The following is a 144,179-nucleotide window of genomic DNA, read 5'->3' as shown; positions in this document are numbered from 1 at the left end:
ACGTGTGCCAGAAGAGCCATCTTTCTGGCCACGCCAGCCATCGCTTGTTGCTCTCTGGATTCCAGTACGCAGATGCGTGCTGTCCAGCTGGTCTTTGTGAGCTCAGGAATGCCGGAAACTGGAAGAGCAGCTCCCTGGTGTACATACGTGTTCCGGCCAGTTGGTCTTCATGCGCGCATGTACATTAAAAATCAGAAGACCAGATGGCCGGTACGCATGCGTGTGCTGGGAAGCTGAGCTTCCGGTTTCCAGCACTCCTGTGTGCGCGGGCCTCTTCTGGTTTTCGGCATGCGTGCATTTCGCGCACTGAAAAGGTTTGCCACCACTGGTGTAGGGTCTCCTGCTTGAGCAGCGGGTTGGACTAGATGACCTATAAGGTCCCTTCCAACTCTGTTAATCTGTCTAATCTGTCTAGGATTATTGGAAGGAGCTTGGGGCCTGAATGTAAGATTTTGGGACTCTGCATGACCGTTGAAGTGAAAAATTTCTGCCCTATAGATAAAACTTTAAGTTAGGTGGGTGATTATATTAGTTTTTTCTCAGGATAATGATGGCCCACAGCCATAACAATAATATATAATTACCAAGAATAGGTCAAATTATTTGATCTGCCTCAGAGATCCATTATTTTTAAACATGACTTTTAAAGGTTCGTTATTATGTAGAAAAGACAGTGGGAAGCAGCGATATCACTTCAATCTTCCCTCACTTGCCATTCTGACAAAGGGTATTGCTCCAACAATGACTCAAAGCACGCATTATGGTCACCATAGGGACACCATCAAAATCTTCCAATTTGTAATGATTAATACCTGCGTTACAGGTATCATTTGCAACTGATCACTGTAGGAGTCCTCGTTCTTTTTATCGTACTGAGTTTTTCCACAAGATCCAACATTTCTTGGATTTTGGAAAGGGACACAATATAGAGTACTGCGAGCGAGCTGTTACTTTATTTGATATATTTCTCTTAATTTTGAAACAAGCAATTGACAAATAGGAACTGAAACAGAATGGAAAATGATAAGAGCTGATAATTTCATTGGAGTTTGGGAAACATTATCGATGCTTACAATAAAAATCTCAAGGTCCAGCAATTGTCCAACACCACTTTCTTGAAGTAAAAAGAAAGATACAGACCTTAGCTGAGAAATCCTATCCAAAAATATACTGAGGTGACAAAGAGATCCAGAAGAAATACAAAATAACAGAGTGGGAAGGACCCTTGGAGATCTTCTAGTCCAGTGATGGTTAACCTTTTTGGCCCTGAGTGCCAAAACTGGAACATGCATACACATGCGCACCAGAACGCCAGATCTCAGAAGAGAGCAGCTGGCGATGGCGCATGTGCCCACAGAGGTTTGCCATCACGGCCCTACACCATTTTTGACAAATGGCAGTCCAATCTTTTCTTGAAAGTCTCAAGTGATGAAACTCCCACAACGTCTGAAGGCAACTTCTGTTCCATTGGTTGATTGTTCTCACTGTCAGAAAGTTCCTCCTCATTTCTCTCTTTGGTCAGTTTCCATCCATTATTCCTTGTCTGGCCTTCAGGTGCTTTGAAAAACAGCTTGAGCCCCCTCCTCTCTATGGCAGCCCCTCAAATATTGGAACACTGCTATCATGTCTCCCCCCTGGTCCTTCTCTTCACTAGACTAGCCATGCCCAGTTCCTATAACCGTTCTTCATATGTTTTAGTTTCCAGTCTCCATATCATTCTGGTTGCTCTCCTCTGCACTTTTTCTAGAGTCTCAACATCTTTTTTTATAGCGTGGTGACCAAAACTGGATGCAGTACTCTAGGTGTGGTCTTACTAGGGCTTTATAGAGTGGTATTAGTACCTCACTTGATCTTGATTGTATCCCTTTGTTAATGCAATTTAGGATTGCATTGGCTTTTTTAGCTGCCGCTGCACATTGCTGGCTCATATTTAGCTGGTTGTCCACTAAGACTCCAAGATCCCTCTCACAGTCACAGCTATTAAGCCTGGTTTCCCCCAGTTTATATGTGTGCTTTTGGTTTTTCTTACCTAAGTGTAAGACTTTACTTTTCTCTACATTTTGTTAGATAGGACCCAGTGTTCAAGTCTGTCAAGATCCATCTGGATCTTGAGCCTATCTTCTAGACTGTTAGCTATTCCTGCCAGCTTAGTACCATTTGCAAATCCTCTGGATTATTATTAATGTAATACACAATGAAAATTTTGAAATACAGTGAGCAGTAGTATACTATTCAGTATATTTAACTGATAAAAGTTCTGATTCAGTTTAATTTACATAAAGTTTCAGTGTTCTGGTTTGGCTCTCCCTTTTTATTCAGTCTTATCCATTTTTTAAGAGAATGGTCAATATGCTACTGAAGCGCTCATCTGGGGGAAAAAAGATGCTGTACATACCCTTATCACTGAGTTTTAGAAAGGAAAAAAGAAGAGAGAAAAATCCTCTAGTCTCCAACATCTCAGATTTTCATTAGTATTAGATTTGGTCAAGATAGACCTTAAATTCATGCCCACAAAAGATCAATTTACTCTTTCATTCCATCCTTATAAATAGAACTGCTTCGTATCAACAGCATCTAATAAGGCACAATTCTATTTTGTTTTGTGTTCTAAGAATTTATCTCTAGTCTGAAATATGACTATCCAGATAGTCCTAGCATTGCTAGGAAAGTTATTATCAGTCTCAAGCCCATAAAATATGATTTCCAAGTCGGAATGGAAACTGATTCCAGCCCTTTTCAATTCTCATCTCAAGGGTACAAAAGAGGCATAACAATAAATCCAGAGATGTGCTGCCACATTCTCTAACGATGCTAGGGCACAGTCAGTCAAATTCGTAATCTCATTCTGATCTTTGCTGGTTACCTTTTCCGTACATATTTAAACAGAAAACCTTTCATATAAATTGGCAAACAATGACATTGTGAATTGCAGGAAATCAGAGAAAATTCTAAAACACAGAGAAAGTATTCTTTTTTTTAAAATCCAATCTTCCTATTTGAAAAAAGCAGTAGAGTTTGGACTGGAATTGAAGCCACATCAGTTCTTTAGGATCAGCAATCATGTGGATCAGATTGAGGACTGCAGAAATGACAGGATTATTAGGAGACAAAATGACAATGCTTCCTTGGATACAGGTTTTAGTATTCTGGAGAAATGGATCAAAAACGTGTGGGGAAGGGAAAGAGAGTAGGATGCCAACCCAGCTGGAGAAAATAGAGCCAGTGGAGGAGAAAGAACAAAGAGAGAAAGAAAAGGAAAGCAAGCCAACCTCTTACTAAAGAATGGGCACCTTTTAAGGATGCAGATGGATTGGGGAGAAAGACTTCACAGGGACAATGTATCAATGTCAAGTCCATGAACTTCCCTCCTATTCCAAAACACAATAAAATGGTAATATTGAATTTAAATAAGACAATCAAATGTTGGCTCTGGAGGCTGCACAAAAGCAATTTGGAGTGGCATGTTGCTCTATTATATGTCTGCTGAGTGGGCAGGAGCAAAACCTGTGGCTGTGTAGAGCAGGGTGTTAAACTCAAGGCCCACAGGCTGGATCCGGCCCCGCAGGTCGGTTCCAGCCTGCAGGGCCATCCTGGTCTACCCAATGTGAAGAGGAAAGATCAGGCCAGTGTGGCTTCGGCTCAGTTTACCCAATGCGAACAGGAAACATGCCAGCAGTTTGGAGAGTGGCGTCAAGCTGGCCACGCCCACCCAGCTGGCCACACCCACCCAGCTGGCCACACTAACCCAGTCGGCCATGCCCGGCTGGCCCCCCAAGATCAACCACAGCCCTGATTCAGCCCTCAATGAAATTGAGTTTGACGCCCCTGGTGTAGAGCATCTAGACAATGGTAGATATTTAGTAAATGATAAATAAGTCAGACTCACCAGATTCTGAGATGGGTGTTAATTTGTGTCTTCTAATCTTATTAAATTATGGAAGAAAACCTCAGGAAAAGAGCTGAAGGGAATGAAAGTTGAGCCAAGAGGGACTTAATGAGAGAGAAGAGACTCAGGGGAAACACTGAGATATTAAAAAACAACAACATTTTTTTTTACCTTACCTAAGTTCTAGACCAGGGGTGAAAAACTCAAGGCCCCGTTGGCCAGATGTGGGCTGTGGGGGGCTTAGATCTGGCCCACAGGGCCATCCTGGAAACAGCAAAGGACCGGCCCACAGTGCCTCTGCCAGCGAAAATACCCCCCCCCCGCCCCCCCAGAGCTCTGTTTTCACTGGCAGAGCGCTGAAAACGGAGCCCGGGAGGCTGAGCTTTGTTTTCACTAGTAGAATGCTAGCAAAACAAACTACTAGCAAAAGTGGATCTCCCCAGCCCTGCCCGGGTCACCACATGTACCCCCAACACATGTACCCCCAACACAAGTGACGTCAATATGGTCACGCCCACCCTGGCCTCACCCATCCATCCCTCCAAGGTCAAACACAACCCTGATGCAGCCCTCAAGGAAATTGAGTTTGACATCCCTGGTCTAGACCAAATACCTTCTTCATCTTGCCTCTATTTTCTCAGAGAGAATGGGAAGTTATAAGCAGGACAGGAGAACAGCCATTGTTCCATGGTAGCGACTGACATGACTTTGATCCATCTAACTCTTACTTCATGCTACCCATTTTCAACCTAGCACTAGGAGTTTCCAGCCTCAACTAAACAGTGAGGTGCAGGATTCAGCAACTAAGATGGAAGGAAGGAGTCAATAACTTTCACATTGTGTATTGAAGTAAGCAGCACTTCCCAGCCATGGATGTTTGGTGTTAATACTGCTTTAGAAATTGGAAATGCATATTATGATCTGCGAGTATGTTTTTTATAGAAGACAATAAGGGGGAAAAAATTGTTATTTTTAGCTGTTAGATTTCTAGCCTGTTTTTCTTCCAGCTCCCTTCTTCAATATTTCTCTGAGGTACTAATAACCTAAACCTTCGTAGTAAGTTTCCATGACCAAAGCCAGACCTCAACCTGATATCCCTGTTCCAAGTTCAACACCTTAACTACTATCTAACACTGGCTCTCTAAAGCTTGCAATACCTCATATTCCCAAGTAATCTCCCATCCAAATTCAAACCAATCCTGACTCTGCTTAGCTTCCTAGATCACAAAGATCAAACTATGCGGCCACCAAGCTTTATCTGCAGTTTCCAGTTTCCCTCCAAGTTGTCATAGTACTTAAAGATTAATATCAGCCAAACAATATATAACAATATTTGTATTTAATGGATTAATCTAACTGTAATTAAATTAAAAATGTAACATTTACATTTTGCTCTAGTGTCACTCATTTTTAACAGGACAGGTCCTACTCAACCCAGACCTGAAAATGTTGGATAGCCCTCTTCATAAAGCATGACTGCAAACAAACACAAGACATGAGATTCAGTTGTGGAAGTGGATGTTTGGAAGCTGCAGGACCCAGAGTGATTTTGACCAGATAAAAAGAAAACCAATGTAATTGTCAATGAATTTATCATAGATGGGGAAAGAAAGATTAAAAATATTGCATTTCCTCAGAGGAGGTCTGAGGAGAAAGTCAACAAAGTTTTGAAAAAGGAATTGATTGTGACTCCAACTATATTTGTAGTGGAAGTGCAGAAAATAACTCTTCAGGCCTCTTTAAATTTTCCAAGGTTGGCATTATAAAACCCTCAGCGCTTTCATAGATTTTGATTGTCACTTAAGCACATAAAAGCAAGGTGGCTTTTAAAGGAGCTGATGCAATGCCTATCACATTAATTCCTACTGAAAGAAGATCTGATTGAGGCCCATATGGTTTGCATCTTGTATAAAAATTGCTATCTTCAGGGTTTAATTGCTAGACTCTCTTGATTGCATTAATACACAGCTCATTTATTTAAGTAGAAGTAGAATATTATGGATATTTAATCAGGAAGCATTGTGATGAATCAGTATTTAAACACACAAATGTATCTACCAGGTCCTTTCGGTAATACTAATCTAAAGGCACATTCTTGTTATTACAGGTAATCTTTCAGATTAGAAACCAGACAAAATAGCCTTTAAAATGTCTACAAATTGACTGATCTCAGCAACAATTCCGAATAGATTGTTCTTAGCAACAGCCTAAACAGCACAGCAGCAATCAATACCAATTTAGTTTGAACAGGATTTTCATTCAGTGTTTAATACACATGCACACACAAACACACGTTCTGTGCATTTCTGTATTGTTCTGTGCAAGTCATTAAAAGTCCTATTTTCAAGCAACTAAGGACAGGCTTTTTCATTGGTGGATTCTATCTTAGAATAGATCTTAACCCCATAAAAGCAACAAAGATAATTAGGGGACTGGAGGCTAAAACATATTAAGAACGGTTGCAGGAATTGGATATGTCTAGTTTGATGAAAAGAAGGACTAGGGGAGACATGATAGTAGTGTTCCCAATATCTCAGGGGCTGCCACAAAGAAGAGGGAGTCAAACTATTCTCCAAAGCACCTGAAGGTAGGACAAGAATCAATGGGTGAAAACTAATCAAGGAGAGAAGCAACTTAGAACTAAGGAGAAATTTCCTGACAGTTAGAACAATTAATCAATGGAACAACTTGCCTCCAGAAGTTGTGAATCCTCCAACACTGGAAGTTTTTAAGAAGAGATTAGATTACCATTTGTCTGAAGTGGTGTAGGGTTTCCTGCCTGGGCAGGGGGTTGGATTAGAAGACCTCCAAGGTCCCTTCCAACTCTGTTATTCTATTATTCTATTCCAAAACAGCCATGAATTGGGTCTTTCTAGTCACAGCAATCAGAAAGGCAGAGTGAAACCATTTCTATTGTCCAGTTGTCAACGTCCATATAATAGGTATATAGTTAAAAAGAATATGGGCATCCAAATATATTAAAATTGTTTCAAGGTCAAATTAATAAATGTGTTAATTAGAATAGTCCAAAAAGACATGCTTTAATGAAGTTTTGTTGTTGTTGTTGTTGCTTTCCTGTGATTTACTTATCCTCCCCCCCTCCTTTTTTTTTTTTTTTTTTTTACAAATGCAGTGGGCCCAATGAATGGCTGGTTAATTTTGAACTTAAAATTTATACACAGTGTTTTTCCAGTGGTGAGCCCCATGCCTATAAATGGCCTCAGTTTAGTAGTAATAATTCAGTTCTGCTTATCTCAACTAAAGATTGTTTCCCTATTGACAGGTTTGTCTCTGCTCCCTGACAGTAGTCTCTAAACTTGTAATTGTTAGTGCTTGTAGATTGATACCTGCATTCTCATGTAATTTTCAGGGAATCATAATATGGTTCTATGTCTCATGCATTTTATAACCAATGTAGTGAAAAGCTGGAAATTCACGCACACAAACACACACAAACATCCCTCAGCCGACAAATAAATAAAAATCCTAGTTTAGAATCCTATCAGGTTTTTAAAAGCTGTACTGATATTGTCCTCTCCTTAAAGGAGAATCTTAGTTAACCATGGAGAGAACATCTATGCTCTGACAGGGCACAATTTGTAACATGAAAACTATGGGTGTGTGGGAAGAAATATATATCTGGTTCAGTTCCAAGCTGAGGAAAAGAAACTGGAAACACGGACGCTGATTAGAAAGATGGTTTATTGATGAAACAGAATCACATGAGTTTGTGGTTCTGGGCAGATAACAAGTTGAGAGAGGGGGATGTATTTATATTTTCTCTTGGGCTTTGTATTTGAGCTTTCTGTTCCTGTGTAAGAACATGTCCTTTAATATTCTATTGGCTGTTGTTAGAATCTTATAGGGTCATGTAGGGGTTATGTAGGGGTCATAGCTGGCTTTATAAGCAAAAGAGGAACTGCAAATCCTAGGTGTTTGTCTGAGCTAATTTTGTCAACCTTTTATTTGTTGCTTATGTGTCTTGACCCAGTCTTTCTGAATGGATTACCAAATCTGCATTTCTAAAAGCTGGCCTCCTCAGTTTCTGCTTTGGGCAGGGAAACTGACTTCTGAGTAGGCTGGCCCAATCTTTCTTAATGGGCACAAAATATGTGCTGGGGGTTATTAAGAAACACTTGGGGGCTGCTTTCTGTCTCCAAGAGCATGTTTCTCCATTTCTCTTTTAGGGAAATATAATATTGTGCCTTTTTTAATATTTCCCAAAATGTTTCATTCTTCTGGGGGTGGGTGCTAACTTTCTACAGGTTCAAGGTAAATGCTCAGCAGTCAACAAACCAGCCTGAATTGCCCACATTTACTGTAGTGTAATGGGTAATGTGGTATAGTGTAACTTTTTCTTGTTTGACTAGGTGAACCTTTACAACTGGCCAAGTAAAATTGGCCACTCAAATATAGGAGAGATACTTGTTGTTGGAAGAAACATCCTTCTAGGTTCTGCTCCAAGTGGGGAAAAAGACACTGGAGACATGGAGACTGCTTGGAAAGATGGTTTAATGGTGGACAGGATCACATGGCTTGAGTTCCTGAACAGAAAAGGGGCAGATACAGTAAATCCTTGGGTTTTTATGCTCTCTCTGGCTCTGCATTTCCTGGCACCCCGAAAGAGTATCCTGATTGGTTGTCAGACTCCCAGGGGGTGGGGGTCTTAGCTAGCCTTGCTGGCTGATGGTCACATGTGCTTCCCAGGTCACATGTGGTGAGTTTCTGCTGCTATTGTGTAGGGGGCTAATCCTATCTTTGTTGGATCTTTGGCAATTCCTACTATGGCTCTGCCTGAAGGAGGCAGATCTTTGTTATGTAGAATAGACTGGCCCAGGCCTTAATGGCCCATTGACAAAGGGTGGGGGGCAGGAAGGTGGGAGCTGCTTTGTCTGTAAAATATGCTTCTCCATTTCTCATCCAGGGAAATATAATATTCTGCCTTTTTCATATTTCATATTTCCTAAAATATTTCACTCTTCCAGGAAAGGGATGGGTGCTAACTTCTTACATACTGATGTGGTTTTCAGTTTTACAAGGTGATCATTCTAGACCTTTTCTGTGTATGTGTGAGTATGTGTGTATTTATATATACACATGTAAACACACACAAATACACACACACACACACACACACACGCACACACATACACAGAATGCACTTTTCCCCTTTGTTTTATTCTTTGCAGAACTCGGATGAACTCATCTAATGCACAAAAGCTGAAAGAAATCAATAAGTATCAAGCTGTGGAGACCTTTAGCTTCTAGTTACCTACTTGACAAGAAAGACTGATGCTGACATTTCCTGAGTGATGAGGCAGGACAAAATTCTGGGCAGCAGAATTCATGAAGTACTTTGAAATCTAGCAGCATGTAATGCACAATAAATTGTGGTAAGCTATCAACACATGGAGCCTACGTCAAATGTATTTGTCATTTACCAAAATATTCTGGCATTATGACACCAAACTGAAGAAGCTCCTTTTTGTGCCTATAAGAATGTTCATGTTCACATTTTTTTAAAAAAACAAAAAAACAATCACCTTATTTAATCTTTGTACCAATGTATTGTATACATTCTTTCTGGTAAAATTAAAATATATTCCTGTTAACTTCTATCAGTTTAATAATAATTTAACCACCATAGGATATCCAAAGATTTCTGTGATATAGTGAGTTAGATGTGGATTCTCATCCTTCACTAATGGTCCCTAGCCTGTGACAAGTCCTGCAAAATGTAAATTAAATTATTGCTTAAAAGGAGCTCCCAAAAGTGCTTTTTTTCAGGAGGCAACTGAACTTCCTTGTCAGTTTTTTCTTTTTGGAAGACGTTTCGCTTCTCACCCAAGAAACTTCTTCAGTTCTGACAGGATAATGGGGTATGGAAGGATTTATATTCCCTGCATTGTGGTAAAAAAAATAAATAAATAATAAAAATATATTAAAATGGGCTGGCCCGACTCCCAACAGAGATTCTGGTACCAAAAGTGCTGGGGATTTATACTATTAGCTATATTTTTAGGGGAGTTTAAAGAAGACCATTGTGAAAATCTTTCTCTGAAGATATACTGTAACATATTCAATGTCTCTCCAGTTAAGGAAGAAGATTTGATGATGATTGCTGCCAGATTTTTTTTTTTTTTATGTTTTAGCTGGTTCAGTTTTATAGATTTTAAAGTGATTTTTATAGGACTTTTAATTTTTGATTGGGGGCTGCCCAGAATTGGTTGAAAGATGGGCTCCTATTAAATATTATAAACAAACAAACAAACACACACACACACACACACACACACATACACACACACATACATACATACATACCAGTGGTGGGTTTCAAAAATTTTTACTACTGGTCCTGTGGGTGTGGCTTGGTGGGCAGGGCAGGGGAAGGATACTGCAAAGTCTCCATTCCCTCCCCAATCCAGGGGAAGGTTACTGCAAAATCCCCATTTCCTCCCGATCAGCAGGGACTTGGGAGGCAGAGAATAGATGGGGGCAGGGCCAGTCAGAATTTTTACTACTGGTTCTCCAAACTATTCAAAATTTCTACTACTAGTTCTCCAGAACTGGTCAGAACCTGCTGAACCCCAATTCTGATACATACGGATTCAAATCAATGGTAGACGATCTACTTCCTTTCAAATGTGCAATAAAGGGGATATCACAATCTGTCCCACTTTGTAGGGTCATGGATACAGTCAGTCATCCAGGTCAAAGTTGTCCCAAGGGTGCTTTTTCAGGAGGCAACTGGACTTTCTTGTTTTTTCTTTGAAGACGTTTAGCTTCTCATCCAAGAAGCTTCTTCAGCTCTGACTGGATGGTGGGGAATGGAAGGATTTCTATTCCTTGCAGACAGCTGGTCTTTTAGAGCAAGGGTGTTAAATTCAAGGCCTGGGAGTTAGATCCGGCCTGCGGGATGCTTAGATCTGATCTGTGGGGCCCTGGAAACAGTGAAGGACTGGCCCACAGTACCTCTGCCAGTGAAAATGGAGCTCGCGAGCACCGCAGACAGGCCTCCCGAGCTCCATTTTCACTGGCAGAGGGCTGCAGGAGGCCGTCGCAGCCGAAAACAGAGCTTGGGAGCCCGTTTTCACTGGCAGAGTGCTTGGACCACCACAGGCACCCCAACATGAGTGTCGATGAGCTGGCCACGCCCACCCTGGCCACGCCCACTAGCCCCTCCCCCCAAGGTCAAACCACAACCCTTATGTAGCCCTCAATGAATTCGAGTTTGACACCCCTGTTTTAGAGGCTTGTTGAAGCACTTGGAGGTTTACCTGTGTCCTCAAGGTCCACCAGGAGTGTCCTGGATGAGAAGCAAAATGTCTTCAAAGAAAAAAACCAGTTGCCTCCTGAAAAAATCACCTTTGGGACAATCAAGACCTGGATGACTGAGAAGCTCTACAGACATAAAAGCAGCTGTTAAACCAATTTAACACTGCAGTTCTACTCTGTATATGTCTTATAAGGTGAAAGTCCTAAAGATTCAGTTATGCTTCCTCCCAAGTAAATGCATCTTAGATTGCACTCCAACTGTAGCAACAAAAATATTCTGTCTTGGGTAATCATTTTTAAAACTTCCAGAAAGATGGATTTCAAGGTAGTGTTTGTTACCTTGCTTTAAAATTATCCTGCATATCTGAACTTCTAATTATTGAAAATATTGTATGATAGAATCTTCTTTCATATTGAGAACAGAACGTTCATTTAGGAAAAAAAAAAACCAGATGAAACAAGATGATTGGTTTATATCAACGGCAATATATATAATTGCAGCTTTAATGCAAAAATGGCCTGAAATAAGCAAAATGAAAGCTTTTTTTTTAAAAAAAAGTAATATTTTGTACAATGCCATTCTCTCCAAATACATGTTTCTTTCTGCAACTTTCAAATATTTATGTTTAATGCAAAGCAAACTGTTATTATATCGAACTATCAGGACTAGCAGTAAGAGCCAACATAAATCTCTGCATTTGATGGATGTCCTTGCTTGACCCATATATGTGATATCACCTAATAAATTCAAAGCCAACCATGACAACTGAGCTGGAGAGAAATATAAGCCATTTCCATTATGAATCACATGCTGAATACTTAGTTCTCTCCTTAATGGAGTTGTTTTGAGATGGATGGAGACTTCTTGGAATATTGTTCTTTTGTACAGATGTTTTTGTTGGTTCTGCAGATGCACCACACCACTGGGGGCATTAATTTCTCTTCCTACTTATTTCCTTAATCCCTGGACCATCTTTTTCTAGAGAAATTGAGTTCTTAGCATCCCTCACAGCTATTTAGAATCAAAAAAGAAGATAGGCAGATACAGCTTTTGGTAGCAATTGGAAATGAATACACAATATAACCCTAAAATAGAGCAGTGTGAGTTGCTACAAAAAATGGAAAACACACAGGCAGAAACCTATTAGTTTTAGAAACAATGAAGCAAAACTAACAATACCCTAGATCAGGAGTGGGCAACTGTGGCCCTTTTACAACCTGTGGACTTCAACTCCTGAGACTTGGCTTGGCTGTCTCAGGAATTCTGGGAGTTGAAGTCCACAAGTTGTAAAAGGGCCACAGTTGCCCACCCCTGCCCTAGATTTTGGCTATTGGTAGAAATTCACATGAGCTAGAAACTGTCTATGTCCCAGCTTTATTTAAAAATGTAGAAAGCTGCACAATCTTTAGAGAGTAAATTTACCTGTAGCAGAATCCATGCAAATTTATTAAGAAGTTAATACCAACAGAACTTTTAATTTAGTGCAGGATTGTACCTTGGGTGGTTTAACCTATTCCTCATTTTAATGTTTATTATTTATGTAATACTGTATGTTTGTAAAAAGCCTTTCAACAAAAATATTCTTTAAAAAAAATAGAATACATTATTATCTATTTTGGAAGCATTTGCTCTAAGATGCCTTATGTTTGTGTTTGTTTTCCTATTAAATAGAAAAGTGGCATAGAAAACACTTTCATACTTCCATAAATTACAAAGGACCGAACATTAGACATATTAAGGCTAATGTAAGTAGAATACTAATCCAAGGACAAAGCATTACTGTCTGAGAATATTCCACATAAAAATAATTTGCAGGGGTAAATTCATTTCAAAAGTTTTAGGATGAAAGGCAATTGAGCCATCATATTTTATTACATGAAAGGCACATCCTGTTCTAGGGTTAAGATCATCTCCAATTTCCACTTATCTACAAAAGTAGATGATGTACAAAATACCCCGTATCATTTTTCAGGATATGCTTTCATTCTCTCTACATCTGATCTAAAAAGAGGAAGATACGCGATTGCTTTCTGCTGTCCTTGCTGCTCACCAGAGATCTAGCTGTCTTTTGTAAGCAACTAAAGAAAATTGTGGCTCCACTGAAGCCTGTAGTGGGGTAATCACCAGTATGTGTGATAGGAAATAGAGTGAAAAGTCCAAAAGAGATATTTGTGCTCTATTTCCAGGTCACGGGTTCAAACAATCAGAAAAACCTTTCAGTAAGGAGATCTTGGGGCATTGGTGAACCTATTTTGAGATGTTTTCTCATCTTCTAAACACATTGTGGGACTAGTCACACAGTCATTTTCCTCAGAAATAACTGAAACCATCATTTTTAAACGAATGAGTTGCTCCAGCATTATTTTCTTTAAAGCTATTTCTTTAACAGGACACAGCAACTAAGTCCATACACAGAAATCAAGCAAGGTTTCTCTACCTAACTAAGGTGTTGTTTGAAGAAAACAGGAAGAATAAACAGTAAAGGCTATTTAAAAAGTCAGTAGTTCACAATCCACTCCCAAGGTAATAATACCACCACTGTTATGGTAACAATCTAAAGGCAAGACTGGGAATTTTAGAAGTCTCTCTAAAAGAGAGACTTCTCTAAACTCTCTAAAAGAGTTTAAAACTGGATTTGGCAGTATTAAATGGCTCCATTGGCAACGATTATCCAAATGAATATGCTTAGAGGCAGTCCTTGACTTACAACTGGTCACTTTAGTAACCATTCAAAGTTACAACAGACCTCCGAAAAGGTACTTACGACCTGGTTTCAGAGGTATAGTCACCGCAGTTTCCCTGCTGCTGTTCTCCATTATGACCTACAGGGACACTATTCACCTCCCATCTTCAAGAGGCAACTGGACTTTCTGGTTTTTCTTTGAAAATGTTTTGCTTCCCATCCAAGAACCTTCTTCGGCTCTTCATCACCACCCCCATCTTTCCCCCACCCCCCATCCAACTGGGTCTGGGCCAGTGGTGGGTTCCTCCCTGTTCGGTCCGGTTCGGCCGAGCCGGTAGCGGTGATGATATGACGTCACCAAACCAGTTCTTCCCCCCACTCCCCCCCCACCCCCCACCCCCCATGTTATTCTTACTTTTTATTTGGTCCCACCCCCAATCTATTGCTGCCTCCTGAGTCCCAGCTGATGACTAGAGGGAAAAAAACTGTTTAAACTCTTGCCGCGGGGCTTCAAAGGGCCGTCCTATAGCTGATCAGTGTTAAAAGTAAACAAATGAGTTGGGTCATAAGTGCGAGGACCTTCCAGAAATGACTCTGACCAGCTAGCCACGCCCACCTAGTCACATGACCTCCAAGCCACACCCACAAAATAAGCCACGCCCACAGAACTGGTAGTAAAAAAATTTAGAACCCACCCCTGGTCTGGGCAGGCCGAGGTCTGCTGCCAAGCCAGCCATTCAGTCACGCAAGGGAACCTAAAGAAACTACCAGCACACAGAGGTTAGTTACAACTTGTGGGCTTTGCTCACCTAGCCAACCAAGGACTTGCAGGATTCGGCCACAGATTTCTTCAGCTGCTTATAAAACACAACTAAATCTCTGGTGAGCGATCTCTGGGCAGCAGAAAGCAATAGCATATTTGCCTTTTTAAAGATCAGACGTAGAGAGAATGAGAGCACATCCTGAAAAAGGATACGACTGGTATTTTGTACATCAGCTACATTAGTAGATAAGTGGAAATTGGAGATGGTCTAACCCAGTGGTGAAATCCATTTTTTTTTTACTACTGGTTCTGTGGGCGTGGCTTGGTGGGCGTGGTGTGGCTTGGTGGGCGTGGCTTGGTGGGCATGGCAGGGGAAGGATACTACAAAATTCCCATTCCCTCCCCACTTCTGGGGGAAGGATATTGCAAAATCTGCATTCCCACCCCACTCTGGGGCCAGCCAGAGTGGTATTTGCCGATTCTCCGAACTACTCAAAATGCCCGCTACCGGTTCTCCAGAACCTGCTGGATTTCACCCCTGGTCTAACCCTAGAATCCTAACCACTGAAGGGACTTGCAGGTTTCATTTCTGGAGACCAACAGCACCCAATTTGTTTTTTTGCAGAGGAGCCTGCAGGGCTGATGCAAGGAGATGTTTAGCTTAGCTTTCTTGCAGAAGTGGCATACTTTTTTTTTTAATTTATTTGATTTATATGCTACCCTTCTCCGGAGACTCAGGGCGGCTTACAAGGCGTTAAGCAATAGCCTTCATACTTTTGTATATTTATACAAAGTCAGCTTATTGCCCCCACAAACTGGGTCCTTATGTACTTCATGGCAACCTCATGCTATTTTTCTAGCAAATATCATTTCTTGGGAGACTCTAGGAAGTTCTGGTTTTTTTTTTTTAAGGAGGCTCCGTTTTTTCTGTGGAGGTTCTTTTTTTTTTTTAAGAACGCTCCATAAACTCCACAAACAAACAGAGCCTGTAAAATGTACATTTTTTTTAAGCTACGGTTTTTTTAAAAAAAAATTTTTATTTACCAAAAATTTATATGCCGCCCTTCTCCCTAAGGACTCAGGGCTGCGAACACAAGTTAAAAACATACAATAATAAAAGATCAAAATGATTAAAACCCAGTTAAAACAATGACAATCAAAATAAGAAAAACCCAAGGATCAAGTTCAACCCATTTGTTGAAACAGCCAGGTGTTTAAGTCCCGATGAAAGGAACGGAGATCAGGCGCCGTCCGAAGCTCGGTAACTCATTCCAGAGGACAGAGGCGCCCACGGAGAACGCTCTACCCCTGGACATCGCCAGCCAACATTGTCTGGCCAACAGTACCCTGAGGAGGGCAGCCCTGTGAGATCGAACAGGATGGTGGGAGGTGAGTAGGAGATGGTCCTGCAAATACCCCGGACCTAAGCCATGTTAAGGGTGGATGATGGTGGTAGTGATGATGATGATGATGATCATCATCATCATCATCATCATCATCATCATCAAGGATTTCAGAGGACATTCTGCTGACACAATCATTTTATTAGGAGTGTGGCCAATATCTTTAAGGCCTTTTTTAAAAAAAATTATTGAGCTGGGATTTGGGAGGCGGAAAGTGGGCATGAAATTTTGCAGAAGTTTAATGAATCCATTTGACTCCACTGACAGTTTTTACAGCAACCTGGGTAATCAAAATGTGTGGTTTTGCTACTTTGAATTTTGATATCACAATCCAGAGAGACGTCTGAAAATAGGGCTTGGAATTTGCCTAGCTCAGCTTTGAGATTTACACGTGAGATAGAATTGAAATTAGTTAGAATTGTGTAGAGTATCCTTTTCATCTTTTCTACTAGCTTCTCCTATTGGTATCTTATGATTATTTTATTTTGTTGTTTAGCCTCCTACGCCTGAGTGGCGTAGGAGGCTAATGCCTCCTAAGGCAGCATTTAACATCCAGCTGCCTGCAATTACTGCAAGTTCAATTGTTACCAGGCTCAAGGTCAACTCAGCCTTCTATCCTTTCTAAGGTGGGTAAATTGAGGACCCAGTTTGTGGGGGCAATAAGCTGACTTTGTATAAATATACAAAAGTATGAAGACTATTGCTTAACGCATTGTAAGGCGCCCTGAGTCTCCAGAGAAGGGCGGCATATAAATCAAATTTAAAAAAAAAATATGTACACTTGTTTGTATGCACATGTTGTTTCTATGTTTGTATGTACACTGATTATATTAGTGTGTTGTTTATATGTACACCCAGAGTTTATATGTACACCCAGATAAATTCCTTGTCCCAAACACACTTGGCCTATTCTATTCTATTCTATTCTATTCTATTCTATTCTATTCTATTCTATTCTATTCTATTCTATTCTTCTATTCTACCCTACCCTACCCTTCCCTTCCCATCCCATCCCATCCCATCCCATCCCATCCCATCCCATCCCATCCCATCCTATTGTTGTGGCCCGCCAGCGGCCTGCGCAGATTGTGGCCGATCGTGTCGACGAGGAGGCTGGTGTGGTGTCGTGCCAGCAGCCTGTGCAGCCAGAGCTTGAGTTGGACAGCAAGGAGGCTGAAGAGGATGTGGTGCCAGAGGCAGAGATTCAGCCAGGGCCTTCAGAACCTCCAGAGGCTCCTTCAAGTGAAGAGAGTGAAGTGGAGGAGCCTCTTCTCAGTGCTCGAGCACGCAGGGCTGCCAAAAGGCAGGAGTGGCTCCTCAGGAGGAGGTCTCCTCGAGAGTAAGGCTTGGGGTTAATTGGCCCCAAGCCTTAGCCTATTTAAGCTTGCACACAGTTAGCAAAAGCTCCTGGAAACAACGTTTGGTCCTACGCAGAGCATTTTGAGAGTGAGTTTTTTGTTACAACTTGGTTTCTGGGCTGATTGCCAACCCTTGTTGGACTTCGTTTAATCTCTGTAATTCATAGCAGGCTGATAAGGACATTTGTGGTTAAAGACTTCATTTTGAAAGGGGTCTGTTTGTATTAAACGGAGTTTTTGAAGCTATGTGTGTGTGTGCAACACTTCTTGGGACCCGTAGCTGGGCAGAACACCTATCCTATCCTTCTGCTTCATCCATTGACATGCCAAATGATTTCTCAGTTGCTACTATTGAGCCAGGTACCATCTATTTCATACCTGTATATTTGGTTTTTCTTGTATATATATGTGTGTATACACACACACATTTACATATACATACACACACGCACTCACACACACACATATATATTAATCACTGTCCATTTTGAATACATAGCAGAAAGAGGAAACTTAAGAGTTCACAAGGTTGATGCTATGTGGAACAAAACTGTGGCTGAATCTGGATGTTCTGCTTCGGATACCACAAAACGTCCTCCTGGAAGGTAACAAAGAATAGAGGTCATGAAGAGGATGTGTAGCATCCCAGATAATACTACAGACCCTACTCAAGCATTGCTATGTCCTGGAGAGAAGGAAGTGAACTACCAATAATCTTTTCTGCCTTCCTCACCATTTAGCCCCAAATGGAGTGCCGTCTTTCTTCTCACTCTTGTCAATATTAGTTAAAGGAGAGAGAGTGAATTCTGTGCCCCAAGGCATCTTGCATAGCGTCACACAATATTTGCAGCACTCTTTTAAAAGCAATTTCTTGTTATCCTTCATCTGTAATAACATTCCCTAATGCCACAGTATATCACAACTGTACATTCATCTTTCTGTCCTGATCACTTTCTTTCTCTTTATTAAAGGTTCAAATAATACATTCTGTGGAGTTCCCTCATTCTTGTCTTATGGTATTCCCTCCTGTCCCTTGTTGTATACAAATATTGCCAACTTCCCAAGTTGGCAATTTTTGTAAGCAACATACACAAAGCAGAACAAAAAACAAACAAACAAACAAAAAGAATAAGCTGCCTGATTCTTTCCTTTTACATAATTATTTAATTCCAAATTGCTTTTCACAAGTTTTGTTCTCCCTTTCAGATTTAGGGCCAAATGAGGAGAAGCTACAAGATTTTTGTATTTTTTTAACCTACTTGAAGTAGAGAGAGGTATTTTAAAAAGGACAGAAGAAGAATGATTGAAGCAGCTTCTTTGAATGTTCCTTTCTTCTGAGTCCTGATTGTGAGGATCTTGAATGGGAAACATCATGGAGATAAAAATAATACCATGGATACTTTGAATCCAAGTATGCATGATATGCATATTCATGACAGCATCAAATATCATTTGTGAATGGCAGTATGCATTCTGATCAGGGGTCAAATGCTACTGGTTCGCACCGGTTTGGGCAGACCAGTAGTAATAAAATCTACCGGTTCTAGCAAACCAGCTACCGGTTTGTGCGAACCGGTATTTCCGATGATCAGCTGTGCCATGTAATTTATGTTCACTAGAAAGCAGGAAATCCTGCTTTATAACGAATCTAAATCGTGCGGCACAGCTGTTTCCCCCCCCCACTGTTCTACTTACCTTCTTAAGCCTCCTTTTTCTGCACAAAGCGTGCGTGTGGTGTACACTGTGTATGCGTGTGCACGCAGCGTGCATTTGGTGTGCACTGTGAATGCGCAGGCAGCAAACTGATGGCAAACCACGGAGGACTTCACCACTGAGTCTAATTAAACCACAAGAATTGTAAGGAAAAATAGGCTTCCCATATTAATTGAACTGCCAAAACAAGGGGGAAAAAACAGGCTTACTTGGCCTTTCACATTTGCACGTCACATGGAGAGAAACTAGGAAACTGTAATTCTACTACAATCTTCTTATGAGAGAATTGACTTTTAGAGCATTCCTGATAATCAAATTAAGAGGAGAAAAAAAAAAACCAATAAACTTTCATTTTTGAATGTAATTGAAATGGCAGAGTCTTAAGTGATAAAGCAGTCATCTGAAATTCCCAGAAGAAGAAGAAGAATGGAATGAAATTCTGTTCTGATCCTTAACTTAATTATCCTTGTTTTTATGGCTTTTCTCATCTTATAAAGTTAGCTCAGTTGTTCCATAACAGTAGGCTTCATAAACAACAACCAAGTTGTCTGTTCTGTTCTGTTCATTCTGTTCTGTTCTGTTCTGTTCCGTTCCGTTCTATTCCATGCCTTTATTTTCTATGCAACATTAAGAAAACTAACTTGCTCCTTTTTTTTTTTTTTAATTTGATTTATATGCCGCCCTTCTCTGGAGACTCAGGGCGGCTTACAATGCATTAAGCAATAGCCTTCATACTTTTGTATATTTATACAAAGTCAGCTTATTGCCCCCACAAACTGGGTCCTCAATTTACCCACCTTAGAAAGGATGGTAGGCTGAGTCAACCTTGAGCCTGGTGAGAATTGAACTTGCAGTAATTGCAGGCAGCTGGATGTTAAATGCTGCCTTAGGAGGCATTAGCCTCCTACGCCACTCAGGCTCCTTTATTTGGCATGTTCATTTGAATCTGATATGCATCATAGTCGATATGGATTAGAATATGATACATAAAATATTGGAAATTGGATAAGTTGAGTAGGGGTCAAAGCTAGTTACGAGCTCTGAATGAACTGACTGATTCCATGTGATGCAATCATTACTTTCAAAAAAATATGTTGTATTGATTTAATGAAAAAAGAGGGAAATCAGGAAAACAAAATGGTTAACAGCAGAAAAGAATTTTCATTGGACTTGCAATAGATAAGAAAGTGTGTGGGGGGGTTGTGTGTGTGTGTGTGTACACACACACACACACACACACACGAATGACCAATTTCTCTGGCAGTGCTTGAAATGATGACAGCGTTAAATGAAGGGACTTATAACTGGTTCTCAAAATTCTAGCCTTTGCAATGTCCCCACAGTCAGATGAACAAAATTCAAATGCTGAGTGACCAGCTCAGACTTATGACCAGTTGCAGCCTCCCACAGACTCGCGATTGCCACTTGCAATCTTTGCTGCCAGCTGCCCATAAGCAAAGTCAACGGGGAAGTTGGCAAGGAAAATTGCAAGTCGCTCAGGTATGTCTCTCCCCCACAGCCTTTCTTTGTTCATACACATTCCACATCCTCTTTCCCAGGAATGAAATGTTATTGGTTCGGACCGGTTCGCCCGAATCGGTAGCGATGGTGGTGGGTGGTTCGGAGAACCAGTAGCTACGGCAGCATGAGGCTCTGCCCACTCACCCAGTCGTTGTTACTTCCTGGTTTTAACCAGGAAGTAATGTGTTTTTTACCCTCTGTGCATGCGTAGAACTGTTTGTGGCGCGTGCACTTCCGAACCAGTAGGGAAGATAAGTGGATTTCACCTCCTCTCTTTCCCCAGCTCCCTGCACTCGCACACATGTACTCCAAGCCCTCTTTCCCTGCCTCCCTGGGTCAGTGCACACACACACACACACACACACACACACACACACACACACACACACACAGAGCACTCTGTTTCCCTGGCCTTCCTCCATTTGCACACATGCATATACTATGTGTCTTCTTTCTCCAGCATTTCCAAGTACCTGCTACACTGCAGCATTCCCCTCCCTCGTGTGTTGGCTGGGCTGGGCCTCCCAGGTCTTCCTCTACCCTATGCAGCACCCCCACATTCTTTAACTGGAACTCCCTCCACTTCCTGATTAATGACCTACACATACTTCACAAGTCAGAAAGAGGGCTGAGAAAACATCTACAGATTCCCTCACTTCCTGGACATAAACTCTTTCAACTCCTTCCCTCAGGATGCTGCTATAAGGCATTGCATGTCAAAACAACTAGACACAGGGACAGTTTTTTCCCTCATGCCATCACTCTGCTGAACACCTAATTCCTACAGTATTGTCTTATGTCTAAGGATATTTATCCATATACTAGTAGGGCTGTCTTACTATATCCTTCTCATCTTTCCTGCCAACTGCTCCTATTAGTATCTTATGACTATATTACTTTGTTGTTTTGTATGTACACTAAGCCCACAAATACTTGCTGATGTCATCGATCCATCTTGTTTTAGGTCTCTTTCATAGACATTTTTTATCAAGTGGGGTCTATTCTATGACTGCCTTGGTCCATCAATTCTTCTTGCTATGTGACCAGCCCATTCCCATTTCAATTCTTTTACTCTCTTGATCATATTGTATGCTTTCTGTTCTGTTCCCCAGGCATCTGGCTCCACTGGGAACAGGCAGATAAACTCTAGCAAACAGGTTTTCATGCAGATTATATTTATTTGGGAATCCTTGAACACATAGACTTACAATTATGATGAGTCACTGTGAGGTTCATCCAATATTTCATAATCTATCCCATTTCCTAGTGTAAAAGGATGGTAGTTCTGACCCCCTGTTCAGAAAGCATGTTTCTTTCTTCTGAGGTAATTCCAAATGGCCAGTCTTTGTTCTAAAACTCAGGCAGAAAGCCTCAGTGGCCAATCAGACACACAGATATGGTCACATGTCCTGGACAACATTTCCCATAATGCAATCTCTCACTACATCTCCCACAATGCAATCAGGAGACAGCTCTTAATCCTTAAAGTAACTAACTCACCACAATTCACTATCTGTAACAGCACACTTTCATTTGTTCTCTAATCATGTGCAGGTCTTTCTACCTTGCCTTGTGATGCTAAGCAAGTATCAGCAAATATTGCAGGTCCAATTGGCAAAAAAAAGCTTAAGACCATACTGGTTGGAAACATGCAGAAGAGGCCTTCATCCTGCAGTGGATAGACAATGGCTAGAATGATGGTGATAATGATGATGACGATGATGACGATGACAAATGATGTACACTGAGAAAGCACTGATGTACAGTTCTTATGCACTGGAAACAAAATCCTTGTGTGTCTAATCATACTTGGCCAATAAAGAATATTCATCTGGGGTTAGAACAACCAGGACTCCCTGGATTGCACAATCACATAATGTTGTGCTTTGCAACTGCATCATTTAGCGGCAGCAATTCCAGTCCCAATTGCAGTCATAAGTCGAGGACTTCCTATACCCATGATGGCAAATTTATGGCACGCTTGCCACAGGTGGTATGTGGAGCCATGTCGCCTGACATGCCAGCTCAGCTCCGGGGCGCATGCACGCACCGGCCAGCTGATTTTCGGGCCTTCTGGGCCCACCAGAAGTAGGGAAACAGGCTGTTTCCTGCCTCCGGAGGGCCGGGGGTGGTGGGGAAGGCCCATTTTTCTTTCTCACCTGGCTCCAGATCCTCTCTATGCATCTGGGGAGGGCAAAAACAGCCTTCCCCACCCCTTCAGAGGCCATCTGGAGGCCTGAAATGGCCCGTTTCCCAACTTCCAGTTGGACAGGAAGAATCTCTGGAGGCTGGGGACAGCAAAAAAGTCACTTCCTGTCCAACCGGAAGTTGGGAAACAGGCCGTTTTGGGCCTCCGGAGGGCCTACGAGGGGGTGGGGAAGGCTGTTTTTGCCCTCCCCAGATGCATAGAGAAAAACTGGAGCCAGTTGAGAAAGAAAAACGGGCCTACCGGGCCATTGTGTGCCAGGAGCGGAAGAGGGGGGGGGGGTCGCGCGCACATGTGCGGAGCGGAACTCATAGAATTATGGGTGTGGGCACGCACATGCACGAACCTCCCTTGCCCCCCCTTCCTGACACACGATAGCAAAAAGGTTAGCCATCACGGTCCTATACCGACTCTGCTTCTTTTGTAAGTTCTAAGACAGACCAGATGTATGCTTTCCTCAGGTTTTCTGGCTTTGTTATCAAAGGGTAGAAAATTTTCTAGCAAGAGAGGGATCATAATTACCAACGTATGAAATTTTATTTCTACTGATTGAATGTGTTCAAATTTTATAATTATCTATAAAGCATACAAGGGATGAGATCAAATAAAAGAGCCATTTTTTTCTGAAATATTGCTGGCAACCGCCTAATGTGGTTTGCTGGACGTTTGCCAGTAGATCTCCAGAATTCTGCATAAAAATGATAAATTCATCATATAATGATTAATAGAGCAAGGAGCCAATTGCAAATTAATTAGTGGTTTTGAAGTCCTTCTTAGTCAAAAACTAAATATTGATTGCACTTTTTAAAAAAATCTTCTCTTTTTCTTTCTTACACACATACCGAGACACAGAAAGAGAGAGAGAGAGACAGACAGACAGGAACAGAGAGAGACAGAGAGAAAGGAAGGAAGGAAGGAAGGAAGGAAGGAAGGAAGGAAGGAAGGAAGGAAGGAAGGAAGGGAGGAAGGGAGGAAGGGAGGAAGGAACGAAGGAACGAAGGAACGAAGGAAGGGGAAAAAAGAGAGAATAACAGAATGACAAAGTTGGAAGGAACTTTGAAGGTCTTCTAATCCAACCTCCTGCTCTGGCAGGAAACCCTATACCATTTTTTTTTAAAATTTGATTTATATGCCGCCCTTCTCCGGAGACTCAGGGTGGCTCACAATGTGTTAAGCAATAGCCTTCATACTTTTGTATATTTTATACAAAGTCAGCTTATTGCCCCCACAATCTGGGTCCTCATTTTACCTACTTTAGAAAGGATGGAAGGCTGAGTCAACCTTGAGCCTGGTGAGATTTGAACTTGCAGTAATTGCAGGCAGCTGATGTTAATAACAGTGCTTTAGTTTGCTGCGCTACCTGCGCTACCAGGGCTCAACCATTTCAAATGGTTGTCCAATCTCTTCTTAAAACCTTCCAGTGTTGGAGCAAGATAATATTTCTATTAATTTCATTCCCAAGTAATGTCTTGCAGAACTTTATAAGCATTTGGTCTAAAAAGATCACAAGTACAGGTAATCCTCAGTTTATGACTACAATTGACCTAAAATGTCTGTTGTTAAGCAAGACAGTTGTTGAAATAGTACGTTGAAATGTGCAACACTGACTTGCAGGATTTATACTGACCTGCATCAATTGAGTTGATTTTCATATTGTCAATGGAATCAAGACATCTCAACCCTAGACTGTAAATAATTGGACTGTAGATTGGTTAATCTTTTATCTGAACTGGGGCAAGAGAAAGGAAGTTTTGTCTGATGAAATACGTAAGGCACATTATCGCAGCTGTACTGTTGAGTTGCTAAGAAGATCCATTAGTTCATTAAATATTTTCCTCCCCTCCCCCTAGGATACAGAGGAATTAAACTGATTCCATTTCATTAACTCTTAAGCAATACTTGAACAGAGTAGGAAGGGAAGGGATTAACAGTTATGCTACCCACAAGCATTCAAAAATTGTGAGCCAAGCACTCCAAAATTATAGGATTTTAAAAATTAATACCATTTTATTAGGTTTTAAAGCCTTTAGGTTGATTCTTTTCCTCTCCCAGGCTTATGTAGATCTGGAGGGTGCTAAACTCAGTTTTTGAAAAGTGACTATTCTGAAATGGCGTTCTCAATTTAGGGACTTGCATCTTGAGCAAATTATTATGTTGGCTTTGTGAGTGAAATGGATAAAAAATGTTATTTTTAAATATTGTTTTTAATTTGAAACATGTCTTTCTAGAACTCGGTCTTCAGAGCAATTTGCCATATAAATTAAGGCAGTGAGATGGATCCAGATTTAGTCACAATTAAAACAGCATCACTGAAATAAATTTAAGTTACTTACGTTCATTACTCATGAGGTTTACTTGAAGAGGTGCATTAGTGTGATTCCTTCCGTAAGAAAGGAACATAAACATATATTGGCGTGTTTTGCACGTTCCTCCTGTCCAAGTCATATTCTGCCTTGGGAAGGAGGCCAGAGATGGGGCTGTTCCTCACAGTTGTAATTTATTACAATTTATTTCAATAGAAGATAATATCTGTAGTTTAAGATAGAACTGTGGAGTCCTTGATGCTCTCTGATAAGAAAATATCCGTAACTCAGGATTCAGATGTGGAGTCCTTGTTGCTTGATGTTACCTAATTGGGAAATTGGGAAATTAGGAAATTGGGAAGGATTCACTGGAGAAGAGCCTAATGCTGGGAAAGATTGAGAGCAAAAGAAGAACGGGATGACAGAGAATGAGGTGGCTGGATGGAGTCACTGAAGCAGTAGGCGTGAGCTTAAATGGACTCCGGGGGGATGGTAGAGGACAGGAAGGCCTGGAGAAATGTTATCCATGGGGTCATGATGGGTCGGACATGACTTCGTGACTAACAACAACAAATTGGGAAATGAAATATCTGTAAGAGCATACCAAGCTCAAAGTGTCTATGGAGATTCTCAATCATCCAGGTCATAGTTGTCCCAAAGATGCTTTTCAAAAGGCAACTGGATTTTCTTAGTTTTTTCCTTGAAGATGTTTCAATTCTCATCCAAGATGCTTCTTCAGAACTAACAGCTTCTTCAGTACCTACCCTTCCATCCCCCATGCCCCACCATCCAGTCACAACTGATAAAGCTTCTTCGGTGAGAAATGAAACATCTGCTTCCTCAAAAAACAGTCCAATTGTCTTTTGAAAAAGCACCCTTGAGACAACTATGACCTGGATGACTGAGAATTTTCATAGACATTCTTCAGAGGTGCTTTTTGAGAAGCACCTTTGGGAGATGCTCTACATTTTATTTATTACAATATTTATACACCTCCCTTAGTCAAAACTGCAAGATTCTGTTATTGTAATTTTAACAGTAAGCATGATGTTAGGACTCAAAGTTTGTGCATCTGGACAATGTCAAAGTGTTGACATCATCATCATGAGACAATATCTATAGAAACAGTGATCCGGCCATCTTCTCTGCTATGGAATTTTTAAAAAAATAATAAATTTTATCAAAGAAACACAGCATTAAGAGAGTCACACAGTTGCCTGCCATAGATATGTGCTCTCTGCATAAATTTCAGTGGTAATATTATACAGTTAGCTGAATCTAAATTAAATTGAGACAATAATAATGATAATAAACTATAAATATATAAATATAATAAAATAAAAAATAAATTTCCTACCAAAATATTTGTACATTTTTGAAAGCAAATATGCAAAAATGGAAAACAGTTCTAACAGCAAATGGGAAGAATATTGGTGAAGTCAACATCAGATGAGGAATCTTCCAAGGGGACTCACTTTCACCACTACTGTTCAACATCACATTAATTCCATTGGCAATAATCCTACGAAACACAAAACTGGGATACCAAATCTCAAGCCAACATGGCAAGATAAACCATCTACTATACATGGATGACTTAAAAATGTATGTGAAAAGCCCCACTGAACTTAAATCAATACTCAACACAGTTCAACTGTTCAGCAGCGACATCAAAATGAAGTTTGGACTTGAAAAATGTGGTATATTATCCATGCAGCAAGGAAAAAATAGAACTGGGAAATGGAAACATAGTAAAGGCATTAGGAAAGGATGATGGTTACAAATACCTAGGCATATTGGAAGCAGATAACATCTTGAATGGAACAGTCAAAGAGTCAACACAAAAGGAATATGTTAGGAGGGTCCGCAAAATATTAAAATCAAAGCTGAATGCTGGAAACATAATTAGAGGCATTAATACATGGGCAGTTCCAGTGATATGCTACTCAGCTGGAATCATCAACTGGACTTTGGCTGAACTGGAAAACTTGGACCGGAAAACATGAAAACTTTTCAATATGTACCATGCTTTACATCCACGAAGTGACATCGATAGGTTGTACCTGCCAAGAAAAATAGGTGGCAGAGGACTATTGCAAATCCATCAAACTGTAGAAGAAGAAAAATGAAGTTTGAAGTTGAAAAATGAAGTTTGAAGTTGAAAAATGAAGTTTGAAGTTGAAAAATAAAGTGTGAACCAAAGTACAGAAAAATTGCTGTAGGCTGTGAAAACAGAGAACATTATAAAAACAACAGAAACAGCAGAATATAAGGAAAAACAGCTGGATGACAGATTAAACAGATGGAAAACCAAAGCTTTGCATGTACAGCACCTGAAAAACATTGAAGGAAAATGTGATGACAACTTAACATGGGCATGGCTTAAGATGGGAACCATCAAGAAAGAAACGGAAGGTTTAATACTGGCTGCTCAAGAACAAGCACTACAAACTAATGCCATTAAAGCAAAGATACAAAAATCCACCGACAATCCAAACTGCCGACTTTGCAACAACGAAGTCGAAACTGTTTCACATTTAATATGTGAATGTAGCAAAATTGCACAAACTGATTACAAAGCTAGACATGACTGAGTTGCTAAATTAATCCACTGGTCATTATGTAAAGAATACGACTTACCTGTATCCAAAAAATCATGGGAGCATAAAGTGGAAAAAGTTATAGAAAATGAGAAGGTGAAGATCTTGTGGGACTTTTGAATACAGACAGATCGTCACTTGGAACACAACACGCCAGATATCATAGTTGTCAAAAAACGAAACGTACAATTTATTGACATCGCGGTACCAGGAGATGCCAGAGTCGAAGAAAAAGAACTGGAAAAAATAATGAAATATCGCGACCTGGCCATCGAAACTACACGGCTATGGATGAAACATGTAACTGTGATGCCCATTGTCATCGGGGCACTTGGTACCATGTCCAGGAATTTTATAACGTACATCAAATTGCAGCTTCCTGCAATAACACCAGCGGAACTGCAAAAAACTGCACTACTTGGAACATCGTACATCTTAAGAAGATACTAGGTTGATACCTAGGATGCTGGCAGCAACCCATATCAACCATTAGCACCAGTCAATGGTATTTATGATGCATTTTTGAATGTTCAGTTGACTGAGTTTCATATTTAATGAAAGTAAATAAACTGCATCTGACTTCCTTTTTATTCCTAAGGTATCCCTGTGAAGTAGGCTGAGTTGAGAAACAGTAACAGCATTCCAGAGTTCTCCATGGCTGGGTGGCTGTTCCTATATGAAGTTTCACATATTAAATTGAATAGAGGGAATATGGTCTTGCTAAATCTCCTGGACCTCTCGTGGTGTTCAATACCATCACACGTAATACCCTCCTAGTCCCTCTAGTTGGGATTTGGCCTTTGGGGGAATGTTTTACAGAGTATTATGGTCTTTCTTGTTGATGAAGTTCAGAAGTTGGTTCTGAGGGATAGTTGTATAAGTCAACATCTTTTTTTTTTGTACTAAGTTTTTATTTTATTTTATAACATACAAAAATTCCAATTTCAATTGAACAGTGTGTTGTCTGGGTATAAATCATTTTAGGAAATAATAAAGTGTTCACAACAATATTCCTTGTTAATATAAATAATAATAATAATAATAATAATAATAATAATAATAATAATAATAGTAATAGTAGTAGTAATAATAATAATTATTACTATAATAATAATAATTATTATAATTATAATTATTGTTTAACCAAGTATAAGTCAACATCTTATGCACTGAACAATCACCCATGTTCAAGAAGAAGCGTGGTAGCTCAGTGGCTTAATGACACTGGAGAAGGTTTGTACTCTGGCAGTTTGAGTTCTAACACTGCAAGGTGAGTTCCCATCACTTGCCTCAGCTTCTGCCAAACTAGCAGTTTGAAAGCATGTTACATGCAAGTAGATAAATAGGTACTACTTTGATGGGAGGAAATGGCGCTTTGAGCAGCGATACTAATTCAACCAGTGCCAGACCTGCCTGAATGCGACGCCTGAATCTCAGGTGACATTGGTGGTGGGAAAAGTCCCAGATGCTGCTACAGAATGCTGTTAAGTCTTATGAGCATGGAGCTCATAAGTCCATCCCCCTGTGGTGCCCTCTGGATAGCGTGCAAGTATGAATAGAACGGACCGACAATCATTGGCAACCAAACAATAACTTTGCAAGACTAGCACTGTAATCTTCTGGCTAATGTAGCATTGCTCTATACTAAATAAATAGCCATCTTCAACAACTACATCCTAAAAGGCCTAGAGTTCATTTTAAAATGGCTTTAATCAGAACTAAACTATTACCCTTTATTGATAGTGTACAATTACTTTCTCTATATCATCAGCTAAAGAATGGCCTGGACAAGATAATTTGAGAAAATGCATGTTCGTTTTCCTCCAACTTATGTCCATTAACTAATTTGTATATGCAAGAGAAAAGGGTCCTCTTTTTATATCATGGAACAAAAATCCTTTCTCATCCTATTAGGCTGGCTTTCAATTAGCTATCAAATACATATTACAATGGACTATTAGGGTGAATCACTGAATCAAGGCACAATTCAGCTACCATTTTATGTTAACAGCCCTTACGCTAACAGTGTGATTGGCCTGTTCGCATCTTGATATTTTAATTTTTTAATATAGAAAAGTATCTGTGAGGATTGGTAGAGGTACCCTATCTATTTAAAGGGTCATCCTGTTCATTCACAATGATCTAATGGCTGAGGGGGAAAAATCTGAAATACCTGCTTCAGTGATTTAATTGAAATGAATTGTCTGTGGAGACTCACCTGGTAGATAGTGGAAAACATTTTGAATAACAAGCAATTTACCCTGAGTTTTGTTTTGTTTTCCTGTGTTTAGGCAATCAATAGAAAGATGCAGTTTAAGTATGAAGTGATGTTGGGTGCAAAATCAAATCATCTCTGAGCTCAGTTCTGCTTCTGGTTAGTTTTTAAATACAGTCAAACCATCCAAGCTTACTTTTAATATCTTCCTGTTTTAAGAACAGGAATTTTCAGATATTGCTGAAATATAAGCCATCCAGATTTTTGTATGGTTCAATATATGCATGAAATCCAAAATGTTTATTTCAATGATTACCATATTTTTCGGAGTATAAGACGCACTGGAGTATAAGATGCACCTACCTTTTTTGGTGAGGAAAAGAAGAAAAAGAAATCTCCCTCTGCCTCTGAGCAATTTTGCCTCATTGCAGCAAACAGCAAACAGCCTGCTTTACTTTCATTTTCATTTTCAGCATAGTTTGATTAGCACAAGGAAAAAAAAAATCTGCTCCAGCAATTTACCTCTTTGCAGCAAGCAGCAGAGCCCTGTGCAAAAAAGCTGAGAGCAAATCAGCTGAGAGTTGGGAGGCCGATCCAATCAACTTGTGCTAATTAGGCTGTGCTGAAGCTGAAAGGAGCTGTTTTTTCTTCAGCAGAAAAAATGCTTTTAAAAGTAAAAAAAAAAAAGCCTCTGATGATCGCGTGGCTCAGCTGGGATTGTCAGAGCCTTTTAAAAGCGTTTTTTTACAACCTCTTCAGCCAAAGAGGTTGTAGAAAAAATGCTTTTTAAAGTTTTTTTTTAAAAAAGTTGGCCACGCCCACCCAGTCACATTACCACCATCCCACCAAGCCACGCCCACAGAACCAGTAGTAACAAATTTTACATTTCACCACTGGTGTAGAGGATAAGGAGCAGCTCTGCAGATGTATTAATTAAATTGGAGTTGAAATCTTCCTTCTGTCTTCAAGGTCAATTTTTGAATAAAAATTTTTTGAATAAAGATTAATTATCTTTTTTTCTCTGTATGCACATTATACGATAGCTTCCTCTCATCCTTAGTTTTTGCAAGAATCATTCTCTTATATGGCTTTTTTCAGCCTCATCCATATCCTGTTTCATTTAAAAAGCAAACTTTTTCACAGTTCCCATTAGCACAATATGATAGACTTATGTGGCACCCTGGGACATAGTTATTTTCATTCTGTTCTGAGTAGTTTCCAGACTTCCTTTCTTAAATCCACTTCCCATTTATCCTTTTGGTGATTAATCTGTCTTCTAATCATTGCTTTTGGTTCTTTCCTGTCCTGCTTGCTGTAACTCTTGCATTCTTGTTTTATTTATTCATTTCCGCCCCTTTTCTCTCAGGTCCATTTTTCCCAGGATATAGTCTTAACACTACCAAAAAGTTAATTTGTCCTGCATTTGGATAGTCTCATCACTCTCTCATTTCTTCATCATAAACAATCCAATCAATCATGCTTGTACGTTCATATTCATTTGCCATGTGAAAATATAGAATAGAATAACAGAGTTGGAAGGAACCTTGGAGGTCTTCTAGTCCAACCCCCTGCTTAGGCAGAAAACCCTACACCACTTCAGACAAATGGTTACCCAATATCTTCTTAAAAACTTCCAGTGTTGGAGCATTCACAACTTCTGGAGGCAAGTTTATTTATTTTATTTATTTATTTGTTTAAATTTCTATTCCGCCCTTCTCCAAATAGGACTCAGGGCGGTGCACAGCCTAAGTAAAAACAAAGCATACAAAATTTAAAAAACAGTATTAAAATAATTAGATATTCTGGCCGTAAATTAAAACAACCCAATTTAAAACCAATTTAAAATTTAGCTCAAGCCAGCCCAGCTAGTTGAAATAAATAAGTTTTCAGGGCCCGCCGAAAAATCCGGAGGTCTGTTATTATACGTAACTCCACTGTTGTTCCACTGTTCCACTGATTAATTGTTCTGTCAGGAAATTTCTCCTTAGTTCTAAGTTTATTTATTTTACTTATTTATTAGTTCGATTTATATATGCCGCTCTTCTCCAGAGACTCAGGGCGGCTTACAATGCATTAAGCAATAGCCTTCATACTTTTGTATATACCTGCTTAGTAGGGCTTTTTGGCCCCCCCTGAGAGGTGTTCTATTTTATACAAAGTCAGCTTATTGCCTCATAAACCGGGTCCTCATTTTACCTACCTCGGAAGGATGGAAGGCTGAGTCAACCTTGAGCCTGGTGAGAATTGAACTTGCAGTAATTACAGGCAGCTGGCAGCTAAGTACTACTTTAACAGCAGCAGTTTAGTCCATTGGGCCACCAGGCTCTTCCCAGAGAGTTGCTTCTCTCCTTGATTAGTTTCCACCCATTGCTTCTTGTTCTAGCCTCAAGTGCTTTGGAGAATAGTTTGATTCCCTCTTCTTTGTGGCAACCCCTGAGATATTGGAACGCTGCTATCATGTCTCCCCTAGTCCTTCTTTTCATTAAACTAGACATACCCAGTTCCTGCATATGTTCTTCATGTGTATTAGCCTCCAGTCCCCTAATCATCTTTGTTGCTCTTCTCTCAACTCTTTCTAGAGTCTCAACATCAAAACAGTGAAACATAACTCAAAACAAAATCACAAGAGAGGAACACATCAGGATGTTACAAATAATGCTACTATCTTACAGGCTACGTATTACCATAGTGGGATTGAAAGATAAATTAGATCAGTGTTTTTTTAAAAAAATTGGCAACTTTAAGATTTCATGCTGGCTGTGGAAATCTGGAACTTCAAGTCCATATATCTTAAAGTTGCCAAGCTTGAAAAACATTACTTTAGATCCATCAGAGCCACAGTGGTTGTACCTCTTCGTGGCTTCTTAAAGAAGTTGAATCTTTTCCTGGTCTCACATAGTAACCATACAGGTCCAGAAAAATAAACATTAGAAATAGAGAGATATTAAGGTGGGAGTGGCTGTCACCAGCTCAAGTTAAAGTAAAGCTAGTTTTAACTTAAGGATGTTCACATTATGCTATGCAAAATAGTATCTCTAGAGCAGGGGTGTCAAACTCGATTTCATTTAGGGCTGCATCAGGGTTGTGTTTGAAGTCTGAGAGCTGGGGGTGTGGGGTGTGGCCAGGGGCCATGGACGTGGGAGGGCGTGGCCATGATGGGCGTGACATGGGAGTCATGTCAAGGGCACCTGTGGTGGCCAATTGCTAAGGCAGGACTTCTCTGAGACCCTCTCTCGCCCTCATTATAACCTTCCTTCCTTCTTCTTTTTCCTTCCCTCTTCATTCTCCTTTCTTCTTCCTTCCCCTCTTTCCTTATTTTTCCTTCCCATCTTTTGTCTTTCCCTTTCTCCTTTCCTTGTCACTTTTTCCATGCTGAAATGCAAAAGGGGAAAATTTTGTCCTTTTGTTTTGTTTTTAGTTTGTTTTGCTAGCCCTCTGCCATTGAAAATGGAGCTTTTTCAGCCTGGATGGCCTCTTGCAGGTTTCTGCCAGCAAAAATGGAGCTGGTGGGGGGCTGCGCATGCCCTCCATTTTTGCTAGCAGAGGCACCGCAGGTAGTAGTGGATTTCAATTTCGTTCGCTACCGGTTTGCTCACGGGTGCGGGCATGCACTGCTTCTGCGCATGCACAGAGATGTCTAGGCAGGTGGGCAGAGCCTCCCACCGCTGCCGCTACTGGTTCGCCCGAATCCAGGGTGAACCGGTAGCAACCCACCACTGACCGCGGGCCAGTCCTTTGCTGTTTCCAGGCCGGCCCTGCAGGTCAGATCTAAGCAACCCGCCAGTCAGATACAGCCCACAGGCCTTGAGTTTGACATCCATGCTCTAGAGATTCCTGTGCTAGTATTCTGAATCCTACCAAATGGCAAATACATTCTGTTTGCTGACAAACACTTGAGATGCCTTCAGCCATTTTCCATGTTTAAAAACAAATCCCAAAGCAGATAATGAAATTGGTAGTTTTTACAAAGCTGTACTGTGTTTATGCCGCAACAATTGAACAAATCTACTTTTCTAGAAACTATTTCAAATGAAAAGGCAAATAGCATTCATACTCATAATTCCATTGTGTTCATGAGTGCTATACTTTTCTCATAGATAAATATTTTGCTTTATTTCAGCACAGCAGGTTGAATGCCACTTTTGAAGGCATATGAAATCCTAAATAAATTTCTTTCTTTTCTTTTCTCTTTCCGTTTGTTTTATTTATTTATTGCTTTTAGTCTTACTTTAGCTCGCAGAGATGATGGATCATAAACACCATTCTTTCCATGATTGCCAAGAGTCTCCTTGTGTTTGATTGGCATCGCTTTGTGCTTTATTTGTAAAGACAACTTTGAAATTATCTCTGTCTGTATTTTTCTTCTGTTCTATACAAAAGAAAATGGCAATGACAACATCAACAATGCAAACATCATTGTGTGTTTGGGACTAACAGTACAATAGGCAATGAAGTTTAGACAAGTTCCCAATTTTCATTCATGATCCCTAAATATTAGATAGACGTCCATTAATACATCGCTGTATTAGAACTCGAGGCTTGTGAAACTTAATATAGAGAAATAAACTGTTCTCTTTGGAAACTAAAGAGGGGATTATACAGAAGAAGAAAAGGAACAATAAAATAATCTACTTGACTAACATAATGTGTGAATTGACCAATTATGAAAATAGGCTGACAACAATTCTGCAATCAGCAACATTTTCTCATTGCCATCGTCAAACTAGAATCGTTCCCAGCTTTATCCAGAATTAGGTTGTTTGCACAATATAGAAGCATAACTAAGAATGTGAGACTGGTGACTAGCAAATGTCACTTTGGCCTCTTTTTTTTTTTTAAAAGCCTTAATGCTTATTTTAATGGCTTTTCCTCTAAAAATACATATTTCTTTGCATATCCCAAAGGTATTTTTTTTCAAGAGGCAACTAGACTTTGTGGTTTTTCTTTGAAGACGTTTCCCTTCTCATCCAAGAAGCTTCTTCAGCTCTGACTGGATGGTGGGGAATGGACAGATTTATACTCCTTGCAGACAACTGGTCATTTGCATTCTTTTAGCGAGTCGTTAAGGCCACCTGGAGGTTTCTCTGTGTCCTCGGGGTCACCTCAGTGGTGCAAATGGCTGTGGAGCAGGGTGTGGGTTCTAAATTTTTTTACTACCGGTTCTGTGGGCGTGGCTTATTTTGTGAGTGTGGCTTGGAGGTCATGTGACTAGATGGGCGTGGCTAGCTGGTCAGAGTCATTTCTGGAAGGTCCTCGCACTTACGACCAGTCCTTGCACTTACGACCCGACTCATTTGTTTGCTTTTAACACTGATCAGCTGTAGGACGGCCCTTTGAAGCCCCGTGGCAAGAGTTTAAACAGTTTTTTTCCCTCTAGTCATCAGCTGGGACTCAGGAGGCAGCAATAGATTGGGGGTGGGACCAAATAAAAAGTAAGAATAATGTGGGTGGGTGAGGGGGTGGGAGGGCGGGGGGGGGGAGAACCGGTTCGGTGATGTCATATCGTCACCACTACCGGCTTGGCCGAACCGGACCGAACCGGGAGGAACCCACCACTGCTGTGGAGCCTTCTTGGAACTGTTGAAAGGACTATGTTGTAGATTGGAGATAGAGGATGTCATATCCCTCCCCCTCTGTTGAGAGAGGGCTGTTCAATTTTGACACAGATGGCCTCTTTGAAGTCAGCAAAGTCCACATTTTGGGCAGAGAAGACCACTGGTTTGAAAGAGGGGTCAAAGAGGCCATCTATGTTCATATGAAAAAGAAATTGTTTTTGGCACAGTTAGCATAGGTCCATTTAAAACACTGGCCAATATGTAAATACAGGTAGTCCTTGAGTTACGACCACAATTGAGCCCAAAAAATATGTTGCTAAATGAGACATTTGTTAAATGAATTTTGTCCCATTTTACAACCTTTCTTGCCACTTCTGCAAGCGAATAATTGCAGTTATTAAGTTAGTCACACGTTGTTAAGGGAATCTGGCTTCCCCATGGACTTTGCTTGTCAGAAGGTTGCAAAAGGGGATTACATGACCTCAGGACCCTGCAACCGTCATAAATAGGAACCATGGGTCAATAAGCGTTAAAAAGGTCATAAGTCACTTTTTTCAGTGCCATTGTAACTTTGAAGGGTCACTAAATGAACTGTTGTAAATTGAGGATTACCTGTAATAATCTGAACCTGCTCAAAGTGAAATGACCTTAGAAGACAGTGAATCAATCTTCTTAAGGATCTCCTCTAATATGTGTCATCAGTTCCTAAGGTCACAATAGTGCATCATGTGTTTTCACTGGAGAACAAACAAAGGCAGATAAAATATTTTTTTAAAAAAAATCCTTTTTAAAAAAAATGTAAGGTAGGTTTCCAAAATTTAAAACAGATCATAAAATTTTAATTTCAATTTTTAACATTTAGGTCAGATTTTAAACTTTGTTTTTGAAGTTGTTTCATTAAAAAATAAACATATTGTATCTGGAGAATATTATATTTATATTTATTTTCTTTTAATGTATCTGGAGGATATTATATTTATATTTAATTTCTTTTAATAGTTCTAATTTCTCTGTATTCTACCTCCTAAAGTGGAGTGGAGAGAGAATTTAACAGACTGGCATATGATTTGTCCCAAAGCCTGCAAAGAAGGCCAAGAAATAGAGAATTTGGGCAAGGAAGAAGAACAGGAAAGAAAAATGAAAGTAAGTAGGACACATCAGTTGATGTTCCAAAATCCTGCTGAGTAAGCTTAATCTTGACATTTTGGGGACAATTTAACACTTGTCTCTTCAAAGCTGAAGATCTCAGTTTATTAATATTCCATGTTGTAAAGAAGAGAGCCATTATATATTATTCATATTTAAAGAACAGAGTGACAAAAACGTTGACCCTATGCATCCATGCGTATTGAAATTCAAGCCAAAAGAAAAATAATAAAAAAAATAAAATAAAATAAACAAGTGTTGAGGACAACATTTTGGAACAACAGCCAAACTTTGATTCAGTGGGCTTTCTTTTAATGGATAACATTGACAATGTTACCAGCTCGGCAGAACCGGGCCGAACCGGGAGGAACCCACCACTGATGAAGATCTTTAGATGGGATTGCGCTGCCCCAGACATACCCAGTGCACAACTTAGGGGTTTCTCCTGGACCTGCGACTCCTGCTCAAAGAGGAGGTAGCTATTGAGACTAGGAGAGCCATTGTGCAACTAAGGGTTGTGTGACAGTTGCCCCCTATCCTGGATCAGGAGTCCCTGCACTCAGTCACACAAGCCCTGGTCATCTCACATTTGGACAATTACAACATGTTCTACATGGGCTACCCTTGAAAAGTATTCAAAAGCTACAGCTGATGCAAAATGCAGCTATGTGGACAGTTCTTGGGGTCCCTAGGATGACTCATGTTACACCACTTTTTCTCCAACTGCACTGGTTGCCAGTTTGCTTCCAGGTCCAGGTTGGGTATCACCTTCATAGCATCAGTACAGGCTATCTGAGGAACCATCTCACCCCAATGGGATTGGCCTGCAGACCTTGTCAGCCAAGGGTTTCCAGATGGCAGTGTTAGGGTTAAGGACTTTGTTTGCTGTGGCTCCAGTCCTTTGGAACATCATGCCTTCCAAGGTGAGATCCGTACCCACCCTCCTGAAAGGGCCTGAAGACCTGAGTGACTCTACCAATTGACCCAACAGGTCACTCTGGAGGTTGTCAATGGATTAAGATCCTACCTCCTCCCCATTTTGCTCCCTTCCTTCCCATCTTGTTAGTTTAAACCGATTTTAATGTTAATTATTGTATTAAAAGTCAAAGGTTTTATTTGTTTACATTTTTGTAAGCCACCTAGAGTCATCTCTAGACGAGATGGTCAGCATGTAAGTTTAATACATACACACATACTACGCATATACATATACAGTATACATACAGTATTTCTTAGACTTGACAACTTTGAGACATGTAGTCTTCAATTACCAGAATTCTCCTACATGCTGCTTGGGGAATTCTTAGCATTGAAGCCCACATGTCCTAAAGTTGCCAAATTTACAAAAAAACCCGCTAAAATAAATTGTAAAAGTAATTCCAAATGTCTAACACACAATTTTACAACCAAGATGGGAACGCATATAAAAATCATTATTTCAGTCGTACACCAGTATAAAATGGCATATAACAGTACAAACAGCACTGCAACCATCTCCACGGCAATGGAAACTTGGTATTACTAACATAATACTGTTAGCATTTTACATCTGTAAGATGTAGTGCTAATGCCAAGCAAAGAAATAAAATAGCAGAAAGATACAATATAAAAATAATAAACAGTATGTTTATTTCAGTATTAATTTGGCTCCAAGTTATAAAATGTAAATGTTCATATAATGTTATCTCGGAATTTACAAAATTTGCCAACTTTTGTTCTCAACTAATTCCTGGTGAGCTTTATGAGCTGCAACAGAAAAAGAAACTGCTTTCCATATAGTTTTATGATTATAATCCATCAGTGGCATTTGCAAGTATACCGGATCAGTGGTATTTACAAAACAGCTCAAGCGATTTTGTAAAGATCGAAGGAAGCTGCTCCATAAACTCGTTTTTGTCCAGTCTCAGAAGGACACAGGCACAACATATGAGGGATCTTCTTACAGTTGTTCTCTGGGAATGCAGAAGAGAAAGCATTCAAATGCATTAATGTAAAAACTGTTCTGAATTTAGGGTCTTCTGATTGCATGAGGTGTACCATATGACTGCCTAGTACCTCCAGTTGTAAGGATACATTACAGGCAGTGGTGGAATTCAAATAATTTAACAACCGGTTCTCTGCCCTAATGATTTCTTCCAACATCCAGGTCACCAAAATGCTCAGAAAGCTAACAACTGGTTCTCCCGAAGTGGTGCGAACTGGCTGAATCCCACCACTGATTACAAGTACTCCTTAACTTACAACCAGTTGCTTGAAGTTACAACAGATCTAAAAAAAAGGTACTTAGGATTTAAAATTATGATGGCTGCTCACACAATCTATGGTCGTGTGATCGTATTTTGGGTAGTTAGCAACTAGCCTGCATTGGTGGCCATTTGTAGGATGCTGTGTAAATTGTGACTGCAATTTACACTGTTTTACTGTTTGCTTCAGGTTTTCAGCAAAAAAGTGCCCATTGCAGATAATGGGTTCACTTAACAGCCATTGTATGGTAATGATTTGCTTATGGACCATAGTGATTTACTTAATGACAACCCACAAAAATATGTCATAGAATTGGGTTAGTCTCATGACTTAACTGCCAGTATGTCTTATGACTGTAATTACAGGCTCAATAACATTCATAAATTGAGGACTATGCTGGATGCAAGTCTTTTTTGTATCTCCAAGCCTGGACAGAGCAAAAAATGGGCCTTCCAGTCCCACCGGAAGTTGGCAAACGGTTCCGGAGGGTCTCCGGGGGAGTGGGGCAGGCCATTTTCGCCCCCCCCAGGCTCCAGAGCCTCTCTAGAACAAAAAACGGGCCTACTGGGCCCACCGTGCCATCACATGCCAAAAGTGGGGGGAGTGTGTGGGGGGGTGTCATGCGTGCATGCGTGGGGGGCGGGGCACATAGAATTATGGGTGTGGACACTTGTGCGCACAACTCCTCCGTGCTCCCCCCGCTTTTGGCACGCAATGGCAAAAAGGTTAGCCATCACTGTCAAAGAGTAATGATTAAACAAGGAGAGCACTAAACGTGCCAATTTCAGCAGAAATGTAGATTGGATTTGGTAGATTGGAAAAACATCAAGGATTTGGGTAGTCCCATAGGAGAAAAGGACACCTTTTAGCTCTTATTACTGTATCCTCCAAGAGCAGTTGGGGGTATTGGTTAAGACACCAGACTAGAAACCAGGGGACTGTGAGTTCTAGTCCTTTGTTAGGGACAAGGCCAGCTGGGTGGCTTTGGGCCAATTACTTTCTCTCAACCCTAAGAAGAAAGACCACTCCTGAAAATCTTGCAAAGAAAACTGCAAAGTCTTCTCCAGGCCATTGCTAGAAATCAGGTCTGACACAAAATTAAAAAAAACCCTCTTCTAGTCTCACTGAACTTGACCAAAGGAATAGGGCCATCACCAGATTATTTTGGGACCTGGAGTGTTGACTTTAAAAATGTAACCTAAAGTTGCTCTAGAGCAGGGGTTTCAAACTCAAGGCCCGGGGGCCGGATCCAGCCAATGGGGTACTTATTGCTGGCCCATGGTGCCGCTCTGGAAACAGTGAAGGACATGGTGCCTCTGCCAGTGAAAATGGAGCTTGGGAAGGCTCGCGAGCTTCGCTTTTGCTGGCAGAGGGTTGCGGGATGCCGTTGCAGCTGAAAACGGAGCTCGGGAGCCCGTTTTTGCTGGCGGAGCACCCAGGCCATCACAAGTGTCCCCGACATGAGTGACATCGAGCTGGCCTTGCCCACCCCAGCCCCCCGAGGTCAGATGTTACCCTGATGTGACTCTCAATGAAATTGAGTTTGACACCCTTGCTCTAGAGGTATGAAGCCAAAGCACCTATACCAGCATTTGCACTAATCCCAGCATCTGTGCCAACACATTGGCTTGACATAGCTTCACAGCAGCTGACATATGGCATATCACCTTTAGATCTTGGAAATATAATTGTTGCAGTTTCAGTTTTCAAGGTATTTGGGGCAAAATATAAGGTATATGCCTTTTTAAATCCAGAAGAATGAAATGCCTCTCCAGATATTTAATGTGTGTTTCCCACTCAGTTAGTGTTCACTTATACGCCACATATGTCTTGTTCTCCTGGTGAAATTCATAATTTTCACAGTTTTCTTTTCATTAACATCCAAATTCTTGCAGAGCTACATAACAGATTCTAGGGTTCTTTTAGAAACAACAGGGCTTCCAGAAAAAAAATGCCCTCACCATCTACATATACTAAATATTAATGAATCTTTTCTTTATCTTAGCAGGATGGAAGTCCAAAGGATTTTAATAGTTAATCAAATCAACATAGCAGTCTGAATAAGAAGACAATCTGAGTGCAACTCAGCTTAACTTCCTCATGGGTGCTAGAAGTAGTTGGTAAGCTGTGAGCTGCATCTAACTTTCAACTAAATTATTATCACATAAAGTTTGCATCAAAAATAGCAGGCTGATTGAAAGATGGAAATTTGAGGGAGTGGCAGAAAGGGGTTAATACTTTTATTTGGGGTGGGAAGAAACGAAGAGTGAAATTGAAAATTATACAGGATGTACGTGAGAGAGGAGGTCTTAAAATGCCTAATTTAAGATTGTACTATGAAGCAGCTGTTTTATCACAAATTAGTGACTGGTTTAATTTAACTGAAGAGAGAATGTTAAATATAGAAGGTTATGATCTGTTATATGGATGGCATGCTTATCTGTTATATGAAAAAAAAGTGGATATAGTGTTTAAGGGTCATATACTTAGAAATGCGTTGTTGAGGGTTTGGAAAAAGTATCAATATAAGCTAAACTATAAGATACCTATATGGGCAAATCCCAGACATGCAATAGAAAATATAAGTATAGAACAAAAATAGGAGATGATTACTTATAAAGAACTTCTTTTTATGGAAAGGGGTAAATGGCAATTGAAACCTTTAAATGTATTGAAAGAAGAAGGGATAATCTATACTTGGTTTGCCCCACTCCAGGGTAAAATCCCCATTTCCTCCTGATCAGCTGGGACTTGGGAGGTAGAGAATAGATGGGGGCGGGGCCAGTCAGAATTTTTACTACCAGTTCTCCGAACTACTCAAAATTTCCGCTACCGGTTCTCCAGAACTGGTCAGAACCTGCTGAAACCCACCTCTGATACATGAATTCATTTGCTTTCAGTCATGTAATCAAAATGCTCTGAACAGGGACTCTGATGGACCGACTATTTTAATTAATGCATCTGAAGAATTTACCTAGCTGGGTTTCAACTTCTAATCCCTCTGCCTGATGTCTTCTTCTTGACTAGCTCCACTCTTGTCGTACTATAAATGCCAAATAAGAATTTATTCTATTTCTTGACAACTTCTCCACCTGTTGGTGCTCCACCTCATCAGAAAGCAATACTTGACATACTTGCACTACACAGAGCTCTGCTGAATGTACAGTATAAACTGCTCTACAGTCCAACTTGTGATTTAGACTTTCGCATTCGGCTTGGATGGAGCTAGGATAGTTATGACATCAGGGATAAAACCAGGAATCCAGGGCTAATATCCCTGCTGTACACGAATTCTATAAATTCTATAATTTCTACAAAGTTTAATTAATTCTTATTTTCCCTAAAGAAGTCTTTGTGCTAGTGAGAATTAGACCTAAAGACTAGTCTATGTGAAAAGAGAAAGAATATACAATTTAATGAGTGATGGGGCATTCAGGATCTAATATTGTCAGTTCAAAGCAAAACTTTATAGGACAATAGCCACAATATTACGATCAATAATCCACAATAATGCGATCAAACCAGTCAGTCCTAGAGGAGATCAACCCTGACTGCTCTTTAGAAGGCCAGATCCTGAAGATGAAACTCAAATACTTTGGCCACCTAATGAGAAGAAAGGATTCACTGGAGAAGAGCCTAATGCTGGGAACGATTGAGGGCAAAAGAAGAAGGGTATGGTAGAGAACGAGGTGGCTGGATGGAGTCACTGAAGCAATAGGCATGAATTTAAATGGATTCCAGAGGATGGTAGAGGACAGGAAGGCAACTAACAACAACAACATCCACAATATCAATTATTTTGACCAAGGTGGTATCTTACATTGTTTAAGTTGGGAAAAAACCTCATTGTCAGGGAACATTAACCGTTACGTAATGTATTGGATTTGATGTGAAATGTTGATGTTTGTGAAAATGCTTTCTCTTAAATAACTTTTCAAAGCAGCTCTTGCACCAGCATTAGAAGAGAAAGATGTAGAAAATGACTGCCGACTTTCCAGCTTTGGCTCGCATTTTTGATTCTCTGTGGCTTGCCTTTCTACATCACCCCTTGACTTTGTGGATGGAATTACTCATACAGCTATAGTGTATGGTGATTTATGTCCAAGCACAATTTGCCTTAAATAACTTGGCATAACTTTAACACTACGCCTCATGAAATGAAAAAAATCATTTCCCCATCTGCCATCTCAAATCAAAAGCTCCACTCCAGATAATTGAAGGAGAGAAATCTGGACAAACTATCCTAGATACTGAGAATGGGACAATAGCTTTTTCCCCAAGTTCCACTGGATTAGGTAGAATGGTAGTTAACACCTGACATATTGCTATCCAGTAAAAACAAACAATGTGCTTGGAATACATGATAAAACTTGAGTTTGTTTCTAAACAGATGGGCAGTAAATTCACAAGCTTGGAAAGTAGTTTATCTCGAGTCCATGAAAACATTAAGGTTATTAAAATTCAACTCTCAGGTTTGAAATATGGAAGCACTGGGGAAAAAAAATATTACCGTATTTTTCGGTGTATAAAACGCACCGGACTATAAGACACTGTTTTTTGATGAGGAAAAGAAGAAAAAGAAATCTGCCTCTGCCTCTGGGCAATTTTGCCTCGTTGCAGCAAACAGCAAATACCCTGCTTTACTTTCATTTTCGTTTTCAGCATAGCTTGATTAGCACAAGGGGAAAAAAAATCTGCTCCAGCAATTTTCTTCTTGTAGCAAGTAGCAGAGGCCTGCACAAGACAGCTGAGAGCAAAACAGCTGAGAGTCAGGAGGCCAATCCAATCAACTTGTGCTAATTAGGCTGTGCTGAAGATGAAAGGAGCTGTTTTTTTCTTGCTGTTTGCTGCAAGGAGGTAACTTCTGGGAGACAGAGGCCAAAGAGAGGGGGCCAGTGGGTGGGTGGGACTACATTCAGTGTATAAGACGCACCTAAATTTTCATCCCCTTTTGGGGGGGGAAGGTGCATCTTATACTCCAAAAAGTACAGTAATTATTTCTCACAAAACCAGAATTATGGCCTTAGAAAAAAAGGAACCAGCTCATGATAAACTCATGGCAAAATTTACAAACTGGACTATTTAATACTTTTCACCAAATCCTCAGAAGTAATTTAAAAATTAATTGTGGTGGAATGTATCCCAGAGTCAGCTGGTTCTCAAGGAGCAAAGAGACCACACAGTTTAGAATCTTTGATATGCAGAAAAAGGGCAAAGACAGACTCCCCTAGCACATCTCATAGACAGTAGTTATGCAAATAAGACCTTTAGTCTGGCAAGATTTCTGTCTATAGATAAGCAGCAGTAAAGAAAGTATTCTGAAGTAACTCTTCATGTCATTCTTGGATCCTTGGGCCTGACATGAACTTACCTTTGGATGCTGAACAGCTGAAGCCTTTGTTAATTTACATGGAATCAGGAAAGCTCATTGCCATTTGTTTTTAAAATTAAGATAATGGATCAGAGGTAGGTTTCAGCAGTTCTGACCAGTTCTGGAGAACCGGTAGCAGAAATTTTGAGTAGTTCGGAGAACCGGTAAATATCATCTCTGACTGGCCCCGCCCCCATCTATTCTCTGCCTCCCGAATCCCAGCTGATCAGGAGGAAATGGGGATTTTGCAGTAACCTTCCCCTGGAATGGGGAGGGAATGAAGATTTTACAGTATCCTTCCCCTGCCACGCCCACCAAGCCACACCGACAGAACTGGTAGTAGAAAAATTTGAATCCCACCACTGTAGTGGATGTCTATAGATTATGACCAAGAGGATTATTTTTGAAGCCCCATGTTTTTGGAGATTCTCAGTCATCCAGGTCATGGTTGTCCCAAAGGTGCTTTTTCAAAAGGCAACTGGACTTTCTTTGTTTTGGGACTTGAAGCCCCAGATTTCTCAAATCTATCAAGTCCTTTGCTCCAAGACTTTTAATCTTCTGTCTGGTTCTTGAACTTTGGCTACTTTTATTCTAAGCAGTCTCAGGTTGTTAAGGATATGGTGGTACTTGATACTGAATATAAATTGCCCTTACACACTGACAATGTTACAGCAATTCAATACAAATATGCCATGTCATTACCAGAGCAATTTGGTTGTAGAGCAATTTGGTTTATACTCTGATTATACAATTAGTTGGAATAAATCTAATTTGCTGTCTTTAGATATTTATAGACTGCTTCATGAAATCAGGATTTACAATTTGTACAGACCAGTGGTGGGTTGCCCCCGGTGTAAAACCAGCGGGAGACTCTGCCCACCGCCCCGGATTCATCATAGGCAATCTGCACATGCGCAGAAGCAATCCCGTTGCGAACCAGTAGTAAAGGTAAATAGAACCCATCCCTGGTACAGACTCTATAAATTATTTCGGCTTATGGATTTCTTGAAATATACCTGTAATACAAGATGTTAGATTTAAAATGTCTAAATCTATAGATGCAATTTAAATAGATATAACCCTATAGTTAAAACTTCCTGTAAGCTACTGGGGTAAGATTAATGTTATTATAATGAATATTAATTCATAATTAATGCCTATTACAGGGTGAATTTCAATGTTCATCCCCATTGGATATTTCACCGAGAACGGTAAGTGTATAAGAAAAATTACCTGGCTGGCTAAACTCTTTGAATATTTTTGATCAGTCTGAGTTTAACTTACGATGAAACAGCTTTATCTTTCCAGAATTTTAACTGTATCATTGGGCTTTTATTTTAATATTGATATTCTTTTGGAATGATGAATATTCCCCTCTCTGGGCCTCTCTGAGAATAAGTGTATAGCATCTCTGATGGGTCATTTTTAGGGTCCATGTACATCGAACAGGCTCTTTGCTTCAACTTTGGGAAGCTGCCAGGTATATTTCGTTAATAATAGGTACATGGCTGCATTTTGATCCCATATCACATGAAAACATTGATACTATGCAATAACCCTACTTTGAAAATAGAGGAAACATTTTCTTGGAATGTTTTGGACAAGCAAAGCAAACCCTTAAATCAGTTGATTTCTAATAGTTCCTTCAAAGGCTTCAAGAGATTGTGTTTTGAACATGATTTACCTAAACATTTTCTTGGCAGTATTTTCAACTGTACTAATTAAATATGGTCCAGTTACTTTAATGGCTTTTGAAGCAACTGCAATTTTAAGAAACTTAAATGAGGCAAATCATGGAGAAGAAACTGTGTGGTTACTAGCAGTTGGCACCAACTTTATAACACATAACAAAAAAAGATCTGCAATGCTAGAACGAAACCAATTTAATTTTATAAGAAATTAAACATAAAGGCCAACATTAGTTATAGGTCTTGGAATGAAGAACTGGATTATCTGATTTTGGAGATAATATACTTACAATTTAATAATGAAATGAATTCATTAGAAAATGCTATTTATTGGACTCCTCAAATGATGTTTTAAAAGGATGCTCATATGATCTGTTCTTGGCCAACTATGGCTTCATTTTGCTTTCTGATCTTTACACATGTTAATACAATTCTGGAAAATATATTATAAACCTCAGTGTGATGTTGAATGATATACCTAAAATGTGGAAAGTGTCAGCTCATGAAAAGTTGTGGCTCTATTGGCATAAATTTATTTTTTAATCAAATTTTTATTAACTTTTATCAAAATATAAGACACAAAGGAAAAGTAATGGAAAACTAGGGGAAGGAAAAAAGAGAAAATGTGAAGTAGGAAGGGAAAAAGAAAAAAAAGGCATTGACTTACAACTCTCTTTGGCACAGAACATAACATTACCACCTCATTTTTTATTTTATTTTATACAATAGTATGTTACTAGCCATTTCTATAACAAACCTATCTAATCAACATAAATTTAATGTAAGTGGAAAGACATTTATCCTTCTGATGTTAAGGAAGGTTCTGAGTAGGAACTTGTCACCAGTTTTTGAGTAATCTTTGTGCTCCAAAAATTAAAAGGGGATTGGATCTGTTTCTAAATGATTTGGATGTAATGACAGGCTGAAAATTAAACCTATAATGTTAATTAATAATTTTATATCAACACCAATAGATATTATATGGGTCATTTTCATTAGCCTGTCCCCCCTCTTTGTTGGCATGTCAGAATTTCTTTCATTTAAACATTATAATGTAGCTAGCATTTTTTCCTCATTGTAGAATATTGTATTTGTTATTATTTTATTGTTCTTTGGGATTGTACTTTTGTTTTATTTAATTTAAAAAAACAATTCCTAGTTAATGTGTAGAGGGACTGACATAATGAGGCTGTTGAGAAACCATGGCATCTGCCACCAATAGCCTCCCACCAGCCAGTCCGCTCACACAGAGAAGGACTCCTCAGAGTGCCGTCGGCCAAGCAATGTCGGCTGGCGACACCCAGGGGGAGAGCCTTCTCTGTGGGAGCTCCTGCCCTTTGGAACGAACTGCCCCCGGAAATACGCAAATACACCTCCGTGTGTTTCGCTGTGCCCTTAAGACCCTACTGTTTCACCAGGCAGGGCTAACTATGTAATTATTTTAAATTTGGAGTTTTAAATTGGGGATTTTAATCTGGGCCGAAATTGTGTAATATTTTTAATATTTTTAAATTTTGATATCTGTATATTTTTTGTTTTAATAGGCTGTACACCGCCCTGAGTCCTTCGGGAGAGGGGCAGTATAGAAATATTATTATTATTATTATTATTATTATTATTATTATTATTATTATTATTATTATTATTATTGTTGTTGTTGTTGTTGTTGTTGTTGTTGTTGTTGTTGTTGTTGTTGTTATTATTATTATAAAGGACCAACTGATGAACCATATGGCAATATTACAATTCTTAGAATTGTCTCCAAACCAAATAGTAGCCATAAAGGATATAAACGTGATATACAGTAAGTTTCTCTAAAAATATATGAAGCATTAGAAATCCAAATAACCAATCACTCAACTGAAACAGGAGAGAGTTTTAAACATTTACGGTACATGTTACCCCTCTTCCTAATGTTTAGATGTCTTTTTTGTTTCGTGTCTACTTTTCTAGCTCCCAAACATGGTCTATAATGATCTGGTGTAACTTGGACTGATTTAAGATAGTTTCTGAAATGATAAACAAAATGTAATACTATTGTAAATAAGTAGAAGTTCCTTCTTCCCACCCGCACCCCCCAAAAAACCACAAGAACTATAAAGCACACTTAGACTGCACCTCAACCAATATTTTCTCCTCTATTTTTCCACTCCCACAAACTAAAGCAGATCAAAGCCATTTTTTGCATCTCTTTTTCCCAATTTGAAAAAAAGATTCCAGTTATGTCAGCAAAAATCCATTAAAGCCTCTCCTTCAAACAATGAATTTTCATTTCTCAAGACATTTACAAATACAGTAAGCTTTTATGTTGGAACACTGAACTTTATTTAAAATGGTCAACATCAATACATTCTGTAACAAGTTACAGGAGAGACAAATTGGTGCAGAGGGACCCGTGATTGGATAATAATTGCATTAACTGGCCTTTAAGACAGATTTGTCTTAAAGGGCCATGTTTTATTTCATATAAACTATTTTATATGTTTTATTTCATATAAACTAGATTAACTTTCTTAGCTTCCCACAAAACATCCTGAGTGTATGATCAGGTGGGTAATCTGAAGATTTAAGCTGTCGCAAACTCTCATGTACATCTTTTCCTAGGACTTAAATAAACAATGATGGTTAAACCTTGTACAGGTAGTCCTCGACTTGCAACAGTTCATTTAGTGAACAGTTCGTTTAGTGAACGTTTTCAGTGCTGTTTACAATAGCACTGAAAAAAGTGACTTATGACCGTTTTTTAACACTTATGACCACTGCAGCATCCCCCATGGTCACGGGATTTACATTCAAATGCTTGGCAATTTATGATGGTTGCAGTGTCCTGGGGTCCTGTAACCATCTTTTGCGACTCCTGACAAGAAAAGTCAACGGGGAAGCCAGATTCACTAAACAACCATGTTACTCATTTAACAACTGCAGTGATTCATTTAATAAATGTGGCAAGAAAAGTCGTAAAATGGGACAAAACACACTTAACCAATTTCTCACTTAGCAACGTAAATCCTGGGCTCAACTGTGATTGTAAGTCGAGGACTGCTTGTAAAACCAGGAGCACAAATATACATACCTTTGAGTAGATGACTCTGAGGAATAAAATGGAGGCACAGCACTTATGTCATGGAATCAAAATATGCAGATTGGGCCTGTGACTCATTAGATCCAAGTACTTGGATAAAATCCACCATGCACATTTTAGGATCAGATGATAACACTTCCAGATTTTATTTTCCAATCCTGTACTTTCAACCCATAAATAGGGCATTTATTGAGCCTATGCTAATTAGTAGTCTTCATTTGCTGATTTCTTTATAAAACAACAGTCATGTTTTAAATATTCCTAACTACTGCCTGAAGGTGTTTTTTTAGCTATCTGTTGACATTTAATCTTGAGCGACTTTCCCATGAGAAAACTTTAGAAGTATCTGTGGGGGATCAAAGAAGCCAAAATGGGGCTTGCAACTTCTTGAAGCCCTGCCTTTTGTTTGTTTGTTTTTAGTTTACAAGCCATCTTAAAAGGGAGGGGCTTAGGAATATTGCTTTCATCTTGATTTTTTGACTCCCTTCCCATGAACATCCCTGGAACACTTAACAAAACTGGAATAACTAACTGCATTAAAACACACGTATTAACATGCTGAAAGTATCTTCTTTTGCGAATTAACCATAGCCTTACAATTTTCTAAAACACTTGGCCCCTTTTGGTACTTATCAAAACGGCTAAATGTTTATTTCCCACTTCACATTTGGAAACTGTTCCTTGAAAATTGATGCAATATAAAACTAACGTGTGATTACAATTCTCATTCAGCCTCTCAACCAAAGAAAGAAATTTAGAAAAAAAGTCAACAATAGAAGAGGGAGGTGGGTGGGTGGACCAAAACTATGAAACTGAACTAAAACTGTATTATTCTTTGCCCATCTGGCTTCCTTGAAAGAAACAAATATGGATAGGTTATACTGATGACAATTTATTCCATTTGCTTGGCATATAATTCAATCATCTCTTCCCATAAAGGAAATCTTGATAGTGTTAGAAGTTACTTTGCTATTGTTTACTGAAATATTGTAAAATTATCCTACTGGTGATTTCTATGAGCTCCTTTGGTGTTTTCATTTGATGTTGTTTTGACACACGTAGAAAAGCATCACAATGGGACAATGCCTTTTGTCAAAACTGACCCTTTGCCCCGCCTTCCCAGTGGACGCTGCTGGATCTGAGGACAAGTTACACAAGGACCGTTGTTAAAGTCAAAAGACTGATGGAACAAAGTTGGACGTTCCTCAGAGGAAGTCGAAGAGCTGATCGTCTGCTACTCTTCCTATGAGCCAAACTACTTATTGCTAATGTTATTTGCTTTATGAAACAAATAAAAAAGGGGCTTATTTATGCACAGCTAGCATTTGTTCCGCTAAGAGAAACAAAATAGGGAAAAGAAAAAGAAAAGAAAAATGTCACTGGATTGGCAGGATTACATTTTAATACTGTTAAACCAAAGTTCATAAACTTCCTTTACAACATTCCCTCGCAAAGTCGATTAGGAGCATTTTATTCACCCTACAGGTTTTCTTCAATGCCTGGATTTGCAGCAATTTCCATTGATTCACAGCCCCTTGTCCATATATGACCGTCCCCATCAGCATTCAATCATAAGTCGTCTCTTCCTTCTTGAGTAATCAGAGTTCCTCCTGTTTCATTAAAAAAAAACAAACCACAAACATTCAGACTCTATGTAAGTTTTAACTGTTCGACTATCTCCTAAAATAGCAGATTTCCCCTTACATATTTTCAATTCGGGGTAGTTGAACCTTGCACGATGCCCAACAAAGACCCCCATGCCAGATGAGGTCAGGTGTGCTTGGTGACATGGATGTCTACAGAGGGGGCCAGAGGAAAAGAAATAAGATAATGATTCAAATGATGTGATCACAAATAATTGCATAACTACATCATCTGCATGACATCGTGATGCAAGGGTCAAGATGTTGATGTTCTCTTGACTTCTTCTGGATGAAGCTAGAAGTGGATCATGATATCATTTCCCCATTCAGAGGGCAACTGTGTTTTACTCCCAAGGCCCATGAGACTGGCAAACTTAGGAAAGAATAATTGGATTACTGTAAAGATCTTTATTGTTAGCAAGGCAGTGTAATAGAATTTTGAAAGTCTGCTAAAGCAGTTCCCCAGATAAATTTAAGATAAATGCCTAGCTTAATTAAGGCAGAGTTACTCTGGGACTCCTTTTCACACTTATTTCCTGCCCTAGGTTGAGATGTCTCTTTTATAATGGCCATTTCTTTTTCCGTGTTCCTAGATGGCCTGTTAGATGTGCCATAATATAATCAGCCACTAGGTAGGTTTCCATGCTGTACTTTGGGGAAAGATACACTTCAGCTACCTCCTTTACTCCAAATGAAAAAAAAGCTGATGGAACTGAAAAGCTAGACAGGATGCTAATCCATGATCAGGATAAAAGACAGGATATTCTTAAGGTAAAGGTAAAGGTTCCCCCGCACAGTCGTTTCCAGCTCTAGGAGGCAGCGCTCATCTCAGTTTCTAAGGCGAGGAGCCAGTGCTGTCCGAAGACGTCTCCATGGTCATGTAGCCGGCATGACTCAATGCCAAAGGCGCACAGATCACTGTTACCTTCCCACCGAAGTGGTCCCTATTTTTCTACTTGCATTTTTTACGTGCTTTCGAACTGCTAGGTTGGCAGAAGCTGGGACAAGTAATGGGAGCTCACTCCGTTATGCGGCGCTAGGGATTTGAACCGCTGAACTGCTGACCTTCTGATCGACAAGCTCAGCATCTTAGCCACTGAGCCACTGCATCCCAGGATATTCTTAGACACTTCCTAATTAAGGAAATTGCAAGAATCCTGCAATCACCAAGAGAAGTTCATCAACACATTTGATTTTTTTAAAAAAGACATAAAATTTAAAAAAGACGTATTTCAAACTGGAGAAGAATAGTTGGGGGGAAAAGCCAGAAGGGGAAAAAATATAGTACAGGAGGTTAATCTGGTATTTTAGTCAAAAAGAAAAGTTTTTCCATGAAAAGTTTTGCACCTACACTTAGGAAATGTTGACCTCATTGGTCTTTGCAGGAGGGCTCAATAAAATCAAGATTACAGTCATGCAAGCAAAGCCCCATCCCTTTGCCCATTTCTGTGTTGACACACATATAAAAAAAGTGACACTTTATATAGTTGTGATTGTTACCCTTGACTTATATTTTTATACATTTCTCCCCTCCCGGGACACATCTGAATGCTATATTTTGAGGCATACATAATATCCCCTTACTTACAGAAGGGGAGAGTTTAAAAAAAAAGCAATACGGGCAATTCAGCTTTCATGATAGTGTTGTGTTTGAAATATTACATTAAAGGGCCTGGTGGCTCAGCAGACTGATAGCATTGTGATTAACATCAGCTGTCTGCAATTACTGTAAGCTCGAATCTCACCAGGCTCAAGGTTGACTCAGCCTTCCATTCTTTCTAAGGTAGGTAAATTGAGGACTCAGTTTGTGGGGGCAATAAGCTGACTTTGTATAAATATACAAAAGTATGAAGGCTATTGCATAACGCATTGTAAGCTGCCCTGAGTCTCTGGAGAAGGGCAGCATATAAATCAAATTTAAAAAAAAAAAATCAAAATACCCAATATTTTGATCGTAAAACTTCAAAATCAAAGCATTTCTGTAAATGATCAGAACCATGTTTTTAGCTTGAAATGTTTAGAATGCAAGACAAGTTGCTTCCCTCTGTCCACTGTTATAATCATCTTTCTATTATGAAAGGTATCACAAATACAAATACCTATTCAAAAGGTAATAGAAATTGGAATAATAAAAACATACATTTTCCTTGGCTTAACAAGAGCATAGAGAGCCTGTTCCAGAGATGGGTTTCAGCAGGTTCTGACCAGTTCTGGAGAACCGGTAGCAGAAATTTTGAGTAATTCGGAGAACCAGTAGTAAACATTCTGACTGGCCCCCACCCCCATCTATTCTCTGCCTCCCAAGTCCCAGCTGATCGGGAGGAAATGGGGATTTTGCAATATCCTTCCCCTGGAGTGGGGAGGGAATGGAGATTTTACAGTATCCTTCCCCTGCCACGCCCAAGCCATGCCACGCCCACCAAGCCACGCCCACAGAACCCGTAGTAAAAGATTTTGAAACCCACCACTGGCCTGTTCGTTGCAGTGGTTAAGGGATCAGGTTAGAAACCAGGAGACTATGCATTCTTGTCCCATCTTAGGCACAAAGCCAGCTAGATGACCTTGGGCCGGTCACTTTCTCTCAGTCTTGGAAGGAGGCAGTGGCAAACCAGTTTTGAAAAACTTTGCCAAGAAACTGCAGAGACTTGTCCAGGTTGCCTCCGAGAATTGGACACAATTAAGCATAAGGTGGGGAAAAAAACACATTTTTCTACAAATTAAGATTAATATGAAACACTAAAATGGTTTCCTTAAACCATGGTATCAGGTTTTTTTTTTAAATACAAACCATGGTTGGGTGAGTAGAGGAGAAATCATAAGCTTGATGTTTGCTCTTACTTGTTCTTTTTGCATTGACATAACTTAACACAGTCTTTCCAATCAAGATGCTGTTTAGAAAGGCAGATTTCAGTTGCCCAAATTCTCTAACCAGCATAGCTGTTGATGAGAATTATGAAAGCTGGAAGTCTACAAAACTAGAAAGCTCCCACAATAGGAAGCATGGTTGAGCATGATGTATATTTGTGGTCAATATAAAGAACAACACTGATAAATGAAGAGGGAAAACCATTCCATTATCTCTTAACAAAAAAAAAAGTTTCATTCACTAGAACACTAATAAAACTGACCTTTTAGGTATTTTAATGATACTTTAAATAAATACGAAAACAGAAAACAGAATAACAGTTGGAAGGGACCTTGGAAGTCTTCTAGTCCAACCCCCTGCTTAGGCAGGAAACCCTACACGACTTCAAATGGTTTTCCAATCTCTTCTTAAAAAGTATTGGAGCATTCACAACTTCTGAGGCAAGTTGTTCCACTGGTTAATTGTTCTAACTGTCAGGAAATTTCTCCTTAGTTCTAAGTTGCTTCTCTCCTTGATTAGTTTCCATCCGTTGCTTCTTGTCTTGCCCTCAGGTGCTTTGGAGAATAGTTTGACTCACTCTTCTTTGTGGCAACTCCTGAGATATTGGAACACTGCTATCATGTCTCCCCTAGTCCTTCTTTTCATTAAACTAGACATACCCAGTTCCTGCAACCGTTCTTCATGTTTTAGCCTCCAGTCCCCTAATCATCTTTGTTGCTCTTCTCTGCACTCTTTCTAGAGTCTCCACATCTTTTTTACATCATGGCGAAGATCAGCAAACACCGGCTCTTCAAAAGTTTGATGTTTTTCAGCTAGTTCAGATGTTATTAGGAGGTCCTCCAAACAAATAAAATACAGATTTATAAACTCATCCTGCACATCTTCCCCAATGCCTTTTCAACCTACATTTTTCCACATCATCTTCACCATCTGCAGATTCCCAAATGTGTTTAGCATTGAACTGGAGCCAGTCATGAACTTTAGCCAGTCATGACTTTGTCTAACCCAGGGATGTCAAATTCAAGGCCCGGGGGCTGGATTCGGCCCGCAGGGTGCTTAGATCTGGCCTGCAGGGCTGCCCTGGAAACAGCAAAGGACCGGCTCACGGTACCTCTGCCAGTGAAAATGGAGCTCAGGAAGGCCGCGCAAGGCTCACCCGGGCTCAGTTTTCAGCAGCAAAGGCCTTTTACAGCCCTTTGCAAGCAAAAATGGAGCTTGGAGGGGTAGGGCAATACGTGACCTGCCTGGGCTCCATTTTTGGCTGCGATGGCCTCCTGCAGCCCTCCACCAGTGAAAACGGAGGCCTGGGGAGGCATCATGCTCCGTTTTCGCTGGCTGAGGGCTGCAGGAGGCCATCATGGTTGAAAACGGAGCCTCGACGAGTGACATCAAACTGGCCACACCCACCCTGGCCATGCCCCCAACCCACTCGGCCCCTGAGATCAAACACAACCCTGATACAGCCCTCAATGAAATTGAGTTTGACACCCCTGATCTAAGTGATTTGATATTTCAGAGGACAAAGAAGACCAATCTTTCTACTCTGCCAGTTGTTCAGCTGGATTGCTTCTCCCCATTAAAATCCCACCGGTCCACAAAACCAAAAGAAGAAACAGTCTTCAGTTTGTGGCGGTGCAAGCCCAATAAAGCATTTTATTGAGTAAATCCTGAACATATAGTAAATGCCATTAATTCTCTCTTGGAAATGTTTCATCACACTGAGATTTTAGGATGAGGCAGGTTGTCCAAGGAGAAAACAAACACTGGATTTCTTTCTGGGAATGCAAGATTCAGCCATGGCTGAAGCAGGAAGAAAGATTTTTTTTTTTTAATGTTTTCAAATGGTAGCCAAGAAATTGAGTTCTTAGGATTTTGCACCTTTTACTGCTGGTTTGGTATTGGAGTAGATTGGGGTGAGATGGCTCATTATTCTGAGGTAAAACGTCTTCAGTAAAGGTGTCCTTGTCAGTTCCTCCACTTAATGCCGATATTGTCTACTTTTTCCCCTTTTATATTACTTTTGCTTGACTTTTTTTCCTGCCTCAATGAGGAAGGAAGAAAGAAGAGCATTCCTTAAGAAAAAAATAATTGTGTAAAAGAAGCTCAATGATCAATTTCATCACAAAATTATCCAAGAAAGATCAGCCAAGAAGATATCAAACAAATTTCAGACTAGGTCTCAAAAACTGTTTTTCCGCACCAATAGTGGAAATTATTTATTCCTTAATTATTGGCCAGGCACAGTCAAGCCCTTTTAATTACCATTAATTGCTAAACAAAACTCCCAGGGCCAGAGGATATATCAATTCTGATCCTACACAAAATGAGGAGCAGAAATAAAAAGAAGTAGCAGTATAGTTTTTGCATTTGTTAAAAGACTTTTTTGGAATCTCAAATCACAAAGCTAATCTTATCACTTCGCCATCCCTTCAGTGATTCCAAATTAAAAAGTACCATGACTCATTACTCTTGTGTGTTTTACTCTTCTTTTTGTTTATATATTGGTTGGTGCTAAGGCATAATGTGCTTTGGGCTCCAGTGTAATACTTGAACCTAACCTCTGTGGATTGTAAACTTTATAAGTGAAGTTATGTTCAATAATTATGGCTTTGTGTGATGTGTGAATGCCATCTTGATTTACTACCTGAGAAGCAGGCATGGTTCCTACTAAATCAGAAGTTATGTCTGCAGCCCAGGGAATTCCTAAAAAGCTGTTAATTCTAGCCCAAATCTTTGAGAACAGTCCCAAGTAAACAATGGAGGGGCTTTATTGTAAGTTGGAATTTGCAAAACATTGTTTTTGTCTGGAAGTGCTTCTGTTTTCTGAATATATGTCAGGCTTGACTTCTGCAGGTTAAAATAGTCCTAGAAAATCAATTAAAGGGGGAAAAAAACCCTCTTATTTTAACAGATCATTCACTATCTATCGTCTGGCTGTTTAATGTAGGAAACCAGTAAAAAAATTAATTAACCATGACATACAGTGAAACAATGTTTTACATTGCGTAACTCGGTTATTGTTTATTTATTTTTACTCAAGCTTTCTCACAAATGTTTTTTGAAAGGCTTTTCAAAACAGGAAGCTGATTAAAAGATAATATTAAACAGATAGCATCAATCCAACTCAGCAGCCGACCAGCCTATATATTGAATAAATGAAAGGTTTTTGGCATGTCAGCAGAAAGAGAGTACAAGACAACAAGGACTGAAAGTTGCCAGCATGAAGGCCGATTCTCCATTCATACAAGACCTTCTCTAGTGGTGGCAGAATTAAGAGAGGGCCCTTCCCTTAAACTCTCACATCTTCCAAGTCGAAAGGGTTTTATATAGCGCAATCCATACTTTGCATTGTGTCTGGAAAAAGCACAAGTCAATGAAGCTATTTTAATTAAAAGGTCTTATGCTTTACATGAAGACCCTGCAATGCTCTGGATCTGAAGGGAAAAAGTTCTCTAGAACATTTGCAAGGGCACCCATACCAGTCATTGGCAACTCTTTGGTCCTTTCCTGGATGTTGCAGCAGCTATGCATGGCAAATCCACGATCCTCTGACAAACCACAATTGATTTTAGGAGTAGCTATGTGAGTGCCCAATACTCTCTAAAGCAGGGGTGTCAAACATGATTTCATTGAGGGCCGCATCAGGGTTGTGTTTGACCTTGGAGGGTGGAGTGGGGGGGTGGCCATTTGGGCATGACCAGCTTGATATTACTCAAAGTAGGGTCACCTGTGGTGGCCTGGTCGGGGCTGGGAGGATCCACTTTTGATATTCTGTTTTCCCCAAAATAAGACATCCTCTGATAATAAACCTAATCGGGCTTTTGAGCGCATGGCAATAAGGCCAAGCGCTTATTTCAGGGTTCAAAAAAATATAAGACAGGGTCTTATTTTTGGGGAAACACGGTAGTAGTTTTTGCTAGCCCTCTGCCAGCGAAAAAGGAGCTTGGGAGGGCCGTACATGGCCCGCCTGAGCTCCATTTTTTCTGGCAGAGGCACCACATGCCAGTCCTTCGCTGTTTCTAGGGTGGCCCCAAGGGCCCAATCTAAGCGCCCCACAGGCTGGATCTGGTCCGCGGGCCTTGAGTTTGACACCCCTGCTCTAAAGCATCTTTTCTCCTTCAAATCCCAAAAGTGATGCAGCCCTATTCATTATGATTACTCCCAATCAGCAATCTGCCGGTAACATTCATAAGACACATGATATTTACGATAAACAGAATGAGGGAGAAGTTGAAACCCTAAGAACACCACAGGTCAACAATTTCCCAGCATCATTGGAAACATTATCCCTCTAAAGGGATATAAAAGAATCTCATGCAAGTTATCAAAATAGTCATCATACATGAGAACACAAGAGAACAAGGATTTCCAGGGCTTAAAATATGCCAGAGCTGCCAAAAGTGGAATATTGGAAACTGGACAGAAATTATGAAAAATCAGAGGGGATTTATTTGAGAGTTCTTTCCTTGTAATGAAATCTTGGCACTATCTCTTTGAATATGAAGGAAATCACATGATCTTACCCAGAAGAATTTACTAATATCTGTTCCTACTCAGCCAGTCTTGTAGCCACTTTTACAAGCCAGGAAGAGCAAGAGTGAAGCTTCTACTGTCTCATATAAACTTTAGACTCCAATTTTGCCTGAGTTCAAGCAATTTGATCTACCAAGTGTTGTACGAATTGTTTACAATAGACTGCTAAGTAGTTTATATCTTGGTCTGGGTATCCAGAATCCAATCGGCTTTTGAACATTGTTGTACAACTTAGTGTAGACAACATAGTGCCTAGGGGAAAAAAATGACACATTCACTACAATCTGTGCAACAGCTTGGACCTTAGAATAGGTTCTAGACCATATTCCGTCTGATTCTATTTTTCACTAATGTTGCTCCTGTCATTATCCCACTGCTTTCATTGTTAGTTCTACTGACAGAAGAGGGCACCTAGAAGAGCTCCTGTCCAACAATATCTGATTCAAGAATTCAGCCATTACACCTTTTTTTTTTGGTGCTACAAGTGTTCAAAGGTGAACAGGTCTACCTCTATCCATGCAATCTCTTTCAATCAGCTTTATAAAATAAAAGCCGTATCAATAATTTTGGAATCTAAATATCTATTTGCTAATGCATTTGTGTTCCACAACGGTATCCCCTCAGGGCTAGCCACAGTACTATAAACAGGATATTAACTCCATATTAAGGCTAGAATGAAGCTTTAATCTTGCAAATCTGGTTTTTTTTCCTCCCCTCATTCTGATATCCTAGTGAGCCAAGGAGGGGCCATCCTCACTCTTTTTCTAACACTGTTTCCTCTCCCAGGACTCAAGCAATGCTTCTATCCTTTTTATTTTTGTAGTGATTTCTATTTCTCTCCAGGCCATCTCCATGGCTCTCTGCATTGAGGCCACCTGGGCTGTCTGAACTGGGGTACTGTCTGGGAGCATTCAACAGTCTATGGTGCTCGTGATTCATACCCTAATTTGTCTCTTCTGATATTATTCCCGAGTAGACAGAGTAGTCTGGATCTTATAGATATGCAATAGCCTAGTAACCTAGATTTTTAACTTTCTTACTCGTTTCAACAATTTAGGATGTCCTTCACTTTTTGTCAACTTTCCCCGTAACTTCTCCAAACATAAGACCCTTTTTGGTGTCTCCATGACTCAGTGGTCCCATAAATCAAGAAATGTCTAGCAATCTATTTTTAGATTGTTTGATCTATACTTGGTTTTATTTGGAATAGAAAGTCTATGTGGGAACCTGAAAGTTAAGTGTAATAAAAGGGAAATGACCTTACAGAACAAACTCTGGTCTTTCAGCAAGCTTCAGGGCCTCATGCATGCCTGCAGCCGAGAGTTTACGGTTGATGTTCCTATATCTACATTGCAGCAGATTGCGGTAGGTGGTCCTCAGGTCCCGATTGAAGAAGGCATATATAAATGGATTAATCAAAGAGTTGGCATAACCCAACCAGAGAAATGTCCTCTCAACCCACAAAGGGATACAACTGCAAGAGGTCCCACAGATGAAGGGTCTAGCAGTAGAAAGGATGAAAAATGGCAGCCAGCATACAGTAAAGGCCCCTACAATTATTCCAAGGGTAGTGGCTGCTTTTTGCTCCCTTTTGAAGATAGAAATGTTCTTCCGTTCATGCTTAAGCAGACGTGAAAAATTGGTGCACTCTTCAGATTCCTTGTGCAGTTTCATGATGCCGTTTGCCGAAACCATCCCTTCGTGTTCGTTGGGTCTTGGGAAACCAGCAAATTTGTGTTTGGCTGCACTTTTCTTGGCAGCTTTGTAGATCTGATAGTACATGAACAGCATCACTGACATGGGGATGTAAAATGCAACAGCAGTAGAATAAATTGTGTAGCCAAAATCTTGGCTGATTAAACAGACTTTGTTGTCATTAATATTCTGAGCCCATCCAAACAGCGGGGGCAAAGTGATGGAAGCAGACAGCAGCCACACGCAAAAAATCATTTTAGCCATACACTTTCCATTTTGTCTTACAGGATAGGTGAGGGGTCTAGTTATGCCAAGATACCTAGAAAGATAAAAACAAACACCAAGGATTAGTCTATGTTCATTGTTGGTTTGTGGTCTAGAACCATTTATGCTCCACATGGTGAGCTGGACAAATCATAATTTGATCAACTGATAAATCTTTCTCACATGCGGGTATGCACACACGTGTTCCAAAATAGCACACTTCTTTAAACACACACAGTTTCTAAATTATCAGACTACAGAGTACAAACTGCCTAATCGGAATTCTATCCTTCAGCCTGATGTTCCCCAATTACAAATGTAGAAGGAACCGAGTCAGCAGTGAAATGCACTTACCTTCGCTGCCGGTTCAGGAATGTGAGCGTGTGCGCACACGCACGACTGTAGTGAGAGCCTTCTCCGCATGCGCAGAGGGTAAAAAATGGGATGTAATGACATCCTGGCAGGTGGGTGGAGCCTCCCGCCACCATCACTACAGGTTCGCGCGAGCCGGATAGATCCGGATGGATTTCACTGCTGAACCGAATGCTCCACAGAGAGTGCTCTATCATGCTATGGTCAGCATGGATTCAAAGCTCTATCAATATTTCTGGAGTAAGAAATTACAACCTACTTTGCAGGACTGTTTTTTAAAAGGTCAAAGCTGGTAATTTTTTTATTTACAGGAATGCCCACATCGGCCACATACACATCTCTAGAAATTAAAAAAGGGGAGTGGCTGCAGTTCTGTGCCTTGTTTAAAAATAGCAATAGCAATAGCACTTTGACTTATATACCACTTATAGTGCTTTACAGCCTCTCTAAGCGGTTTACAGAGTCAGCATATTGCCCCCAACAATCTGGGTCCTAATTTACCGACTTTGGAAGGATAGAAGGCTAAGTCAACCCTGAGCTGGTGAGAATCAAACTGCTGGCAGTCAGCAGAATTAGCCTGCAAAACTGCCTTTTAACCACTGTGCTACCACGGCTCATAATATAATGCATCTCTAGAAATTAAAAATGGGGAGTGGCTGCAGCTCTGTACCTTGTTTGAAAATAATAATAGCACTTAGACTTATATATCGCTTCACAGTGCTGGGCCTACCTCTTCCCCCTCCTACCATGAAGGAAAAGGAAAAATAAAAGAAAGAAAAGAAAAAAGATAAGATTGTAGTGAGCATTCAAAGGAGCTGTAGGGAGAACAGCAATCTCTCCCCCTCCCAATTTGCTTTCTGGTAAATGGAGGTTGGTGCTTTTTTCGTGTCCATGATGGAAAGCATTTTATGAAGGTGACAAGAACATGCTCTTAACAAACCCAATTTTCTCCCCAGTCTGCATCTGATTGTGTTATCTGTTTTCAACTTATGAATGACTTTTGGCTTCCTTCATAGCAATGGGAAGTATTTCATTAGTAGAAAACTGGTTCTGCAAGCAACAAGTCCAAGCTTCTTTTTCTTCTTCCCTAATAAATTGGAAAATTGCTACTGAGATCCTGGATACTCCCAGTCATTGTCAAAGCTGTGGTGGATGAAACAGAGATTGACAGTCATAAAATGGCATTCTGTCCTATTACTGGGGAATCCTGGCATTGACTCTATTTCCTTAAAATAGCTATGAACTGCTTACACCGAGTTGTTTGTAGGGAGAAAAACTGTAATGGCTATTTCCCAATCACAATACAATACATTTATGTGCCATCCTTTGACAAACATGGTATAAGTTATTAGTCTTTTGCAATGATCATAACACTAATAATAACATTCCATAATGAAGCATTTCTACAGTGTTTTCAGTACATAGATTGCTTAACAGTTCATAACTCTGGAACATACACAAGGCTGATCAAAGGATACCTTTAAGTCCTCAACCCATTGTGAAATGATCCCATCCTGGACTGAAATTAGCATCTATTCTGATGTCAGGCAAACAATGATGTCCAACAGGAAGTAGAAACAGGGGCTACTATCACTCTAGCCAGAGCCAAGAGTGAGTTGAGTGCATGGATGTCAACTCCAGAGTAGGAAATCAAAATCATGAATAGAGTAGAATAGAGTAGGGTAGGGTAGGGTAGGGTAGAGGAGAATAAAATAGAATAGAATAGAATAGAATAGAATAGAATAGAATAGAATAGAATAGAATAGAATAGAATAGAATAGAATAGAATAGAATAGAATAGAATAGAACAATAACTTTATTGTCACTTTGAACGTACATTGGCATACATTAAAATGAAATTTTGTTGCATACAGCTCTCAAAGGGTCACCACCTCCAATATATACTACATAACCATGACAGAATAAATAAATAAATACAAAATTATGCATATACCCACATATATTATGTGACAGAGAGAAACAACACAGTCTAGTTTGGATGTGTACATGTACGCGGCGAGAAAAACGAATCTTGCGAGTTTACCAGATGGATGGCTTAGGGAACAAAGCTGTTACAGAATCTGGTAGTCCTGCTAGAAATACTTCGAAACCTCCTCCCAGAAGGGAGCAACAGAAACAGACCGTAAAGTGGGTGTGTGGGTCTCTAACAATGCTTTGCGCGCTAAGCACATAGCGCTTATAAGCAGCATCCTGAATGACAGGAAGTGAGTTTCCCATAATCCTCTCGGCTGTCCCTACCACTCTCTGAATGGACTTTCTCTCTGAGGCACTGCAGCCACCAAACCAAACAGTGATATGCAGTTTGTTAAAAAAAATACTCTCAATCATGCCTCTGTAAAAAGTGGCCAGGACAGAAGGAGAAAGATGTGCTCTCCGATGCAGGAAATACAGATGCTGGTTTGCACGCTTCACTAAGGATCACATGAGGAGAGACCAGTTTAGATTGTTAGTTATCTGCACCCCCAGATACTTAATACTGTTGACCACATTTACAACTGCATAATACTATGAAATAATACTATGTTTATTATAAGGTAACAGTAACAGATTCTTGCAAGTCTGAATCTGACTTTCCTTGTCTTTCCATTTATCTTTGTGAGAACTAGAAAAGGTTTTGTCTGAGATATTTTCTGATATTACCTTTCTGCCTCAGACACAGATTTCCTTTATCTAGTTGTTGTCTTGGTCTTTCTCCTGTCCCTCAAGGTCATTCCTTCTTCTGATTACAATAGGTTACCATCAGATAGCAGCACTCAGTGCTCTGTGACTTCATTGCCAATCATGAATTCTGGTCATTCCTTCTTGCTACCAACAGGTTTCTTTTAACTGTTTTCTATTTTGCTATCTATCTCAATATGATAACACTTAGATTTATATCACACTTAGACTTATATACTGCTTCATAGTGCTTTACAACCCCCTCTGAGAAGTATACAGAGTCAGCATATTGCCCCCAACAATCTGTGCCCTCATTTTACTGACCACAGATGGATGGAAGGCTGAATCAATGTTGAGCTGGTCAGGATTGAATTGCTGGCAGTCGGCAGACTTAGTCTGCAATATTGCATTGTAACCACTATGCCACCATGGTTCATCCAATTCTGGTGCAAAGAAGATCCCAATTCAGCAGAGATTTGAACCAAAGATTTTAGTAATTAAGCCTAATGCCTCATCCTAAAACTAATGGCTTAGGACCTGGGTACCTGCGAGACCACCTTCTGCAATCAATAACCTCCCACCAACCAACACACTCCCACAGGGTGGGCCTCCTCAGGGTGCCGTCACTAAAGCAATGTTGACTGGTGGTTTCCAGAGAAAGAGCCTTCGTACTTTCCGTCGTGCACTTAAGACCTTTCTGTTTCACCAAGCCGGGCTGGCATAAATCTCTTCTAATTGTTCTAAATCTTCATGCTGAAGATTCTTAACCGATGAACCAAACTGGCTTAATCATCTTATATTCACATTTTATATGTATGTTATTTTATCTGTTCACCGCCCTGAGTCCTTCGGGAGAAGGGCGGTATAAAAATTAATTAATTAATTAATTAATTAATTAATTAATTAATTAAATAAATAAATAAATAAATAATACTAATCTAGATTCAACCCACACCCAACTTTCTTCCTGAACCTTAGAAATTAAACTTGATTTATTTGTCTTGATCAGTCATAGATTTAACCTGTTTCTGAATTCTTTCCTTCCTCTCCAAAATAAACTTAAGTTCTGATTAGAGCATTTTCCCAAAACCAAAGTAAGGGAGAAGAGCTCATTTATTTTATTCTTAATAATCAAAATAATTATCTGATCAGCATACTATTAATGCTCTTTCGATATTGAATGCCATGTACTATGGTACTCAGCTACATTGAAATACAAACTTAAAACAGGAAATATTACCTAACACTTGAAAATAGCAATGTGCAAGAAGCATGAGAAACTTGCTGTTATGTGCACATTATTTATTTCTGATTGGAGTTCTTGAGAATGCAAAGTCAACAGCCACTTAATTCTGACTCAGTAGTTAGAATTGAAACAGCAACGTTTACGCTGGCTTGGGCATGTCATGAGAATGGCTGATGGTTGGATTCCGAAAGATCTCCTGTATGGAGAACTAGTGCAAGGAAAGTACCTTAGAGGGAGACCACAGTTGTGATATAAGGATATCTGCAAGAGGGATCTAAAGGCCTTGGGAATGGACATTAATGACTGGGAAACTTTGACCTCTGATCGTTCGGCTTGGAGGCTAAACATGCAGCATGGCCTTCTCCAATTCGAAGAGACACTTGTATGGCAGGCTGAGGCAAAGAGGCAGTCCCGGAACCAGCAAAATCTGGGGGTTGGGCAGGGAACGGAATGTATCTGCCCTCAGTGTGGAAGGATTGCCACTCTCAAATTGGCCTTTTTAGTCACACCAGATGCTGTCCTCTTTCCAGAGCACGATACCATAGTCTTTTGAAACTGAAGGTTGCCAATGATGATGAGTTAGAATTATCACTGTTAGTTTTGTTAGTCTCAATACACTTCAGGAAATAACTCCTTTGTTTGTATTGATTTGTGAATCTCTCAGCTTTTTCTTCAAAATGTTTCATCCATTGCTTTCAAATGAGAATAGGAGAGCTGAGGTCCTCCAGATGCTAGATGACCAGCGTCCAGATTTCATAGGAAATTCAGATTTCACCCAAAACATTTTTGATGCCATTCCTTTCAGCTCTGTGCATCATTTTATATCTCACAATTCTGTTTATTGCAACTGTCAAACTGGCTTATGTAAACTGGCTTAACTAAATAGATTAATCTTTGAAAATATTCACCTTTGATATTTAAAATATCAATCTGAAATGCAGTTAAACATTTTCATTTTGTTTAAATGAATATAATGGGTTTTTTGGCATTTTCAAGCCGCATTTTTTCATGGCTTGGTTAGTTCACATGTCAAAAAAAAAAAAGGACAGGCGGTAGTCATGTGGGGTTTTTTTTAATTTTTTAATTTTATTTTTTGATATAATAATTCCACCTTCAATTAAACAGTGTGTTGTCCCGGTACAAATATCTTTGTAAAAACATAATCAAGATTTACAACAATATTCATTACATTAACATTAATTCTATAATATTGAAATAATAATATTAAACATAATAAGCATAATACTTGCTTCTCTCTCTTAACATGTGGTTTTTTATGTTAGATATAATGCACTACAAATACTTTAAATCGTCGTTCTCCTACCAAAAGAAAAACACCAGTATTAGTTCTGATATTAAATCTGCCATCTGTCAAAAATGGTGTAGGGTTTGCTTGGGCGGTGGGTTAGACTAGATGATCTACAAGGTCCCTTCCTACTCTGTTAATCTGTATCTGTAAATCAGGAGGAATAGCCTAGGACCGTGATGGCGAGCCTATGGCACGTGTGGCACACAGACATCTCTCCGGGCACGCGAGCCATCGCTGGTTGCTCTTCCGGGTTACGGTGCACTGGTCAGCTGGTCTTCACACATGCGGGAGCGCCAGAAACCGAAAGAGCAACCGCCCGGTGAACATGTGCGCACTGGGAAGATGATCTTCCAGTTTCCAGCACGTGCATGCGCTCCGGCCACCTGACTTTCCGGTTTCTGGCATGCACATGCACATGAAGACCAGCTAGCCAGTGCGAATGCATGCACTGGAACATCATCTTCCTGGCATGCGCATGCACACTGGCCGGCTGCTCTTCCCGGCACATGCATGCGCACCAGTCACCTGTGTTTTGGGTTTCTGGCGCGCATACACGGGTAAAGACAAGCTGGCCAGTGCATATGTGTGCGCCAGAAACCAGAATATCATTTTCCCGGCATGCGCATTTGCTCCGGGCAGCTGCTCTTTCAGTTTCTGGCGCTCCCACACATATGAAGACCAGCTGGCTGGTGCACCATAACCCAGAAGAGCAACCAGCAATGGCTCACATGCCCAGAGAGATGCATGCACCGAAAACAAAAGATCATCTGCTGTTCCCATTTCCGGCATGCGGGCGTGCACGTGCGCTCCCATTTCGGCACTCAGTGCCGAAAAGGTTCGCCAACACTGGCCTAGGATTTTGCCAGTATCAAAGGATAAGAGGGGAAAAAAAACAGAACTCTGTGTTTGGTTTCTAAATTGATAAGTAGTTCATTAGGAAATCATTGGTAGGATCCAAATGCCATTTATTATGCTCCTTAGGAACAAGTAACTTTTATAAATGGTCTAAGAATACAATTAATATCAAGAAAATTATATGGAAGCAGTTACCAGAAGTCAAAGTCAACTCAAGGGCATCCTCATCTTTTTTTTTTTTATTGCATCGGAAGTAAAGCCAGTCTTTTGTGGAAATATTACTATTCAAAAGATCATTCCAATAATTAAACAGTTACACATATTAATAAGGTTTCTACAGAAGTAGCTGAGTTTTTTCTTGCTGCCAAAAACCATCCAACCACCTTAAAGTCCCAACAATTTTTTTATTCTACCTCTAGCGCTGTTGCCTCAATCTTGCACAATGACGACGATATCCTCTAATTGCTACAATTCTCACAATTCCCTCGGACCCTTTTTTGATTGCTTTAGAAGAACTCCCATCCAAGACTTTCCTTTGTAATCATGTTTTCTCACTCTCACTGAAGAGATGAAAAATAATAAATGCCAACAGGTACAAAGCATGAGCCAGTCCCTCTGTTGTCTTCTCTGATGTCTCTGTAGATATTATTGTAATATTGCTACTTGTCTCTTGTAACAGCTGTCTGATTTTTTGTTGTTGCTTCTTTGAGAGATCTTTGTTTTTCTTGATGTTTTTCTTATCCTTTTGTCTTCCATTATTTGTTCTGACATCCAATTTGCTTTCTTCTGTTCCTTGGTCTCTCTTTTCACATTCATCCTTAACAACTTACTTGATTTCATTCTACAGTTCCTCTGGTTTCTATCAATGAAGTTCAGAGCTTCAAAGTGATGCCCTATGTTTGCCTTGAAGATGGTACATATTGTTGTGGCCCGTTGGCTGCCAGCAGAGCTAGCAGCAGAGTCGGACGAGGAGGAGGGGAAGCCTTGGTCAGCTTCGGAGCCTTTGGAAGGCTCTGATGAGGAAGCGAAATCAGAGGCAGATGCAGAGCCGGGGCCTTCTGTCCGCCCCCAGATGGAGAGGTGGCTGTTTTCAGGGCCTGAGCTGAGTGAGGGGAAGGAACAGATGCGGCCCATCCCAGATACGCATATGAGTGGAGAGGAGAGGAGAGGAACGGAAAGCAATAAGCCAGTTCTCTGGGAAAAGAAGTCGTAGACGCTAGCCAGCCCCTCCCTGGCTCAGAAATAAATAGTAGGGGTTTGGGAGTGGCCTGTTATCACGGACAATCGTTCCCTTTCCAGTGTACATCAATCAAGTCAGATTTCTTTGCCAGAACAAGGTTTGTCGGGACTAATTGCTCTGTATTTGAGGTGCCAACTGAGCCTCCCTGCTGGGAAACAATAGGTAGCGCATTTGCCTCAGCCAGTGTGAACTGGCTGAGGCAAATCATTGAAGGACTTTTTTTATCATGAGTTCTCATGTGAACAGAGACAGTTCGTGCCCTGTTTCCTAAGGGAAAAAGACTTTCATTTGTGACTAATTATTTTTGGTTTTGTCTATCCAACGTGAATACAGATTATTTGTGCCCTGTTGTAAGAAAAATGGTTTCTTATTGCTTGTGAAGGCTGGATCAGAACCCGTATATATGTGTTGTGGTCTGCCGGCGTCCTGCAGAGCTGGCAGCAGAGTCGGACAGTGAGGAGGTTGGGAAGGAACATGGGCCAGTCCTGGAGCCTGCGGAAGGCTCAGACGAGGGCTCTGCATCAGAGGCAGAGAGGGGGCCAGGGCCATCTGGTAGTTATGTGCTGACTCCAGAGCCTCCGGAATCTGACATCAGCAAGGCAGAAGAACAGTGTGAGCTGTTCCCAGTGTGCGCATGCGCAGAGCTGCCAGAAGGCAAGAATAATTAAGGGAAAAAAGGGTGACTCAAGAGTAAGGCTTGGAGTTGATTGAATGTGAGCCTTTGCAGGAAGCAATTAGTTCATGTAGTCTGTTCAAGCTCTGAGAAGTCCTGTTTGACTCTGTGCTATGTTTGGCCTTGCAAAACTAATTGGCAATTAGGTCTCTGGCAGAATTTCAAGGGAGATAAAGGTGGGTGTTTATCAACATTACCCTGAATGACTGTGTCAACTTGAGCAGACATCTGTCGGAATCTGCACAGACTGTTTGTGAATCATTACGGGCTGTGAATAACCATAATTCACAGCCGTATCAATAAAAGAGGTTTTTTGGGACTAAGATTGTGATTTATGCTTTCTCAGGAAGCCTAGGTCAGAACAATGTGCTCAAGACAGTATATGCGGTCTATTCCACAGTCAGCATTTTTGCTGTTATAACCGAGTTCTTCTACATCCTTCTCCCAATAACATAACACTCATTTCCTGGTAAGTCTATTTGGTGATGTCCATGTATATAGGCAGGCAGCTTAGATGATCTTTACAACTTGGGTGAATATGCTGAGAGTATATTTTCTTGGCACATCTTCTTGGCCCTCTTTGCTCATCCTTCACACACACACACACACACACACACACACACACACACACACACACACACACTGAAGCAGCACAGCCTGACCTGAGAGGGGGTCCCTTGCTTTGCAGAGCTGCAACTATCATTTGCTTCCTCAAATCCAATGTTGGTTGAATTTTAGATCTCCTAGGTTCCAACCAATATCAAGGTCATTGGAAAGCACCAAGTTGTGGAAGGCTGATTTAGTATCATAGAGAGTTCTATCCCAAGACCTGATGTTGTTTTTGTATAATTTTGTATTTGAAGCTGCTATGTATACCCCTAGATATTTAACCTTTTTAACTATTTCAAAATCTGTTAATCTTGCTAGTTTATCTCTATCAAGTATAGTCATATTTTTAACTATCATCTTTGTCTTATGTGAATTAACTTTAAATCCTGATACTTTCCTGTATTGGTCAATTATATCCAATATATATGGAGCCGACTCTATAGGTTGAGATAAAGTAATAACCAAGTCATCTGCAAATGCTCTTAATCTATAATCTTGTTGTCTAATTACAATACCCTTCAATTTTTCTGAATCATGTATCTTGTTCAATAGTACCTCCAAAGTCAAAATAAATAATAGTGGAGACAGCGGACACCCCTGCCTTGTTCCTTTCTCAATTTTAAAAGCCTCTGTTAAACCTTCATTAACTATAATTTGTGCTGTTTGCTGCTGGTATATCGCTCTAATTGATTGTATAAAATATTCCCCAAAGTGCATTTTCTCTATTATTTTAAACAAAAATTGCCAGTTCAAACGATCAAATGCCTTCTCTGCATCCAAAAATATAAACGCTGCAGGGACTTGATTATTTTTTTCCAAATATTCCAGTAAGTTTACAATTTGTCTAACATTATATCTCATTTGTCTCCCTTTTATAAACCCTGATTGATCATTGTGAATTATTTGTTGCATAACTGGCATTAATCTATTAGCTAATATTTTAGCAAAAATCTTATAATCAGTATTCAGAAGTGAAATTGGCCTGAAATTCTCAGGTTTAATGGAATTTTGGTCCTCCTTTGGAATTAGTGAGACAAAGGCCTGATGTTAATGAATAATTATAACAAGACCTTTCTTCCCAACAGTTTTTTTAAAAAATTCTGTTAGGTAAACATAATAATAAAGCTTGGGTGCTAAATACATTCTAAAGTTAAGGTCAGGCTTGTATATAGCAATTTCTACAGTCCTTAGCACTGCAAGTTAATGGATTCAAATATAAAATTTGAAAAAACTGCTGACATGATTAAAGTTATATCAGTATAAACTTACAGTAGTTTTATGAAATGTAATACTTACAATTCAAGTACAGTAATCTGTATAAAAATGTGTTTTTTACGCCAATAAGTCTATTTCAGCTGCAGACAATCTCTAAAAACTAAACAAACATCTATGAAGCAGTTTTCAAATTACTGCCTTCAATATATGTACATAAACTCATTTGTTTTAACTTAAAATGTAAGATTTTTCTTCAACTTAATGTAAACTGTTGGGTTTCTTCTGCTGGAAGTGTACAGAAGAAAAAACATATTAATCAGCCATTTTGTCACGTATGGGGTAAAATAAACTGAGTCTTTCAACAGAATTATTTTCCTTGCAAACAATGGCAAAGGACAGCAATGCTTTATTTTAATCTGTAGTCTGTAATGTTCTATATTTCATTGCCACCAAGACTGGCAGGAACATCTGGAGGTAGGGGGAAACATCTGCAAAAAAAAAAGGATGGATAGGCACAGTGCCTATCACTACTGCCACTTTTTGAAAGTTAGCAAAGACTGAAGCTAACTAGTACAGTGTCCAGTACCACTGTCCAGCGATCCCTCAAATGACTAATAGGAAACTGCAGAGAATAGTATTTAATCAGTGACCTATCTCCATCTATATTTATGTTTTTGTTGTGCTCGTTTGTGATTCCACCTCTGCCCCAAAATCTGAGTAGTGGCTACAAGAGGGAGTTGCAAAGCCACAAAAGCATCTTCCTTTATCTGCCAATGATGGTGGTTAATCCTCTCCAAGCAAGGAGAGAGGTTGGCATGAGCTCAGAGCTGAAGACCAGCCGAATTTTGGCCATGGGGGAAATGTCCTGCCCTCAAGTTCTTCCTCATTTCAGTATTTCTAAGGAAAAGGGGCCTGGTGGCTCAGCAGACTAAAAGCATTGTGATTAACACCAGCTGTCTGCAATTACTGTAAATTCGAATCTCACCAGGCTCAGAGTTAATCTGCAATACTGGTAGCCTTGGTAGCCCTGGTAGTGCAGCAGACTAAAGCACTGTTATTAACATCAGCTGCCTGCAATTACTGCAAGTTCAAATCTCAACTCAAGGCAGACTCAAGGTTGGCTCAGCCTTCCATCCTTTCTAAGATAGGTAAAATGAGGACCCAGATTGTGGGGGCAATAAGCTGACTTTGTATAAAATATACAAAAGTATGAAAGCTATTGCTTAACGCATTGTAAGCCACCCTGAGTCTCTGGAGAAGGGCGGCATATAAATCAAATTTAAAAAAAAAACAAAAACAGAAACTGTTTGGAATGTGATTTATCATATACAACAGGGTGCTGCAGGGAATCTGAAAATAAATCCATCCATCCGTCTGTCCGTCCATCCATTCAATTAATTTAGAAACTGCCCATCTCTCTTATACTCAGTTAACTGACCTGCTGGACCCAGAAGATAGTCTAAGACCATGATGGAGAACCTATGGCACGCATGCCAAGAGGTGGCACACAGAGCCCTCTCTGTGGCCATGCGTGCTGTCACCAGCTGGTCTTTGCAAGTGCTGGAAAACGGCCTGAAAACACCCCAAAACCAGGCTATTTTCCAGGCCGTTTTCAGGGTGTTTTCCAGGCTGTTTTTCGGGCCAAAAACGGCCTGAAAAATGGCCTGAAAACGGGCCCAAAAACGGCCTGAAAAACTGTCAAAAAGGGCCAAAAACAGGCATGCGCACGCCAGCTAGCTGGTGTTCGGCACTCTGGTGCATGCGTTCCGGTTTGGGCACTCAGTGCCGAAAAGGTTCACCATCACTGGTCTAAGATTAATGCAGTATGGATTTAATTTTGGAGGTACAAAGACTACCGTATTTGTAGAGGTGTCCCGAGACAACTACCTTGCTATTATGTAACAATAGCAAATTGTTAATTAAATTAATCATTACATCTTTTGATTGCAAGGGGAGATAGAATAAGGTTTGTGGGATCTCCTGTCTCACATGACAAATTCCTTAGTTGGCTCTAAGTACATGACACAACATGACTTCAGGCTGGAACTGTTATTGACTGTACTGCAAAATGTTTTGGGTTGTTTACATTGTTCCTCTCCTCTTGGAGACTTTATTTTGTCAACCGGGACATCCTGCATTGCAGAACAAAACATGCAGAAACCATTAGGGATTTACCTTCAAAGTAAATACTAGTTTCAGAAGAGAAACTAGTATTTCTCTTTTGAAAACCATTAGGGATTTGCCTCAATACTTGTCAGCCTTGTAAGATAGACATGGAAACACCGCTACAGGGCATTCAGAAAGTATTCAGATCCCCTTCACTGTTGTCCATTTTGTTATGCTGCAGCCCAATTCTACAGTTGTTGAAATTTATTTTTTTCCCTCATTAATCCTCACTCACTATCCCATAATGATAAAGTGAAAACAGAATTTTAGAAATGTCTGTAAATTTATTAAAAAGAAAAAACTGAAATATCACATTGGCGTAAGTATTCAGATCCTTCACTCAGTACTTTGTTGAAGCATCTTTGGCAGCAATTACAGCCTCGAGTCTTTTGGGGTATGACGCGACAAGCTGCGGACACCTGAATTGGGGGATTTTCTGCCATTCTTCCTTGCAAATCCTCTCAAGCTTAGTCAGGTTGGATGGCAAGCATCGGTGGATAGCCATTTTCAGAGAAATTCAATAGGGTTCAAGTCAGGGCTCAGGCTGGGCCACTCTAGGACGTTCAGAGTGTTGTCCCTAAGACACTCCTGTGTTGTCTTGACTGTGTGCTTAGGATCGTTGTCATGTTGGAAAGTGAATCTTTGGCCCAGTCTGAGGTCCTGAGAGCTGTGGAACAGTTTTTCATTAAGGATATCCCTGTACTTTGCTCCTTTCAGCTTTCCCTCAACCCTGCCCTGTCTCCCAGTCCCTCCTGCTGAAAAACAACCCCATAGCATGATGCTGCAGCTGCCATGTTTCATGTTGGGATGATATTGGGTAGATGATGAGCAGTGCCTGGTTTTCTCCAGACGTAACACTTAGAATTGAGGCCAAACAGTTTAATCTTGGTTTCATCAGACCAGAGAATCTTTTTCTTCACAGTCTGAGAGTCCTTCAATTGCTTTTTTGCAAACTCCAAGCGGGCTTTCATGGGTTTTGCACTGAGGAGAGCCTTCTGTCTCGCCACTCTGCCATAAAGCCCAGAACGGTGGAGGGCTGCAGTGATGGCTGAATATTTTCTCAATGCACTGTAAATAAGTTAATTCTACTTTATAGTAGAGTTACGTTAACACAAACTTGCAAATCTCGAAGTATATTTCTCCCCCTGTCCCTTTTGCAGCTCAAGAAACTAGGGAAGGTATCTTCTGAAACTCTTGCCCCATCCACATTCAAGTTGCAGACTAAGTTGACTTTTATCTGACCTTTCCTTTGGCTGCCTGCCTCTCTTTGCCTTGTCTCTCAAGTCATTTCCACCTACTAGTACAATACACCAGCAGGAGAGGTAGTTCAGTTACTCCTCCAGCATCTGTTCTGTGCCATTCATTACCAGCCTCTCTCCTAACTGATACAATTTACATTTTAAAAAAAAAATCCTGTTACATGTAAAGAGGCATTTAGCATTATAAGAAACTTGGCCAAAATGCTTCTGAAAGGCCTCTTTACAACCTTATTGGATTGATTGATTGATTGATTGATTGATTTTCTGCATAATGCTTCATTATGTCAGTGGGATAGGGGACATATATAGCAAAAAAACAACAACAAATATTTTAAATAAAGACCATGATATATCCATCTTGGTCAATGCCTCAGCTTTCAAGCTGCCAAGATTTTGGGGATACTATATCCAGATATGGGGTTCCAGAGAACCCTTGGCTGGTGAGGAAGATCCCAAGCTCACAGCTGAAGGGAAGACTTGAACACAGATGTTGTGTTGTTTTTCTCTTGCTGCAATGCTACAGTATTTAATTTCCTGAAATGCACCAATTACAGTCTGACGAACCTCTGTGAATCTTTGCAATCTTGGTTGGCTGAGGACATGTTAAATTGTATCTGTCTGCCTATATGCAAGACCAATTGTCTGGCTCATCCCATCCAAGACTGACTGCTCCATGCCACCCAGATGTGGCCACAAAGAATAGATTTAAGGCACAACAGGTTTTCCACCTCCATCCTCATTGCAACGGAGTGATGCACCTTTATTTTGAACAGCACATTTACTCAATGGATCCGTAAAGATGCAGGTTGGATCAAACTCTCTGAAATACACACTAGAAATGTAAATCTTACTAGAATCTTTCTTTGCTGCTTGTTCAGAAGATGGCCGATAAAAGATGGGATGGAACTCCTCCAAATTCCTGAATTATAAAGCCTTATAATGCTGTTATAAATATTACATATGGACACACAGTTTTCTCAAAATTTCACTTTTAGTATCGCTTCAGTACTTAAAATCGCCTCCCCTTAATTACTGCCATTTACATTTATGCCTTTGTATGGAATTTCCTGGATTCTTCTCCTCAATTATTTCTATAATTGTTTAGAATTCATTTTAATGCTCTGGATAATGGATTTTTAAAAGCATTCTTGGCATTAATGTATTTCCTCCATTAAAGACCTGGGGCAGGTTTTTTTATTCCTTTCTCTCTCATTCATATTTTTCTCCTTTTTTTGTCATGCTCACAGATTCCTTCCTTCCTTCCTTCCTTCCTTCCTTCCTTCCTTCCTTCCTTCCTCCCTCCCTCCCTCCCTCCCTCTAGTGTACAGCATATTATACATGGATTTGCAATATATATTAACATTTCCCCAAGATTAAAAAGACCAATAAAATATTTAAAATATTTATATTCAGATATCAATGTCTAATCCAGACATTGGCCTATGGGCCAAATCCGGCCAAAGATAGACCGCCATTCCAGAGACGGCGAGGGACTAGCCCTGGCCCCAGCACACCCGCCAACCCTACCCAGTTGGCTGCGATGACCAGGTCACACCCACCCCAGTCCTGCAAGGGCAAACAAAATCCTGATACGGTCCACAATGGGATCAAGTTTGACACCCTTGGTCTAGGCCAGGGGTGTCAAAACCTGGCCCCTTGAAGAGTGGTAGACTTCAATTCCCAGAATTCCCCAGCCAGCAACTTGCTCATATTTATAGCGCATGATGAATGGGGAATTCTGGGAGTTGAAGTCCACCACTCTTCAAGGGGCCAAGTTTGGACACCCCTGGTCTAGGCCATCTAACCCTCAAAGTACAACATTATTTACATGGGAAAAAAAACAGATACTGGATCAATATATGCCCTCAACTTAGAGCCGGTCATGATGTGATCTACAATTTGACATGGGACACCACAGTCACACTGAGGGTAGGATACTATGCTCCATTTAAACAGCAAGTCCAAGCAGATGTGTGTGAGATGTAAATCCTATTCAGGATTGTTCATTGCTGGCATGGTAATTCAAAGCCTGGCACTCATTTTGTGGAGTCACTGGTATGCCTTCTTATAAAGACATATCCCTCCTTTCATCTCTGCATGACTCTTCTTTTCTGTCATTTCATCCCTTTCAAGAACCTTCTTCTTTTAGCTCTCATTTTAAAGTTTGTTATAATTTCCATCGGATGATAGAATTGCTTGTGCAGTAGCCTTGCCTTTTTGCCCCTTTTTCTCTCTGGGGAGTGAGGCTGAAATGATGTTTAGTTTTAACTCCCAAGAGTGGTGTGCTGTCCTCTCACATTTTCATCTCTGCCCCCCAGTTGCGATGCTTCTTTCTCTGTGATTGCTAAAATCATAAATGCGTGTATCTCTGCACACATCTGCCTGTGTTTTACTCTTCACTGCCGATTATACAGAACACTTCCCTTTAGATAACACAAGAGGGAATACAAAATTGCTGATTTTGCCATGTGACAATCAGCGGGCAAACAGGATGGATGGTAGCCCAAGTGAGATAACATGCTGTTGCCAAGAAAAACATCCAACATTACAAAACACATTCTTTGAACGTTGGGCTATTTGAACAGCTGCTTTTATTAAGAGATTGTCTCAGTGCAGTACTATTGTGAAACAGAAGTGTACTTTCTCCCACAGCAGCTAACCAGGATTACGACTGTGTTGTATATTTTGCCAAAAAGTTAATGAAGAGGCTGTCAGCCAGCCTAGACTGCTGTCATCTGCCAGCACCGCTGCAGTTTGAAAGCAACATAAGCAGAGTGGATTAAAATCGATGGTTTTTTTTTTAAATTAAAAAAAATTGGTTTTTAAAAAAAAAAATAGGATTTTTTTTATTTTTATCACATTTATTTTAATAAAATGCTTTTGGAGTAAAAAAAATCTATCTAAATATAGTTTTCTATTTAAGATACATTAATAATTTAGTTTATTCAGCATGAAACAGAGCTTAGTTATGTAGCATGAGGCTGTATATTCTGCAATATTGGGACTGCCGGTGAGTCAACAGCGGGTATGAGGAAGGAGCCGCTACGGGACAGAGATAACAGTTGCTCTTTTAAAATTATGATTTAAATCGAGTTGATTTAAATCAAGCATTTTGACTAGGGATTTAAATCATGATTTAAACTGACTTGATTGAAATCAAATCCCCCCTAAACGTAAGGAATGAATTTTCCTGAAATTAATAGTAGGAAGGAAAGATTACAATAAGATTTGCCCATGTAACAACCTGCCCTGCCATTTGGGCTGCAATGCCCCAAAACATCATTCAGTCTTCAAATATGTTCACATTAATTCATCTATTCAAGCTAATAGAAGGAGAAGCTTCTTGCATGGTGATCCTCGCTTAGGAAGTTTCAAGCTGGGGTACAAATGGGTTGAAGTACAACCTACTGCTAAATAAGAACAAGAAATCCAGTGAAATCTTCTCAGCTTTCCTTCTTTAGTTTAGTTTAGTTGTTTAGTTTTTGTTATATTTGTATACAGCCCTTCTCCCGAAGGACTCAGGGCGGTGAACAGCCATGATAAAACAACATACAAGACAAAATTTAAAAAACGTATTAAAACAATTCAATCTTTGGCCGAAATTAAAACTTCCAATTAAAACCATTTTAAACCACTTTTAAAATCCAATTTAAAATCATTTATCCCATCAGACCGGCTTGCTAAAATAATAGGGTCTTCAGAGCACGACGAAAGGCGCGGAGGTCGGGGATCCTTCGTATGTCCGGGGGCAATTCATTCCATAGGGCAGGAGCCCCCACAGAGAAGGCTCTCCCCCTGGGGGTCGTCAGTCGACATTGTTTGGCCGATGGCACCCTGAGGAGGCCCTCTCTGTGGGAGCGTGACAGTCGGTGGGAGGAAAACGGTGGCAGAATGTGGTCCTGTAAGTAACCAGATCCTAAGCCATGGAGCACTTTAAAGGTGGTAACCAACACCTTGAAGTGCACCCAGAAGATCACCGGGAGTCAGTGCAGCTCGCGCAAGAGGGGTGTTATATGGGAGCGATGTCGCCCCCATTATCACTTGCACGGCCGCATTCTGGACCAGTTGGAGCCTCCGGGTGCTCCTCAAGGGGAGCCCCATGTAGAGAGGATTACAATAGTCCAGACAGGAAATGACGAGGGCGTGAGTGACTATGCGCAAGGCGTCCCGATCCAGAAAGGGATGCAACTGGAAAATTAGTGCTTGGATGATAAAACAAACATTATTTTGTTTTCAGAAAACTGTACAGGTGGTTCTCGACTTGCAGCAGTTCATTTAGTGACCTTTCAAAGTTACAACAGGACTGAAAAAAGTGACTTTCTACCGTGTTTCACACTTATGACCGTTGCAGCATAGTCACGTGATTAAAATTCAGACGCTTGACAATTAGTTCATATTTATGACAGTTGCAGTGTCCAGGGCCATATGATCCCTTTTTGTGACCTTCTGACAAGCAAAGTTAATGGGAAAGCCAGATTCACTTAACAACTATGTTACTAACTTAAGCACTGCAGTGATTCACTTAACAACTGTGGCAGGGGCACAGGTCATAAAATGGGGCAAAGCTCACTTAACAACTGTGGCAGGGGCACAGGTCATACAATGGGGCAAAGCTCACTTAACAAATGAATTTATTTCAAAAGTCAAATTAATCTTACTTAGCAACATAAATTTTGGGCTCAATTATGATCATAAGTCAAGGACTACCTGTAATTTAACAATGATACAGACATCGGCTTTCTCTTCTTCGGAAGGCAAACAGTCTCATTTGAATCAAGTTTTATATGTTCAAGTAATTATCCTAGCAACAGAAAGTCAGCTGATATTTTCTTCTGGATTTTTTTACAAAAATCCCTAATCTAGCTTGCAGCCCTAGAATTTCCTTCTGATGTTCCATCCAGGGGCTAATCAGATCCAATCTCATTTAGTTTATGTGTTGGCTAAGTGAGCAAGCACATTAAATTATAAAATCCTGTCTCATGCCTGCAATTTAATAATAAAGAAGCCCAGTAAAATAAAAATGGTTTTAGAAGATTCTACAGGAGCCTGATCTCCAATAAATAACCATTAAGCCCTAAAAGGCTAGAGTAGTATAGAAGCTGTGGAAATTAGGCCATATCGGATTTTCATAATATTACCCCTCTTTTCCAAAATGTTCAACTCTTGCAAACCATTTTAGGGTATTCTTTAGCAAAGTTGGCTTGTTAAACAACCATATCAGCCAGGACGCCCACATAACCACTTCCTTTCAAATATGAAAAGGCAACCTGGAACAAGGATATCAAAGCAGCCTCTATGCCAGTGATAGCTAACCTTTTTGCCATCGCATGCCAGGAGGAGGGGCCGGGGGGTACGCGTGCCCACACCCATAATTCTATGCACCCCGCCCCTGCATGCTCCCCCACTCCTGGCACGTGATGGCCCAGTAGGCCCGATTTTCTTTCTCACCTGGCTCCAGGGCCTCTCTAGGAGTCTGGGGAGGGCAAAAACGGCCTTCCCCACCTCCCACAGGTCCTCCGGAGGCCGAAAATGGGCTGTTTGACAACTTCCGGTCCCCTGGAGGCTGGGGACAGCAAAAAACGGGCCTTCTGGTCCCACTGGAAGTTGTTAAACGGGCCGTTTTCGCCCTCCGGAGAACCTCCGGGGGTGGGGAAGGCCGTTTTTTGCCCTCCCCATACTCCTAGAGAGGCCCTGGAGCCAGGTGAGAAAGAAAAATGGGCCTTCCCCACCCCCCCAGGCCCTCCGAAGGCAAGAAACAGCCTGTTTCCCTACTTCTGGTGGACCCAGAAGACCCGAAAATCAGCTAGCCTGTGCACTGAGCTCGCGTGCCCACTGATATGGCATCTCCACTTGCATCCATTCCACTAAAATCAGTTCGTATTTTAGAGAGAATCCATCTTCTGCCACTAAGTGCTGATTCTAAGGTCGGGAAAATCTACATTCCAACCACTGTCATCTTTGCAACTTGAATGGAAGACTTCCATCCTAATTATAGATAAAATTATATAATTATATATAAAACATGATGGCATCAATTATTTTCAATTAATTAATTAAAAGCAGGGTTGCATCAATTCTTCTGAAACTATGTAAGAGAAGGGTGGATTGGTTATTTCTTGATCACAATGCAATTCAGAACCGAGTAAGCCCCAGAATTATTAGCTTGTTTCCTGTGTATCGTATTACATTTTGCAGGATTTTTTATTGGAAAGGAAAGCACATTCTTAATACAAAGTGGTGCAGCAACAACAACAACAAGCATTAATAAATTAAAAGCTAAAATTAACTCAAAGGTACTTGTTCACTAATTAGGAATATACAGCAGCCAGAATTACCATTTGAGATGAAATTTATGTAAAAAGAATCATTTATATAAAAGAGAGAGAGGAATGGTATTTTTGGAAGTGATGCTTCCCGTTGCTATATCTGCAGTTTTAAAGCATAATATTTTCCAAGTGCCAATTGCTGCCGTTCTCATTAAAAAGCAATGGCACACTAGCACCATCATAAGTAAACAATATAGGAACGATTATTGGGGAGGATGGTGTGGGTGTATGTGTGTGTGTGTGTGTGTGTGAGAGAGAGAGAGGGAGCGAGCGAGCGAGCGAGCGAGGAAGAATGTTTTTCTGGGATACATTCAGTAGAGAGGAAGAAGGGGAAAAGTATGTGGGACTCCTACAATTTCAAATAATTGAGTGAAATCCAAAGAACACGAAATCTACGTTGTATCTCATGCTGAGGCTAACCTCAGAAACTGTGTGGAAACCATGTGAAACCATGCGCACAGAAGCCAGGGCTAGAAAATGTAAGGGAGCTGAACATTTTCTCAACCTGCAGGAGAGCATCAATCTCCCAATATTTCTTTAGAAGGATGCTATCATTTTTTAAGAAGTGGAGAAAGGCTAACTATCAGTAGGCACATGAACTAAATGGGCTCCTGAGCCTTCTTTCATTCTTGTTGTCCTGTGGGTGTTTTTGTGAATATAGTTGAATTACAAGGAAATTTAAATGTATTTATATACTCTGGGGATGTATACACTGTACAGTCCATTAAACTGGTTTGTGCACTAAACTATCATTTACAAACTATCCTGGGTATATATATATATCAAGGCAACATCAATCAAACCATATGGGAGCACAACACAATGTGTGAATATTTTTACTCCCTCCATTTCCCCTAGGTTTAACTTTTTTCATAATTGCATCTGTAAGTGAAATTGAATTTGGATAAGCATGTTTACAGAGAAACATATGGCATCCAAATCCACTTGAATTAAATGGATTAATTGTTGAGCACAACTGCTAATTCCTTAACCATCAGCTCAAGGAGAAACTTGGTCCTCTCGGCCATTACCTGCATTCATATCTACTTGCACGAAACTCTCCATCAGGTTTCCTCAATCAGGGCTCAGCAGTCAATCTCCTAACCCTTCGTGGCTTAAACCTCTTGGTTACGCTTGGCGGTATATTCACAGACCGTAGAAAGTAAGGAAAATAACCTTGACAGATAGTCCAGATCTGTTCTCAAAAGTGTCTAGGGGAAAAACAAGAAGTCCAAAAGAAAAACAAGGTATATACAAGTGATTCAGGCAGACACCTCTCTAATTCGCAATTATTGGGATGGGGAATAAAGCAGTCAAGCTTGCCAGATTCTGTTACTATAGTCAATATGGCATATAAAGTGGATTTGGCATTCTTGTGAAGGGATTTTTTTTAATTTGGTTTGCATAGTGGGGCTGACAGAGGCACAGCTTCACGAGATTAGAATTTTTACAAATGAAGCCACGGCCACTAAAAGCAGTGGAGTGGCCAATGCAGGCGAAAAGATGCAAACTTACAAAACACAAAATACAAATTAGGTGGACATGACCTTGTAGATGGCCCTCACTCTGTCAAGGACCTTAGAGTACTCATTTCTAAAGATCTAAGGGCCACTGTAACAACATTGCCAAAAAGTCATTAAGAGTTGTTAACCTAATCTTGCATAGCTTCTTCTCTGGTAATATTGTACTACTAACTAGAGCAGTGATGGCTAACCTTTTTGCCATCGCGTGCCAGGAATGGGGTGGGGTGGGGGAGGTTTGCGCACGCGCGTGCCCACACCCATAATTCTATGTGCCCCGCCCTGCGCATGCACGCCCAACCCCCCCCCTTGCTCCTGGCCCATTTTTCTTTGTCACCTGGCTCCAGATCCTCTCTATGCATCTGGGGAGGGCGAAAACAGCTTTCCCCACCTACCCCCAGGCCTTCCGGAGGCAGAAAACAGCCTGTTTCCCTACTTCTGGTGGCCCCAAAAGGCATGAAAATCAGGTGGCCGGCACACACATGCGTGCCAGAGCTGAGCTGAAGTGCCCACTCATATGGCTACGCGTGCCACCTGTTGCATGCGTGCCATAGGTTCGCCATCACAGAACTAGAGCATACAAAACATTTACTAGACCAATTCTCGAATACAGCTCATCTGTCTGTAACCCGCACTACATATCGGACATAAATACAATTGAGAGAGTCCAGAGATATTTTACGAGAAGAGTCCTCCATTCCTCTACCCGCAATAAAATACCTTATGCCACCAGATTTCAAATTTTGGGTTTAAGACAATTTAGAACTATGCCGATTTCTGCCTGACCTAAGTGTAGTATATAAATGTCCTACCTGTCAATGACTACTTCAGCTTCAACCACAACAATACAGGAGCAAATAATAGATACAAACTCAAGGTAAACCATTCCAAACTCAACTGCAGAAAATATGACTTCAGTAACAGAGTGGTCAATGCCTGGAATGCACTACCTGACTCTGGTTTCTTCCCCAAACCTTAAACTGTCTACTGTTGACTTCATCCCATTCCTAAGAGGTCTGTAAGGGGCGTGCATAAATGCACCAGCATGCCTACCGTCCCTGTCCTAATATTCCCTTTTACTCTTACTCTTTTCATGTATTCAAATTATGTTTATATTTTTACCTGTTATCTTATATATGCTTGACAAACAAACAAACAAATGAACAAACAAACGAACAAATAAATATAAAAACAATTTTTAAAAAATGATCTCAGGAATTAAAGTCAGGACTTCTTCCTCTCATCCTTTTGAATTATAAAATGGCACAGCTGCTAATTGTGAGAGATTTTGTGGAGAAAAAAATGTTAATTTCTTTACACACACACACCTCTTCCTCATGTCAGAGTTTTGAATAGGGAATGAGTCAAAATGGGCTACTTCTGATAAGGGAATAAGCATTAACCATTGTGTGCATCAACTCTCTTTCATTGCAAATATGAGTGGGAGGTTCACTGGAATGCATAACAGTCTACTATTTTTTTTCTTTACCCTTAGAAAAACAAATAAGGATATGTAAACTGAGAGATTATGACTTCTCCAATAAATGACTTAGAGAATTATTATATATTTATGGCTGAGTAGCTGTTACATATTTATGTGATGGCCTGTCTTAACCCACACACTGGAAAAAAAGAGAATCTAAAGCATCCTAAAGAAAATAATAAAATTACATCCTACTCAGGTGGTATGCTTCTTTCTTCTTTCCCGTTATTTGGCTGACAATGGCAAAAGGCAGAGATAAACACACACACACACACACACACACACACACACACATGTTTACACACATACGATTTTATTGTTTATCATTATTTTACTAACTGAAGGAAAAGAAACAGCTAATTACCAGTTTGCAGGAGGGATAAGTGAACGAGAAGGGAGACAGAGTTTTTAAAAAAATAGTGCAATTGAGAAATTGTGGTCTTTAAAGAATAAAAAAAGACTGAAATGTGGGTGTTGTGAAATGAAAAATTGAAAAAGAAAATAATAATTTAGAAACAAGGTACCGAGGAAATTTGGCAGTTGTTTGGACACTTTGAGAAGAAGCTGCTGGACTGGATGGGCTAGGGGTCCAATTCAGCAGGAAAGTCCATATATTCTTAACATTTTGCAAATATGCAAAGCACAGGAATAAAAAGAAGGATGGGGGAAAAATTAATTGGTCATGAGTCCAGTCACACAGAATCGTTCAAGATAAATATCGAAATGTATACGTTCCTTTCCACCTCCCCTCATCTGAAGAAAAGCTAAGATTATTGTATCCAGAATTCTTCTCTTCCATCCCCAGTATCTTATGAAAACAAACATTAAAAGATGTTTAATTCCCTCTCCTTTGCAAGGTGTGTGTATGTGCTTGTTACTATAGCATTACGATTTGCAGCAAAGCAGAGCTCCAGAGGTGGATTTTCATGGAATATTGGGGACTGGGACAGGGTAGGTTAAATGACCATCTTGCTAGCTTCAACACTGAGTTGCTCCACTCTTCTCCTGGTTTAAGCTTTGCCCCAAATCACAACTTTTGTACCCAACATGTTAGATGACAATATGAGATGATGACAATATGAGATGATTCTTGGTTTATACCTTGCTCTCCTTAAAGTCACACTCACTGAATATATTTCATCCTAAGAAAGCCAACTGGAACCTGGCCTATCTTCTCATCGTTCCCACTACCCATTTCCTTCCACTTATGACTGTATGACTGTAATTTTGTTGCTTGTATCCTTACGATCTATATTGATATTGTTTCCTGATTGCTTATTTGTACCTTATGACTATCATTAAGTGTTATACCTTATGATTCTTGATGATTGTATCTTTTCCTTTATGTACACTGAGAGCGTATGCACCAAGACAAATTCCTTGTGTGTCCAACCACACTTGGCCAATAAAAAATTCTCTTCTCTTCTCTTCTCTTCTCTTCTCCATATCACAGTGCATAGTCCAAAGAAAGTAATTGTGCAGCCCTCTTGAAGTTGTGAAATCTTACACCTAGTCAGCCCTGGTATACCACAAATCCATATCATGTGTTCCCTAACAGAATGAATAAATTGAATGAATAAAGCTGTTAAAGCTCTGACTTTCAACAAGAGAATATTGTACAACAGGGGCTGGAAATTTATAACTTACCAGACTGACCCGCTCCATCTTCTTTGCATTAAGCAAAGACCCTCTTGGTCTACCAAAGAGAAATTGATGTCTAGAGATTTTTTAAAAAACTTTTAGGATCAGAGAAAGCCTAGATATAGACCCTGGACTGCACAGCATTCCCCATCTTTATCTGGAATGGCTAGAAATGGTTCTGCCTATCTTTTTTGAGCATGACTTTGAAGAAGCAAGAGAAACATGAAAATTTAGCACTTGGCTACAAAGTTACAAACTCCATTGCTGAGCATAACTCCTAGTGATTTCAGGGAAATTTCCGTGTAGTTTTTTGGCAGCAATACATTATCTGGTTAACCATTACCTTCTTTCAGGATGTTTTCCCATAAATTAGAAATAACATACAAAAGGGTTATTAAGTAACGTAAATATTATTTAAAAGAATTATGATCTGGGAAAAACAGAAATAATTCTTGTCATGGAGATATATGTATATATTTTCAGAAGACAAATATATATACTTGTATAGAGAAGTAAAATTGGGAAAAATTTATTATCAGACTGTCCAAAAGAGATTAGACATATTATATAAATAGATAAGTAATCTAGCTGATACTAACTTTCAAGAAAAGTTGGCAAAGTACTATTTGTAATTATTCATAACATTTTTGAACAGCCCATCTCTCTCACAAAGGATCTTCAGTTAGAATGATTAAAACATATCCAAATATAACCATGTATGTTAAAGATGTAAAAAAAAAAGATGTATTAATACATATTTGACAAGATAGACTTTTTAAAGCAATTTTTCAAATATTGTACAGTAAAGACAGAACAGTCTGTAGAATTCCACTAAATCTCTAAACAGTATTTTTGGGAGCAACGAATGATTAATTAGAAATAAGATTTTGTGATGATCGCATGTTTATTTATTTATTTATTTATTTATTTTATATTGGATTTCTATACCGCCCTTCTCCCTGAGGACTCAGGGCGGTGTACAGCCAGATTAAAAAACATGCAGAACAAATATTAAAAACAATTAAAAGATATATAAATTTGGCCCAATTAAAACTCATTACCAATTAAAAACGTTTAAAACATTTAAAAAACAGTTAAAAATTTCATCTTAAGCCAGCCCGGCTTGTTTAAATAAATGGGTTTTAAGGGCGCGACGGAAGGCACTGAGGTCTTGGATTCTCCGTATCTCTGGGGGGAGCTGATTCCAGAGGGTAGGTGCCCCCACATGTTGGTAACATGTATTTATTTCCTGTAGAATGATTTAATTCAAGCTAATTTAATTTAATGGATTTTGAGGCTGCCAAAACTCTAAAAAGACTGTGGGTAGCTTAAAATATTTAAAATATATAACTGAGGAAGAAAAAACATGGTTGCTTGAGTAAAATCATGTCAATAACATTCCCAAATATTTGATAGGGGCTCCGCAAGCACCAGGGGCTCCACAAGACAACCAGATCTTGAGGAACTTCAAGAAGACTTAAGAGAGTAGGAGCCACATCTACCTCTAATTCCAGAGGGCAGAAACCACAACAAAGAATCCATCTTCCATCCCAAATGTTAGCCTACAGGGAATTAGGTGAATGAAACTTATAAATCTATGTTTTGTAAGAAATTAGCCAGCAAAGCCATTTCAAGAAAACTATTTATTTGTTTGGAATCCCCAAATCTCACCCTCTGGTCTAGGGCCCTGGGGGAGGGGGGTGTCCACCAGTGGACTGTTTCCAGGCCCATTTCCAAGTACTACCGGTAGTTTTAATTTTTAAGCCCCAAAGAGCTTGGAACTGGCTTACCTACAGGAATATTCAACTAAGTTAGTGTTTCTCAACCTTGGCCGCTGGACGATGTGTGGACTTCAACTCCCAGAACTCCCAGCTCTGCTGGCTGGAGAATTCTGGGAGCTGAAGTCCACACATCGTCCAGCGGCCAAGGTTGAGAAACACTGAACTAAATGAAGGCTAAGGTTATTGCCCAAGCCTCTTCCATCAATTCAGAAAAGATCAAGGATACCAGAGGCGGCTTTCAGTGATAGTATCCACTTTATCAACTATCAACCCAGGAGTACCTTGGGGTTATTTTATCAAGGCAAATTGAAATTCTTTTCATTCTCTTAACTACTGTAAAAAGAAAACTATTTTAAATCTTGATCTTGTTTTATTTTTTCTCCTGAATTTACTTTTGATTTATTATATGCTGCTTACATTAAAGTGCCCGATGTTATTTTATAAGTTGTGTTGTTTTATTATCCCTCTTTTCTTATGGTTTTATATATACTTTATACTCTAGAAACTTTATACAACGTTATAAGGCCACCAAATAACGATTATTCTGGACAACTGAAAAACAGAACCATCCACAAAACATATGGTCTCAATTCTTTCTTAGATACTTTCATTTATACCAGGGAGGGATGAAGTCAGATTTCTTGGACTCCAAATACATCTCAATCATTGGTAAGACATCTGAGGTAGAAGGAAGCTGGAGATAATGATTTTACTTCCCTGATCTACATAATCCACAATGTACTGAACACAATATTAATTTTATTTATTTTTCTAAAATAGATCATGTTTTCCATCCATCACAGAGTTAAGCATGTTAATTTAAGCATGCTTAACCATGTTGAATTATGGCTCCTATTTGTGCAGATATAAGGAATGCAATAAAAAATCATCCTTGTAAGGGGTGAATGAGGATAGAAGAAACTATTATATAAATATGCCTAAGCCATCCAAGACCACCAAGCAGGACCAGTAAATATCTGCTAACTTGTAAAGTAGAAGGAAAAAAACTTAAGAGTATAAACTTCAGATAATAAATAGATGAAGATATTGAATTTATTTTTGCCTGCCACAAAGATTCTACTCCAGCCAAGTCATGTTTGAGAGTCTACAGTTCTACAGAGTTCATCTATTCCCAAATAAGCATTTGTGTAAGCATAAGGAGAACTGAGCATCAGGAGAACTGAGATTTACTGCTGAGTCCTGGAACAAAACAATATTAACTCATTGTTTCCAGAATATTCTGTAAAGAATGCAGCCATGTAATCAGTGTAACTGAAACTTGACCATGATAAATTTTTTTCCTTTGAGGACTTTCTCCAGCCATTGGGAATTGAAATTTTTAATTTATTTATTCCCTTCTCAGAAGTATTTTGGAAGAGGATAAACAACATTTATAAGAAAGAGGGGAATTTTGCTCACTTACCTTAATTCTATAGCCCATTCCACCCTATTCTACAATTTCAATCACATAGCAAAGGTTACCACAAAGGACAAAGATTGAAAAATATCACGACCTTTCAGAGAGATGAGTGAAACCATGAAGGAACATTTTTATCATGTTTAGTAGACATGTAAAAAAAGCTTTAAAAATGGACTCCAATACATACTTTTGATATAGAGGATCTTAAAGGTCAATATTCAATTGAAGTTGGGAATTTTCCTTTTAGGATTAATGAATGAATAATTAGAAAAAAAGCCATGAAAGATTATTTTGTGGTAAGATTATTATATGCACTGAAATGGAAAGATTCAATAGTACCCACTACGTAGGAGTGGCCTGGTGGCTCAGCAGACTGATAGCATTGTGATTAACACCAGCTGTCTGCAATTACTGTAAGTTCGAATCTCACCAGGCTCAAGGTTGACTCAGCCTTCCATCCTTTCTAAGGTAGGTAAATTGAGGACCCAGTTTGTGGGGGCAATAAGCTGACTTTGTATAAATATACAAAAGTATGAAGGCTATTGCTTAATGCATTGTAAGCCGCCCTGAGTCTCCAGAGAAAGGCGGCATATAAATCAAAATTTAAAAAAAATTAGATAAATTGACATATTTGATCAGAGAGAAGAAATTATCTACATTTATCGGTGACTGGAAGCCTCTTCTGGACTTTTTGTATAAAAATGGAGGGAAAAATGAAATTGTGATCTATGGCTTTGATGAATAGACAGGACAGATTATACAAAGGAGAGGAATATGACGCAAGTTTGGAGAGAGATGTAAAATATATTTGTACTTATAATGATAATTTGTACTTATAGTTGTACATATTATAAAATATATTTGTACTTAATACTATAATAAATATAAATATAATATATAATATAATATAATATAATATAATATAATATAATATAATATAATATAATATAATATAATATATCAATTATATTTTATACTTATAAATATTTTATATTTGATACTTATAAAAGGAGACGGAGACACCCTAGTACCTGCTGATTGGAGGCTATAAAGCAGGGGTGTCAAGCTGGCAGCACATGGGCTGGATGCGTCATGCATGGGCCACGCCCACCCCAGCTCCGCAAAGGGGAAAATGTCACAAAAGTCATGTGACAGTAACGTGATGCAATGAGTTTGACACCCATGCTATAAAGGATGACGCTGGGATGACTGTGGCAAATCTGAAGGAGACAGTGGGAAACACGGAAGGGCATGAAGAGTGTTGATCCATAGAGTGGCTGAGAGTCAGACATGACTCAATGGCTGACAATGACAAATATTGAAACCCACTTCTTTATATCTTTTCTTGTCTGTCTTAGTCTATTTTTCTTCAATATTTCTTCTTTTCTGGGACATTTTACTTTGATCTCTTTCTTTTTTTCCTCCTCATGTTAACTTGTTTTAGCCCTTTCCTTCTTAAAAAATTAATAAAAACAATATACAGTGCGCAATCATAGTTTGCAGCCTCTCCCAGGGCTTATCATCAGTTTATTAAGTTATAGCTGTGAGGCAGTGGTGGGTTTCAAACTTTTTTACTACCGGTTCTGTGGGTGTGGCTTAATGGGCATGGCTTGGTGGGCATGGCAGGGGAAGGATACTGTAAAATTCCCATTCCCTCCCGATCAGCTGGGACTCGGGAGGCAGAGAATAGATGGGGCGGAGCCAATCAGAGATGGTATTTACCATTTTCTGAATTACTCAAAATTTCCGCTACCGGTTCTCCAGAACTGGTCAGAACCTGCTGAAACCCACTTCTGCTGAGAGGGTAAAAGAATGAGTATGTAAAGGAAAGGGAAGATGAAATTCTTGTGGACCACTTACTCAATGCAAATTTGAAAGCTTTCCAAGTTTCATAGTCAGCCCAAAAATGGAAAACCTAAACCATTGTGCAAGGGTATCTCTGCATTATATACTATTTTAATAAAAGTTACAATATTACACATGGTCCTTCCCCAGCTATTCTCACTTCCACCCTGTGTGTGGATGCTTGTTTTTGGAATATCCAGAAAAACTATGCAGATAATCTGCAATTCCACTGAAATTGGCTTCCAAAGAAATTTCTTGTAGATCAGCGAATGCACTTAATAAAACACCCTTTGTATCTATTTAAAGGGGAGTAAGGAAAGTAGGAACAGCCAATTCTTTACATACAGTAGTTATACAAACTACCAGAATCCACATTTATATTTTAAAAAATGACTATTCCAAATCCCATGTCACCAGAAGAGAATAACAACTCTTTAAAATTATTTAAGACTGTATGGTGACAAATGTGACTTGCTGTCACATTCCCCCTTGAGATTTAGGGTAATGTCATGTCTTCTCCAAGTCTACCTGTTCATGAAAAAAATGTAAAATTAGGAATTTCCCAAGGTTACTTTGCCCAAGAAGTTTATTCAACTAGACGATCTTTGGTGGCAGACATGCTTGAAAATGTAGCTTTACGATGGTTTGAATAGAGGTGAGTAATCCCAAAGAAAAAGATTTATGTAAAGCAGAATGGGCGTTGGTCTTACCTGATACGCCCTTTCTGTGATAGGTGGGCATGGCAGTCATGCCTGGGGAGTGACACTGCCTTGCTCCAATGAGACCGAGTCTGCTGTAAAGTTCTTAAGTCCCACCTCTTCCTGTGTAGTCCAGTTTTGAGACAAGGTAGATCAGCAGAATGCCGTGTCTGGAAAATTAGAACATACATGAGATTGCCACCCACCCCCATGCCTGGGAACGGCCCAACAGGGAGGGGCTGACAGCTGTGCCCACTATCACAGAAAGGGCATATCAGGTAAGACCAACGCCCATTCTCATGACGGTGGGCCCGGCAGTCATGCCTGGGACATACCAAAGCCAATGTCCTATAGGGTGGGATCAGGCCGGACCCGGGAAGCAGTCTCCCAATGTACTCCTTGCAAATGCCGCATCAGCCGAGGCGTAGGTATCCAACCGGCAATGCTGGATGAACGGAGTAGGAGAGGACCAGGTGGCTGCCCTGCAAACTTCCTCCAGGGGGGCCCTGGTGGACCAGGCCGCTGATGTGGCCGCGCTCCTTGTGGAGTGTGCCGTAATATTCCGGGGAACCAGCAAGGCCTGGACTGAATATGCCGTAGCTATGGTAGCCCTGATCCACTGGCCAATGGCCGAAGACAGCTTGGCGCCCATGGACGAAGGCTGGAAGGCGACAAACAGAGCTTCCGTGCGACGGAAAGAAGATGTGTGGGCAATGTAGATCTTAAGGGCTCTGCGAACGTCTAGAGTGTGCCATGTCCGTTCTAGTCGGTGCTGAGGAGAAGGGCAGAAATTGGGAAGAACAAGCTCCTGAGATCTGTGAAAGACAGAGTTAATCTTGGGAATATATGCCGGATCCAGACGCAGGACCACCTTGTCCGCATGAAAAATACACAGATCTTGTCTGACCGACAGGGCCGCCAACTCTGAAATCCGGCGGGCCGAAGTTATGGCCACCAGGAAAGAGACCTTGAAAGACAGAAATTTGAGGTCCACCTCCCAAAGAGGTTCAAAGGGGTGCCTAGTGAGTGCTGACAATACCTTGGTAAGGTCCCAAGTAGGGAACCTGTGTATGACTGGAGGCCTAAGGTTTGTAGCTCCATGTAAAAAACTGTGAATCAAAGGATCTTTAGACAGCGATACAGCTGATGAGTAAGACAGAATAGATGAAATCGCTGATACCTGACATCATAGAGTATTCGGAGAGAGACCTGAAGAGAAACCGTCTTGTAGGAAACCAAGGATCTGAACTACTGATGCTGACGTGGGAATGATACTGCGCCGCCTACACCATTTGGAGAAAGCAGTCCATGTGGCGTCGTAAATACGAGTTGTAGATCCGCATTGAGAGGCCTGAATGGTTGTGATGATATCCGGCGGAACTCGAGCCTCCATCAAGAGGAACCGCTCAATCTCCAGATGGCTAGCTGGAAGGACTGTGGATCTGGATGAACTAGCCGTCCTTGTAGCAGCGACACCTGACTGTCGGGAATCCTCCAGGGAGGGGCCATCGACAGGGACACTAGGTCCGCGAACCAAGGATGGCGAGGCCAATGGAGGGGCCACCAGTACCAGTTCTGCCCCCTCTCTGATTCGTTTCTGGACCACCTTGGCTACCAGAGGGAACAGAGGAAAGGCATAGAGAAGGATTCCTTTTGGCCACGGGCTGCATAAGGTGTCGACTGTTTCCACCCCCTGAGCTGGGAAACGGGAAAAGAAACGGGGTAGTTGATGGTTGACTGCTGAAGCGAACAGATCCACCTGAGGATGGCCAAACCTCCTGGAAAGCTCCTGGAACAGACGAGGGTGTAGGCTACACTCTGCCGGGTCGATTGGATTGCAGCTGAGGGAGTCCGCTTGAACATTGGACACCCCCGAAATGTGTTCTGCCCGGAGAGAAATTAGGTAGGACTCGGCCCAGAGCCCCAGCCGAAGAGACTCTTGAAGTAGAGCTCGGGAACGGGTCCCTCCCTGCCTGTTTATGTGTGCTTTGGCAGTGATGTTGTCCGTGAGGACTAGGACATCTCTGTCCTGGACCTGGGCCAGGAATCCCTGAAGTGCGAGGAAGATCACCCTGAGTTCTAGGAGATTTATGTTGAGGTCGCATTCCGGAGGGGTCCATCTGCCTTGAATCATGTGCATCTCCAGATGAGCTCCCCAACCTACTAGGCTGGCATCCATCATTATGACTAACTGTTGCGGTTCCAGGAAGGAGCAGCCCTTGGAAACATTCTCTAGTGTCATCCATTTGAGAGACTCGATGGTGTTGGTGGTCAGATGTAGGAGGGAGGTTGAGGGACCGTTGAGGTTCCGCTGGTAGGGTAGAAGAAACCACTGCAACTCCCTGCTGTGAAGACGAGACCAGGGTACAATACCATAACCGGATACCATCTTGCCTAGCAGGCTAGACAAGCTCAGTAGGGAAGCTGACCTGGACTGAACAAACCTACGGGCCATATCACAGAGACTATCTTGTCGATCCTGGGATAGGAAAACCTTAGCTGACACCGTATCGATTACAGACCCTAGGTGCTGAAGACGGGTAGAAGGAGTCAAATGACTCTTCTTCCACTTAATGGAAAACCCATGAGTCCTTAATATCTCGAGAGATGTGGCCACGTCCCAACGAGCCTGAAGCTCAGATTGGGAAAGGATGAGTATATCATCCAGGTAAAAAAGAATCCTGACCGGAATGGAGGAAATGTGAGAAATAAGGGCCGTCATAATTTTTGTAAACGCCCTAGGCGCTGAAGATAAACCAAATGGAAGAGCTTTGTACTGGTAATGTTTACCATTGTAACAGAATCTGAGGAATCTACGATGGGCAGGGAGAATAGGAATGTGTAAGTAAGCTTCCGTCAAATCAATAGAGGACATAAAATCTCCCTCTCTAATCGCTAAAAGAATAGTGTGGAGAGATTGCATCTTGAACCGGCGGTAAATTATATACCGGTTCAAAGATTTTAAATCTAGAATAGCCCTCCAATCCCCCGAAGGTTTTTGCACTAGGAATAAACGGGAATAGAATCCCTGACCCCGTTGAAGAGAAGGGACGGGCTGGATGGCTTTTATCAGCAAAAGATGTTCAACGGCCGCCGTAACACGAGCACGTTTGGCTCTATCCAAGGAGAAAGGACAGCGCAGAAAACAATTGGGGGGGTTGGAGCAGAACTCAAGAGCTAGACCGAATCTAATAGTATCTTTAACCCAAGAATCTGAAACTGTGTTATCCCATATATCAGCAAAAAAGGATAACCTGCCCCCAATCCTAGAATCAGAGGAGAATTAATGAGCTCGGTGAAAAGGCCGGCCTCTGGAGCCTCTGAACGGTCTCCTAGAGGAGAACCTGTGCCCCTGTCTGACCTGAGAGTCCTGTTGTTGAGATCCTCGTGGATGAAAAGACCGAGTGGAACGTTGCTGGTAGAAACTGGAGTCGTGGGCCCGAAAGGATCCCGCACGAAAGGAAGTCTGTGGGCGGAACTCCGACCTCCTAGAAATAGATGGCAAGATTTTACGATGGTCTTTAGTCTCAACCAGGAGGGGTTCTAGAGGAACCCCAAACAACTTTTCACCCTGGAAAGGAAAAGAAGCTAGGCGCCATTTGGCTCTTTGATCTGCCTGCCAATTTTTGAGCCAGAGGAGATGCCAAGAAGTAACTGAAGAACCGATAGCCTTAGCAGAAAATCGAGCTGCATTGAGGGTGGCATCTGCAGAGAATTCCACCACTGCCAAATTTTTGTTTAAGTCCTGGTGAGTCCTATGATCAGTGGCTGGAATTCTCTCCTGGAGTTGTTTCAGCCACAGGATGGTAGCGCGGTTGAAGAAAGAGGCCGCAGAAGAAGCTTGTACAGACCAGGAAGAAGCCTGATGTCCTTTAATGAGATTTCACTCCGCTCTTTTGTCTTCCAGGTGTAAAACCTCTTCCGCCAGGCCTGAAACTAGAGACGATGAAGACAAAGCTACTACAGGAGAATCCACAGAAGGAACCTGTAATATATTGGAAAAGTCAGTTGCCAAGTTATAGAAATGTTTGTCCAGTGAATTAGGAAGAGGACCTGTACTTGGGAAGTTCCATTGTCTCTGAACTACATCTGAAAACAGTTTGGGACTTCAGCTTGGACAGTGGGTTCCAGAAAAACAGATGTTGTTGGATCAGAGGACAAAGAAGAGGAACCAGAGCTGGAACTGGGGACACCCATACGTGTAGTGGTTTGAGCTTTGAATAACAAGGATCTAAACATCTGAGGTTTGAATAGGCCCACAAATGCCAGTTGGTCTGGTTCTAGGCCTTCATCCTCAGAAAGTTCTTGATCTGGAATGATCTCACCCTCAGACAGTGAATCCTGACTATCAGAATGAGGAGAGTCATGAGCCTCATGATGACTTACAGTACCTCTGGACTCTCGATGCCTATGAGAATGGCCCTGATGGCTCTGCATCTCTGAAGCCTCAGAAGGAGCCCGCTGATGAAGACCTTCAGCAATACCCTGGCGGATGGCCATAGAAATGAGGGAGGCTACAGCAGAAGAAATTTCTGGAACATCTTGGGCAGGAGAAGAATGATCAACCCTCCCCAATTTCAGAACCTGACTGAGCAGGAGCAGTCAGATCAACATCTTGAATTTCAGCTTGATTAATGCTGGACTCTGCTGTGGATGCTGGAAAAACAGTGGAAGCATCTGCCAAATTTGTATCACCTTGCAATGATCTATCTGGAGATAGAGAAGGTGTATGAGATGGCTGTGATCTAGTAGCTTGAACATCTGTGGGAGGAGCCATTACAGAGAGGGAGGAAGACTGGGATGGGCCTGGAGCTTTGTTCTTATCAGCTTGAGCCTTTTTAAAAGCCCTTTCCATGGCTCTGTGGCATCTTTCCTCATCTTTAGAGGATTTAGATCCTTTAGAAGCAGATGATCGAGCTATTTTAGTAGAAGGGGGTGTTTGGGAAGAACAGCCCTCCCCTGGGTCAGGCCCATGCTTTCTTTTGGATGACTTGCGAGAAGCCTTAGAAGAAATAGCGTCAGCCATTTTGAATTTCCAATTTAAATTTCCAGAGATTCTTAAAGACACACAAGCTTCCCACAGCACAAATTAGAGAAAACAGCCACCAAATAATAGATTACAGGAGCCAAGCTGACAGAAAAATCCCAAATACTTGCTGTTGTATGCCTTTTGAGAACGCTGAGATCGCTAGCCGTCCAGCTTGGCGCGACAAACACAGGCGCGGTAGGAACTTCGCGCCAATCAGCTGTAGAGCCGAAGCCCTTGAAACAGCTCACAGCCCTTCAGAAATCCTCCAGAATTGCCAAAAAACGGCTCCACAGGACTCCAAATAATTTTTCTGGGCTCAGAAATGCCGCGGAGCAAGCTCATGGGCGGAAGAAAACAATTTTTTAAAAAAAAATGGTTCTGCCAGCCGGCAGACTGAAGCCGCTCAAGCGGCTCAGAGCGGTTTCTAGCAAAAGCCTTTCTCACTCCAGTTAGAATCAATTAGAAATAACAAAAATAAAATAAAATAAAAAAGCAGAATAAATACTCTAAATATAACAGAGAAACTACAGACACGACTGTCCCAGAGAAGACCGAGTCGAAAAACTGGACTACACAGGAAGAGGCGGGACTTAAGAACTTTACAGCAGTCTCGGTCTCATTGGAGCAAGGCAGTGTCACTCCCCAGGCATGACTGCCGTGCCCACCGTCATGAGAATCAGACAGCTACATAATGCCTGAGTCCCATTTTGAATACTTGGGGGGGGGAGGGAACTACTATATAAACTGATATTTCTCTGCATTAAAGATTCCCATCAGACCTTCAGGCAGGGGTGAAATCCAGCAGGTTCTGACAGGTTCTGGAGAACCGGTAGCAGAAATTTTGAGTAGTTCAGAGAACCGGCAAATACCACCTCTGGCTGGCTCCAAAGTGGGGTGGGAATGGAAATTTTGCAGTATCCTTCCCCTGCCACGCCCACCAAGCCACAACATGCCCACCAAGCCATGCCCACAGAACCGGTAGTAAAAAAAATGGATTTCACCACTGCCTTCAGGCCTGGATTTTGTTCCTCTACTTACAAAATCAGGGTGTCAAAGGAAGAAGTTTTAATTCTTTTCCACCCTAAGATTCCCAAAGCAAAATGCTTTTCTAAATCTATTTGCATTTTAGCTGAAGACTGATAGCAAAATAATTAAATTTCTCCTCCTCGCCTCCACTTATCCCCTCTCCACCTGCTCTTCAACAAAATAATTCAAAAATTTAGTTATATATTAATTGTAATGATGAAATTAACACTAAGTTTAATTTGACCCTGTTTTGATATCTTTAAAATCATATGAGACACAAGGTGACTTCTTGCATTCTCAAGATTATAAAGCAATTCAGGAGTTAAGAATGAAACCAGAGAAACAATAGATCTTAGTCTTCTGAGTTCTGATGAATAAGATATCCAGAGGATTCAAGAAACTCTGATAGTTGTAGAAGTATGAAAAAGTTGCAAGATCTAATCCGGGTTGGTCACCAGGACCAGAAGTTTAGTCTTCTGAGCTTTCGGACTCGTACTGGAACCCATCCCCAAGGAACTTCTCCCTATCACACATCATCCTTAGTGAAGCATGCAAACCAGCATCTGCATGTCCTGCGTTGGATGAGGAGAGCACATCTTTCTTCTTTTATTCTGGCCATTTTCTACAGAGGCACAATTGAGAGAGTTTTAACTGCATCGCTGTCTGGTTTGGTGGCAGCAGTGCCTCAGATAGAAAGTCCATACAGAGAATGGTAAGGACAGCCGAGAAGATTATAGGAAGCTTGCTTCCTGTTATTTAGGATACTGCTTATAAGCGCTATGTGCTTAGAGCTCAAAGCATTGTTAGAGACCCTACACAACCACTTTACGGTCTGTTTCTGAGGCTCCCCTCTGGGAGGAGGTTTCAAAGTATTTCTAGCAAGACTACCAGATTCTGTAACAGCTTTGTTCCCTATGCCATCCATCTGGTAAATTCGCAAGATTTGTTTTTCTCATCACGTACATGTATACGTCTGTGTTGTTTTCTCTTTGTCATATAATATATGTGGGTATATGCACAATTTTGTATTTATTTGTTTTGTCATGCTTATGTAGTGTATATTGGAGGTGATGACCCTTTGAAAGCTGTGTGCAATGAAATTTCATTTTAATGTATGCCGATTAGTGTACATCCAAAGTGACAATAAAGTTATGTGTGTGCTTTGGGCTATTCTATGCATCGTATTTATGTGGTGCCTTCCTATTGGTTGATTGATGTGTTGATGGCCAGCGATTGGCTGTTGTTTCCTTGTGCTGCCAAGTCCTCAGCTCCTAAGTACCTGAGAAGCTGGTGGTAAATCAGCATTCCTTTTGACTGACAAGGGGTCCGTTTCAGGGGTGCTATTCAGCAGATTCTCACAGGTTCTGGAGAAGTGATAGCGGAAATTTTGAGTAGTTCGGAGAACCAGCAAATGCCACCTCTGGCTGGCCCCAGGGTGGGAATGGGGATTTTGCAGTATCCTTCCCCTGGATTGGTGGGGATGGAGATTTTGCAGTATCCTTCCCCTGGAGTGGGGTGGGAATGGAGATTTTGCAGTATCCTTCCCCTAGGAGTGAGGAAGGAACGGGGATTTTGTAGTATCCTTCCCCTGCCACGCCCAGCAAGCCACGCCCGGTAGTAAAAGAAAATTGAATTCCACCACTGGTCTGTTTCCCAGGCTTCCATCATTTCCCTGGTTACCTTTGTACCTGCACGGCCAACAATCTTAGTAGCTGAGAAATTGAACGTATGTTGTTGTTCGTTGCAACGTGAGGCTATGTATGAAAAAGTGTTTAGAAGAAAAGAACTCTTAAGTCTGTGAGAATCCAGAGATAGTTCAATGAGAACTGAGCGCTCCCAAAAGACACCTAACACAGATTGATAACTATGGAGGGAAATGCCAACTTCTGAAAGAATGATACGGAAAGTTGAACTGAAAGACTGTAAACAGCCACACTTAGCTGTTTGTCAATTCTAACCTTTTTTAGGAGAGAACATTCAATACAGCATTTTTCTTTCTATCCAACATGAAGTTCACTAAAACCATTCATATAATCAAGGGTGGGTTCTACTTGCCTTTACTACCGGGCCGTATGCGCAGAAGCATTTTCATGACATCAGGGTCAATGGGCGGGGCCTCCCATCGGTTTTACTACCGGTTCTATAAAACCGGTGCAAACCGGGGGCAACCCACCGCTGCATATAATGCTTTAAAATGGAAACCACTACAAGGCATGGAAATTATTTCCTGGATTCTACTACTAGAGTTTGATAAAGAAAAACCATGGTAAAATAAGCAGGCTAGGGTAAGGTTAAGATCACCGCTAGTCCTTGACATACAACAGCTCGTTTAGTGACAGTTCAAAGTTACAGCAGCACTGAAAAGTGACCTATGACCTGTTTTGACACCCATTGTAGCATCCCCATGGTCACGTGACCAAAGTTCAGATGCTTGACAACTGAGTTGTATTTATGACAATTGCAGTGTCCCAGGATTCTTTGATCACTTTTTGCCACCTTCCGACAAGCAAAGTCATTGGGGAAGCCAGATTACTGGATACTAACTTAACACTAGTAAGTTAAGTTAACACTAACTTAACACGTTACTAACTTAGTGTTAAGTTAGTAACACTAAGTGTTACTAACTTAACAACTACAGCAATTCACTTAACAACTCTAGCAAGCAAGGTTATAAAATAGGGCACAACTTATTTAACAACTGTCTCACTTAGCAACAGAAATGTTGGGCTCGATCGCTGTAATTCAAGGACTACCTGTACATCACATACCAGAGTCTTGTTCTACCATAGAGCAATGTTCAGCTTTGAAACCTCTGTAACCTCATGTCTTTGAACTCTGGTACTTATTCTGCAAATGCCTGCCTGGAGCAACAATTTTCATTTTGTCTCTCATTCACATATTCACACCTCTTGTGATATTAGAAGAAAATTCAATTAACCTTTTAATAATCTGCTTCTGCTTAGTTAGCGGCTAACAAAGAGGACTGTACAAGCTCATGGATATTTTCTGTGACAACTTCCCATTAGCCAAGCCGATTATAAAATCAGCCCTGCCATCAAGGCCATTTTTGGGATAAGACATTTTTCCTCATTCCCCAAAGGCCAACTGATTACTTAACTTCTTTGCATCACCTCTAGTATCATTCTAGACTGGCTCACTTCTCAATATTGTGTCTCTTCTGCGGTCCATTTACGGCTCAACTGAAATGAAAAGACAAAACTTACAGCTAAAACTCCAACTTACTATATGAATTGGCATACTTCAAAAAAAAGAGTCTTTCTTTTTAAACTGAGGAGAGATCAGAGGTGGGTTTCAGCAGGTTCTGACCAGTTCTGGAGAACCAGTAGTGGAAATTTTAAGTAGTTTGGAGAACTGGTAAATACCACCTCTGACTGGCCCCACCCCCATCCCCCCATCTATTCTTTGCCTCCTGAGTCCCAGCTCATTGGGAGGAAATGGGGGTTTTGCAGTATCCTTCCCCTGGAGTGGGGAGGGAATAGAGATTTTACAGTATCCTTCCCCTGCCATGCCCACCAAGCCACGCCACACCACACCCACCAAGCCACGCCCACAGAACTGATAGTCAGGGTGGATAAAAATCAATGATTTTTTTTATTTAAATCGGATTTTTTTTATTTAAATTGGATTTTTTTGATTTTTATCGAATTTATTTTAATAAAAAACTTTTGGGGTAAAAATCTATCATAAGATAGTTTTCTATTTAAGATACATAAATAATTTAGTTTATTCAGCATGAAATGGAGCTTAGTTATGTAGCATGAGGCTGTATATTCTGCAACACTGGGACTATCGGTGAGTCAACAGTGGGTCAAAGGAGTAGCAGAGATGACAGTTGCTCTTTAAAAATTATGATTTAAATCGAGTTGATTTAAATCAAGCCTTTTTACTAGTGATTTAAATCATGATTTAAATTGTGATTTAAATCAACTCGAATTAAATCAAATCCACCCTGCTGGTAGTAAAAAAAATTGAATCCCACCACTGGGAGGGATGTAACAGCAATGAAGATATCTGAAAAGGGGTAAATTCATAAATAAAGAGGTAGTAAGGATCCTTCCACTATCTCTAATACCTTACTAATTGGCTGATAATCAGGAAAAAAAGACCAGTTTTCCTCACCATGCACATCTGTTCCAGGCAAGTTGAAAAAAAGGAATGTATCCCCGTCTAAATGGAGGGGGTTAGTCAAGACAAATCAGAGATATCACAAAACTTGTTAAGCAAAAAGAAATCCTTGTAATCTACAGTGCTGAACCACGGCGCTCTCCTGCACATTTTGTCACAAAGTCAGCAAGATTAATTTCCAGGAACTGAGTATCCCTTCTTTGCTATGAACTTAGATGACGCAGTGAGTGAAATCATGCATTCTGCTAAGACCAAAGTTGTGGTTTCATAAGCCACAATGGTGGGATTCACACAAGCCACTAATCCAAAGCCAAAGAAATCCAGGATACCGTATTCGTTAAGTGTTGGGACTACAAACAGGGAGTTCCTACGTTCAAATCCATCCTCAGCCAAAGAAGCCCACTAGGTGACTTTGAGCCAACTACTTTGTCTCAGCCTAATTCATGTCACAGGGTTGGTATTGTGGGAAAAAGCACCATCTTACATTCCTGAATGTAACTTGATATTTATGGCATATAAATATAACTTGAAGAAATTGAAGAAAGTTAACACCCAACCCCTCTTAGAAGAATGAAATATTCTAGGAAATATTAAAAAGGCAGAATATTAGATTTCCCTGGATGAGAAAAGGAGAAACATGTTTTTAAAGACAAAGCAGCTCCCTGCAGCTCCCTGCCCCCCACTTCAGATCCAGGATGATTGGATTAAGACATGGCCCTCAAGACATGATAGGATTAGCCCTCTACCCATCTAACAGCAGGGCTCACTGCACTGCGATGACACCTAGGGACATTACATCAGCTCACAGTTCAACCATACTGATCTCAGACCAACTCCTAGGATTTGCACATGACCCCTACAGCAACCAATGGGATACTTGCCCTTACACAGGAACAGGAAGTTCCAAGGCAGGGCCCAAGAGAGGGTATAAATATATCTCCTCCATGTGTTCAGCTACCTAGGACAGTGATGGCTAACCTTTTTGCCATCGCGTGCCAAAAGCAGGGGGAGTGCGGGGGGCATGCAGGCATGCCCACACCCATAATTCAATGCGCCCCACCCCCCGCGCCCATGCGCGTGACCCCCCCCGCGCTCCCTCCGCTTTTGGCACACGATGGCACGGTAGGCCAAATAGGCCTGTTTTTGCCCTCCCCAGGCTCCAGAGGCTTTCTTGGAGCCTGGGGAGGACGAAAACGGCCTTCCCCAGCCCCCCGGAGGCCCTCCAGAGGCTGGAAACGGCCCATTTCCCAACTTCCGGTGGGCCCGGCTGCCACATGCATGTGCGCTGGAGCTGAGCTAGGGCAATGCTCGCGTTCCCACAGATATGGCTCTGCGTGCCACCTGTGGCATGCATGCCATAGGTTCGCCATCACGGACCTAGGACTTGAAACCCATGTGGTCCTGTTCACCATTAAACTTTCCTTCCAAGTAGTCTCCATGTTTCCATGTATAAATGTACCTCCTCCATGTGTTCAGCTACCTAGGTCTTCAAACCCATGTGGTTCTGTTCACCATTAAACCTTCCTTCCAAGTAGTCTCCATGTTTTCAGTGTCTTTCTCCCCACTTGGAATTGAACCCAGATGGACATTTCTTCCAACAAAATCTAAATAAAGAAATAAATGAGTAAGCATAAACCCAACTATTTTGCAAGTGTTGGGCATGCAAATCTGTCCAGGTCACCTTATCACAGTTACTGCAAGATAACAGAAGAAATAAGACTAAAAAAGCTGTGAAATTTTGGTAATAAAAAGACCCCAAATCAAGAAAAAGCTGTATTTTCTCCTCAATGCAAGTTAGACTAGACTAAAAGAAGATGACGACTTCTCAGAGCCCCAAAAACAGGCTTGGTGAAATTCCCAGAGACTTCAAATAATATAATTGGCAATTTAAATGTTCTGACTAGCTGACAGTCACTGAGTGACAAAATTTTGATTCAGAACTCACATTTCCTTCCCATTTAAATCTTGTACTCTTTTTTTCCCCAGCGTTTCCCTCACTGTGAACAAATTTCCTGCCTTCCATTTCTCATGCTTAGTTGTTAGTGATACAGTAGCTGCATATTTACACAATGCATTTTTGCCCTGAAGATCTCTTGCCACAAAAGGAAACCTGACATGAATGTTTCAATCAGTGCTGTGGAGTCGGAGTCGGAGTCGGAGTCGAGGAGTCGGAGTCGGAGGAAATTTTGGGTACCTGGAGTCGGAGTCGGAGTCGGCAAACAATGCACCGACTCCGACTCCGACTCCTACTAAATTTAGATTGGAATTTTAAAAAAAGCAAGTTTAAATGTCCCAATTCACAAAAAGTTATAATTAATGACTTCTCTACTGTAAGAATAAAGACCAATGCATGCAGTGCCTCACGTAACCGCAAAATGAACATGTTAAGTGACCGTGAAGAAGCATGCTTTTCATGTGCTTCACTATAAGGCACGCAACGCACAATTAGGAGTGGCAATACTTATACTTTCCATAGTGTTGTGTTCTGCTGTTACAGGGAACGCAGCGCCCATGGGTAACCTAGCCTCTCACTGATAAGGGATTAAGTAAATATGTTTTTTGCAGGACTAGAGACACTTGCATAAGTGAAGGGAATGGAGGGTCAATAGTTCAAGACTGAAGCTGTAAACCATTTATTGCCAATAAATAGTGGTGGGCGAGGGGCGGGCGACCCAGCAATTTAACAAATGGTTCGGTGGTTTTTTTGTAATTTTATTGGCCCACGGAGCTTCAGCATAGGCTAATTAGCCCTTGATTAGATCGGCTCCCGACCCCCAGCTGATTTGCTCTGAGCTGTTTTGCTCAGTGCTCTTTTGCTTGCTTGGAAAGACTGCAGATTTTTCCCCCCCTAGCTATACTGAAAAACGAAAGAGAAAGTAAAGCAGGCTGTTGGTTTTGCATGTTAGAAAATTAGGCAGGCAGATTTCTTTTCTTTTTCCTCACCAAAAAAGGTAGGTGCAAACAACGGGAAATTTAGGGAAAAAAGGAGATTTTAAAACACAAAAGAAAAAAAGCTCTATTTAACTAGGGAATTGTAATAATTGAGATACTATTAATTGTATATTGTGTTGAAAGCAGAAATGGTTAAGTTGTGGTTTGGAAGAATATATGGGGGAAATTATTTGGTTTATTATTATTGGTAAATATAATTAATTGATTTGTAAGAAATTGGATTGCATGTTTATGAGCACTTTGCATTATCAAGTGATGGAAAACATTACGTGTGCCAATGTATTAGAAAAGATGATGATGGTGAAAAACAATGTGATGCAAAAATTAGCAGTTTCAGTGGGCCTGATAAAAATGCACCTACAAGAGCATCAAATTTGAAAAGACACTTACAGCGTTTTCATCCCAAAGTGTTAGAAGCCGTGAATGAGAAAGATAGCAATGAAAACATTGCATCTACTTCTGTGACAAAAAACGTTCAGAAATCTACTGGAGAACAATCACAGATAAGAAAATTCTTTATATCTGACAAAGTTACCATAAGGATGACACCAGAAAAATTCAAACACCACATTATTGAAATGGTAGTAAAGAATAGTGTACCACTATCCTTCTTTTCACAGACAGCCTTTTTAGGCCTAAATGGAGAAATGGCAAAAAAACTTGGTGTTTCTCTGGAAAGAGAAAGTATAAGGAAACTTATAATTGAGGAGGCCAAATGTAAAAAGGAAGAACTACAGAAAGTTATGAAAGGACGTTTTGTCTTCCTTAAAATGGATGCATGCACACGTCACAGAGTCAATTATTTCGCTATTAATGTTAGATTTGTGGATGAAAATAACAAAACAATAACACGGACCCTCGGAGTAAAGGACACTCAGGCACATCACACCAGTGATTACCTTCAGAAGTTAGTGGAGGGTGTTCTAGAAGATTTTGAAATTAAAAAGGAACAGATTTTATGTGTTGTGACAGATAACGCTTCTAACATGTTGAGCACAATTGAGAAGATGAAGGCAGATGAAGAAGGTATCAAACAGATATTAGACTTAGAGGAAGACAGCTCTGCAAGTATTAGAGAAAGTTTAGAAACTGAAGAGAATGCTGACATTTTTTTAGACAACTTTGTTGAAGAAGCATTGAAGCTTGCTACTATTCATCATATGCGATGTGCTGTTCATACACTGCAACTTGCCATAAGAGATGGATTAAAAGATCGCCATGCAGCTACATTAATTGGCAAATTACGACAAGTAACTGTTGCAGCCAGGGCCCCAAAAACAGATGCAATTTTGAAAAGACGTGCAGGAAAAGGAGCCATTTTGGATCAAACAACTCGCTGGGGAAGCACTTATTTAATGGTGAAGCGTTTACTTGAACTTAAAGACTTCATAGAAGAAATGGACAATGAAAATCTTGCATTAACTGCAAGCCAGTGGACACAAACAAAAGAGCTGGAGAACCTTCTTTCTCACCCCTTCACTGTCACCAAGAGGTTGCAATGTGATGATCTAACCCCGGGTAAATTCCTCTTGGAATGGAAGAGCCTGTTATATCGCCTGAACAAAAATGGAGGGTTAATAGCTGAGGGCATTGCATCTTCAATGATGAAAAGAGAGAGTCTTTTGCTGGAAAATGAAATCTTGTTAGCGGCTATTTATGTCGACCCAATGAGCCGACTTTTATTGAACAGTAAACAGATTGCTACTGGGAAAAAGGCCCTCTATGATGTAGCAGTTCGCATGAAGGGATTACGACCTGAAATACCTCCACAGGAGGATGGAGTTCTTTTAAGCAATAGTGGTAACTCAGAATCATCTTCTTCAAACGAAGAATTAGACTTTGATTCCTTCTTAGACAAAATGGAAGTTGCTAAAGGAAAGCGACGTCGCATAAGCGTTACAGAACCAGTAAATGTCCAAATAAAAAAATTCCAACAGGAGTTTTATAAAGCACTAAAAGAAGTTGAAAAGTATGATCGCTCATCAAAACTTACTGTTGAAGAAGCCATCCTTGTTTATCCAGAGATCGTTAGTGATGTGGCCAGAATAGTTACTGCAATGCCACCCACCCAAGTCAGTGTCGAAAGATTATTTTCAGCCCTAAAAATAATAAAGTCTGACTTAAGAGCCTCTATGAAAGAGGATCTGGCAGAGGCAATTCTCTTCCTTAGAACTCTACATTGAATTGATTTGCATTTGCTAAGCCTATAACTACATTTCAAGATTAATATAAACCATTTCTAGGTTTTACAGATTTTGTTTTTGGTTCATATAGATAAGCTTTGTTTTTGTTCTAAAACAACCAAATAATGTGGTTTGTATTTTTGAACTGGTAAAGTTCCTGTTCCTGATGTTTATGCCTGCTGCTACTATCCAGCAACTTGATTAATTAAATTAATAAAAAAAAATTAATAAAACTTTGTTGTTTTCATTGTGTTTGTCTTTTGCTTAAACTGTTCAATACAGTAGACTGTTGGCTTCCCAGCCAGTAGTCCTGTGGTAATGACATGTATGTTGCCTTTCTTTCCTTCAAGGAATGTATAAAATACATTCGCATATTAATACAGAGGAGTCGGAGTCGGGGAGTCGGAGTCGGAGTCGGAAGTACAAAAAACTGAGGAGTCGGAGTCGGAGTCGGAACATTTATCTCCCGACTCCACAGCTCTGGTTTCAATTCATAGAAAAAGAAAAGAAAATGTTAATCTTGGATTTCATTCCCAAACTGATAAACCGGGTAACATTGTCAGGGCTGGGGGGGAAAAAAGATTTACTTGTTCAGGCAAGGGACATTCTTATTTATTTTATAGATACTAGCAAGGTTGTCTTGTGAGATAGAAGCTGATTCAGAATGCATGGCATTGCTGGCTTCCAAAGGGCAAATGGTCCTGAAAACACAGGATTCTGCTTCATGTGACATACAAAGTACACAATGATACAAGCAAGAGCTTCTCTCTTGCAGATGTTGGTGCTCAATGCTGAACATCTACAGGAGCCTACCTCATTTGAGCAATGATTCCAGGGCTTATCTGAGGCGCTGACATGGACTCCAGTTTTAAAAGCCTGAAAGGAGTTGGGAAGAAAAGCGAAGACTATAGGAGACCTAATCACGAATTACAAGTGCCAAGGAAAGACTATGCAAACCCCAGTTGGCTACAGAAAGGCTTGAAAAACAACAGACACGCTAATGTCCATTTTAATGCATGAGGCATTAAGGCCATGAAGCAGTGCCTTTTATAGAAATTCTAGAATGTTTTTCATCTTTTGTCTTGACTAAGGATACACAATGTTCTGGACAGAAGCAAACATCTGTATGCCAAACAAGCAGTCTGCATCCAGCTGAATGGGTAGAAACCAAACCACCCAACCAGCATAATTTAAGGGTTTACATAATTTGATTCAGTTATCATCCTTTCAGCTTCAAAACAAATTGATTTGATTACACACTGGACTGGGTTCTGACAGGGACCACCTCTCATTTCCAGGATTTGAGAGAAGATCAATTATAGAATGAGGAGAATTATTTGTCTCTTTTCTTTTGAAATTCTGAAGTTTTTTTGTCTGGGAACAAAAGCAGCAGAAATAGTCAACGTTGAATCTGTCAATATTATTGGGAATCAGACATGGCCACTATTACCATAACTAACAGATATCAGCAAGTAGGAGCAAGAGGATAGACTTAAGCAGGCCTGAAAAATGACCCTGAATATATTTGGACTGAGAGAGATAATTCCAGCATCTGAACCAACTTGCATCTGGATGGCTGACTGCCTTATTAGAAGCAGCTGCAACAGATAACAGACCTAAACAGGAGAGGTGCTTCAATTTGTTAAGGGGTGACTGCTGATCTTCTTGCTTATGGTAGCTTATGAAATACGTTGCACTAAACAAGAATCTCTGCTCCACACAGCTGAGACACTATGGCAATTAAGGACCCATTTCTTGACACAGGAGGATCTACTGGGAGCTTCAGTTCATCCAGGCTTTCACTACAGTAGTGGTATTCAGGCGTGGGGGCAACTTACAAGGTTTTGCAAGCTGCAATAAAATCCCTTGAACTATCACCTAAGGACTGGAAAGGGTGCTGATGTTGTTGAGCTTGGTATTTTTCAGTCCTTAATCCCATGTTTTGGGGGGGATGGGTGGGTTAAAGAACAAGACCGGGAGTTTGAGGTTTCTGGAGCTCATTGGGACCAATTATGGGGATTTGGAAAGGTGAGTTTAAAAGATGGGGATGGAAGCACATTGGTTCCTAGGGGGCTCTCATTCTTATTTGCACTCTGCTGCCAAAGTTCATCTATTTTAGTGATTGGAATTAGGCTTTGGGTGGACAGGAAAAAAAGTGATATCTCTCTGCTATAATTATTTGCTGAAAATATGACACTTCAGTGCGTACCAAAGCATTTAATGTATGAATTCCTTTTTAACAGAACTTGATATGCATAATTATAGCTTATGGATGAAAAACTCTCTCAAATTTTAATGTGGCCCCGTGTCTATTTGATTCACTGGGGCATAGAAATGTATTATATCAACCAAGGTTTAAAGTGGCAAGAGTGTTTCGGGTTGCAGTGGATGCCTCTGAATGTGTAAAGCTTTAGAATTGTTCTAATTATCTAACCGTGTATTTTTATATCATCAATGTTAAAAAGATGGGAGGGAGGAGAGGAGAAGTTAAATAAAGAAACAAAAACATCTCTGCAAGGACAGATACTTTCAACACCCACACACAAGGAATTATGTTGTGTATTTCTTTGTAGGTCTTCAGTTCTACAGTTAAACAACCTGTAGGTCTTCTAGGGAAATTTGGTCAAGAAATGCCACCCATCTCAGCAAAAATTCTTTACCTGCAATACATTGTGTTACATTCCAAAATTAGTATATTTCTCACCAATTCAATTAAACCTGAGTTAAATTGTGTTATTTAAAGCAGCTTCCTGAATTTCTGGTACCAAGGAGATGAGCAAGGTAGAATTACAGCGTTGCTAAAAAGCTAAACATTTAAAAAATCTTTTAATTCCTTAAAAGAATATAGTTTATTTTTAAATAGCATGTTGATATGCCTTGATTACTTTTTCAAGTACTTTTGAAGAGCTACTACAATTATTGCCAAAACTGGCTGCTGTCTACTTTAGTTGTTGGGTGCAGATCTGGCCCATAGTCCATGGGTTATTCATCCCTCTTCTGTCCAAATACACATACCTTTTATGATATGTTAACCAGCTGTTGGTTTTGTTCAGTGTTCATCATGTGCTTCCATTCACTATGGCAGTGATGGCTAACCTTTTTGCAGTTACGTGCCAAAAGCGGGGGGAGCATGGGGGGATTGCGTGCGCACATGCCTACACCCATAATTCAATGGGCCCTGCCCCATGCATGTGCACGTGACCCGCCCCGCACTCCCCACACTTTTGGCATGCGATGGCATGGTGGGCCTGTTTTTCGCCCTGGGGGCTGGGGAAGGCCATTTTCGCCCTCCCCAAGCTCCTAGAAATCATCTGGAGCCTGGGGAGAGCGAAAAATGGGCCTTCCGATCCCACCGGAAGTTGGCAAACGGACCGTTTCCAGCCTCCGGAGGGGCCTCTGGGGGGGAGGGGAGAGGCCATTTTCACCCTCCCCAGGCTCCTAGAAAGCCTCTGGAGCCTGGGGAGAGCAAAAATAGGGCCTTCCCCACCCCCCATGGAGGGCCTCCGGAGGCAGGAAACAACCTGTTTCCTGACTTTCGGTGGGCTGGAACGCCCGAAAATCAGCTGGCCAGCGCACGATTGTGTGCTGGAGCTGAGCTAGGGCAACGCTCGCGTGCCCACCGATATGGCTCCGTGTGCCACCTGTGGCACACGTGCCATAGGTTCGCCATCACGACACTATGGTTTCCCCTGAAGGTTTTTCTTACTTCTTTAATGAACTATATCCTACATCTGGATGAATCCTCTGAGTTCCTCTTCCAACTTCTCCTTACAAATATTGCAATTCTTGCATTGCTGAGATGAGAGTTAGATTTCTCTACAGTATACCCTGTCCTAACTAAAATCTTAATCTTTATCTATCTGGTATTAGTTAACTTTTAAATAAAATCAAACAACACAACAAAGACCTGATCTAGATGTATTTTGGGGCAGAAACACAACTCTCTTATTTAAACGGTGTTATTATTTAAGCATTTAGCAAATCTCCATGAAGAGAACCATGGAGAATGGGCTCCATTTCATTTCCTTTATCCTGGGCTGATGGAGAAAGTCTGCATAAAAACTGTAAGCATTTCGGGGTTGATAAGATTCCATGCAGATGTTTCCCATTAATATAGGTGGTTTCATGTTTTAAAAAAATCACATTTGCCAAACATTTAAATAGAGCTTCAATCTCAATTTCAAATGAGCTAGGCATTTAAAACAAACAGCCAAATCACATATAAAAATGCATAAAAGCGCCGGGTCCATTTTCAATTTCACGCATGAGTGCTAGGGTAATACCATTAATCATATTTAATATAACTGTATTAAACTAAATATACCCTAAATTCAGGCATAGATTTCATCTATGTACTGCATATATTAATACAAAGCTGGGCATAACAGTACCTTCTCCTGCTGCACATACTCAGAGATGCACATTTTAAATTTACACCTCTATATAAATTCTTTACGATACCAAATAGGCATCTTTTTCACCCTGCTTTTTTCAAAAAAACAACCATTTCCTAAGGCGACGTACAGTAAACGATGAACAGATGTATATACAAAAAGAACCCTCGATACAAATAATGCCTATGTTTTATTAATGTACCTACATTAAAACCATTTCGAAAGCTTTAGGCAGCAGTCCTGTGCATATTTGTTCAGAATTAAGTCAAATGAAGATTAGTTAGAATTATTCCCAGGTAACTGAGCACAGGCTATGATGAGTAATTTGCACAATCCAGGGTCTGATAGCTTCTTCCTTTTAAAGGTACGGGTTTATGCAGGCACCAAAGCACACAGATTACTTCCTCTCATTTTTCTGAGAAAGCAGGAGCAAAAATACAAGTTCAGAATTTACCAAACCCCCACCCCCTCGCTGGTAAATGTTCTCCAGCCCGACCAAAGTTGCCCAAACACAGCAATAGACCATTAGCAATCCATTGGGCGGGATAGCCACCTGTGGCTGAAAAATAAATTTATCAGCCAAAACAATTTTTTTCTCCAAAAGGATACTGATTTGCATAAACCTTCCACAAACTGATGGTCCATCTAGAGATAATTACAGTCATTTAGAAGCTAATGCATGTCATGTAACACATCTGGAACTCAAGAATAATAAGATTAGGTAACCTGGCAGAACTGCTCAGTTGGTAGTCCAAGTGCTAAAACTGAAAATTGAAACACTGGATTGTAGCAATAATGTGTTTTTTTATTTATTTTCTACATTTTCGTTCTGCCTTTCTCCACCGTATGCATGATAAAACAATGCCCAGTCCAAAAGCAGCATATAAAAACAGTTTAAAAGAACAGATGTAATATGGAAGGAAATCATCTTGCCTTCCATGGGTAGAAAATTGATCATCTATGATGCAGAAGAGAAGAAGAAGAAGCCCCTGTTACCTACAGGTAGTCCTCAATTTATGACCACAATTAAGCCCAAAATTTCTCTTGCTAAATGAGAGAGTTGTTAAGTTAATTTTGCCCCATTTTATGACCTTTCTTGCCACAGTTGTTAAGTGAATCACTGCAGTTGTTAAGTTAGTAGTATGGTTGTTAAGTGAATCTAGCTTTCCCATTGACTTTGCTTGTCAGAAGGTCACAAAAGGTGAATACATGACCCTGGGACACAGCAGCCATCATAAATATGAGTCAGTTGCCAAGTGTCTGAATTTTGACCATGTGTCCATGGGGATGCTGCAAGGGTCAGAAGTGTGAAAAACTGTCGTAAGTCACTTTTTTTCAGCGCTGTTGTAACTTTGAATGGTCACTAAATGAACTGTAGTTCATTTAGAGCTGTAGTTCATTTAGAGCCTGTAGTACAGTGGACTAAAGCACTGTTATTAACATCTGCTGCTTGCAATTACTGCAAGTTCAAATCTCACCAGGCTCAAGGTTGACTCAGCCTTCCATCCTTTCAAAGGTAGGTGAAATGAGGACCCAGATTGTGGGGGCAATAAGATGACTTTGTATAAATATACAAAAGTATGAAGGCTATTGCTTAACGCATCGTAAGCTGCCCTGAGTATCCGGAGAAGGGCAGCATATAAATTAAAGCAAAAAAAAAAAACCAAAACTGTTGTAGGTTGAGAATTACCTGTATTTCACTGCATGAGTAAGGACTGTAGAAGAAGACTACCAGCCCATAAATCCATCAAAGCAGAAGTTGAAGCTGCTGTTTCATGAACAGTAGCCTCATTTGCATGAGTAGTAGAGAAGATTCCTAGGTTATTATATAGCAGGACGAAGTAGATATCTACTCTACTTCTAGATATCGTATTTCAGTTGTAAATAGGGCAAGGAGAAGGACAAAAAGTAATTGAATCAGCTCATTTTGCCAACTAAAGATGTGAACCTAGCTGGAGAAGAAATCTCCATTCCTTGTTTAAAAAGTCCAAAACGTATTAGCAGGGCTATTTTTGTGTAAATAGTAATATAATCCACTGTCTACCCTAGTTAACTAACAGATTATTAATCCTTAATTCTGCAGATCTTGCCTCTCTTCCATTACAAGTCTTTTTTTTACAGTGTTCCATAACAAAATCCTTTTTTTTAATACCTGCAAAGAAATTGAACTGAGAAAAAGTGGGTGGCTTAGTAACTCGAGGAATTCCCATGACTAAGAATGGATTAAATAAGATTACCCTGGTTCCAGTCCGACCCTTTAACTGGCCTTTAACTGGTTATAAAATAGTATTTAAAGCCTAATATGTATTGTCAAGAGCTACATACAACTAGATTTTATGAAGCCAACCAATATACTTTTAAGGGGATGCATCAACACTTAAAATTCTCTCTTACATCCTGGACCATGAAACTTCTGAGGACCTCTGGTCAACCTCTTGGCATTCACCACTGTTAACGCCCAACAAACCACTTGCCCTTCTCTTTTTTTTAACTTGCAAAAGTTTCCTTTACTTCTGAAGAAACTTTAAAGAAAAGCTGCCAAACTACAAAACAAAGTAACTGTATCTGCTGACGTACTCTGAAAACATTAAATGGGTCCTCTGGAAAGCACTGGAAATCTCCAACCAACAGCAAGCATGCCAGGTACATTTCAGCCATGTATAAATTAGCCCTGAGACTGGAAGGAAGCACTTTAAGAATATCACTGCTAGCCTATAAATAAATAATCTAAATAGCTGTATTATAATTAATGCTTCCACTCCAGCTACCTGGAGGGCAAACTGTACCAGGGTTAAAACCATTCCCCAGGCTCTGGAACCGAGCTATTTTATGAAAGAATGGGCTTCTTTTCAAAATGTTGGTAGCCACCAGGTGATAGAATTCAAAATACTGGAATGTTATATTCCTCATCTAAATGATAAACCGAATACACAAAGGTTCCACGGTGATCTAAGCAAGCAGCCATAGATCTATGCAGAGTTCTGAATTGAGACAATTAGACCCCGGGGATGGAGAAGACAAATTGTAGGCTTCTTGCAATTGATACATGACTTGTATGCCTCTAGCAAGACAGCCAAAAAGAGCCCTATCATTGCTTTAATAAAATATATGGCCACGTTACATGTCTGCCTCTTACTTCAGCCACCTCCAGGCCCCCCTTGGATTAGCCTTTTATTTGCTAAATGGTCTGAAACTCTTCTTCAATAAACTACAAGTGTGTATTATGCAAATATATTCCAAGCCATTTTTCCTCTCTCTCATAAATGCTCCCTAAGATTTTATGGGTTGCAAATTGTATCACTGCATGAGCCTTCGAAGTGGAAGGACGTGACATGGCTTTGCAGACAATGAAGTCTTGGCTCTAAAAGCCTAGTGGCTTGATCTTGTTCATTGTTATATAGAAAATGGCCTCATCAACTTCAACAAGTTCATCATCAATGGCCCAAGGATATCACCTATAAAAATCTGCATTAATATTAAGTTGTCAGTGTCATGTAAGTTTTATGACAACAGCTGAATTTCTGTTTTTTTTTTTTGTGCCAAACACATGCTATGCACAAATATTATTATATATTGCTGAAAAATAATATATCCCCCCTCCTCCCTCTCTCTCTAGTTAAGGAAAATAATTTAATTTCTCCTTTCCAATTGGGAATTTCCATTTCATAACTGATTCTTTTTTTTTATTGTTGTTCCAACTTTTATCTAAAATTGGACAATGAAGTATTTGCATTCTGCTCCCTTGGGAAGGGAAAGAAGGTAAAAGAAAGCAAAGAGAAATGGACTATAAGGTAAAGGTTCCCCTCGCACATATGTGCTAGTCATTCCCGACTCTAGGGGGTGGTGCTCATCTCCGTTTCAAAACTGAAGAGCCAGCGCTGTCTGAAGATGTCTCCATGGTCATGTGGCCGGCATGACTAAATGCCAAAGGCGCATGGAACGCTGTTACCTTCCCACCAGAGGTGGTCCCTATTTTTCTACTTCCATTTTTCACGTGCTTTCGAACTGGTAGGTTGGCAGAAGCTGGGACAAGTAACGGGAGCTCACCCCGTTACATGGCACTAGGGATTCGAACCGCTGAACTGCCAACCTTTCAATCAACAAGCTTAGCCACTGAGTCATAGCGTCCCTTAAATGGACTATAGATAGCCACAATTTCAAATGGATAACCACACTCGAGAGTAATGGCACCTTGCAAGAGTTTCTAAGTACTGTGCCACCTGTCTGTGGATGTCTGCAGGGTCAAAAGGAACAAGGAATGACATGTGACTTTTCAGTGGCAGTTATGGATGACAGTTCATCTCTCTAGATCTTTTAAAATGCTCTGTTCCACACTTCTTCTCAAGATGGCTGCTGAACGGTAAGGACTTCTTTTTCCCTTACTGATGATCTGCTGATTTGTGCTGCTCCCTAATTTTGAACAGGATCACTCAAGAATGACCCCAAATGACTTTTGGACGATTGTAGACTCAGTTAGGCTCTTGAAGATTCCCATTCCCTCTAGAAATGATCGCAGTTACTAGGCATATAAATCTTCCTGTCCAACGTTGTGTTATGTTAAGCACACTTGAATTTTATCTTTTATTTTTGAATTTATAGTTTCATTTTACTTCTGACTTTAAAAGTTGACTAATGGCTGATTGCTGATTTATTTCAACCCCTTGCTAGATTCTTAATTACCTTCCTCCCTCCCTTTCCTTCTTCTTCTTTTTTATATATGTTGTTCTGGATAATCTCTGCCTTTTCTGCATGGAAGCACAGCTGGTGTGGAAGGTGAAGAGTTTTTTTAGATTCTTACCACTGAATTTCTGTACTTTTTGAATTTGCAAAATATTTGGACTTTATTTCTATTGATTTTTCCCCCTATAACTTTGGATTGAAATATAGAGGAAAACAAATCTTCTTTGTTCCCTGATTAAGCTTCATGGATTAAAATGACTGAACAGCGTCTGAAACCTAAGAAAGGAAGATGGGGAAATATGCAGTTTCTAGCTAGTTTTCCTTTTAAAAAGTTTGATCAGCTGATACTGATTTTGAAAAAGAAACTCTGGATGAAGATATACAAAAGGACTCTGACCTAGTTCCAGATCAAAGAGATACTCCCACCGCTGGAGGAGTAACAGCGAGTACTTCATCTGCTGTTCTGAAGTTTTTAAGTCTATGTACTAAGTCTGTGTATAGGGACATGGTGGCTCAGTGGCCAAGACACTGAGCTTATCAATCAAAAGGTAGGGAGTTCAGTGGTTTGAATCCCTAGTACCGTTACTTATCCCAGCTTCTGCCAACCTAGCAGTTCAAAAGCATGTAAAAATGCAAGTAGAAAAATAGGGACCATCTTTGGTGGGAAGGTAACAGCGTTCCTTGCGTCTTTGGGGTTTAAATGATCTAAGCATATGATGGTGGATTTTTTTTTTTTTTGTTTGGTTATTCACTTAAATGATACTCAAAACTATTGTAAGGATGTCTGGATTTGAACTGCAAAGCAGAAGATGACCATTAGATGGCAGCAAAGAAATACAACTAACTCTTTGGTGCCACCTAGCAGTTGAATCAATCCTACTGATCCATGAAATAATGCATGTGGCAATCAAATTCAGCCTTACATCTAAAGATGATAGACAGATAAATAATCATTTCGGCTGTCCAGATATGATAGCCCGCCTTCCTATTATTCAGCATAAAATAAGCAGTAACATATTTATTTTAAAATTGAACAGCTAAAATTTGAAAAGTAAAAGCCTATAACAATGTAATTTTATCTCTCTGTGTTCGTATATATTATATACTAATTTTATCCATATTTACCTAAAAGCAAGCTTGAACAAACTAAATGCTCCAGAAGTACATTACAGCAGGGGTGCTATTCAGCAGGTTCTGACAGGTTCTGGAGAACCAGTAGTGGAAATTTTGAGTTGTTCGGAGAACCGGCAAATACCACGTCTGGCTGGCCTGAAAGTGGGTGGGAATGGAGATTTTGCAATATCCTTCCCCCAGGAGTGGGGTGGGAATGGAGATTTTGCAGTATCCTTCCCCTGCCATGCCCACCAAGCCACCAAGCCACACCATGCCCACCAAACCACGCCCACAGAATCGGTAGGAAAAAAATTTGAATTCCACCACTGCAATACAGTCAATATTTAGCTTCTTAAATGTGTTAAATGTGTCTCTGGATATACCATGAGCCATAACAAGAAACAAGAAGCCTATGCCTCTTTCTTATAATACTCCTGAATAATGTAAATATCTTTTCTGTGGAGCACAAGTAACTTGTATTACATAGGAAGAGAGGACTAGATTTGTACAAGAAATGATCTGGTACCATGGACAGGAGAAAAAACATATTTACTGTATCTCTTCTCAGACAAGAATCTTCAATGAATAACTGCTATAACTTCTACCCACTATAATTTATTTTACTTAAACACCAACCAAAATGTACCTGGGTGGCTCACAATATAATAGACAATTAAAAATACAAAACATGATGGGATACAGGCACTCTGCATAAAAAGGTAGACAAAAACACATTCAACTAGGGACTCCATCTATCCTAACTTAGTTTGGGAGAATAACCAGGTCTTCAAGGGCTCATGGAGCACCAACAAGATGGGAGCCACATGGATTTCAAGGGGATTCCAGAGACCAAGGCATGAAGATAAGAGGTTTGTTTCCTGATAGATGGTACTGTTTAATCAAAGGGATCCAGAGTGTATTGTCAGCTCCTCTAGGTAGAACCAAGTATAAAATCAAGAGACCGAAAGGTTAAAATGGCTTTTATTGTAATTGATTCTAAAAGCAGAATTTTTGCAAGTTTGATTGTGCTGAACCTCCTCCCCTTCCTTATCATTCAGTGAATAAGGGAGGTTTCTGTCTGAGCTTCTTCTGAATAGTATCTGCACATTCTGGACTTTTAAAATGCTTCAATCCTTTTTGCCTAGACAGCGGCTTCTGCACAGCCCCATCAAGGTCATCTTCCTTTCTGTCTACACACACCAATTCTTCTGGCACAGAAAGCATGGGAGATCGGCAGTCCATTAATGAAGCTTGGCCCTATGCCATGTGAGGCTTTATAGGTGATGACCAGCACCTTGAATTGCTTATGCAAAAGTGTTTTTGGTTTCACGGCACACAATCAGAAATCTATAAAATCTATAAAAATCTATAGCTGGTATTTTAAATTCATCTACTGTATTTAAATTAAATCGCTTATGGCCAAATCCTTGGAGTAAATTCCACTTACCTCAGGAAGTTGGCTTCTGTGTAGTCAGACAGAGAACTGCATATTCAATCAGATTTACTGTTTTGAAATGTTTGATGAAGAACTGGGCATCAGATTTAAAAACAAACATTTTTTTAATAATTGTAGCTGTAAGAGTGCAAATAGCAAGTATTCCATGTTCATCTAAAAAACAAAGAATGTGCAAATTTTATTTCTCCTGAGCAAATTTGTTTAATACTCATTTATTTAACTGCAATTATATTGACCTCGGTGAGGCTTATTTCTCATTCTTCATTTACAACTTAAGATCAGAGATAAAAACAGTCAAATAAAATCAAGCTGTTAAAAAAATTGGTAAGATTTTGTTTGTTGTTTTGTTTGTTTGCCTCTGCTGCTGCCACAATAAATTTGGCTACTGTATAGTTGGCTTCATAATTTGAGCTGAAAGTAAAAAGAAGGTATAAAAATCATCGGAGGCATTTAATACAAGGGGAAAATCTGATATCTTTTCGAGGATCCTTATAAAAGTTGCAACAGAACAGGACTTGTTAGATTGATCGATTTTTCTGGAATCGCTAAGATAAAAGTGCTGAAACAGGAAAGCTTACATAGGTGACAAATAATAATGTGGATGGGAGGAGGTTGTTCCTAGCCCCGAAAAGATCCTTCCTCAAGCTAGAGGAAAATACTAGCCTGGGGTGCTGCTAGGGCTCAAAAGAGGGAATTGAGTTTGGAATAACTCGGTGTTCAATCAGCTTTTTGGTCTGAGCATCGTCCGAGGTTTGTAGGGAATTTAGAGGCACTCTAAATTTTTGCTCTACTGCCTTTGTTCAGAGTGAAAGGTAATTATCAGCTCAGTGTAGCAGGAACAACTCTGTAAGCAAAAAATCTGATCTCAGTATGCCACCAATAGTCTCCATGTCCTGTGTTTAGATCTGTGCATGCCAGACTCAGGCCAACTCCTGTGTTGGGATACCCTGTGATGCAGCAAATAACAACAATAGAAACACGGTTTGTATTGTCTCTAGAGTGTTTTTCTTCATATATCTGTATTTTGGCTAGTGTTCTAGATTCAGTAAGGATTTAGCACTGGAGGTATCAGTTCACTTGCAGATGTATTTCTGAGAAGACAATAGGGTTACACTATTAATATACCACGTTGGCAATCCTTTGCATATCTGCTAAAAAAGTAAGCCTCACTCAAATCAAATCTTTAACAGGGAAATCATTTTCAAAGAATCTTTAGAAATAACATGCCTCATGTGTGGATCATTCAGCCCATATTCTAGCCTAGGGGTGTCAAACTCAAGGCCCTGGGGCCAGATCCGGCCAGTGGGGTGCTTAGATCTGGCCCGCAGGGCCATCCTGGAAATAGTGAAGTACTGGCCTGCGGTGTCTCTGCCAGTGAAAACAAAACTTGGGAGGGCTGCGTGTGGCCCTCTTTCACCGGCAGAGCACTCGGGCCTCCACAGGTGCCCCAATACGAGTGACATCAAGCTGGCCACGCCTCCCCTCCGGCCACACACATCCCGCCCCCCCAAAGTCAAACACAAACCCGATGCAGCCCTCAATGAAATCAAGTTTGATTTCTAGCCTATCTTCTTTGTGCTACTTTCCCCCAGAAATCTATTTTTGCCCTGAATTGGCCAGTTCTGTACCAATGTAGTGCAAAATACAACATTTAGCACTTGTGAATTCCCACTATAGAAAAGTACACACTATTTACATAAGGGAAAAAAAGCCAAATATGGATGGATGGATGGATGGATGGATGGAGATACACACACACACACACACACACACACACACACACACACACACACTCAGCATAGACATCTACAGTTTGCCATCAGAACCCCAGAAAATGACCAACTGTGCATTATGTTTGTATTACAACAATGCTTTGTCACTTGTCTCCCTTTAAATGCCTATGTCTATTTGCATTGTAAAACGGACTAAAAATCCATTAAAAATCTGACTAGCCTCAATTCATGAAATCTGGTTGTGAAATTGATTAGCAAATCCATCAAATACTAAGACAAGGAAAAAGAGTAGGTAATCCCCAATCAATAAAAACCACACCTGAACCCCTGAGGCATACAGAAATTGCTTAAATTGAATATATAAAAATATGAAAAGTAAAATCAAAATTAACATGCCCTAAAATTAAACATATTTAAATTATTATTTTACTTAAATTATTGTTACTTTAAGTAACTTATTCTCTGCAATGCATTAAAGAATATAGATTCAAGGAAATAGCTTTACAACCCTAAATATTGGGATTATAATCACAAATCTCCAGATATACACAACTAATGCTCTCAAGAGTCACAATATGGATAGATTTCTTTTCTAAAAAAAAATCTTAAATGAAACATATAGAGAATTGAAGTATAATATTTGATATAGAGTTTTCTGTCTAACAAAAGAAAAGCTATTTTTTACTGACTGTGGATTTAAAGGCAGAACTAGCAACGGCTGTAATTGACAAATGCAGTGGTGCTAGTCTTCAAACAAAATGAGACGTGTGCCCCGTGTTAGCCTTTTAGATTCTATGTTTTAATACATTATCTTCAATTGTCCCTTATTCCAGTACTTGGAAATGAAATGCACACCCAGTAACTCTTTTTCACATAGCAAAAACTTCAAAAGACTTTCTCGGGTTTCATTTTATTTCAAACAACTCCATATTGATGGGCTTAAAGTGATTTATTTATTTATTTAAAACATTTATATTGCTGCCCATCTTTCAATCAATTCTGGGTGTGTACCACACAAAGATTTTAAAAAAGCACATAAAACCATTTTGAAAACTATAAAATCAACTACACATAGTCCTCAACTTACAACAGTTCATTTAGTGACTATTCGAAATTACCGTGGCAGTGAAAGAAGCGACTTATGACCGCTTTTCACACTTACGATTGTTGCAGCATCCCCGAGGTCATGTGATCAAAATTCAGATGCTTTATTAGATTTAGAAGGGCACGACCTACAACACGGCTGGCATGCACTGCTATGGAGAGAGAAAGCGCAACAATGTAAGTATTTTAAGGGACATTATCTAAGGCGAATATTGCTGGAAACCTGGGATATATTTAGAGGAAAATTCTATACTAAGATTCCAACCTGGTTCTCAGCAATAGAAGTGACGACATACCCAACAGCTCTTAAACAGGATAAAATTTTTAGATATAAAGATCTTGTGGATGCTCAAGGGTTATTAAGATCTAGGGGAGATTTGGCTGACAAAGGAATCAGGCTAGATTGGTGGACCTACGCTACAGTTCAATCTCATTACAGGAGATAGAGATAATTATGGGATATATGTGATGGAACAGAGCTTTGATAAAATATTATTGGGAGAGGACCATAAATACATAACCAAAATGTATGCACAATTGCTTGAGCGAATGATAGGAGAGGATGCTGCAACATATTTAAATTATTATTTTACTTAAATTATTGTTACTTTAAGTAACTTATTCTCTGCAATGCATTAAAGAATATAGATTCAAGGAAATAGCTTTACAACCCTAAATATTGGGATTATAATCACAAATCTCCAGATATACACAACTAATGCTCTCAAGAGTCACAATATGGATAGATTTCTTTTCTAAAAAAAAAATCTTAAATGAAACATATAGAGGGGAGGAATTTTGGGTACTCAATTCCTTTAGAAAAATGGCAACAAATGTGGGGGGGAAATATTAAAATGACTACGGCAACGTCTTTCAAGGAAAATGCATATAAAATGTTGTATAGGTGGCACCTCCCACCAGCAAGAATTGCTAAAATGTTTCCAGGTGCATCAGTTATGTTGGAAATGTGGGAAAACCAGAGGTACATATTTCCATCAATGGTGGCCTTGTATAATGGCAAAGAAGTATTGGAGAAGGATTAGGAATTGGATTAAGGAAATTACTAATGTGGACCTTTAATGGAAACCTGAGATATATTTACTAGGTATTCGCCCAGAGGGGCTGAGTAAGAAAAAATGGTATATCACTCTACATATTTTAGTTGCAGCTAGAATAGCATTCGTCCAACAGTGGAAAGAAAAAGAGATACCGGCTAGTGCCCAAATTATAAATAAAGTATTAGAGTGTGGTGAGGTGGATAGAATGACGTATATGTTGAAAGAAAAGGAGGATTCTGAATTTTTTCAAAGTTGGAACAGTTGGTATCAGTGGTTGAATAAAAGGACTGATATGAAGTGAGGGCCTAAATCAATATGAGGAGAGATATATTTATCTAGATTGAAAGATAATTGTATGAAAATCATATTTGGAGATAATTTACTTTATTCTGTGTTGTGGGCATAATTATTTATTAATGAGGGCAGGAATATTATCTGCCGGGATAGATGTGTTTGTATGTTTAGTGTTATGAATGGGGGAGGGAGGGAGGAGAATGTATGGTTTTTGTTTTTATGTATAATCAATGTTTTTGTCTTATGTTGATTTTAAACTTGGAAAAATTAATAAAATTTATTTTTTTAAAAAAAAAATTCAGATGCTTGGAAATCGACTCATACTTATGACAGTTGCAGTGTCCCAGGGTCATGTGGTTATCTTTTGTGACTTTCTGACAAGCAAAATCAATGAGGAAGCCAGATTCATTTAACAACCCTGTTACTAACTAACAACTACAATGATTCACTTAGCAACTGTGGTCATAAAATGGACAAATCTCACTTAATAACTGTCTCACTTAGCAACAGAAACTTTGGGCTCAATTGCGATCGTAAATCAAGGACTACCTGTAGTTAAAACATAAATCATTAAAAACAACAAAAAACTGGTACCAATCCATGCTAACATACCATCATCTAATCTCTCAACACTCAGGGGATTAAACACCAATCCAAGGAAAACTACCTTGCCAACATATCAGAGCTCCGTTTGTTTTTTATATGTATTTGTTTGTTTATATCCCACCTTTTATTATTTTTATAAACAATTCAAGGCGGCGAACATATCTAATGCTCCTTCTTCCTCTTATTTTCCCCACAACAACCACCCTGTGAGATGGATTTGGCTGAGAGTGACTGGCCAGTTGGCTTTCATGGCTAAGACGGGAATTGAACTCACCTTGCTTTCTAGCCTGGTGTTTTAACCACTGGATCAAACTGGCTTCTTAAAGATCTTGAAAGATCTGAAGTTTCAGCTTCTATTTCTGTTATGAGGAGAGCAGTATTGCGGTTCAGAAATCATCACTCAAATCTAATAAATGTCTAGTCATATATTAGGACTTCTTAACTATTTCTAAGCAGGATAATTATGTGGCAATTTACTAAGAATTTCATCCCACATATCATATCTTGGTATTTACTCATTCCAGGCAATCTATTTCTCACATATGCTATCTCTTTTCATTATTTACCTCTTAGTTGAAATACAAAAATGAAACTAAATTGGAACTATTGAAAGTAGCTGTTTAAAACTCTTGTGTTGCACACAGCTGAGTATTTCGTTTTCCTAATTTTCAAGAAAGCAGCTTTTGAGGGGGGAGCATCCATCTGCCCTCGGGATTTTTTCTGTACACTAGAATGAATCCATGATGGTTTTTCATTTTTAACAAATTCAGTCCCGCCTCACCCATCCAAGCATAGACAGTTTTAAAAAACCTAATTAGTGGAATTAATATCTTTATTTGATGTAGCTTAGTCTTGAAATAGAAAGAATAATGGCAAGAAATTAAATATGTGGTTGGCTGATTAGGTATGGCTCCCTCCTGTCAACCTCTCCCAAAAGTTCATTTAATTTGATGATAACTGTGCTTTACCGATGTTTTCAAGTAAGAGGCAAAAAATATATTCTATGAATTGCCATATAGTCATACACAAGAAATTCATGGTTAAGGTGAATGCCTGAAAAGTACTGGAACCCTTCTATATGAATCATAAACTGCATAATGAATCAGCTGCATAAGGTGTCTGAAAAAAGGCAAGCATAATTTTTAAAATGCATCAATGGAATCAGAATTTCCAAATCATGAGAAGCAGTGGTTCCGTTCAATTCTACAGTGGTCAGTCCCCACTTTGAGCATGTTAAAATATTAAATTTAGTAGCTGGAACAGTAAAATGTACAATGGGCCAAAACACACAGTTGTAGTTGGTTGGTTGGAGAGCGCTGGCTCCCACATGAGGCAAACTACACTGTGATTGGTTGCTGTGGGTGTAAAGGGGGAGTTTCCTTTTTTCCCGCCTTTTTTCTGTGTGGTCTGTGTGCTGTTTAGATTTACCTCATGATGTTCCCGACTATCTTGTCCGGTGTAAATATAAATGTAAACTATATTTATTCATATAAAACTATGAGTTTGTGTCAATGTCTCTGACTTCATTTGGACATTTGCTGCACAACTCCCTGACAGAGTACTAGGTCCGATTCTAGATAATGACACTTAAAAAAGAATTCAGACAAAAAGAATAAAAGAGATCAGCGAAGTGATTGACAAGGATGATTTGAACACTCTTGAGAAAGAAAAAGGAGCAGTATGTGGCTTCTTGAATTTTTTCAACTTCCTTAAAACTTCTCTGTCGCTAGATCTATTGACCAGGAGGGGAATTGAGAATGGAGAAGTCGGCAACATTCCAAGCAACAAAAATGTATCGGGAAAATATTTATGGATTTTTTTTTTCATCCACAGCTTCAAGCTGGATATGGCCTACTTTTCAACCTGATCTTTCATTTGACAGTTTCTCCCCCTGGACTAAATTTGGCCCTATTCTGTTCAGTCTTTGGAAAGTTACCCAATCCTCTTTATATAATTTATTTTCAACATTCTGTTGGATTGGAAAGAACAACAACATGGAGAGATTATGCGAGACATGACTTAATTCTTTCTAACACTTTCATCAGCAGTAGGCATAAGAGTATTCAACATTTTCTTCTGATTGCTTGGGTATCTCTGAATATTATCCCATCATATGACATCTGCAGGTGTTTCTGTGTAGATATTCCATAAAGGCACAGATGTGGCTCAGTATCTACTGTCCTTGGTTAGGAAGTACTGTACATCCTATGAATAATAAAAAAAAACCCCTAACATTTGTTCAACAGCGGAACCAATTTCTGAGGGAAGCAGGGGACCTACATTGCTTGATACATTTGAACAAAGTAGAACTTCATTTTCTTAAGATCTTAATTAGTATTTCTGTACTGAGCAAAGCTGGAGTCAATTATCAGTTCCGTGATTTGCTGTCTGAACAGTCTACATGTTGGATAAAGTTGGGGGGGGGATGTTGAAAATTATGGTTCAGATAATCAACTACTTCTGAGTAATAATCCAATTTTGTGTAATGGTTAAGATGCTGAACAAGAATTCTAGTCAGCTGGTGACTTTGGGCCAGTCACTCTCTCTCAGTCCAGGTCATCTAATAGGACCGTGATGGCGAACCTATGGCATGTGTGCCACAGGTGGCACGCAGAGCCCTATCAGTGGGCACGTGAGCATTGCCCTAGCTGAGCTCCAGCATGCTTGAACTCCTAGAAAGCCTCTGGAGCCTGGGGAGGGTGAAAAATGGGCCTTCTGGTCCCACCAGAAATTGAGAAACTGGCTGTTTTCACCCTCCCCATGCTCCAAGAAAGTCTCTGGAGCCTGGGGAGGGTGAGAAACAGGCCTACCATGCCATTGCATGCCAAAAGCAGGGGAAGCGCCGGGGGGGGGGGTGTCGCATATGCGGGGGGTGGGGCGCATTGATTTATGGATGTGGGCACGCAAGTGTGCAACCCCCCCATGCGAGCTCACTTTTGGCACGTGATGGCAAAATGGTTAGCCATCACTGTAATAGGGTGATTGTTGTGGGAAAAATAAAGAGGTGGGAGTATTATGTATACTACTTTGACTTTACAAACAGAGGTGGGATGGCATAAATCTAATAAACATTGCATGACAGAATACACTCCAGGAGTGTAGATCCCATATTTCTAAAAAGGAAGTTAGTTTTTTTTTTTTTAATGTGGTGGACCTTTGGGCAGGTCCACCACATGTGATAGTTCCTTTGAGTACCTTTGAGAAGTTTGCATTTCCAGCATGTTGGAGGGGTATTTGGGAATATTCTTGCCAGTCTGGCCGGTGGGAGGTGCCACCTATAAAAAATTTTGTACATATTTTCTTTATAGGGTACAGACATTGTTAATTTATAATTTATTGATCATAATTTTTCCCAATTGTCTAATTGAATATTATAGCCAAAATTCTTTGCCCAAATTATCATGTTTTCTTTAACCACCTCTTCTTCTAATTTATATCCTCGTAAATAATTGTAAACTTTTTTTATCAATTTCTCTTGTAACCCTTGTAAAATTTTATCTAGTTCGTATTGGCCTTTTTGGAATCCAAATTGAGCCAAATCTTTCTTATACTTTGATTTTATTTGTAAATATGGCCACCAGTCAATGTCTGTACCCATCTCCTTCAATTCTTCTTTTGTTCTTAGTTCCCCTTTGTTATTTAGTAAATCTTTATAGGTTCTCATTTTGGTAATATCCATGGCGTTTGGGTAGATCTGGGCTTCCATGGTCGATAGCCATTCCGGAATTTTATTGTAGTGTTTTTTTTATGCCCGGCCTTGTCTGGTATAATGCTTGTCTGACAGAATACACTCCAAGAGTGTAGATCCCATATTTCTAAAAAGGAAGTTAGTTCCTATGAGATAGTTTGAGTAACCTCAGAAAGCCCCCACAAAATTAGTCCTGCTCTACCAGTCTATCCTCCAATCTGGAGGTAAACTGGCAGGATCTAAGAATTTAATCCCATCTTTCTACAACAATCAAGGCAGTAGTTTTCAGATATTTTATCAAGAACTTCTACTTTTGCTGATAGCCCTATCATGTTTGCCATCAACTATACTTCAGAGACATTCTAATTTGAGCATGATATTCCTCGGGGCTCCAACAGATATCCAGCTTTTTTCTGCTGAATTATCTGAGAGTCCAGCCTAAAACACATGCCGTGCTCTCCTTTGTGGTAAGAAAAATACTCAGGTTATCCAGTCCCTCCTCTCAAATTTTCACTTCATAAACAAAGTATGGTTTCTTCCTTCCACTGCATTTTATTTCAGATCCAGTCCAATACAGACTAGAAAGATATCTGTCAACTAAGAAGCATGCCCTTATATTTATGGATCCCCTGGAATGAGATTTGTTCAAACATATATCTCGCATTTTGAAATGATGAAAGACAAGCCAATGTCTTACACTAGTGAGAGCAGGGTAATATTTAAATTGACAAAAATTCTGTCCAGGCCAATTTTGTGTAGTGGTTAAGATGCTGAACAAGAATTCTAGGCACCAGCTGGTGACTTTGAGCCAGTCATTCTCTCAGTCCAGGTCATCTAATAGGGTGATTGTTGTTGTATTTACAGTGCTGTAAATTACAAAAAGTTTGATCTTCTTCAAAATTCTCCAATTGTAGGCATGTTTCAGCATTTGTAATCATGATAGCAGCAAAGAATGTGAAGCTTATTATTCCGAGTCTACATTAAGGCACATAAAATTAAGTGAATGAGAAGGAAGGTTATGTAAGTGGTCTTTGTGGGGTACTGAGATGAAAGTGGTTAATTTGTGGCTAAAGAGTGCTCATAATTCCAGGACAAATTTCTTAAAGGACATTCAGTAAATCAAGCAGGATGATTAAGAACAAGAATCTGACATTTGCCATTTTCTTGAGTTGGTTATATGGCAGTATTGATGAAGCTGTTATTAAAATGATCTACTACATTTGAATGTACAGAACTCTTTGAAGATTAAAAATTTGGGGATGGGGAGGATTCCTAGAAAGGTACATTATGTATAGTTCTAATCGGTGCACTGCAAAACATATTGTAAAGCCCCAAAAGGCATAGGAACAGGCAATGAAAATTATTTGGAGGCTAGAGCAACTTGCATATACATGAATATTAAACAGCATTTGAGATTATGTGGTTTGAAACAATAGGATACATGATATCTCAGTGTGGAAAATATGAAGAAAAAAAGACATTTCCTCATCCTCTTTCTTACCCAGTGTTAAGGACTTGAGATTCCCAATGAATCTCAATGCCCAGGAAATTTAGGACCAATAAAAATAAATATTTCTCTGCTTGATGCATAACTATGGAACTGATTGCCAGCAGGTGCCAACAAAGGTCACCCATTCAGATGGTTTGGAAAGTGAACTTCATCTTGAAAGAGAATTTATCTTAAATCCACAGCAGAAGAAAATGACTCTTTGCCTTGTCTCCTACTTGAAAGGTTTCAGGATACATTGGCTTGGCAAATCTGCCCCTAGAAGAGTGAACCAGATGGGCCTTTAATATAATGCAACATTATTTTACTACTTTCAGGACACAGAAGAGAAGCAATATGAGTGGTTTGTGTAGGAATCAGAATTACAGAAATAACTGTTATGGGAAAATAGACAAGTTTGAAGGAGGATGTATCCTAACCACCTTCCTTGGCTGGATTGGATTTTTCTAGGCCTGTGTTTTAATGCCTTTGCTGAAGTTGTTCCTTGTTAAATAATCACAACCTGATTTATTATGGAACATCTGCAATATGAGAAATTAACTTACCTCTGCAGTAAGGTGCTTTCAAATCTCCTCGCTCACCTCTGCCTGACTCATTCCCAATTTACTCTCGTCCTTCTTGCCCTCCAAAATTCTGCTGAGCTGGATTCTAGAGTGTTAAAATGTCCTTATTTTGAATAGAAACCCTGAGTCATCATTTTTCAAGGCCAGCAAACATGTCCAAGACTGGCTTCATGTCCCAGAACAGAATTTGCCCAGGGCTGTGGAACTGAGATCTACAGAGCTTTTTCTCCATCCATGGAGAAATAGAAGAAAAACTGACTTCTATAAACCAAAAGTGACCTTTTAAAGCAACCCCTCTTATCTTCTAAGAATAGAACGTACTTACCATTTCTTATTTACAGAAATGGGAGCAACTTCAGAGTTAGTGAAAATGCCCATTTTAATATAAGCCTTTAATTCTTTTCCATTTAATTATAATGAAAAGTCACCATTGCAGTCGAAAATATACAAGGGCCAGTTACAATATTAAAACTCTATTTCAGAATACTTAATCATTTTGTTCATTAACATTCTTTGTGGATCCATTAATAAAGTCTGTTTCAAACTGAATTAACCCCTAATGATTTCATGAACCCATCCATAGAGTTTTCTCAGTAACCATACCAAAGTATACTACCTTCTCTCAGAATGATTTTTCAGCTTTCCACGATATACACTTGGGATTCTTTGGCAGCCTCCCATCCAATTTCTAATCAAGTCTGACTCTGCTTAGCTTCCACCTGTGAAGCCTCTTGCTTTTAGCAATCTTTCTAGATAATAAGGTTCTGCCCTGTGGGGGATATTCTATACTTCCATACACGATCACTGTGAGGGATTCTGAATTGCTGCAATCTGGCTGTAAAGGTCAGGCTATAAATTGTACTGGCTTTGTGAGTCTTATGCAACATTTCTGAGGGTTTATAACAGGGGGTATCCAATCTTGGCAACTTTAAGATTTGTGGACTTCAACTTCCTGAATTCCCCAGCCAACATGGAGAACGAAGTCCAGAAGTTTCAATTTCAATTTTCAATTTAATTCAATTTATATGCCGCCCCTTTCCGAAGACTCAAGGTGGCTCACAATACATTTAAAATCCTAATAAAAAACATTTAAAAATTAAAAAACATTAAAAACATTAAAACTCATTCATACCATTCATGGCCAGATCTCGCCGGATCGCAAGAGCGAGATCAACGGCCCCAGGCCTGCCGGAAAAGCCAGGTCTTCACCGCTTTTCAGAAGGTCAATAGGGTGGGGATGGTCTGGACCTCAGGAGGTAACTGATTCCAAAGAGCTGGAGCAGCCACAGAGAAGGCCCTCCCCCGTGGGCCCGCCAGCCAGCATTGTTTAGCTGACGGGACCTGGAGGAGACCAACTCTGTGGGATCTTACCAGTCGTTGGGAGCTATGCGGTAGAAGGTGGTCTCGAAGATAACCTGGCCTTGAGCCATGTAGGGCTTTAAAGGTAATAACCAACACCTTGAATTGTGAACGGAGACCAATAGGGAGCCAGTGCAGCTCGCGGAGAATTGGTGTAATGTGGGTGTATCTAAGTGCACCCACGACAGCTCGCACGGCTGCGTTCTGGACCAACTGTAGTCTCCGAACATTTTTCAAGGGTAGCCCCATGTAGAGCGCATTGCAATAATCTAACCGTGAGGTGACAAGGGCATGAGTGACCATGTTAAAGTCTTAAAGTTGCCAAAGCTGGACATCGCTGGTTTATAACCTGCAACCTTCACTAACTATTGGAAGTCAAAAGTGGCCATGTCTCCTTTTCCAGGATGCCCAGTAGATATGGCCCTACCAGCTGCGTGTTCAGTTTCAATGTAAAAGAGAACTTTGCAAAGAGAGATTAATATAGGGAATTCCTCCACAAAAGTGGAAAAACTGCAAGAAGCTCAAGAAGTCTTACCTCTAAAGGAATACAAAAGGAATTTAAAATCTTCTGTCTTTAACAATGATAAATTAACTGAATCTACTTCAGTTGGGAAGTTTAATATTGGAAAAAAGGAATGTGTAGATTCATAGCCATGGCTGACTTTTTTTTTTTTAACCATACCCCGACAACACCTCTGGTGCAGACATATGAAAGCATTTGTTCCTTTATTTTTTAAGGTATTAGGATTCTTTTCACAACCCAGAGCTCACCTTTTATCTCTATTGTTTTCCTCACTGTCAAAACTTAGATTGAAATTTAAAGAACTTTTTAAAGAATTTGATTGAATTTGATTATGATTTGGTCAGGAAACTATAAAGCATCCTTTGGTGAAATAATAAAGCACGGCTCCCCACTCCATCCCAATTCTGCTGGGAGTTTTCCCTAGCCTGATACAATGGATACAGCAACCCTAATTCTCACCTACAATGACTTTCTCCAATCCTGGAAAATAACAGGTTAAGGAAGACTGGTATATCGAATCACACATTACAAATTGTAAATTACATTTAATAATATGTTGTAATAGTATATAGTACACATGACATCCTATTTTACTATGCTATCAAAACTCTTAGGATTTCTGCAAGAATTACAAGCCTATTTTACAATGTTGTGGGATGGTGAAACAATTCCTGTTAATGATCATTAAAAAAGACATATTTCATTTCATAGTTCTCAGAACTACCACATAACACCTTTCTCTCGATTGACATGAATCTCCAAGATTAAAAAAAAAATACTTCTAAACAAGCATGGATGCCAAAAACACCCAAAAGATTTTAATGTTATTTTAATGGGGTTTTATTTTTTGGTGCGGCATATGCATAAGGAAGCATCAAAAGAAGAAGAAAGTTGTACTCTACTGGATAATGGCAGAATAAAACCTGTTGATTATCCAGCACTTGGAGGTATCCATTTCTGTGCAGAACCAAGCTAATGGACCAATCTACTCAAGAAGGGTTCTGTTTACAATATTGCATATTCCTGGGCAGATATCCTGTTTCTAACACTGCAACTTGATACTCATGAATAGTTTACACCAGGCCATGGCTATGCCTGTAGCCAAAATTAGCCAAATACGTTTCATCTTGTCATCTGGTGGACTCTGAGTGACCTGTACAGCCATAAATGTGTTAAAGGAATAAAGACGATTCAGGTGATCATTGATAATTGAACGAGCTATTCTGGTGGGTTTCCCTGCATCCTCTTTTCTTCACATCAAATATCCATTCTTTTGCCTTTTGCCTTTTACAGTTTACTGTAGTTTTCTATTCTTTCTTTTCAAGGCTATAGCAACTCAAAAGAGACCCCTGCTGGATTGCTTACAAAATCGATTTTCAACTCCAGTCAAACAATTTACACTTCCCTGCAAACTTTTCACACCTTTTGGGGATAAACTCTCTTAACCTCATCAATAGTTCATGTTCTCCAAGATAGGCAGATAAAGAAATAAAATTGATACTTCAGTGGCAAAAAAAAAAAAAAAACCCAACTCAAAATCCACAAGACCCCTATTTGATGGCAGGAAAAACTTTTATTAAGTATACCTTTAGTTTTCTGGGAATGACAATACCAGGAAGGGTTCCTTAGAGTGGAACCCCTAGAAAGGTTTGAAGCGCATCAGATAGATTAGCCTTCCACCGTGTTTCTATGAACTCAGACATTTTCTGAACAAACTTGTTTTGCGTCTACAGGTGTTCAAAGCCAGGTTATCATTTCACGATGGTGAGTGCAAAACAATTATTCTCGCTCCTTAGGATAAAACCCCTCAACCCTTCACACAGCCTGAAAGAGGTTCCAAACCTATTTTGCAGGTGGACTCAGGCTTCTATTTAAAAAGGGGTGGGGGTTTGGCTATTGTTTATCCTCAGTACAATTCTAGATAATTTCTCTTACAATCAGCCCTGTGTATGTATATATCTGCGTATGGATTTTTAAAAATAAACCTTAGCATTGCATGATTAATAGACACACCCATAATTATCGAGTGATACAAACTGGGATGATTATAGGTAATCCAATTAAGGAATCCTAAATGGGTAATCCTTTGCATTGAGCTCATCCTGACCAAGGGTCGGGACTCGATCGTTTACCCCTTTTTACCCAACTTCTCCAAGCTTCGCGTGATCTTTTCTTTCCCACCGAGAAACCCAAATCTTCAAGCGGATTATACTAACAAGGAAAGAGCGACATCCAGAGTAGCGCGGGAAAACCCGAAGCGGTTTCAACCCGCTTCAACAAAAGCTTGCGCGCCGGCTTAGACGGCGCTCCCTTCCCTCAAGCCAAGGCTTCCACGTGGCCCCGGGCTCAGCCTGCCGAGCCGCCCCGCCGTCGGGGGGTTTCGCTTGCGCGCCCACCTCACCTGTCGATGCTGATCACGCAGAGAGTCATGATGGAGGCGGTGCAGCACATCACGTCCATGGCGATGAAGACGTTGCAGAAGCCGCTGCCGAAGATCCACTCGCCGCCGATGAGGTCGGTCACGCTGACGAAGGGCATGACGGCCACGGCCACCGACAGGTCGGCCAAGGCCAGCGAGACGATAAGGTAATTGGAGGGCTGGCGGAGCTTCTTGACGAAGCAGACCGAGATGACCACCAGGCAGTTGCCCGCGATGGTCAGCAGGGTGATGAGCGTCAGGGCGGCTCCGATCACCACTTTCTCCACGTTGCCATAGCTCAGGATCTGCTCGCCGCAGTGCGTGTCGTTGCCGGCGTCGCCGAAGCCCGGGCTGAGCGCGCTGGGACCGCCGGTGGTGCTGCTCCCGCCGACGCCGCCTCCGACGCCGCTGCCGACACCTTCGCCTCCCCCTCCGGGGCCGGCGGTGACCCCTTGCAGAAGTTTCCCGCCTATCCCTAAACGGGGCGGATTCAGCGAGCCAGAAATCATCCTCGCCCCGCCGGTGCCGCCCAACGGCCGGGGAGGCTCCGGCGCCAAGGAGTCCAGGGCGCTGCTGCTAGCCAAGACGGGGCAGCTGCTGGCGCCGTGGCAGACGAAGACCATATTGAGGAGGGCTACCCACGAAGGCCACTGCCGCCAGCCCGCATGCCCGCCTCTCCACGCGGCGGCGGCGGTTCCCAGCGCTCCGGCGTCCCCGGGCTGCTCCCGCCCACGCAGCCAGCCGCTCGCTCCGGGCCGCCGAAGCTGCGCCTCTCTCCGCCCGCCTCACCTGGAGCCGGAGCCGCGCGCAGAGGCCAAGCGCCACTTCCCCGCCGCCGAGGGCTCTGGCATAGTCTGCTGGGCTCCCTCCGGCGGGCGGCGACGCGGACGCAGAGCGAGGAGATCCGCCTCCACAGGGGGCAGTGCGAGCTCGGCGTCAGCCCAGCTTCTTGGTCCGAGGGCCGGGCTCGCCTCTAGCCGGGACCTCGCGGTGCTTCGACGGCAATGGCCGGAATCCCAAGTCCTGCCAGAAATCGAGAACTTTGCGGAGCGGAGTAGCGCTTCTGGCGGGACACCCGTCGGCGCAGGCGGTGGGGAGGGGGAAAAAACGCTCCCGGATGGAGGCTACTCCGAGGACTATCTCCCCTCCGGACGGAGCCCGAATCGGGGGGGGCGGTTCTGTTCCTGAGCGCATCGAGCGTGCGCTTCAAAAAGTCTGAAGCACCGCGTAGAGGGTTCCTTGCAAACAGACCTGGAAAGCTGCCTTTTCTTCGCTGCTCTCCGCTAGCCCGGCGGGTTTCTGCAGCCTCCTACGGGAGCCCTGCGATTTATACCGGTTTTTTCTTTACCGTCCTCGAATCGGTTGTGAACATTTAAGTGCTCCCCGCGCGGCTGGACTTTCGGGTGGTGTCACAGGCAGCAGAGGAGCGAGGCGGTCCAGCAGTTTGAATGCCGGACTTCAAGCCGGCGATTTGTGAGTTTCCTGGCTTCGCTTCTCTTCCCACCCAGCCGCACCTGCGGATGGGGAAAGGAACCCCGTGGTTCGTAACGTTAGGCAGGGCGGGATTTGGCCATCTTTGGCCGCTTTCTCCCAGCCCATCTTGTTCCCTTCCGATGTGGTCACTTGGATATGTTTCTTTAAATAGCGATGTATCTACTGAGGATTTCCAGTCCCTTCCTCAGGGTCTTCGCTTGTTCCTGGAGCTGCCACTGCAGTGCAGAGATGCTAGGCTTTTTTTTTTGTTTTAAAAGAAAGTTTATAATAAAAGAAGTATCTGGAAAAAGAGCAGTCTGATTGAATTTTTTTTTTAAAAAAAAGGTTGATCATTTAGGAGATCAGCAGACCAATGTTAAAATAATAATTAAAGACTCTTGATGCTTCAGGAGATAGCTAGACCCACGTTTTTAAACAAAAAAACAACAACAACAGGATAGTGAGAGAAAAATTCACATTCACCGTAATTCGTGAAAAATACACAGTCCAGATGGAGTTATATTGCAAATTTCCTGTTTTGCCCAGTTCTGTTTCAGCCAGCTCCCCTTCCCATGCTCCACTTACCAGATAAAATTGGGGTGGGGGGAGGGATTGCCATGGGAGATGGAAAGTCCTGAATTTTAAAAAGTAGAGGAAATGAAGCTATACAATTTTAGCTATATAATTTGGGATGAACACCTTTTGAATGATGTGGGAGTAGGAATGGATTTCCAGAGGAAAAAAATTGCAGGCTACAGGAACCATTAGCACTACTCATGTGACCCTGAGGACAGAGATAAACCTCCAAGTGCTTCAATGACCCTCTAAAAGGATGCAAATGACCGGCTGTCTGTAAAGAATATAAATCCTTCCATTCCTCACTATCCTGTCACAGCTGAAGAAGCTTCTTGGGTGAGAAGTGAAATGTCTTCAAAGAAAAAGCAAGAAAGTCCAGTTGCCTCCTGAAAAGCACCTTTGGAACAACCATGACCTGGATGACTGAGAATCTCTACAGACTTTTAGGAAAAATGAAATATCCTGGTTGACAGGCCCATTCTATTCATGGTAGGTATCTGTCAAAATGGATGTATGCCTAGAGATCGGGCATGGATCCCACAGCACTCCGAAGCAGTCAAAGGGAGTTTGGTCAGTTGATGAGACCTTATAGATTGTATAGTAGGAATTATGTCAAAAGAAGGAAAACACTAAAACAACAGAACAACTAAAAACAATTTTGGATTGGCTTTGCAGTGGGATTGGGCCCTCCAAAACAGTCAACAAAGTGCTTGTGTGCTACTATGAAGATGCACCCATCACACAGCTTTTACTGGACTGTGAAAGTTTGATGCATTACTGATTATCGGCCTAAAAAATGGTCAGATGCCAATATAAATTTGATAGTGTGGAAATTATCTGACCTGAGTGCCTGTTAAGATTTGAGGTGTGCACGGATAATACTTTGCTCTGAACAGTTTTTTTTCTTTCTCATGAAAAGCGAGTCAACCTTACAAGCTCAGTTTTTTTCAAGGATTGTTGAATGGAACATCTAATGGAGAATGAGTGAAAGATCAAACCAAGCCTACTCAAAACAGTGGAGTCAATTCACACAACCAATGCATTGTCCAGTCATATCTCTGGTCATAGCATATAGCAAGAGCATTTAGACTTTTATACCGCTTCATAGTGCTTTATAGCCTTCTCTAAGCGGTTTAAAGAGTCAGCATTTTACCAACAATTTGGGTCCTCATTTTACCAACCTCGGAAGGATGGAAGGCTGAGTCAACCTTGAACTGGTTGGACAAACTCCTGGCAGTGGGAATGCAATTAGCCTGCAATACTGCATTCTAACCACTATACCACCACAGCTCTTACCACCATATAGCTGATGCTTATAGACACAGTGGTAGCTAACCACAATATAGCCTGCCATTCATGCACACACACTACACAGCAGATTTCGGTTCCGTAGCAGGCAGAAATCCAATGGATGTGACTATTCATAGGAAGAGAACCCAACTGCTGTCAAACGAAACACATTGTGCAGTGTTTCTATCTATTTCATCACAAAAAAACCCCACAGACAATTAGTGGAAAAATAAAATAACCCAGTGATTACCCAGTAAAAGCCTGATCTGGGAGGACTCCAAATCTCTGCAGAAAAACCTTCACTTCCATCTACTGATTAGAGTTTAAATCAAGAGATCAGCAGGTAGAGAAGTTAACAAAAGTACTCCAAAGATTAGGCCAAAAGAGATTGAAATTGGAATGTATGACTTCTACGTTCCCTACAGGATTTTCTTGCTAGGCCCAGGAAATTGGATTAGCAATAGGGCTGCCTGTTTGATTTGATTTGATTTCATTTTATCATTTGGAGGTTTTCTCAGCCATAGGTCCACAATTCAAGATTTAGCTGTGTTAAAGCTTTGTTAAATGATGTTCCATCAGATGCACAGAACGTTTCTTAAATATATTTTTGAATTACCTCAAGAGCAGCCCTTATTTTAAGTTTTTAATAGTTGCCTGTAGTAGTGCTTGGGGGAGGAGGGGGACCAGTGGTGGGACTCAGCCAGTTCGTACCTATTCAGGAGAACCGGTTGTTAAAAGAAATCTTATTTTGGTTTTTTTCCACTTTACAGGGCTAATCCTGTAAGGAAGGCAGGAAGGAAACATTCTGGTGGTGTTTCTAGCCTAATCTTTATTGCCCTGCTTACAGAAACTGCCTCTCTGGTTAACCCTTATTACATTGTAACAGCTAAGGTGCTTCACCCATAGACGTGAGTGATGTTGAATTGGCCACGCCCACACAGTCACATGACCACTGAGCCACACCTACCCAGCTGGTCATTAGGGCAGAGAACCGGTTGTTAAATTATTTGAATCCCACCACTGAGGGGGACTAAAAAGTTAAGATGGTGAACACCATGTGATCAAAGTCCACCCTTTTGAGCATATGCAACACACTTTAAAATGGGCCAGTTACATGGTTGTGGCAGCCATCTTGTCTGTTTTGACTTCCCCCTACAGACACTCCTGCTTTTGTAGATGGGTTCTGTCAAGCTGTTCTGAATGATTAATGGAAATGCTTATGCCACCATCATACCCTTACCCAATCCCATCAAATTCTTTAACCAGGATCTGTGCTTCTTGAAAACCAAGCAGTTTCATCAGAACATAATCCAGTTCTATTAAACAAATGGTGCCCCTTGTGGGATCCGATGATTGCACCATGTAATACTTCATTGAGAGTAGGTCAGTGTTTCTCAGCCCCAACTTTAGGATGTATGGACTTCAATTCCCGGAATTCCCCAGCCAACATTCTGGAGTTGAAGTCCACCTGTCTTAAACTCACTGAAGTTACGAAACACTGGTGTAGATAAAGTGTCATGTGTAATTCAGCTCTTTAAAGGTTGGTAGGTTAGATGGTATATTCTTCACCGTACCAAGTGCCTTGGAGCACGGAGGTGATCAGGACTTAATTATCTTAACGTATTTTCATAAAATGAAGTAACAAATTATGACAATATTATTGCACCCCTTTTACATCAGAATGTGATTTACTGATATGTGTCAACATCAGAATCTGTAGAATGAAGAATTTTTAAAAATGCTACGACAGTACTAACTGGAGGAAAAAGACCAAAAACTGGTGATTTGAGGCCATAAGGGTGGGGGGAAACACTTTAGAGACAGGGCAAGTCCATTGCAAGAAAAATTCTTCTTCTGGATAGTCTGGAAGAGCATTTTTAGACACAAAATATCTTTCCATACTTCCTTTTAGCCGAGCTAGAATTGAGTATTTTTAGGGGTGTAGTTTTTTTAGATTTTATATGACTGTTCCACAGAGGATTTGGTCACTGTTTCTTTTTCTTCTTCACTTTGGTGGTCACTGACCATATTAAATACATTTACTTTGAATTTGAAGGAAATGGCTTCCTTCTCAAATCAACCTTCATTTTGTTCTGGGCCGTTCAAAAAATTTGCCATTGTCTAAAGCAGGAGTCTCCAACCTTGGCAACTTGAAGACTTGTGGACTTTAACTCCCAGAGCTCTGCTGGCTGAGGAACTCTGGGAGTTAAAGTCCACAAGTCTTCAAGTTGCCAAGGTTCAAGACCCCTGGTCTATAGTCCTGAAAGAATGTCAGGAAATGACAAAATAGCCCTTAATTCTCCCACGGCTATGTTATACAGAGATTGGTTTCCATCCTAGTGAGCTGTGCTAGGTTGGAGTGCAGATAAGCCCTGCAAATTTCTTATCCTCTTATTAACACAGTGTTGGCTAGTGGATTTGACTTACTGTTGAAGGCTGGATGCTTCATTTATTCTGCATGGGTTGCCCTAAAGAGTTGATTTATGCATCCCATTAATTTCTTGCCCTTCTATTTGTGTCCGAAGCAAAAAGTGTTGGTTGACATAAAATAACCCATTCCAAATATCCATCAGTTGCAGAAAATAACCAAACCAAAGATCAACATGTCATTTGCTGCAAACTCATTTTCCTTGACCATTGCTCTGGTCTTCGCTTGTGTTAATTGAATTTGGTGACAATCTCAATGTAATCAGGAGAGCTAAGGGATGGGGCATTAAGTCAAATGCCCAAATAAAAAAAGGAATATATACATTCTGGCTAAAGTGTTTTTTCTCCTCAGTTTGGCTCCTTTCAGGTGCTTTATGGATGCATGACTAATTATGGGAGTTACTGTTCCAACGCATATACACAAAGTAGGAGTCTGTGTTTCCTAATTTAATATAAATCTTCTCCCATTAAACATCAAAGTACACAGTTCCCAAAGCTAGTCAAGTTAATATTTGAAATCCAAAATTCTATGACAAGTGGCAGCAATGATCTCCTTTGGACTGGTGCTTTGATTTGGATCCTGATTCCAGGAATCAAAATGGAACAATAATACATTAAATAACTAATCTGTTTTTGGCCATCCTCAGCTTGACTCCTTGTAATGTAAGGTTGAGCCAATTTTCTAAAAGTCATGCTTTTCTGTTTCTATAGAACTATATAGGTTGCACAGATGAGTAAGGAAAGAAGATGGAGGCAGGCATCCTTTGCTACAAAAGAGCATTCATTAATCACTAACTCCAAACCCAGAAAATCTAAGCTGGAGGCTTTCTGTATGTTTTTTAGGCAGACCAAAAACTTCGTCTCTCTCTTTGAAAATGCTTAAGCTACACCTTTATTCCCCCAAAGCTGGCATTCAGAGACCATGAGTCATTCTTAGCTAGTCCTTTTTGCACAAAGGAAAACTTAATAACTTTCCATAGACCATACAGTTATGGATGCTGAGTTGAAATATATCAGACTGTGGCTTGTTGGTATTGGATATATTGTATGAACCCATCCACTGTGATTTGCAAGGCATAATTAATGTTTTGACACAGGGCTTGGCACACTTTTCAAGATGAGTCCATTACATAGTTTTCTATTATCCTGCAGGCACCATCACCATTATCACTACTATCAAGTAAATAGCTGAAATCTTATGGGAGTTTGGTATTCATGAGATTTTGGTCATTTAAAAAATAATCTAGGGTTGAATCTACCTAAGTACTTACTCAGTGTTTTGGATACTGTTATAATCACAGATACAACATTGCTAATTCCTGGTTTAGTATGTTGTATGAACCCAACAATTATGCCTCATTTAATTAACATGATTAAGCATACATAGTTACCACACTATGTGTCCCAGGCTTAAAGGAGACAGAGCCTTATGGGCTATCTAATCCAACTTCCTGATTGATGCAAGATATCCAGAACTAGAGAGCATTCCCAGATAGTGATTTGTTGGCCTTGTCTTGAAGATTTCATTTAAAAATTAAATGCCCACAAAATTAAAAAAATCCCCTTCCCTAGCAATAGCATTTAGACTTGTATACCGCTTCATAGTGCTTTTACTGCCCTCTCTAAGCAGCTTACAGAGTCCAACAATCTGGGTCCTCATTTTATCGACCTCGGAAGGATGAAAGGCTGAGTCAACCTTGAGCCTGGTGAGATTCGATCTGCCAAACTTCTGGCAGCCAGTGCTCAACAGAAGTACCCTGCAGTACTGCACTCTAACCACTGCGCCACCATAACTCTTAATACTACCTTCTTAATAACAATTAAACCCCCTTCCCACCATGTTTCCAAAATTTGTAACCGTACCCTGGCAAGCTTCACGTTTTGCAAGGCTTTAAAAACAATAATTTGTAAATTAATATTACAAGTTTATTAAATGCTTCTCAAATGATGGCTCTTAGCATATAAACTCAACTAACTGCACTTTACAATGCTGGAGAAGAGAATATCCTTCACAGTCTAATGTGCTAATCTCTTTCTCATGCAAATGTAGCTCCCAGGGGTGAAAACATTTACCATCCTGTTCTTTCTCACATTCTTCCTACAAAGCATAATCACTATAGACAGACTGGAATTAAGTGCTGGGAGTAAGCTTGGACTTGCTATATGTTTCTTTAGCTTCTCATAAAGCAGCAGAAATTATGTCTAGAAGCAACTGAATGTGGCAGAGAAAATGAAAAGAGACATGTCCTCTTTATCTGGATGATGTCTCTTTGGAAATGGAAGGGATAATGAATAATTAAACCCAAGAATAAAACAATATCCAAATCGTATCAATTTAAGGTTAAATTTATTTAAGTTTGAAGTGTTTTCAGATGAACCCTTGGCAGATTAGAATTGAAATGGTATGGTACCAACATATGTGTGATTGAATTGACCTTGTACAAAACAAATTCATTAGAACTCTTGTAAAAGAACTTACTGATTTTACAATTTTTAAAAAGAAAAGTTTAGTGTTTTTAAAATGGATGAAAAGAAGTGTTTTTCCCTGTAAGTTTAAAAAACATAGTGAATGTTGTTAATATAAATGGTGATAGTTTATAAAAGCTATTAAGTGCAAACAGAAATATATATTATCTCCACTGCAAGGAAGAAAAAGCAGAGATGGTTAAATTTATTGTTTTATTCAAAGAAGAGAATATATTTAATTGTTTTTTATTTGGAAATAGTTTCTGGATTCTGTGCTTGTGATGAAAAAAAAATCGGTTTTGCTGATTAAATAGATTTGTCGTCCTAGAAATGGCTGGTATAGATTAATGTGTAAAAGTAAAAAGTTGAGGCTGTAATTTTATTTTCTACTATGCTAGAAAAGAATCGAAGAGCAATGCCTTTTTTTCGTTTTTTCCCTTTTACCTTACATTTTCTTGTCCCTTCCCTTTTTTCTTCCCCTAGTTTCCCATTGTCAGATGTAAATGCCTTATTCTCTAATGTGTAAATAATGTATATATGGAACATCAGGGGTTAACTTATTCTTTGGACTTTAATGTATTCATAATTTACCACTCCCATTCCTGGCTCCACCCCTTGTATATATAAGGAGCCATCCTCCCCATTTTCCTTGCTTCTATCTTGAATATTCAGCGAATATAGAATGCCTATTATAAATAAAGAGAGATATATTTAAATCTCTAACTTCTATTATCTTTATTGAGTCTGATCCTGAAAATATTGCAACAAGCTGGTAGCAGAGGATGGTTAATTGACTCAATAAGTAATTAAAAATGTCCAAGAAAGATAGGCCCAACACCAGGGCCTACAGCAAAGAAATAGAAACTGATCAAGAGATGATCAACGAATCCACTAATGCGATTTCGAGAGAATCCGAAGAATACACCACTGAAGAAGAAGAACTGATGAGTGAAAACAACGACCAGGAAGAAATTGAGATAGAAAATAACGAACTCAGGTCAGAGATATTAAAGATACTAAAAAGCCAAAAGAATGATGAAAGCCTCATCGCGGACCTCCAGGAGATGCTGAGGAACAGCGGAGCAGCGAGAGAGAAAAACGTCATTAAAGAAAAACCCAAAGATCAAAAAACTGTGAGTGAAATGACTACTGAGAAAATAGTTGTAAAAAAGAAAAGATGTGACCTCGCGCGAAATTTTGAATGGCAGCCATCTTGGTTTCAACGAACTTCAAAAGAGAGTGAAGCAGAGCCAATCAAAACGCTCAGTTCAAAATTTCTGGCGCGAAAAACGCTATCAGACGAAGAAAGTGAAAAAGAAGTCTCAAACTCTTCAGATGAACCAAAATCAGAAAGTGAAGACGATTTAACAAAGTCTCAAGTAAAGTCAGCAATGAAAACGCTTTTTGCTGCTTTTGGGCCAAGATTGAAAATCTCCAAGACATCAACGAAGAAGCAAGAAATCAAACCGACAATTCAAGACCTGCACGCTCCCATCCTGACTTCGAAAACGACGACACCCGAGCCCAGAGAACCATGCCGATTCCGTCCTACACCGCAGACAGAATCGAGTGCCAGCGCACACAAGAGAAAGAGAAGAACCGTCGCCATCACCAAAGCCCCAAAAACCGAGCCAGAGACCGACTCATCTGAAGAGGAGCGGATCGAGAGAGCTGAAATGGAGAGAACCTTCCACAACGGCGCCAAAGAAGAAATGAGCAACGCGCATGTGCAAAACTACGTAGACGGCCCCGAAAGACTTGAACTGGCCAGAGAACCGCGCAGACTCGTTACAAGCATCCCAATGCCGTTCTGTAATTTCCTGCACTTGAGAGACCACGGACTGCCTCAGGTTGTAAGTAATGGACAAAATAATGTGGGGAACTTACCCAGTGACTTCCCAAAACTTAGAGTTGATGGCATTAATTTACAAGAGTGGTACCAACAGCTTCAGGTTATTTTCATGAAAGAAAATTTACTATTCTTTATAACTAGTCCTCCAAGAAGACCTTGGACTTTAAAAATAGATTGTTTACATCATAGAGCATTTTTCATAATAATTTCTAGCATGTCTCCTGCAATGTATCATAGCATCAAACCAAACCTAACTGTATCAGAAATAATTCAATGCATGTTTAATCTATTTCACAGCGATAGCGTAGCCACAACCACAAGAATGTCTAAGGATTTCTTTTCTTCTAGAGTGAAGCCAGGGGTTTCTATAAGTGAGCATTTGATAAATCTAAACAAAATAAGAGCTGAGCTGCAATTGAGGGGGGAAGTGATTTCAGATCAAACAATGAAAAGTGTTATTATCAATTCACTTGATCCATCATGGGATAGCTTTATGTCACACTTAGATACCATTAATTTGGGATATTTATCAATAGAAAGTCTATCTAACAAATTGATAGCAGAAGACAATTTAAGAAAAAATCGTTCCAGTAACCAAACAGAACACAAATCTTTTAGGAAAGTAGTCTTTCAAGATAAATATAATGAGGCCTTTAGATGCCACAATTGTGGATCCAGGGAACACAGTAGAAGAGACTGTCCCAAAGTCCCAAGGGAGAGACATAGGCCAGAATATAGGAGCAAATACAATTACAGACAATCTTCCACAGATAGACACAAATATAGAAGTCCACCAAATTACAGAGAAAGTAGAGGGGGTAGAGAAAATTCAAAAGAGAGAAAATCTGGGTCACTAAATGGGCTAAATAAACAAGACAGCACCAGAACACAACAAGATGAGAACAATAATTGGCTTATTGATTCTGGTGCAACAAATCACACCACTAACAACAAAAGTATATTAACTTCATTTACAGAAGATAAGTTTGTGATAAAGGTAGCTAATCAAGAAAAGGTTCAAGTATTAGGCAGAGGAAATGTGACCTTGCCTGGTTTAGGGAAAATAGAGGGGGTATTATTAATCCCAGAAATACCTCACAACATACTGAGTGCTATAAAACTAAGCAGAGAATCTGACATCAATATAGTTTTCTCAAAGGGGAAAGCAACTATAGAAAAGAACAAAACAAATGTAGGTACTGTGATGATAAAAGGGGGTCTACCCTATCTGATAACCAAAGAAAGATGGTTACATAACATTGATTCAAATATGGAAGATTGTATTGAAGCAGATGATGAAAATGTCAGTAACAGTGACAATGATGAATGTAAAATAACTCATGATAACAAAAATACACACAATGAGAAGAAACCAAAAATAGGTAAACCAATTCATGATGAGTGTGCTCACATCTTACATAGGAAGTTAGGACATGCAAGCTTTCCCGTAGTACAAAAAATGACTGAACACGCAGAAGGTGTCAAAATAAAAAATTGTGAAAATTATTTGGAATGCTCAGTATGTAAATCCACCAAACTAAAAACCAGTCCCAGACCAAAAAAATCTAACAGATCAACTAACAATATTTTTGATTTGGTACATATGGACTTAGTTGGTCCATTAACTCCATCAATTACCTATAGAAAACGTTACTTCCTAACAATAGTGGATGATTACAGTCGCTATGGTTTTGTTTACACATTAAAGCACAAGGGTGAAACCTTTCAGAAATTTAAGGAATTCTACAAACGCATAGAAACACAGCATAATATCAGAATAAAACAAATTATGACAGATAGGGGATGTGAATTCATGTCTAAAGAATTCTCCCAATGGTTAAAGGATAGAGGGATGCTACATTTCACGTCCAATCCATTTTCTGCATTTCAAAATGGGATTGCAGAGAG

The 144,179-nt window shown here is 40.3% G+C and overlaps 1 protein-coding gene across 1 annotated transcript; it reads right to left on the bottom strand.

Annotated features, from left to right (window-relative positions):
• Positions 1–50,544: 50,544 nt before the first annotated feature.
• HTR7 (5-hydroxytryptamine receptor 7) lies at positions 50,545–132,810 on the bottom strand. Its single transcript, XM_070945682.1, has 3 exons — positions 132,170–132,810; positions 59,323–60,072; positions 50,545–50,626 (listed from the first exon to the last, which is right to left on the bottom strand). Exons 1-3 carry the CDS (start codon positions 132,808–132,810, stop codon positions 50,575–50,577), a joined length of 1,443 nt encoding a protein of 480 aa, XP_070801783.1. The 3' UTR covers positions 50,545–50,574.
• Positions 132,811–144,179: the final 11,369 nt, after the last annotated feature.

This window comes from Pituophis catenifer, unplaced genomic scaffold, assembly GCF_029215685.1.
Source record: "Pituophis catenifer annectens isolate HBS135680 unplaced genomic scaffold, rPitCat1.0.hap2 SCAF_6, whole genome shotgun sequence".
Classification (NCBI taxonomy): Eukaryota; Metazoa; Chordata; class Lepidosauria; order Squamata; family Colubridae; genus Pituophis; species Pituophis catenifer.
Note: the sequence above shows the minus strand (reverse complement) of the source record. Positions and strands in the feature narration are given on the sequence as shown.

Coding starts and splice junctions, on each gene's coding strand:
- HTR7 (XM_070945682.1), bottom strand. CDS start 132,810: ATGGTCTTCGTCTGCCACGGCGCCAGCAGCTGCCCCGTCTTGGCTAGC. Junction 60,073..132,169: donor TGCGTGATCAGCATCGACAG/GTGAGGTGGGCG, acceptor TTATCTTTCTAG/GTATCTTGGCATAACTAGAC. Junction 50,627..59,322: donor GAAAGACCAGAGTTTGTTCT/GTAAGGTCATTT, acceptor TTAATGAAACAG/GAGGAACTCTGATTACTCAA.